The sequence below is a fragment of the Nycticebus coucang genome, chromosome 6, assembly GCF_027406575.1.
Source record: "Nycticebus coucang isolate mNycCou1 chromosome 6, mNycCou1.pri, whole genome shotgun sequence".
NCBI lineage: Eukaryota > Metazoa > Chordata > Mammalia > Primates > Lorisidae > Nycticebus > Nycticebus coucang.
Window position 1 is genome coordinate 4,763,134 of NC_069785.1, and position 110,083 is coordinate 4,873,216.

The 110,083-nt window shown below is 39.4% G+C and overlaps 3 protein-coding genes and 1 pseudogene across 10 annotated transcripts; 2 read left to right on the top strand and 2 right to left on the bottom strand.

Annotated features, from left to right (window-relative positions):
- The first annotated feature begins 30,691 nt into the window (after positions 1-30,691).
- On the top strand, positions 30,692-43,395 carry GNPNAT1 (glucosamine-phosphate N-acetyltransferase 1). Of its 4 annotated transcripts, none has more exons than XM_053595840.1 (6): positions 30,696-31,258; positions 35,426-35,593; positions 36,576-36,638; positions 39,671-39,798; positions 40,633-40,694; positions 42,214-43,395. In XM_053595840.1, exons 2-6 carry the CDS (start codon positions 35,440-35,442, stop codon positions 42,359-42,361), a joined length of 555 nt encoding a protein of 184 aa, XP_053451815.1. In that variant the 5' UTR covers positions 30,696-31,258; positions 35,426-35,439; the 3' UTR covers positions 42,362-43,395. The 4 variants fall into 4 exon arrangements, with proteins under 4 accessions (XP_053451819.1, XP_053451815.1, XP_053451817.1 ...); XM_053595842.1 differs by having other exon boundaries at positions 30,734-30,860; XM_053595843.1 differs by having other exon boundaries at positions 30,778-30,912.
- A 1,855-nt stretch (positions 43,396-45,250) lies between these two features.
- Positions 45,251-83,628, bottom strand: STYX (serine/threonine/tyrosine interacting protein). 3 transcript variants are annotated; one of them, XR_008380829.1, is made up of 12 exons: positions 83,275-83,618; positions 77,934-77,966; positions 75,483-75,536; positions 70,698-70,795; positions 67,685-67,745; positions 67,238-67,274; positions 66,545-66,584; positions 66,403-66,453; positions 65,080-65,152; positions 52,994-53,087; positions 48,694-48,843; positions 45,251-46,619 (listed from the first exon to the last, which is right to left on the bottom strand). XR_008380829.1 is itself a non-coding variant. In XM_053595838.1 (11 exons), exons 1-11 carry the CDS (start codon positions 83,329-83,331, stop codon positions 48,770-48,772), a joined length of 672 nt encoding a protein of 223 aa, XP_053451813.1. In that variant the 5' UTR covers positions 83,332-83,628; the 3' UTR covers positions 45,251-48,769. The 3 variants fall into 3 exon arrangements, 2 of the variants coding, with proteins under 2 accessions (XP_053451813.1, XP_053451814.1); XM_053595838.1 differs by having other exon boundaries at positions 45,251-48,843; positions 83,275-83,628; XM_053595839.1 differs by lacking the exons at positions 45,251-46,619; positions 48,694-48,843 and adding an exon at positions 51,367-51,388.
- Positions 48,855-51,370, top strand: LOC128588987 (heterogeneous nuclear ribonucleoprotein A3-like; annotated as a pseudogene).
- A 2,678-nt stretch (positions 83,629-86,306) lies between the features above and the next one.
- On the bottom strand, positions 86,307-108,869 carry PSMC6 (proteasome 26S subunit, ATPase 6). 3 transcript variants are annotated; one of them, XM_053595834.1, is made up of 15 exons: positions 108,741-108,869; positions 107,679-107,758; positions 107,539-107,578; positions 106,973-107,025; positions 103,662-103,729; positions 103,330-103,444; positions 100,241-100,328; positions 97,536-97,597; positions 97,331-97,454; positions 96,926-96,987; positions 94,672-94,792; positions 94,467-94,547; positions 89,222-89,293; positions 88,924-89,115; positions 86,307-86,551 (listed from the first exon to the last, which is right to left on the bottom strand). In XM_053595834.1, the coding sequence occupies exons 1-15, from the start codon at positions 108,865-108,867 to the stop codon at positions 86,433-86,435; spliced, it is 1,404 nt and encodes a 467-aa protein (XP_053451809.1). In that variant the 5' UTR covers positions 108,868-108,869; the 3' UTR covers positions 86,307-86,432. The 3 variants fall into 3 exon arrangements, with proteins under 3 accessions (XP_053451809.1, XP_053451810.1, XP_053451811.1); XM_053595835.1 differs by lacking the exon at positions 88,924-89,115; XM_053595836.1 differs by lacking the exons at positions 106,973-107,025; positions 107,539-107,578; positions 107,679-107,758 and having other exon boundaries at positions 108,741-108,845.
- Between the last annotated feature and the right edge of the window lie 1,214 nt (positions 108,870-110,083).

Genomic DNA, 110,083 nt, shown 5'->3' on the forward strand with positions numbered 1-110,083 from the left:
AAGGTGAGTGTGCAAGATAAAATGGGGCTCAGACAAATAAAGTTCAATATTTGTTGACAAAGTTCATGAAGAGAGTTGCCTCACATCCACATTTACCCTTGAGTGAAATAATTTCGATGTAAAATAAAAACAACAAAAACTTTTCTGAAACTTCCTTAAATTTGTATGATCTCCAATCTCCAATATAATCAGAACATTTTTATTTTTATTTATTTACTTTTTTTTTTCAGAGACAAACTCTCACTTTGTCACCCTCAGTAGAGTGCTGTGGTGTCACAGCTCCCAGCAACCTCAAACTCTTGGGCTTAAGCAATTCTCTTGCCTCAGCCTCCCAAGTAGCTGGGGCTACAGGCACCTGCCACAACGCCCTGCTATTTTTTTGTTGCAGTTATTATTTAGCTGGCCTGAGCTGGGTTCAAACCCACCACCCTTGGTGCATGTAGCCAGCGCCGTAACCGCTGTGCTACAGGTGCCAAGTCTCCCTTTTCATTTTTATTCATTTATAATTTAACATCAAGGAGGAAAAGAATATCCCATCTGTCTCATTTGGTTATTGGAATGGAAATCAAGGTAGCTCATTTCAAATATCAAGTTTGCATCTAGGCAACTTTTCTTCTCTTTTTGGATCACAAGATTTTGAGAACCCAGGTTCATATAAAGATACAAATATAAACAGAAATAATATTTTAATCATTGTGAGTTACAGAAGGCTAATACCTGATGAGATATATAGAGAATATTGCAATAGAGGAGACACAATAAAAATAGTTCAGTCTATTTTGGTATATGCTTGGTAAGTGTTACCTGGTGGGAAGGTAAGTCATGTATGTGATTTATTGGGCCAAAATGTTCTGATTCTTTGTCAATTTTATTTAGCATCTAGGAGATATATTTTTTCAAAGGACTGTTTTAGGAAAGATGTCTGTTGGACATGATTTTTACCACGACTATGATAATTTCTATGACATGTAAGTGAAGAGTCTCAACTTACAGTTTCTATGATAAAAACTAACTAAAGCAATTTTGTACAGAAATACATAGTGCTGCCTTCTAGCTGTTAACTGTGTCTGTCAAATAAGTCAACTTTGTAAGTCACCACCAGCATTTAAGGTAAGCGATGAAGTCTTTCACCTTACTCACACTTTCTTCGAGAATTTTTATTGTTTCATGCCTTAGATTTAAATCTTTTATCTATCTTGAATCAATTTTTGTAAGTGGTAAGAGGTGTGGGTTCAGTTTCAGTCTTTTACATGTAAGACCAAACATTTTACCTTTTCTTTTTTTTTTTTTTTGTTTTTGTTTTGTTTTTTGCAGTTTTTGGCTGAGGCTGGGTTTGAACCTGCCACCTCTGGTATATGGGGTCGGCGCCCCACTCCTTTGAGCCACAGGTGCTGCCCCCATTTTACCTTTTCTTTTTTAACCATCCCGCTTCACACCCTGAGAAAGTACAGCGGCAAGCTGTCTGGGTGAAGGTATTTTCAGGAAGATCCGGGCTGACAAGCACGTGCAGAGTTTGCTGGGTCTTTGCCACAGTCTGGTCCACGCCTGCAGTGTTACCCACCAGAAATTTGACCTTATGCAGATATCCACACTATTTTTCCGGTCAATGCTGTGCTCACTAAACGACCTTTGTTGAAGATTTTATCACTAGTCATGAAGCACTTTTCAAATTAACATGTCTTCAGAAACATTCTCAATGTAGAGAACTAAGACCAATAAAGGACCAAATTCCATTAACAATCATACAGAGAGCCCTCAGCCATTTTTAGCAAAGCGTGGTACCCAATAACAAAATAGCTACAGTATTTTCCTCCTAATAGACTAGAATTTAAATGTCAAAAGGACAGGGACTTTGTCCATTTGGTCACTCCTAAATCCGCAGTGCTGGCATGTAGCAGACATTCAGTAAATATTTGCTAAACCGATATGTTGACTGTTTCAAATCCTCAGACAGCTCCAGGCCCTCAGAAGACTGGGAACCACCAGTGGGCTGCTCAGTCTGGGCAGCACCTTTGACCCCAGCAGCTGTAACTGGAAGCACCCCCACAGTCAGGCAGGGACAAGGTGTCTGAAGCTGACAACACAGACAAGGCAAAAAGGCAGGGCACCTCCCCCTGCACACTGCCACACACCAGCTTCCCCTGCAGGACCGTGGGGCGCCCCATCGCCAGCACTGAGGCTTGAAAGACCCCAGAACTACCGGGTGGGAGGATTTGTCTTATTAGACATCAGGGACTGCTTGCTGTTGGTATAAGGATAAACAGACCAATGGAGTCAAACTGCTTAGAAACAGGTGTGTATTAGCAGAGCTATTTGAAACATGACACGTGGGGTTCAAATCAATGTGAAGAGAATGGACTCATCAATACATTATTTGGGGACAACAGGACAGCCAGGTTGGAGTAAAGGTAGATCTCACCACACACCAGGACACAGTCCTGAGAACCAGGTCTATAACTATAAACAAAATCACTTCCAAACTCTCAGAAGGACCGGCGCTACAGTGAAACGTGAAGACACTATGCTAAAGGAAATGAGCCAGGACTGATTCTGCTCATAGGCTATACCCGGGCTAGGCAGGTTCCTAGCAGCAGAATGGGGAGTGGTGGCTGCCAAGGGCTGGGCGTGGGGACAGAGTTTCAGTTGGGTGTGACAATAAAATTCTGGAGACGAATGGTGCTGACGGTTTCACATCAGTGTGCATGTACTTAACGCCCTTGAAGTATGCATTTAAAAACTGTGAAAATGGTAAATTCTGTTATGTCTATTTTGCCACAATTTTAAAAACTCCTAGAAAACAATGTAGACATCTTTTATCTCAGTAATATGGCACACTCAGCCAGGCAGTGCCTCCTACTAAGAATTTAAATATTTAATAAGCATTTGAAATATTTTTTTTTTTTTGGCCGGGGCTGGGTTTGAACCCACCACCTCTGCATATGGGACCGGCGCCTACTCCTTGAGCCACAGGCGCCACCCTTGAAATATTTTTTAAGACATAAAATAACTGATGACAGAGTAGATTTATAGACCAAAATCTAAGCAAAAATGGGAACTCAGAGCAGATTGCAAGAAAACGTATTTTGGTGCTTAGAGGTTTAAGAGGGAGAATAAAAACACATTTCTAAAAAATTATAACGAAAACCTAAGCCTCATGTGGGTCTTCTGCCCAAATTCATGTCAGCTGATGAATCCCAAACCTTAAGCTAGTAATGAAGTCCAGCTATGGTACAGCTGGTACAGTATTAAGTACAGCTGTGGTTCTGGGTTGGTGGAATTCTCACCTCATAGAAGTATAAATACTCTTTCAAGGAACTCTCCTTCCTCTGAGACCTCACAGAATCCCCACAAAGAACTTTCTGAGGGAAACGAGTAGCTCACAGTTAGAAACAAAACAAAAACTGAGCACACAAAAAACGAGACAACAGACAAAGACTCATGAAGACTGTTACTACAGAAGGAATAGTCTGCGTGGTCCAAGACACCAAAAAGCCGCAGCAAATGTGTTGGTAATGGACGGGGCATGCTGATTGTCTAAAATAGTAATAATAACTTATGAAGTTCAATTTGAAAAGACAGAATTGAAATACACAGCCACAATGACATGCATGAGGAGGAAGATAAACAGAGTTAAAGCGTTCTGAGGTTTTTCTGTTATACCAGAGGTAAAAGCACAGCTGACCTGGAGACCTGGATAAATTAATGTGCGTGCTGGGATTTCTAGTAACCAGTCAGGAATAGGAAGAGTGTGCTATAGTCGGTGCAAACAGAGGGGAAACATTTTGGAATTCTAAAAACCTCAATCAGTCCGAAAGAATTCAATGAATAATTGGACAAACAGAAATTCTAGATGGTTTGCCAGGAAAGTTCTATCAGGTATCAAGAAATAAAGAATTGTGAAATGTCCAGGGTGGTGTAACATGTTAGTGCAACTTCCAGGAAGAAGAAAAAGACAATCCTAGGCCAACGTCATTCACAAACATAGATGCAGAATTCCTAGGCAAAGAGTAACAAATCAAACAACATATAAAAAGGAAAAAGTAATACAGCTAAGTTGGGTTTATTTTAGAAGGATGAGATTGGTTCACATTTTTAAAATGTACTAACACATTATCTTTACAAATTAAAGTGAAAAATCATACCAGTATCCCAACAGATACAGGAAAAAAGCATCTGATAAAGTTCAGCATCTATTGTGATTTTAAAAAAAACTTAGCTGATTAAAAAGACTCTTTCAATGGAAATTATGTGAAAAAAACTAAAAAAAAAAACTTAATAAAAAAGGGAAGAGAAAAAATATGTAAGGATTGGGAAAAAGAAACAAAACTATCATTTCAAAACAATATAGATAGGAATGAGAGCAAGATGGCAGCCGAGTAACAGCTTCCCTGTAACTGGGCACCGTAAGTCTGGGGAGACAAGACTCCAGGCATCTCTGGGGTGGGATCTGCCTATAATCATCCCTTTGAGGACACAGGGAGTCAGCAAGAGACTTCTGGACCCCAAGAGGAGGACAAAAACAGTGGAAAACTGGCAAGTGGTTGCATGTGTTCGATTGGTCTAATCCCACCCGCAGCTGTAAGTACAGCAGCAGTGAGACTGCAAACTAGAAAGGCCTTACCTGTGAACTGTTTGCTGTTTCTGGACTTGGCACTCAGTTGAACTGCCTTGGAGAGAGCTTGTGCAGGAGTGCGGAGAACTTTGGGTGTTGTCTAGGGCCCCAGACTGAGCTGCTGAGCCAGACAGAGCTAATAGTGTTCAGCTGTTAGCCACAGGGAGCCATTGTGGAGAGAATTGCCCCAGCAAGCTCTGCCCTCAGGGTTGCAGAGCAAGGATCAGGCAGGAGCTAGTAATCTAGTGACTGAGCAGCATAAAAGTGGGGACTGAGCCCCCTTACAGCCTTAACCCTCAGGAGCAGAGTGAGACCAGTTTTGGCACTGGTAAGTGGATAGCCACTTCAGCAGTGATCCCAGCGACAAACACTTCACTGGGAAAGCTTCTGCTTAGCCAAGTTTAGAAGTTTAAACTGCCTTTTAAGAGGGCTGAAGAGAGAGTTAGGGTCTCACCCTGTGGGGTTTGAGAAATCAAGGGAGGCCTCCAGTCATATCAGCATTGTGATTAACATCTCATACTCCAGAAGACCACCTGTTGCCCAGACAATATTCAACAAGATATGTATACTGCTTTGGTTTTGGTTGTTGTTGGTTTTGTTTTTTGTTTTTTGTTGTTGTTTTGTTTTTTAATTTCAACCTTTTCCCTACAGATTTTTTCTTTTTCTTTTTTTCCTTTCTTTTCTTTCCCCATTTTTCTAGTTTAAATACAATTTCCCATTGCTGCCTTTTTCAATAATTAGAACTTCATTTTTGCTAGTGTTTCTACCACTATTATTTGTTTTTTCACCCAATTTTATCCCATAAACTTTTCTGTTTGCTTGTTTTGGTTTGATTTATAGCATTTTTGTCTTTCCTCTCTATTTGATGGAGGTGGGGTACTGTGTCCGATCAGGATAGCAAAGAGCTGCTGACCTCAAGGGAACCACCCAACTGGGCACCACCAGAGGTTGGGGTTTTTTAAGGTTGTGTCAAAGTACCCTACTGTACACCTATATTGCTCTGTCTCCCTCTTTCTGTGCCTCTCTTCTTTTTGTCAATATTCCCTTTACCCACCCCCTCTCCTTTATCTATTTGCTTTTCTTTCTTTCTTCCTTTTTCTTTCTTTTATCCCTTCTTGCTTATCAACCTTCTCATCCTTCTGGTCCTGTACCCAAAGGACTCATCGAAACCCTAGTCCACAGGCATGGAAACTTAAAGAGCAAGAGGAAGTGAAAAAAAAATTAGGGCAACGAAACAGATAAAAGAAACCACTCATGAGGAAGAATCGGCAGAAAACTCCTGGCAACATGAAGAACCAGTCCAGAGCAACCCCCCACAAGGGACCATGAGGTAGCTACTGGAGAGGATTCCACCTATAAAGAAATGTTAGAAATGACAGAAAGGGAATTTAGAATACACATGATGAAAACAATGAAGGAAATGACGGAAACAATGGAGGAAACTGCTAATAAAGTGGAAAATAACGAAAAGGAAATCCAAAAACAGAATCAAATAAGAGATGAATGATATGAAGAATATAAAAAGGATATAGCAGAGCTGAAGGAACTGAAACAGTCAATTAGGGAACTTGAAGATGCGATAGAAACTATCAGCAATAGGTTAGACCATGCAGAAGAAAAAATTTCAGAGGTAGAGGACAAAGTTCTTGAGATAATTCTGATAGTTAAAGAGGCAGAAAAGAAGAGAGAGAAAGCAGAACATTCACTGTCAGAATTATGGGACTTTATGAAGCGTTCCAACATACAAGTTATAGGAATCCCAGAAGGGGAAGAAGAATGCCCCAGAGGAATGGAAGCCATACTAGAGAATATTATAAATGAGAATTTCCCAAATATCACCAAAGATTCTGACACACTCCTTTCAGAGGGATATCAGACCCCAGATCGCCTCAACTCTAACCGTGCTTCTCCAAGACACATTGTGATGAACCTGTCCAAAGTCAAGAGAAAAGAAAAGATTCTGCAAGCTGCCTGGAGTAAGCGCCAGTTGACCTACAGGGGCAAATCCATCAGAATGACTGCAGACTTCTCTAATGAAACTTTCCAAGCAAGAAGACATGGTCATCTACCTTTAATCTACTTAAACAGAACAATTTCCAGCCCAAAATTATATCTTGCTAAACTAAGCTTTAAAATAGATGAAGAAATCAAATCATTATGGATATACAAACATTGAGGAAATTCGCCACAACAAGACCAACTCTACAGAACATACTTCAACCTGTTCTGCACACTGACCATCACAATGGATCAGCAGCAAAGTAAGAACTCAGAAATTAAAGGACAGAACCTAACCTCCACATTGATGCAAAAGATAAAACGAAGCAATGGACTCTCACAAAATAAGATGAATAGAATACTACCACACTTATCAATTATCTCAATAAATGTTAATGGCTTGAATTCCCCACTGAAGAGACATAGATTGGCTGACTGGATTAAAAAACACAAGCCGGCAGCGCCTGTGGCTCAAAGGAGTGGGGTGCTGGAGGTGGCGGGTTCAAGCCCAGCCCCGGCCAGAAACCGCAAAATAAAAAAGCTATGTGTTAATTTAAAAAAAAACAACAACACAAAAAACAAGCCATCCATTTGCTGTCTGCAAGAAACACACCTGGCTTCAAAAGACAAATTAAAACTCCAAGTCAAGGGTTGGAAGACGATTTTTCAGGCAAATGGAATTCAGAAGAAAAGAGGCGTTGCAATCTTATTTTCAGATACATGTGGATTTAAAGCAACTAAAGTCAAAAAAAGACAAAGATGGTCACTTTATATTGGTCAAGGGAAAAATACAACAAGAAGACTTTTCAATTCTAAATATTTATGCACCCAATTTAAATGCTCCCAGATTCACGAAACAGCCCTTACTCGGTCTGAGCAATATGATATCTGATAATACCATAATAACGGGGGACTTTAACACTCCTCTTACAGAGCTGGACAGATCCTCTAAACAGAAATTAAGCAAAGATAGAAGAGATTTAAATGAGACCCTAGAACAACTGTGCTTGATAGACGCATATAGAACACTCCATCCCAAAGATAAAGAATATACATTCTTCTCATCACCCCATGGAACATTCTCCAAAATTGATCATATCCTGGGACACAAAACAAATATCAACAGAATAAAAAGAATTGAATTTTTACCTTGTGTCTTCTCAGACCATAAGGCACTAAAAGTGGAACTCAACTCTAACAAAAACGTTCAACCCCAAACAAAGGCATGGAAATTAAACAATCTTCTGTTGAATGACAGATGGGTGCAGGAACAAATAAAACAGGAAATCATTAACTTCCTTGAGCATAATAACAATGAAGACACAAGCTACCAAAACCTGTGGGATACTGCAAAAGCAGTTTTGAGAGGAAAATTCATCACTTTAGATGCCTACATTCGAAAAACAGAAAGAGAGCGCATCAACAAACTGACAAGCCATCTTATGGAATTGGAAAAAGAAGAACAATCTAAGCCTAAACCCAGTAGAAGAAAAGAAATATCCAAAATCAAATCAGAGATCAATGAAATTGAAAACAAAAGAATCATTCAGAAAAATAATGAAACAAGGAGTTGGTTTTTTGAAAAAATAAATAAAATAGATAAACCATTGGCCAGACTAATGAGAAATAGAAAAGTAAAATCTCTAGTAACCTCAATCAGAAATGATAAAGGGGAAATAACAACTGATCCCACAGAGATACAAGAGATCATCTCTGAATACCACCAGAAACTCTATGCCCAGAAATTTGACAATGTGAAGGAAATGGATCAATATTTGGAATCACACCCTCTCCCTAGACTTAGCCAGGAAGAAATAGAGCTCCTGAACAGACCAATTTCAAGCACTGAGATTAAAGAAACAATAAAAAAGCTTCCAAAAACAACAACCAAAAAATGCCCTGGTCCAGATGGCTTCACACCAGAATTCCATCAAACCTTCAAGGAAGAGCTTATTCCTGTACTGCAGAAATTATTCCAAAAAATTGAAGAGGAAAGAATTTTCCCCAACATGTTCTATGAAGCAATGATACTAAAACCATGAAAAGACCCAACCAAAAAGGAGAATTTCAGACCAATCTCACTAATGAATATAGATGCAAAAATTCTCAACAAAATCCTAGCCAACAGATTACAGCTTATCATCAAAAAAGTCATACATCATGATCATGTAGGTTTCATCCCAGGGATGCAAGGCTGGTTTAACATACGCAAGTCCATAAACATTATCCACCATATTAACAGAGGCAAAAAATAAAGATAATATGATCTTCTCAATAGATGCATAAAAAGCATTTGATAAAATCCAGCATCCTTTTCTAATTAGAACACTGAAGAGTATAGGCATAGGTGACACATTTCTGAAACTGACTGAAGCTGTCTATGACAAACCCACAGCTAATATTTAATTGAATGGAGTAAAACTGAAAGCTTTTCCTCTTAGAACTGGAACCAGACAAGTTTGTCCTCTGTCACCTTTACTATTCAACGTAGTGCTGGAAGTTCTAGCCAATACAATTGGGCAAGACAAGGAGATAAAGGGAATCCAAATGGGAGCAGAGGAGGTCAAACTCTCCCTCTTTGCTGAGGACATGATCTTATACTTAGAGAATCCCAAAGACTCAACCATAAGACTTCTAGAAGTCATCAAAAAATACAGTAATGTTTCAGGATATAAAATCAATGTCTACAAGTCAGTAGCCTTTGTATATGCCAATAACAGTCAAAATGAGAAGCTAATTAAGGACACAACTCCCTTAACCATAGTTTCAAAGAAAATGAAATACCTAGGAATATACCTAATGAAGGAGGTGAAGGACCTCTATAAAGAAAATTATGAACTCCTCAGACAGGAAATAGCAGAGGATATTAACAAATGGAAGAACATACTATGCTCATGGACGGGAAGAATCAGCATAGTTAAAATGTCTATACTTCCCAAAGCAATCTACCTATTCAATGCCATTCCTATTAAAATACCAACATCACACTTTCAAGATTTGGAAAAAATCATTCTGCGTTTTGTATGGAACCAGAAAAAACCCCGTATAGCTAAGGCACTTCTTAGTAATAAAAATAAAGCTGGGGGCATCACCATACCAGATTTTAGGCTGTACTACAAAGCCATAGTGGTCAAGACAGCATGGTACTTGCACAAAATTAGAGACATAGACACTTGGAATCGAATAGAAAACCAGGAAATGAAACTAACATCTTACAACGACCTAATCTTTGATAAACCAAACTAGAACATACCTTGGGAAAAAGACTGGGGCCTTGGCATGTGCCACACCTTTGGGGGGCAAGACACGATTGCAAGAGGGACTTTACCTAACTAATGCAATCAGTGTGACCTGGCTTATTGTACCCTCAATGAATCCCCAACAATAAAAAAAAATAATTAATTAATTTAAAAAGAAAAGAAAAGAAAAGAAAGCCTTCCCAGGTTTTGGGGGACTGGATTCCCTGCTCTATTTCCCTGCCTTTTTAGGGAAGCATCTTGGGATTGGGGGGCAGGAACAGAAACATGTAAAACATAAAAAGTATTGGAAATTTGGACTCTACAACAAAGTTGTACAGTTAATCACACCTTGAAGGTATATCTGATAATATCAGAGACAAATAAAAACATGCTGATCTATACACCCTTGGGTGATGGGTTCACCAGTTGCCTCAGTGAAAAAAAGAAAAACGGTATACATAATCCAAAATAATTAATACTCTATTAACTAAGTTACTGGATAGAAAAACATAATTTTTCCCCTTTATGCTAGCAAGTAATAGGCAGAAAATAATATTTTGAAATGACGCTATTGCAGCAGCCTAAGAGTGTGAAGATCTGGAAATAAACGTAACACTAAATGTATGGGACGTGTATGGAGAGGATTTTAAAACTATTAAAAAAGACCAAGTAAGACCTAAAACCCTGTGCAGGGGTCGGACGTGTCTTCACTGTGACGGGGCCGAGCTCCACCTGACCGTGAGAAGGTGGGTGCAGACTTGGCTCCCCCAGGGTGACCACAAGAACCCTGACCAAAACATGTCTGCAAATGACAAATTCCCTCAGCAGGATCCTGGGCCTGTCATGTTTCTGTCCTCTGGTGGGGCCAGAGTAAGCCGAGAACAAACCCAGAACTGCCTTTGATGTGGACCCGCTTGGCCTGTGCTGCTCTCGCGTGGCTCCATCCTCTTCCTGTTGCCCAGTTCTCAGCCCCCTTTCCTCTCACTCTTGTTTATTCTTTCAAGAGTAAGTAGGACAGGGGAAATGGTAACTAAATCTTACTGCAACGGACCCGGCGTTCTTCAGTAGTAAAAGGTGTAGTGATGAGAACTTCAAAGTATTGGCTGAACTTTACATGAGGGTATGAAAGTGCATTCCAAGATAAATCATTTAAGTGCAAAAAACAAGGTGAGGATAGCGTGTAGGCATATTTTTGTTGAAAGGGGAAAAATAATATTTGTACTTAACATTAACATTTTTGGAAAGATACACAAAAAACTGGTAACATTAGTTGCCCCTGAAAAGAGGAAGAGGAAGTGGGTATTGATGGGCCGGGTAAAAAGAAATTATCACTGGATGCTTTATTGTATTTCTTGAATTTTGAACCATGTTTGTATGACCATTTGTTTTTAAATAAAAAATGTTTAAGTAATGGTTAAGAAGAAGAAATTTTGGCATCTCAACCCTTTCTTCTAAGAGGCATCATGGTATAACAGGACAGCACTGTTTTCAAAGTAAAAATAAATAAATAAATAAATAAAGACCTGATTTTAAAACCTGGTCTGCTATTTACTAATTCTGTGACCTTGGCCACGTTCCCTAAGTTAAATGAATCTCAGTTTGGGCATTAATAAAATCAGTATAACAAAAGCTACTTTGTGAGGATTAGACACATGAAATTGCCTCATGCTTACTAAATGGTAGCTATTAGTCTGTGGATTTCAATCATCCCTGCTATCTGTTACCAACAGTCATGAGATGGATGCTGATTAAGAGAACCTGAATTGTGAGGAAGGTCTAAGAGAGACTTAATTTACACATATCAACTATCATCTGTGGTGGAGACTAATTTTTTTTTTTTGAGACAGAGTCTTACTGTGTGGCCCTGGGTAGAGTGCTGTGACATCATCAAAGCTCACAGCAACCTCAGACTCTTGGGCTCAAGTCTGGCCTTAGTTTTTCTATTTTTAGTAGAGACGGGGTCTATCTCTTGCTCAGGCTCGCCTGGAATTCTTGAGCTCAAGTGATCCTCCCACCTCAGCCTCCCAGAGTTCTAGGATTACAGTCATAAGCCACCATGCCTGGCTGCAACCAATTTTTTAAAATTGTATTCAGGTGTTTTTAAGTCTTCAGGTTAAGTCCGAGGGCTTCTTAAAACTTCCTAAGAACTATTCCCAAGATATCAGGCAATCGTGGCATTTGAAGATGGCTGATTTCACAATGCAGTTTCAGATCAGTTCTCCCTCCTCTGCTTCACTCCCTTTTCTTGGAACTGCTCTCCCTAAGAAAGTAAAATAGCCCACAAGCCTTTTGCTCCGGCTATGCTTTGTGCAGAAACCCAAGCTAAATATAGGAGCTGCCCGGCAGATGCCCTTGATACCTGCCTGTGTTTGAGCCTTACTATGAACAGGGCTTGATTCCCTGACTACCGTAAATATTTGCATGTCTTGATCTTTGAGAAGGGTTCTTTGCCACCTTCAACCAGTATTTTCTTCCATTCTGTGCAATGCCATTTCGTTTTCTTGATTGGGTAGGTTGTAGAACAAAAGTTTTAAATTTTAATGAGCTCCAATTTAATGAGGTGTATTTATGTTATCACGTGTGCTTTGATGTTATATGTAGAAGTCAGTACCTAACCCAGTATTATTTTTTTAAAAAAAACGAATTCTCCCTAAATTAATCTAAAGAGTCAAAATAATTCCAATTAAAAAATCCAGATAGGGGCAGTTTCACTGTCTTCCATGAAACTGGTCCCTGGTGCCCAAAAGGTTGGGGACCACTGGTTTAGATCTTCTTTTTTTTATGGTAACCCTTCTTGTTTCTGAGCTTAAAGACAATGCCTTTAATGTTTCAGATTCAGAATAATGTTAGTTGTATTTGGTAGCTAATCTTTAACTAGAAAGATCATTGCTATTCTTTGTGGAGTTTTTTGTTTATTAATCATAAATGTGTTGGAGTATATCAAACATGCTGATATAGTTTGAATGTGTCCCTCAAAAATTCTTATGTTGGAAACTTAACCCTAAATTCATGTTGATGGTATTCAGAGGTAGGGCTTCTGGCAGGGTAATTAGGATTTGATGAAGCCATCAGGGTGGGGTCCCAAGATGTGATTAGTAGCTTATAAGGAAAGAGAGACCTGATAGCAGTTTCCTCTGCTTCACTGTGTGATTCCCCTGCCCAAGTCACGGTGCATCAGGAGGGTCTCACCAGATGCCAGCGTCACATTCTTGGACTTCTCAGCCTCCAGAACTGGGAGCTAAATAAACTTCTGTTCTTTATAAAACTATCTGATCTGTGGTAGTCAGTTATAGCAATAGAAAATGGATTAGGACACATGTTTTGTTTCCAACATTAAATTAATCTTGCATTCGGATTTGTAAGATATACCAACTTCTCTTTCTCTCTGTATTTATTCATTTAATTACCAACTCCCGGACTTATGTGATCCTTCTGCCTCAGCCTCCTGAGTAGTTGGAACTACAGGTACCATAGCACCCACCTAATTTTGATTTTTTTTTTTTTCTGTAGAGACAGGGTCTCACTGTGTTGCACAGGCTTGTCTCAAGCTGCTGAGCTCAAGCGATCCTCCTCTCAAAGTGCTGGGATTACAGACATGAGTTATCACACCTACCCCTATCTCTTTTATACACTGTCTGATCCCATTTTCTAACTGAACTTATGTAGTATTTTCACTATTAAAATTACCACTACGGTTATAATAGTTCCTCTGTTACCTTAGGTTATACTCAGATAGTGACATATTAATATATTGATGTCAAGGTTACATAAAGTTATAAAAAAAGTTGGGAAGTTAATCCTCTTCTCCTGTATAATTTGTATAATATTGGAATTCTAAGATTGTTGGTAGAACTCTGGGCCTGAAGTTAGCTTTGTGGAAGACTTTAATTTACTGACTTAATTTATTTCATGGCTATAGAATTACTATTCAGAAATTCTATTTCTTCTGGAAATAAATGTAGAAGATACACACACACATTTACACACACATTTATTTATTTTAGAGAGTGTCACTTCGTCACCCTCGGTAGAGTGCCATGGCATCACAGCTCACACCAACCTCCAGTTCTTGGGCTTAGGTGATTCTCTTGCCTCAGCCTCCCAAGTAGCTGGGACTACAGGTGCATTTTGGCCGGGGCCGGGTTTGAACCCACCACCCTCGGTATATGGGGCCAGTGCCCTACTCACTGAGCCACAGGCACTGCCCAGAAGGTGTATTCCTAAAGACTAACATTTTAGTCTAGTTTTTCAAGTTTAAAAACAGAAATCTGTTTATAACATCATTTTATCTTTTTTTAAGAGATGAGGTCTTATTATGTTTCCCTGGCTGGTCTCAAACTTCTGGGCTTAAGCAATCCTCCCACTCTAGCCTCCTGGGTAGCTGGGCCTACAGGTATGTGCCACTAGACACAGCTTCATCTTACCTTTTTAACATCTGAAACACTTCTGCCTAAGTCTCCCTTTTCATTTCTATTACTATTCATTATGCCTTCTCTTTTTTCTTGACCAATCATACTAGAGGTTTGTGGCTTCTCTCATTCCTTTGTAAGAACCACATTTTGGCCTTGCTATACCACAATTTTGCAAACTTGTTTCCTATGTCATTAGTTTCTTCTCTTCCCTTGGTTAAGTATTTACCTATTCCCTTTCCCATTCTATTTTTAACTTTTCTATATTCTTGTTTTTAGAGGTATCTTTTATGAAGACAACATGTACAGAATTCAGTTCAATCCTTATTCCTGTGAAACAGGTGTTCTCCAAAATATTAGCAATATAGCTTGTGATAAAATATGCTTTTTGTTTCCAAAGAGTTTTCTTGTTTTATGTTTAATTTTGTGAGCTGATACAACACAAGGAAGATCAGTGGCTGGAGGGTAGACAGTGACGAGTATATTAGAATCCAATGGAAAAAATAAATAGTATAAGGAATGAAGAAAGTTTCAGCTGTTGAAGTCATCTTCAGATGAAATCAGATCTAACGGGGAAAGAGAACAAGATGTTATGGTCATGGAATCTACAGGGAAGAGGAGGCATCAAAGGGAACAATTTAAAGCTCAAACCAAGATGACACCCAGCACATGGTCTGAGTGATCAAAAAAGCCCATGAAGGGCGGCGCCTGTGGCTCAGTCAGTAGGGCGCCGGCCCCATATACCGAGGGTGGCGGGTTCAAACCCAGCCCCAGCCAAAGTGCAACCAAAAAATAGCCGGGCGTTGTGGTGGGTGCCTGTAGTCCCAGCTACTCGGGAGGCTGAGGCAAGAGAATCGCTTAAGCCCAGGAGTTGGAGGTTGCTGTGAGCTGTGATGACACAGCACTCTACCGAGGGCCGTAAAGTGAGACTCTGTCTCTACAAAAAAAAAAAAAAAAAAAAAGCCCATGAATAGGATTATAAAAAACCACTGAAAAGAAATAAACACCATCCTGAACTTATAAAGCAAGATTTAGGGATCAAGCCCTAAGAATGATTTTCTGAGAACCTGCATTTCCATGTCTATGAGGGATTTGTACCCTGAGACTTCTGTGTTCTAACTGGCTGTGACTCATGATTCCCTTCCCCAAGCCTCCTACTCCTGGGGTAGTCCTTACTTAAGTCGATGGCCTCCACCCACTAGCGCAAGCCAGAAATCTGGAAGTCATTCTTGATTCATTCATCCTTCCCTCGCAACCAGATCCCAGTGATTCCATCTAACGTAAACATCTCTTCCCTCAACCCACATTTTTCCTCCTTTTCTCCGCCAGTCCCCTACTCTGCTTCCTCCACCTGCCTCCTAACTGGTTTCCACACGTAGACCCGTGTATCAGAGCATCTGTGTGCTGTCCCCTCCCCATTCTGCACACAGTGGCCAGGGGGATCTTCTAAAAAAGGGAAGTGATCATGTCGCTTCCCTGGTTAAACATGCAAGTATCGACCAAAACGCAAACAAAGAAAAACCTTCAATGTCTTCCCATCACCCTCAGAACAGCCACTGAGCCCCTTGCAAAGCCTGCGAGGTCTGGGCCCTGTCTCTCAGTGCCAGCTTCCCTTCCGGAACTATTCCCTCTGCCTGGCCACCTGAGTTGCTTAGCCAACTCCTTATTCTCCTTGTTTTGACTTTGGTATCTGTAAGACCCCTCTGACCTGTAAATAAGGTGACATAACCCACTGTTGAAAGCTCCTGTAGCAGCCTGCCCTACTTGGTAAACATCCTGTGTACACACTGACGTGCTGCTGGTCTCCGGGGTCCTGTGAGCTCACGGGCCTGCAGCTGCCCCCTCCTCTTTGCACTGCTAGTCCCTAGCACATGTTTGACAAATGATCAGCTCAGTGCAAGAATGAATGAGTGATGCGTAAATTGAGAATTTGTGGTATGATAGGAGTGTAAAGCAAGCTCCAGTCCTCAGGTAAGAAGCTAACAAATCCATTGGGAAGAGGGTTAGCGGTTAACATGCAAACACGGTATCTGAGGGCCCCATGGGTAGTCTGTCTGTTATTAGTCTTTAGTTTTCCTTTTGCTCAAGTTTCTGCCTGGAAGAACTAGGCTCAGGATTTTGGTTTACTCAAAACTTACCAGTAAAATACAGAGGGAAAATATTCTGTGTTTCCACTTTTCCGATGAGAAAACTGAGGTACAGAAATGAAAACTATTAGTTTATGGTCTCAGGTACTTGGGGTGACCTTTGAATTATGACAGGGCCATATGCTTTCTGTGTTTGAAATTGAGGTGTGGCCACCAGTCCAAAACTGTTTTTATGATCAGATAAGCTGATACTGAAAAATTAGTCATTCCAAATCCTAAAAATATTTCCAACTGCATGTCAACACAATGCAATAATCCTTCCTTTTAAAGGTAACAACACTGTTCTCAATAGAGATTCTGCCTCATATGGAATAGATTATAATGTGGCTGGACACGGTGGCTCACACCTGTAATCCTAGCACTCAGAGAGGCTAAAGCAGGAGGATCGCTTGAACCCAGGAGTTCAAAGCTGTAATAATGCCACTGCACGTTAGCCAGGGCCACAGAGTAAGACTCTGTCTCAAAAAAAAAAAAAAAAAAGAATAGATATAGATTTAGGTAGGGAAATCTAAGTTATGAAACCAAACTAAAAACAAAACATAGAGCCGTTCTATGCACGAACTTCCAAGTGACCCGTGTTTCCCTGTGTCTGTCCTTCTCTTTTTAGCTCTGGTTCTTCCAACATGGCTTCCCAGTAACGTCCTACGTTTTCCTTTAAATGATATGTCCTTGCTGTGTGACTAACACTGCCAAATTTGTCTGTGACAAGAGTTCTCCCCTGCTGCTTAACTAGCCTGTCACCACCTCCCTTAAAAGCAGGGTGGTTCTAAGTGTGTGCCCTTTCCGAGACACTCCCACTGGTGTCAGGGAGTGACCGCAGCCGTTAAGTAAGACTTGGAGTCAAGGAGACTCACTGGGCGGAACGAGGCTGACTTCAGTTTTTGCTTCAATCACAATTATCTAATGGTTGAGATTCGTGGTCATTTCAAGTAAAAAATGATGGTGTTTACTCAACATGTTTATGTAATGTAGCCTTATCTCTATGACAACAGAAAGTAACTGAAAGAACAAATTTTTAAGGAGGAGAATCATAAGTATGTGACTACGAAAGCTTTCTGTTCCATTGTACCTCACAGCTGTCCAATTCCTTGAAAAACTATCCAAAGTATTTCTTTTTTATAATTAAAAAATTTTAATGATTTTTCATTTAATTTTTTTTAATTTCAAAATAGCAGGTGGGTACAAATGTTTTGGGTTACATGGATCATTTCTGCAATGCTTGAGTTCTGGCTACACCTCGCCCAGACATTATCCACTATCTCATGAGGTGGCTTTGTCCCTGCCCTTCTCTTAAATTCCAAAATATTTCTGTGCCTGCTTTTTAATGCTCCAAACTTTTTAGATTGCTTGTGAATATAATGTTTTCTGCAGCTAACTTATTTTTCTTTTACATTCTCAACATAGCAAAATGCCATAAGAATTATTAGGGATTGATAACAATACTTAATAAAGTCATCACTAAGTCTTACTTCTCAACTTACAATTTTTTATAGAAAATTTTTAAATGTCCAGCCACATGAAAGAAAATGATGCACACAGGTGTGGTCGCTCATTCCTATAATCCCAGCACTTTGGGGGCTGAGGCAGAAGGACTAAATGAGGCCAGGAGTTCAAGACCAGCCTGGGCAATATAGTGAGACCACCTAGTTACAAAAAGTAGAGAGAGCCATTAGCCAAGGGCGGTGGCTCACACCTGTAGTCCCAGCTGCTTTGGAGTCTAAGGCAGGAGAATCACGGGCACTCAGGAGCTCAAGGCTGCAGTAAGCTATGATCCCACTATTGCGCTCCGGCCTGGGCAACAGAGTAAGACCTTGCTGAGGAGGGGAACGGGGAGAAGGGAGGGGGAGAGGTGCACTATGGTACTGTCTAGTTTGCAGTAAAACTGGATTCCTTTCCTGGAGGGAAAAATATTCCTACAATATATGTCTAAAACCTTTTTTTGTGTGTGTGAGGAGTTAGTAAAATAGCCAGGCCCATAGCAGGATAAGTGTTGTAGTTCTGAGAATGTTTTGTTTTTTAAATTTTCTAGTACTTACTATCTCTCTTTAAAAGAAAACAAACAGCAAGGAGACAATTCTTTATAGCTACAAATGGCTTCATTAAGTGCGTATTTTACATGCTCTACATAGTCAATCATTAAACAAAACATATATGGCATACTAATATGGTAAACAGTCAGCACATATGCAATTGTTCTGGCTGCCCAGGATCCAAATCCCCCTGTTGTTCAATAGTGTATGGTTTTTGACAGAGGAAATGAAAAGGCTAAAATACTGGTCATCTCAGACATGGGGCAGTGAAGTAGCAAGCATGTTACCGGAGTATAAAAGGCCCAGCCAGGAGCTTCTAATGATCAGAAGCTCCTTACTCAACTTGCAGCTCCTGCGGACTCTGTGAGGCCAGTTTCACTTGTCTGTGCTGTTGGACATCGCAAAGTCCATGTGGACCTTTTCTTTTGCTCATCAGCTTTTGGTTAATGTTTGCAGGGTTTCTGTTTGTTTTCTGAGACAGAGTCTCACTCTGATGCTCTGGCTAGAATGCCGTAGCATCATAGCTCACAGCAACCTCAAACTCCTAGGCTCAAGCTTCTCTTGCCTCAGCCTCCCGAGTAGCTGGGACTTCAGGCACCTGCCACAATGCCGGCTAGTTTCAGAGATGAGTCTCACCCTTGCTCAGGTCATCCACTGGCCTTGGCCTCCCAGAGTGGCGTGAGCCACCGTGCCCAGCCCCAATGTTTGTGTTTTTAATGTGTTACCTAAGGCAAATCTTTTTCCAATGTGTATGTAGCAGGAAAAAGAAAAAAAGGGCTGGACACCCCTGGTTACAGTTTCTACAAATGCCGAACAGTCTCATACCATCAGAAAGTTGGGAAATCCTAAAACAAACCATTTTAAGTCTCGGATTGTCTGCTCTGTTCTCAGCATTAAATGCATTTTCTACTTAGGGTGGGTTTATGATGACGTAACCCTAGTATAGGGCGAGGCACATCTGTGATGGTGCATGTGCCAGGCTGGCATCCTAACAAAGTTCTTCTCACCACCTGACCTTAGCTGTGTTCCCGGCTGGCTCCACTCCTGGTTCCACCATTTTCTGAGCCTGGTCTTCCAGTCTTCCTATTGATTCTATAAATTAAGTACAAATCCTTCTAGAGCTGGTTTCTTTTCCTTGGAAGCAAGAAAATGACTACCAAACAGTAGCTACTGGAAGTCATTTGAAGCTATATAACTTATATAACACAGAAGGCACGGTATCTAGGGGAAAATACCTGAATCCATAACCATGAAAGCACTCCGACGTACTCTGAGCTTTCTCTCAGGTTTAATCTTTTGCTGCCTTTCCAGGAATTTCTGTCATGAAGTATTCCCTAACTCTACACATAAATATTCCTAGGCTTAATTCTCATCTTTCATTTTTAATATCACACTTTCAAAGAGCTGTCACAATGTAGTATGATCTACTCAAGACTAAAAATGCTTTAAATGTGGCACTAACATTGTAGAAAACGAATTGCTGAACTATTTTATTAAGGTCTTAAGTCCAAAAGTCTATAGAACAAAACACAGTCTCACCCATAAGAAAAGGAAAATTACCTGAGTTTCATTTGCCATATGGAAATAACAGAGTCCACCTATATCACAGCATTCATAGAGGATCAAGTTAAATCACTTATGAACATGTCAAAAGAGTGTCTTAGTTCATTTTCTGCCAAGGACTGAGTAATTTATAATAAAAAGTTTATTTGGCTCATGTTCTGGAGGCTGGGGAGTCCGAGAACATAGCGCTGATATGCAGTGAGGGTCCTCACCTGGCTGAAGGCATGGCGGGGTGAGAGGCAGGGCAGGGCCGTGCTAAAGAGGCTGAGCCCATTCTTTCAGGAACCCCACGCCTATGATAACAGCATTAATTACCTCTCAGAGGCCCCACTTCCTAATACTGTTACAATGGCAACTGAATCTCAACATTAGTTTTAGAGAGAGTACTCAAACTATATAAGGTACATACCATATTTCAACAAATCTTAGACACATTCATTGTATGACATCTCATTAGTTTATATACCACTAAGAAAAACTTGGCCAATTTGAAACAACAATACATGCTTTCTTATCCAACTTATTTTTTTATTTTAATTTTTTTGGCTTTTTTTTTTTATTTCGTTGCTTATTTTTTTTTTATTTCTTTACTTTTTTTTTTGTTGTTGAGACAGGGTCCCACCCTATGCCCCTGAGCAGAGTGCAGCGGGCCTGGTAGCTCACCACAACCTCAGACTCAGGCTGCAGGCACCCCGCTGCCTCAGACTCCCGAAGCCACTGGGATTACAGGTGCCTGGCTGGGTTTTTTCATTTTTTTCATGAGTCGGGGTCTCACTGTCTCTCAGGCGAGTCGCAAACTCCTGAGCTCAAGCGATTCTCCCTCCTCAGCCTCCCACAGTGCTGGGATTACAGGCATGAGCCACCACGCCCGGCAAACTTAATTTTCATATTTACTTTTTTTTTTTTTACAGTTTTTGGCCGGGGCTAGGCTTGAACCCGCCACCTCCGGCATATGGGGCCAGTGCCCTACTCCTTTAAGCCACAGGCGCCGCCCTTTATCCAACTTTTTTAACACCCAGTAAAAGAGCTCTTTTATACTTAATAGACATGGAATGTTTCATTTAATTCTTGTGTAAACATTAAAAGGAAAATATGACATTAACTTGTTCAGGTATTCTTAAATTTCTCATGCAGTACAACATTCTTGAACTGTTTTTCCACATAATAATCTTTTTTTTTTTAATTGTTAAATCATAGCTGCGTACATTAGTGCAATCAAGGGGTACAATGTGCTGGTTTCATATACAATCTGAAATATTCTCATCAAACTGTTCAAGTAGCCTTCATGGCATTTTCTTAGTTATTGTATGTAGACATTTGTATTCTGCCTTTAGTAAGTTTCGCCTGTACCCATTCTAAGATGCACCATAGGTGTGGCCCCAGCCATTACCCTCCCTCCACCCTAACCTCCCCCCTCCCTTCCCCTTCCTTGGCCCTTTCCCCATAGTCTTGTGCTATAGTTGGGTTATACTCTTCATGTGAAAGCTATAATTTAGCTTCACAGTAGGACTGAATACATCGGATACTTTTTCTTCCATTCCTGAGATACTTTGCTAAGAAGAATATGTTTCAGCTCCATCCATGTAAACATGAAAGAGGTAAAGTCTCCATCTTTCTTTAAGGCTGCATAGTATTCCATGGTATACATGTACCACAATTTGCTAGTCCATTCGTGGGTTGATGGGCGGTTGGGCTTCTTCTATGACTTAGCAATTATGACTTGGGCTGCAATAAACATTGTGGTACAGATGTCTTTGTTATGTTATGATTTTTGGTCTTCTGGGTATAAACCTAGTAAAGGAATTATAAGATCAAATGGCAGGTCTATTTTTAGGTCTCTTAACTATTCTCCAAACATTCTTCCAGAAGGAACACATTAGTGTGCCTTCCCACCAGCAGTGTAGAAATGTGCCCTTTTCTCCACATCCATGCCAACATCTCTCGTTTTGGGATTTTGTTATGTGGGCTACTCTTACTGGGGTTAGGTGATATCTCAAAGTAGTTTTGATTTGCATTTCTCTGATAATTAAGGATGATGAGCTTTTTTTCATGTGTTTGTAGATCGTGAGTCTGTCTTCTTTAGAGAAGTTTCTCTTCAAGTCCCTTGCCCACCCTGAGATGGGATCACGTGTTATTTTCTTGCTAATACATTTGAGTTCTCTGTGGATTCTGGTTATTAGACCTTTATCAGAGGTATAAACTGCAAATATTTTCTCCCATTCTGAGGGCTGTCTGCTTGCTTTACTTACTATGTTCTTGGCTGTGCAGAATCTTTTTAGTTTGATCAGGTCCCAGTAGTGTATTTTTGATACTGCTTCAATTGCCTGGGGAGTCCGCATAAAATATTCACCCTGGCAGATTCCTTCAAGAGTTTTCCCTGCACTTTCTTCAAGTATTTTTATAGTTTCATGTCTTAAGTTTAAATCTTTGATATCCAGTGAGAGTCTATCTTAGTTAATGGTGAAAGGTGTGGATCCATTTTCAATATTCTACAGGTTGCCAGCCAATTCAACAGCACCATTTGTTAAATAGGGAATCTTTTCCCTACTGAATGTTTTTAATTGGCTTGTCAAAGATCAAATAATGGTAAGTAGCTGGATTCATCTCTTGGTTCTCTATTCTGTTCCATACATCTACTTCTCTGTTTTTGTGCCAATACCATGCTGTTTTGATCACTATCGATTTATAGTACAGTCTCAGGTCTGGTAGCATGATTCCTCCTGCTTTGTTTTTATTGCTCAGTAATGTTTTCGCTATTCGAGGTTTTTTCTGATTCCATATAAAACGAAGTACTATTTTTTCAAGATCTTTAATATATGACAATGGAGCTTTAATAGGAATTGTATTAAAATTATATATTGCTTTGGGTGGTATAGACATTTTAGCAAGGTTGATTCTTCTCAGCCATGAGCATGGTATGTTTTTCCACTTGTTAACATCTTCAGCTATTTCTTTTCTTAAAGTTTCATAGTTCTCTCTGTAGAGATCTTTCACATCCGTTGTTACGTATACTCCCAAATATTTCATCTTCTTTGGCACTACTGTGAAAGGAATAGAGTCCTTGACTGTTTTTTCAGCTTGGTTATTGTTGGTATATATAAAGACTACAGATTTATGGGTGTTGATTTTGTAGCCTGAGACATTGCTGTATTCCTCAATCACTTCTAAAAGTTTTGTAGTAGAATCCCTAGTGTTTTCCAGATATATGATCATATCATCTGCAAAGAGTGAAAGTTTGATCTCTTCTGACCCTATGTGGATACCCTTGATTGCCTCTTCTTCCCTAATTGCAATGGCTAAAACTTCCATTACAATGTTAAAGAGCAATGGAGACAATGGGCAACCTTGCCTCATTCCTGATCTAAGTGGAAATAATTTCAATTTAACTCCATTCAATATGATATTGACTGTGGGTTTGCTGTAGAAGGCCTCTATTAGTTTAAGAAATGTCCCTTCTATACCAATTTTCTTAAGTGCTTGGATCATGAAGGGATGCTGGATATTATCAAAAGCTTTTTCTGCATCAATTGAAAGAATCATATGATCCTTATTTTTTAGTTTGTTTATGTGCTGAATTACATTTATAGATTTGTGTATATTGAACCAGTCTTGAGACCCTGGGATAAATCCCACACGGTCATGGTGTGTAATTTTTTTGATGTGTTGTTGGATTCTGTTTGTTAGGATCTTATTGAACGCTTTAGCATCAATGTTCATTAGTGATATTGGTCTATAATTTTCTTATCTTGTTGGGTCTTTCCCCGATTTGGGGATCAAGGTGATGTTTGCTTCATAGAATGTGTTAGGTAATATTCCTTCTTTTTCTATATTTTGGAAGAGGTTTAGTAATATAGGTACTAGTTCTTCTTTAAAGGTTTGGCAGAATTCTGACGCAAAGCCATCTGGTCCTGGGCTTTTCTTTTTAGGGAGATTTTATATAGTTGATGCTGTTTCAGAACTTGATATAGGCCTGTTCAACATTTCCACTTCATTCTGGTTAAGTCTTGGTAGGTGGCATACTTCCAGGTATTGGTCAATTTCCTTCAGATTTTCATATTTCTGAGAGTAGAGTTTCTTGTAGTATTCATTAAGGATTTTTTTAATTTCTGAGGGGTCTGTTGTTCTTTCATTGTTACCATTTCTGATTGATGAAATTAGAGATTTTACTCTTTTTTTCCTGGTTAGGTTGGCCAAAGGTTTATCTATTTTATTGATATTTTCAAAAAACCAACTTTTGGATTTATTGATCTGTTGTATAATTCTTTTGTTTTCAATTTCATTTAATTCTGCTCTGATTTTGGATATTTCTTTTCTTCTGCTCGGTTTGGGATTGGAGTGTTCTTCCTTCTCCAGTTGCTTGAGAAGCCCCATTAAGTTATTAACTTCCTCTCTTTCCATTTTCTTGAGGAAGGCTTGCAGTGCTATAAATTTCCCTCTTAGGACTGCCTTTGCAGTATCCCAAAGGTTCTGATAATTCATGTCTTGATTGTTGTTTTGTTCCCAAAATTTGGTGATTTCCTTCTTAATCTCGTCTATAACCCATCTATCCTTCAGCATAAGGTTGTTTAGCTCCCATGTTTTTGTATGGGTATGCAGGTTCCTGTTGTTATTGAGTTCAACTTTTATTCCATGATGGTCTGAGAAGATGCAAGGAATGATTTCTATTTTTTAAAATTTGCTGAGGTTAGATTTGTGGCCTGGGATGTGGTCAATTTTGGAGTATGTTCCATGGGCTGATGAGAAGAATGTGTATTCAGTTTTGTTGGGATGAAATGTTCTGTAGATGTCTGTTCAGTCCAGATGTTGAATAGTTAAGTTTAGATCTAAAATTTCTTTGCTTAGTTTCTTTTTGGAGGATCTATCCAGCATTACTAAAGGGGTGTTAAAATCCCCAACTGCTATGGAAGTGGAGGAAATCAAGTTGCTCATGTGTGTTAGAGTTTCTGTTATAAATTGAGGTGCGTTCTGGTTGGGTGCGTAAATATTAATAATTGAAATCTCACCATATTGAGTATTCCCTTTAACAAATATGAAGTGTCCATCCTTGTCCTTCCTTATTTCAGTTGGTTCCTATTGTGTCTGTGAATAGGATTGCAATGCCTGCTTTTTTCTGCTTTCCATTTGCCTGGAGTATAGATGACCATCCCTTCACCTTGAGTCTATATTTGTTTTTTAATGTAAGATGCGATTCTTGTATGCAGCAGATATCTGGCTTGAGTTTTTCTATCCAGTCAGCCAACCTCTGCCTCTTTAGAGGACAATTTAAACCATTCACATTAATTGAGAATATTGATAAGCCTTTCGAGAGTCCAGTGGACATTTTTAATCCTTTTGCGACTGTGAAAGTTGGAATTTGATCAAAATTTTCTGGGTGGGTTTACTTTTGTGGTGGAGGATTACGCTGGCCTTTATAAAGGATAGGTCTGAGAATATCCTTGAGAGCTGGTTTAGTTATGGTAAATTTCTTCAACATGTGAATGTCATTGAAGTATTTAATTTCTCCATTATAAATGAAACTCAGTTTAGCTGGGTACAGGATCCTGTGTTGAAAGTTATTTTGTTTTAGGAGATTAAAAGTTGATGACCATCCTCTTCTAGCTTGAAAGGTTTCAGCAGAGAGCTCTGCAGTTATTCTAATATTCTTGCCCTTGTAGGTGATGGTTTTCTTTCGTCTGGCTGCTTTCAGAATTTTCTCCTTCATATTAACTTTAGTGAAATTGATTATGATGTGTCTGGGGGATGTCTTATTTGGGTTGAGTCATGCTGGAGTTCTGAAACTGTCTGCGATCTGAATTTCAGAATCTCTTGGCATGTCTGGAAAGTTCTCCTTCATAATCTCACAGAACGTTCTCCTCTCATAATCTCCTTCATAATCTGTGCCTTGTGAAGCCACTTCATTGCTTTTGGGGATCCCTAGAAGATGAATATTGGTTTTCTTCAAATTAACCCAGAGCTCTCTGTGAGAGTGCTCTGTTTTGCCCTCCATTTCTTTTCCTCTTTGAGTGTTTGGGAGCATTCGAAAGCTTTGTCTTCAATGTCAGAAATCCTTTCTTCTGCTTGCTCCATTCTGTTACTGGGGGATTCTACTGTGTTTCTCAGATCTTTGAGGGCTGCAGCTTCTTGTCTCAATGTGTCAAAATCTTTGGTCATTTGGTCTTTGAATTCGTTGAATTCTTGAGATATCTTTTGGGTTACTGCTTGGAATTCTGATCTGATCTTATTTGCTATCCAGATTCTGCATTTGATTTCTGACATCTCAGCTATTGGTGCATGGGATCTTATGCTGTGTCTGCCCCATTGATCTTTGGGGTAGTTGATCTACTCTGATTATTCATATTGCCAGAGTTTTTCTGTTGATTTTGCCTCATGATTGTTTTTCACCGTTGCCTCTGGCCATCCTCAGAGTTGGGGAGGTGTCTTTCCAAGATTAGACCCCAGCGGGATCACTCTATTGTTGCTAGATGTTTGTAGGGAGTGACTCTGTGTAGTTCCTCTGGGGCTGCCCCAGCCAGGGAGTTCTGTTTGTGGAGGCAGCTCCGGAATGTGACACACCTGGATCCAGCAACAGGGCAGGAAGTGGTGCGCACGGTTCTGGGAGTGCCTGGTGCCCAGTGACTTAGGCACAGAGAGCCCAAGGCTCCAGCAGTCTCTGGCCAGGAGAAGTGCTCTGTGCAGAGGCAGGGAGGTCTCCGGAGGGCACGCGGCTACCACAGTTCCTGGCCAGTCAGTGGGCTTGTGTGGAGGCAGGGAGGGTACAGGAGGGAGGATGCAGGGTTGCATGGCTCCCGCAGTTCCTGGTCAGGGCATGCGGAGACCCGGTGGGCACGGGGTGCAGGTCGGGGGTAATGGCACAGCTCTTATGAAGTCTGGGCGGCGCCGAGCCCAGGAATTTGAGGTTGCTATGAGCTGTTATGCCACAGCACTCTACCCAGGGCAACAGCCCGAGGTTCCAGTGTGCCAAAACCAGTCTCCCTCTGCCCCTGAGGGTTAAGGCTGTAAGGCAGCTCAGTCCCCGCCTTTAGCCTGCTCAGTCACTAGGTTACTGGCTCCCGCCCGATCCTTGCTCTGTGACCCTGAGAGTGGAGCTTGCTGGGGCAGTTCTCTCAAAATGGCTCCCTGCAGCCCATAGCTGAACACTATTAGCTCCGTCTGGCTCAGCAGCTCAGTTTGGGGCCCTAGACAATGCCCAAAGTTGTTCGCACTCCTGCTCAAGCTCTCCCCACGGCAGTTCAACTGAGTGCCAAGTCCAAAAACAGTGAAACAGTTCACAGATAAGGCCTTTCCAGTTTGCAGTCTCACTGCTGCTTGTACTTACGGCTGCTGGCGGGATTAGGTCGAATGGACACACGCAACCACTTGCCAGTTTTCCACTGTTTTTGTCTTCCTCTCGGGGTCCAGAAGTCCCTTGCTGACTCCCTGTATCCTCAAAGGGATGATTATAGGCAGAGCCCACCAGCCAGAGATGCCCGGAGTTTTATCTCCCCAGACTCACTGTGCCCAGTTTGCAGGGAAGCTGTTACTTGGGTGCCATCTTGCTCCATCCCCTCACATAATAATGTCATCTGTGCCAAGAATACTGCTAATGTAGCATTTGTTAGTACCCCCCAAAATCACCAAAGGACATACCAATCAAACCATAAATTGGGACTGTCTTCTGGATACTCTGGGCTCTTCATTGCCAAGGAAACCATCAGGTAAAGATGGGGGTCAACTGCACCAGTCAGAGTTATTATTATTTTTTTTTTTTGTAGAGACAGAGTCTCACTGTACCACCCTCAGTAGAGTGCTGTGGCCTCACACAGCTCACAGCAACCTCCAACTCTTGGGCTTAAGCGATTCTCTTGCCTCAGCCTCCCGAGTAGCTGGGACTACAGGCGCCCACCACAACGCCCGGCTATTTTTTGGTTGCAGTTTGGCCGGGGCCGGGTTTGAACCCGCCACCCTCGGTATATGGGGCCGGCGCCTTACCGACTGAGCCACAGGCGCTGCCCGCCAGTCAGAGTTATTTAACTTGTCCCTTAAGGAGAAAATGATGTCCTATGGCCCAAGGAGGGTAAGGAGGAATATACCTGGAATACAAGAGCTCTCTCGTGGTAATATTTTTTTTGTTGTTGTTTTTGAGACAGAGCCTCAAGCTGTTGCCCTGGGTAGAGTGCTGTGGCATCACAGCTCACAGCAACCTCCAACTCCTGGGCTCAAGTGATTCTCCTGCCTCTGCCTCCCAAGTAGCTGGAACCATAGGTGCCCGCCACAACGCCTGGCTATTTTTTTGGTGCAGCCGACATTGTTGTTTGGCAGGCCCGGGCTGGATTCAAACCCGGTGGCTCAGGTGTATGTGGCAGGCACCTTAGCAGCTTGAGCCACAGGTGCCAAGCCTCTTGTGGTAATATTTTATAATTATTGTTTTCGTCCATTTGTGTTGTTATAAAGGAATTCCCAGGGCTGGTAATTTACAAAGAGGTTTATTTGGCTCATGTTCTGCAGGCTGTAGAAGCAAGAAGCCAGCATCTGCTTCTGATGAGGGCCTCAGGCAGCCTCCACTCAGGGTGTAGTGAGGGGAGCAGGCATGTGCAGAGCCCACAGTGAGAGAACCAAGAGAGGGAGGGCCAAGATGCCATAGTCTTTTTAATGACCAGTTACCACTGGAACTGACAGAGGGAGCACTCACTCATTGCTCTGAGGACAGCACCAAGCCATTCATGTGAGATCCATCCCCATGACCCTGACACCTGCCATTATGCCTCCACCTTCAACACTGGGAATCAAATTTCAACATGAGGTTTGCAGGGTCCAATAACCGAATTGTAGCAATTCTGCTTCACTCTTTGCTAATTTATAAAATGTACAGGATTCTGTTGTGCATGAGAAACTCATGGACAACATTTGACCAGAAGTTTGATAAGACAAACAGGGCTGCATGATTGAGATCAGTGCTGTGTATGTGACTGTTTTTATTCATGCCTTATGTGCATATTATTAAACAGGTGAGGGTCTCACTTTGTTGAATCCCAACCCTGGGCTCAAGCCATTCTCCAATTTCAGCCTCCTCAGTAGCTGGGACTACAGGGGCATGCAACTGAGCCCAGCTACGTCTTAAATAATATATTCCTTTGTACTAATGAGAGTAAAAATGGGAATAAATACAGAGCTATGGATGCTATTAGTTTATTGACGTTTGAATTTGTGAGAATGAATAAATCAAAAAGGAGACAACTGAAATTTAAATCTCACAAACGAAGTTTATTGCAGCTCAAGTCACAATTGCCAAGACCTGGAAGCAACTCAAGTGCCTGTCAACCCATGAATGGATTAACAAACTGTGGCATATGTATATCATATTAAGTACTCCGTAAGAAAAGATGGAGACTTTACTTTTTGTGTGTTTATCCAGATGGAGTTGAAACACATTCTTCTTAGTAAAGTATCTCAGTAATGGAAAAACAATTATCCAATGTACTCAATAGTAATATGAAACCAATATGTAAACAACTACATGCCCACAGGAGAGAAAAACACAAGTATATTCTAGTGAGGGGACGGGGGGGAGGAGAAAAAGGGAGCGCGGGTGAATGGCGGGATCTCACCTAATGTACCCAATGTGAGGACGTTGAGCACATCACCCGGGTGAAGGCTCAACTACAACTTAAACTTTACCTTAGAAAGGGCAACTATGTAACCTAAACATTTGTACCCTCATGTTAATCTGAAATTAAAGAAAAGAAAAAAATCTTGTAAGTTAGCATAAAATATAATTAGACAATCTATGGGGTTGATTCTGTAAACACTACTGTTTAAGAATAAAATATTCTGCAATTTCAACGAACCGAATGTTACGGTACAAAGCAAGGAAGGGAAGTTACTAGCTGGGTGGCTTTTGTAAATTACTTAACAACTCTGAACCTGTTTCCTACTCCATAAAATGTGGACAAATGCTATTTAGGCAAGACACTCTACAAATGCGTCTGGGATAAACTTCACTTTTCTCCCAACCTAGGGCGAAGTGGTGACGTCTCTGGCCGGGCGACCGTGGCGCGGGGACGAGCACACGCCCCACCTCCCCGCCCGCACCGGCCCGCGGGAGACCCCGCAGCACCGCTGCTGCACGCGGGGCCCAACACGCTCAACCTCGCCGAAGTCTCCAGGAAGGCAAAATCCGCGCGGTTAAGAACCACTGTCCTAAGTCCGCGTTCACCCAAAAAGGATTCGAGGGGAGGGACGGAGAAATAAAACAGTGGCCCCAACTCGTCGTTTAAGGCGAAGCCGCGCGCAGACCCGGGAGAGGAGCTCCGAGCGGCGGACAGAATGGCGAGGGAAGGGCAGCGGGACAGGCGGCCGAGTCTCCGGTTTCTGACAAGCAGAGGCCAATACGGCTCACCGCTTACGCTGCTTGGCTAATTCCTGGTTAGATTCATCTCCAGAAGGACAAGGACTGAGACAACGAAACCGCGAGAAAGGCCGCGGGGAGCGGGCGGGAGGTGCAGGACTTGACTGCGGAGCTACCGCTTGCTGCGCCGGCGCAACCCAACCCCGCCCCTTGTTCCCGGGCGCCGGTGGGCGCGCCTCCTCCGCGGCCCAGCCCCCGCCCTTCTCCCTGGCCCCGCCCAGGCAACGCCCCGCCCCTCGCTCGCGGGCGCGCTTCGACCTCCGCCCCGCCCCCGCCTGCGCCGCCCTGCGTGAGGGGCAGAGGCGGGGCGGGGCGGGAGGCGCCAGTGCTGCCACGTCTGGGCCGCGGACTCGGACTGTGGCGCGCGAGGTGGGACGGGCGCTGGAGCCGGAGCCGGAGCCGGAGCCGGTGCCGTGCTCTGCGGCGGGGTGGAGTCTGACGCGCCCCGGGAGGAGTGCGGACTGCGGGGCCTGCGCGGGTGAGGAGGGCCGGCGTGCCGCCGGGGGGCTGCGGCCGGGCTCGTCAGACAGGTGCGCCTGCTGCGGCGAGCGGGCCGGGACGGGCCCGGGGACCGGTGTTGGGGAGCCGAGCGCGTCGGCCGGACACGCTCCCGGAGCGGAGGGCCGGGGCCCGAGCGGGCATTGCGGTCGACGCTAACTCTTCCTCCCCGGCTTCGGCTCGCAGTCTCCGCAGCGCCGGCCGTGCGTGGACCCCGACGCCTCCGGCCTCTTCCCGTGGGGCGCAGCCGAGTGGCTGCCCCGCAGGTCGGGTCTTCCCCCGGTAGAGGGGGACACCCTTTGTCTCTTTTCCCCGGGCTTCTGCCCTAGAAGCGCGGCGTCCTGGACTGTGCTTGCTGTTTTGAGAGCTGATGTTTATGTAAGTCCAACTCCGTATTGAACGGGCTTTTGTGGGATTCGTTTTGTTAGGACGGTTGCTCACGAACGGGACGTTCAGGTTTATTTAGGCAGGACTCGCCGAGTAGGGGATGCAGAGCTGCCGCTCTGCCACGGTGGTGTCCGGATCGGCGCCCGCTGAGCCTCGTAATCTGGGGCCCAAGGTGGGAAACGGGAGGAGGATTCCAGTCCAACTCATTCATTTGCCGGGTTATCTCGGGGCACGTCTTGGAACATCTAAGTGTTCCACCTTCTTCACCACATTGGGGATAGTGGTCTCAGATAGTGATCATCAGATAAACTACCAGAAAATACTTTTGAAAACTTCTGCAATTGCATAATTTAATAAATATGGCCTGTTAAAACCATCAACGAGGAAATTTTACTTAGCTTGAGACGTAGTAAGACTGTAATTGAATGTGTATAAAGGAACCCTAGTCTCAAACAGCACTTCCGGTTCATGGGGTACTAAAGTATGATGCCCAGAGGCTCTTGAGACAAATAACGCAGTTTAGATATGGCTTTATAGTTTTTACATTTGTATAACTACTTTTTTTCTTCTGAGACAGATTTTCACCTTTTTGTCCCAGACTAAAGTGGTGTGGTGTCATACCTCACAGCAACCTCAAACTCCTGAGCTCTAGTGATCCTCCTGCCTCAGCCTCCCAAGCAGTGGGATTACGGGCGCCCTTCTGGATGCCTGGCTAATTTTTCTATTTTTTAGCTCCTTCTCAGGCTGGTCTGCAACTCCTGAGCTCAAGGGATCCTTCTGCCTCCCCCTCTCAGACTGCTATATTACAGGCAGGAGTCCCACGGCTGGTCTGGTCTGAACGTGTGTAACAACTTTGTAAAATCTTAATCCCCAGTTTCTATTACTTGTTGCTCTCAATTGTCTGTTTCTAAGCGGCAGCTTCTCCCCATTTGTATTCAAATTTGATAAAGAAGCCGGGAAACCATATGGTTGAAATTGTGCGTTGAAAGTACTCAATTGAGTGAAACCTGATGTTACAACTAGTAAAAATGAGTTGGGTGTATGGTTTTTGTGATATCACCTATGGTAAGTTTGGTAATCTTTTCTTTTTTTTACTCTGGATTTTCTAAAATGCGATCTCCAGATAAGTTTCATAAAATTGGTTATTCATTTATTAGGCATTTACTGGACTAGAGTTAGGCATATATGGGCCTTCTAAATGAATGCTAACTTCAGTTAAATAGAAAAGATTCTTGAGGAATATTTAAGGGGGGTTAGTTTACTTTTTACAGTTACCTAAAAACTTTAAGATCCCAGTGATAACGAGATTGAGTTTAACACAATTGTGCAGTTTTATTTGCAGAAATTTTCTAGTTCTGCAGTATCTGAGGCACCTTAAAATGCTAAGGTATTATTTCTTTTGTAAACCAAATAAAATTACCTATTTAGTTCTTCTCTGAAATTCTTTGGAATTTGGCATCAAACCACACTTGTTCCATTTGCTTTGGCATATTTAGTTGGGCCCATCAGAGTCCTACTCTTGAGGATGGAATTAGATAAAGCAAGTCTTAAATATGGCTTTGTTTCATAAAAACATTTTGATAGTAATTTCTGATTGCCTTAATATTTCTACCCAAAGTGCTTTAATGTATTTTGACTAGTATGAAATTCCCATTTTATTTTATTTTATTTTTTAAGAAAATTTTTTTTTTTTTAGAGATAGAGTCTCACTTTGTTGCCCTTGGTAGAGTGCTGTGGTGGCACAGTTCACGACAACCTCCAGCTCTTGGGCTTAGGTGATTCTCAGCCTCCCAGTGGGACTACAGGGGCACACCACAAGGCTCGGACAATTTTTTGTTGTTGCAGTCGGCCGGGGCGGGGTTTGAACCTGACACACTTGGTATATGGGGCCGGCGCCCTACTCACTGAGCCACAAGCGCTGCCCAAAATTCTCATTTCTAAACACAGGTTCCAAGTGCTGCTCTTTACTAAATTTTCAACTCCTGGGGAATTCACCCACATACACTAGTGTTATCTTCACTGTATCTTCAGTTTAGAGCACAGGAGGTAAACTCATACTGCCTAGCAGGACTGGCTATATAATTTGTGATAATCCAGAGTAACTGCAGGGCTCTTTGTTAAAAAATCATTCAGCATTTCACAACAGTGGCAGCAAAGAAACTGAGTACAAGGCCCTTAGCAGCCGTGTACTCCATGCTGGTGAAGCTGGCCTTGTTCCTTATTCACACTGTAACCTTGTGCAGGTTACTCTGCCTGCTTCCTTGTCCGTAAAATACTACGCAGTAAATGATGATACACCCTTCATTGTATTTGTTAAGAGTTAACAAATGTGTAGTCAATAAATGCTAGCCAGTATTTTTATGACCATTCATGGAATAAGGCCATCTGATTAAAGAAAAGTGCAGGAAAATCTTAGTATTTACTGATTAAAATTCATTAGTGAAAGCCTCCATAATCTTAATTTTTCTGCTGTCTACCTCTCCCATGTCTCTCATGAAAAATTTTAACCTTTTTCAGACTACATTTTGTAAACTCAAGCATCTTTATAGGAAATAATCACAATTTATATCCTTTGATGAATGTTACTAGAACTAGGAATAGTGTTTGCAGCATAATTTGCTCTGAATCTTTTTTTTTTTTTTTTTTGACAGAGTCTCATTTTGTTGCCCTGGGTAGACTGCTGTTGCGTCACAGCTCACAGCAATCTCAAACTCTTGGGCTCAAGATTGTCTTGCCTCAGCCTCTAGAGTAGCTGGGACTACAGGCACCTGCCACAAAACCCAGCTATTTTTTAGAGACAGGGTCTTGCTCTGGCTCTGGTTGGTCTCGAACCTGGGAGCTCAGGCAATCCACTTGCCAAGGGTGAATTCTTTTTGAGAGAAAAAAAAAAAAAAAACCTCTCAGTATTCTACATAAACTATGTTTTTATTCTTTCCTACCTAAGAATGCTAACTTTTGGTTTAACATAAACACAAGATATAACCTGTCATTCTTCTTGAAATCCTTGTGCCCAGCACAGGGCCTGATCGATGAATTAATTTAAAGGTGGGAAAAAAACTGACTGGATGTGGTGGCTCAAGCCTGTAATCTTAGCACTCTAGGAGGCCAAAGAGGGTGGATTGCTCCAGTTCAGAAGTTGATGACCAACCTAAGCATGAGCAAGACCCCTTCTATACTAAAAACAGAAAAAACAAACCAGGTTTTGTAGAAGGCACCTGTAGTCCCAGCTACTTCAGAGGCTAAGACAAGAGGATTGCTTAAGCTCAGGACTTGGAGTTTGCTGTGAGCTATGAGGTCATGGCACTGTACCCAGGGCCACAGAGACTCCAAAGTGAAAAAAAATTAACAAGAATTTTTTTTTTTTTTTTGAGACACAGTCTCAAGATGTCACCTTGAGTGGAGTACTGTCATGTTATATCTCGTAGCAACCTGCAATTCTTGGGCTCAAGTGATCCTCTTGCCTCAGTTTTTTTTTTTTTCTTTCTATTTTTTGTACAGACGGGGGTCTTGCTTTTTGCTCAGGCTCGTCACAAACTCGTGTGCTCAAGCAGTCCACCCGCCTTGGCCTCCCAGAGTGGTAGGATTACAGGTGCAAGCCACTTCACCCGGCCAAGAATCTTTAAACTTGAATTTTAAATGTATTGCTAACTTGAATATATCTTGTACTTGCGATATGCCGGCATGTTAAGTGCTTGCTTGTGTAAAGTAGTTCATTTCATCCTTCCAATAATTTATTTACATTTTACAAATGAAGAAATGAGATTCTAAGTGCTTAATTACCTTAATATCACAGTTGACATTTGAGCACTAGGTCTGACACCAAAGCTCATGGTCTTATGACTAGGTTTAGATCCTCGGTCCACTCTCAAAAATAAAAGTAAAAATAAAAATAAATTTAAAAAGTCTAAAGCTTAATAGTCATTTAATGTGTAGTGCCATGTGATGTTAGATTCAGGATTGTTTGAAGTAAAATATTTTTCATATCTGTTAAAGAATGCTCTAATTGTACTAGTTTATATAAAGAATTTACCTTTCTCCTCAATCATAATAGCTTTCCTTCTGTTAAACAAAATGTCCTTTCCTGTAAGTACAGGCACTTTAGGAGAAAAAGAAAAGAAAAGAAAAGAAAATGCCTTAACATTCAAACTTTTATTTTAGACCCTCCTGGAAAGATGAAACCTGATGAGACTCCTATGTTTGACCCAAGTCTACTCAAAGAAGTGGACTGGAGTCAGAATACGGCTACATTTTCTCCAGCCATTTCCCCAACCCACCCTGGAGAAGGCTTGGTTTTGAGGCCTCTCTGTACTGCTGACTTAAATAGAGGTATGGACTCACTTAGTCTACCAATTTTGATTAGAACTAACATTAACTAGCCCTTCCATTTTCTCCATAAACATTAGGATGCTGATCATTTTTTAAAAATTGACTTTTGGACTATTTCTTATACTTAATTGTTAAAGTGACGGGAATGCTCAATTTAAATGTGTATATGTCATGTTGTGACCAAATATTGCTGTGAAATATTTAGAATGAACTAAATATAAAACTATTCCATCCTAATTAAGCCAGAAAGATTTCTCATAAGATTTGTATACTCGGGCCAGGTGCAGTAGCTCGCGCCTGTAATCCTTGCACTCTGGGAGGCTGGAGTGGGTGGATCACCTGAGCTCAAGAGTTTATGACCAGCTTGAGCAAGAGCCAAACCCCATCTCTAAAAATAGACAGGCGTTGTGGCAGGCACCTGTAGTGCCAACTACTTGGGAGACTGAGGCAAGAGGATGACTTGAGCCCAAGAGTTTGAGATTGCTATGAGCTGTGACATCACAGCACTCTACCGACAGTGACAAAGTGAGACTTTGTCTCAAAAAAAAAAAAAATTGTACCCTCAACAATGTTATTTATACTTTATTTCACAAGTAATATATTCATGCTCATAGTGAGAAACTTACCTTTTAAGGTAAAACCAAATCACATATTGGGAAAATTTTGGCATCCTTTGCATCGAATTTAATGCAAATTACATTGGAAAATGTGTGTGCTGGTTCTAAAAATACTGGATAGTAAAGTTAGCACTTTTTCACAGATATATTCAAGCAAAAGCACTGGCAAAATTATTATTGTTATATGTAGTGATTATAGAAAGAACAGGTTTCAGTTTAACCTTTTTAATAGTAAAATAATTTTTAAAAATTATAGGAAGTTCTTTAAAAATAACTTTCCATCATCAGTTTAACATATTGCTTCTTTTCATACCCTGTCTTCCTTTTGCTCTTCTCATAACTTGAAATCTGTTTTTTAAAACTAGGTTTTTTTAAGGTACTAGGGCAGCTGACAGAGACTGGAGTTGTCAACCCTGAACAATTCATGAGTAAGTACTCTCACCTCTTTCCTGAATGAAAAGAAACAAAGGCAAACAAGATTTTGTTTTTGTTTAGAGCTCTGTTCAGTGCTTATGTTTTTGTTCAAGTAGCTGGAAGTTATTCAAATAACAAATTAGCTGTTTTCTAATTTAAATGTTAAATGTTCTAGAATCCAAACATAGGAAGAACCTGGTCTGGCAAAATACCTGACTACTTTTAGGTAGCTATTAATACTAAAGCATAGGACCTAGGTGGCAGCTATGCAGATTTTTCGTTCTTTAGTATAGGCAGCCCCCGGTTACAGGAGACCCGACTTACAGTGTTCTGTAGTTATGAACGGGCTCCTGAGGCTCCCCATAAGGATAATTTATAATTCAGTAATCAAATTAATTATTATTAATCAAATAATAATTTATTCCTCTCACAAACCCACATGGCACACTCTTTCTGCTGGCCCAGCATCCTTATGCTCAGTAATAGTCAGATTGTTTATAGCGTTGATTACACATGGCATCACTTTCACCTGAACTTTTTAATGGATTTTGTGAGTCTGTTTACCCTCATGACCATGCTTCCAGTCTATTGCACACCCAGGTGAGCCTGCAGCGAAGAGAAAGGTGAATCAGCAGAAATAATTAAACATGCCAAGAAAGGCCAGACGCCATCATTTGTTTGCTGAGAGAGCTGGGAGAGCATTAGGCCTTGGTTGCTGCTCAGCTGTGAGAAGAATCAGAACAATTATAAAAGGAACGTGCGAAAGGCAGTGTTCCAGTGAAACAGCATAGAGGATTAAGACTGAAGTGGAAAGGTGTTATTATTATTACCATTTTTGTGGCCCTGGGGAGAGTGCCATGGCATCACAGCTCATAGCATCCTCTTGGGCTCAAGTGATCCTCCTGTCTCTGCTCCCCAGTAGCTGGGACTACAGGGGCCACTGCACAAGGCTCAGCTAGTTTTTCTATTTTTAGTAGAGATGGGATCTTGCTCTTGTTCAGGCAGTTCTCCAACTCCTGACCTCAAGCAATCCACCCGCCTCAGCCTCCCAGAGTGCTGGGAGTATAGGTACAAGCCACCTGGCTGGAAAGGATATTATTGATTTGGTTAGAAGATCAAAATAAGTGTGGAAAGGATATTAATCATTTGGTTAGATCAAAATAAGTGTATCAGTCCTATTAGCCTAGCACTGATGCAACATTAGATGAACGTTAACTTTAGTATTTTTTAAAAAACCCTCCTGTCTCCCATCTAAACTTTCTGTGTGAGTTTGCTCTTATGTTGTTTGAATTAAAAGAGGACAGTCATGGCTTGGCGCCCGTAGCTCAGTGAGCAGGGTGCCAGCCACATACACCGAGGGTGGCGGGTTCCAGCCCAGCCCATGCCTGCTGAACGACGACGACCAGTGCAACCAGGAATGGCCAGGTGTTGTGGTGGGCGCCTGTGGTCCCAGCTGCTTGGGAGGCTGAGGCAGGAGAATCACTTGAGCCCAGGAGTTTGAGATTACTGTGAGCTGTGATGTCATAGCGCTCTACCAAGGGTAATATAGTAAGACTGTCTCAAAAAAAAAGAGAACAGTCATTTCTGTGTCTTACTGTTACAGTACAGGTGTTCTTATTACAGTGTACTATCATTACTAACACGAGCCACTATGGTGTTATTACTACTACTGCACACGCACTGTTCCTCAGGTATCCCAGTTACGTTTAGCGACTCTTGTCCATAACCTGGGGATGGCCTTTATTTCCTTTCATGTGGTTAGGGTTAGGTTATTCACAGAAATTTCATCACAAAAATCAAAAATGTAAGAGCACATATTTTATTTGTGGGTTCATTTATATTGAATTTCAAGGCTAGCAGCTATCTTTGAGTTAGTCCAACCTCCACTCCCTTTTGTGGACACAGAGGAAAATGGGAATCCAGAGATCCAATGACTTCTACCCAAGATCACAAGTAGTTACTGGTAAGGACAGGACTAAAACCTTCCTAACTCTGTCCAGTGCTCTAACACTGCCTTTTCTTGTTTTCTGTAATTCTTCTTTTCCTTCATTGAATTTGTTTTTTCTTTCTACTTCAGACCCCTATGTAGAATGACAGTATGGAAATAAACAATAAGAGATTTAGCTCAGTTTTTATTCCTGAATTTCTGTGTGTGCATATCAGATTAGATGGGAAACCATGTTATTTCAGCAATATAAATATTAAAGGTCAATTTGAGGGGAAAATATCTTTGCTCTTACTTGCTATGTGAATTTGGAAAAATTACTTGAAAATGGAAAGAAAATTTTCACTTCCTTTCAAAGTACTTTCAAAGCAAACAAAATAATGATTGTTTCTAAAGAGCAAGCATGTAATCATGACACACTTGCTGTCACAAAGGAAGACTAACAATTACCAAATGGAGCCGTGTAAACATGCTCTTGTCTTTTGCAGAGTTTTTTTTTTTTTAAGAGACAGAGTCTCACTTTGTCACCCTTGGTAGAGTGCCGTGGCGTCACAGCTCACAGAAACCTCCAACTCCTGGGCTTGGCGATTCTCTTCCCTCACCCACCACAACGCCCAGCTACTTTTTGTTGCAATTCGGCCAGGACTGGGTTTGAACGTGCCACCTTCAGTATATAGGGCCAGCGCTCTACTCACTCAGCCACGGGCACCGCCATTTTGCAGAGTTTTTGTTCTATTTGAATGTTTGTTGAGTTTAAAGGTTAAAGAAATCTGTTTATAGAAATTGACGTTTTCAGTCATTAGTGATAGAAATGGCAGCATCTACAATTTTAAGTGCTATTCATCTGAAATCGCTATTATTAGTCTGTTTTGCTAGCAGATATTTTAAATGTATGGACTATATTCCAGTTGATACTGATTGCTGATATTTCAATTAGTCATTTTTAATAATGTAACATTTTCTTTAAAAATGGAAAGTAAATTATTATGGTAAAAATACCTTTAAATATTCAATAATTAAGTCAGTTAATCCTAATATTTTTCTGGTACTTAATAAAGTTGAATATTTACTAAATAAAACTTTGTTTTCCTATTTCAACAGAATCTTTTGAGCATATGAAGAAATCAGGGGATTATTACGTTACAGTTGTGGAAGATGTGACTCTAGGACAGATTGTTGCTACAGCAACTCTGATAATAGAACACAAGTTTATTCATTCCTGTGCTAAGGTATGTGCTTACATTATCACTTATGAGTAAAATGGACAAGTGTTTTTTAGCAAAACTGAGTTTTCATTAGACAAATATATTTTCACACTGCTTTTCATTGCTTCTTACAAATCCTTTAGTAACAGGCATTTTTCCCAGTGTGCTCTTTCTGAGAACTATAAGAAAAAAATCTATTAACAGTATGAATTGTTTGCTAAAATTGTTGTGTTAGGTTGGTATTGTCATAGACAAACCAAATGGTGTCGTGTAATTTAGTAGGAATGTATAGAAGCCTGTTATGTTTTGCAAAAACAATACTTTGAATACATTGCATTAGCACAAATTTTTAGCCATTTTCAAGTAGTAAAACATTTGAGAATACCATACCATGTTCTGTTCTGTGATACTTCTAATGCTTGTAGTACCCTTTGACCTCTCAAGAATTCACAAGAAATACTAAACAAAACCCCTAGCTAACCCAATAAGAATAGGATGGGAACACTCAGAGTATGTTCTGTGAAGCTTATGAATTTAAGTTAATAATTTTATTTGGATGTCTGAAATAAATTGGTGTGAAACAAGGAGCAGAATGATGGATGGTAAGATTACATTTTGGTGATGTGGATTCTGGTATTTGCTTTAGTCAGTGGCGCGGGGAGGTTGGAGACAAAACAAGATGAGGTCACAAGTTGATTCATTATACTATTTCCTCTAATAAGTGAGTAAAAAGTTGTGTGTTTTTTTTTTTTTGTGAAATTGGTTACAAAACATTATTTGTCAGTGAAATTTTGAGAAACTCATGTGTTTCAGCTAAAACCAAATGCCTAGTCCTTTAAACACTGTAAATACTTTCAGAGAGGAAGAGTAGAGGACGTTGTCGTTAGTGATGAATGCAGAGGAAAGCAGCTTGGCAAACTGTAAGTAGGCAGAAACAAGGTAACCCCGCAGAAACTAAAAGTTTTCCCTTTTGAAGTACTTTTTGGGTTTCATTAATTCTGAACCCATTCTCTATAGCTTAGACTAAATTTAATGAATAAAGTTTGAAAATTAGACATATACTCCTTTCCAGATAGTAATGTCTTTAAGTAATCAATGTTTAATAGCATGTTCTCATACTAGTAGGAAACAAAGTTTTGGGTTAGTCAGGTAATTTGCCCCAGCTTCTGTCATATTTAAAAACAAAGGAAATGTTCCACTATTACAGAATATTCTGTGATTTCAGTATCAGAAGGTCTAAAAATGTGTATGGAAACAGGCTTCACTATATAATCTTCTGTACATTCACCTAAATCTTTAAAGGTAAAGGTTGCATAAGTTTACTGTCTATTTTATAAGAACTGCTTTTTAATACCATCTCTTCTGACCTGCTACATACTAGATATTATTCTAGGTATTTGGACTGTATTAGTGAATAAAACAGACCGATTTCTGGTATTCAAGTCCTCTTGACTTGGTCATACCTTTTAAAATTTTATAACTTCAGCAAGATCCTTTGTTTCCTAAATGACAGAATATTTTAGTTTATTTAAACATGAGAAAATCCTTCAAATTTCTGTAGATTTTTCATAGTTTTTATCCTAAGGCTGTTAGAACCATGTTTTTTTTTTTAACTAGGGTTGGATTCATTAAGGATTAGTAAAGATGCTTCATATTAATTAGACCAATCTTGAATTATTCCAATACCTACTTTTACAAATGTTAGTTTTGAAAATAATTAAAAACAAAGCTGTCATGTACCCATTTTATATGGGAATGTTGACTGCTCCTAAGTAGTTAAATAGATTTAAAGATTTTTCACAAAATAATTTTGGCAATACTTTTTTAAAGATTGATAGTCTTTAGTGTTTATATCTTAAAATTTATTTTTAGAGAGGGTTTAGGTTGAGTTTAGTATTTGTCCTATTTAATAAAAGGCTGAAGAGGTTCAGCACCCATAGCACAGTGGTTAGGGCACTGGCCACATACACAGAGGCTGGTGGGTTGGAATCTGGCCCGGGCCAGCTAAACAACAATGGCGACTACAACAACAAAAACAAAATAAAATAGTCGGGCATTGTGGTAGGCACTTGTAGTCCCAACTACTTGGCAGGCTGAGGCAAGAGAATCGCTTAAACCCAAGAATTTGAGGTTGCTGTGAGCTGTGATACCCCAGCACTCTACGGAGGGCGACATAGTGAGACTCCGTTTCAAAAATAAATAAATAAAAATAAAAGGCTGAAGATAACTAAAGTATATTTGAAACCAAATAAAAATGCTTTGGGGATTTAAATGCTCATCAGTTACAATTTGAATATTTAAAAGAATACAATGGGAAAGCCTATGATCTAAACCCATTGCTAATAAAAACTAAGTTTTATTTTGACAATTTATATTATTATAAAATCCATTTTTATTAATATATGTTGTCTTCCCATCTTCCCCCTTTTTAAATTTCAGGTTATTATCAACCCTTACTTTGCTAAGCAAGAAACTGAACTGTTATAAGATTACTCTTGAATGCCTACCACAAAATGTTGGTTTCTATAAAAAGTTTGGATATACAGTATCTGAAGAAAACTACATGTGTCGGAGATTTCTAAAGTAAAGATATTTCAAGAAAGAGAACTATCAAAGGCATTAATGGTACAAAGCTATCCTCTTCCTAGAGTTAAAATACTATGTTGCTGTGACCCAGTAACCTCTATAAATACCAGACTGAAAAAAAACATTGTAATACTGCAAGTATGACATTGAGAGGATTATTTTGGGCTGGTGGGACATTCTGTGAGTTCAGATCACAAATGATTATTATAAAGGGGGTGATTTTTAACCAAAAGAATATATTTTTAACTTGAATCTTTTCTTGCATTGTATTTTTCTAAAGTCTGCCTTCATTTCTTGGTAGTCAAGAATTTGGGTAGTAAGGAGTCATACACCAGCTATCAGTACTGCTCATTCAAAAAGTACACATCGAATAAGGCTGTTTCTCATCACATGTGTACAATGTAATATTTGTTTCAAAGAAACTGATATATACACTTGGGGGGAGCATATCATTTCCTATATAACAAATCAAGTTGGATAAATTAGTCACATCTAAATATACAGCAGTCCAATATTTCTTGACCCTAACAGTAATAGAAATGAAAATTAACTTATGTTACAAGAGTCATAGTAAAATAATTTAAATGTTTTACTGTTTATATAGTATAGTTCTACGTAGACAAAGTACCATCTGTCTTATCTGCAATATATAATAATTACCATTTGTTAAAAATAGCTACCTAAGAGCAGTTATAATGGGACATCTAAGGTACTTTTAAATAGTGAATTAATAAATCTTAGCATAGGTAGAAATGCCTGCATTTCTCTCTTCATGCGTACCTGAAGCCTGTTTTCTGAGTAATATCTTTATGAAATGGAGTCTTCTAAAGTTAAGTGGAATCATACTGTTATTTGTCACATTCTTAAAATGGTGATGGAAGCTTTTCTTTTAAATGTGATTATAACGATACTATTACTCTGGTCATTATCCTGTTTTGATTTTATTTATTTTAATTATTTTTTAACGTTGAAGAATTGACACTTTAATGGTTCTAATCTTTTGCATTCCATGTTATAATAAACCTGTTCATATGATGGATGGTCATGTGTTAGAATTTTCTCTGTGCTTTTCTGGAGTTTTCTACTATAAGTCATGGTGCATAAAATTTGAGTTTTGTATTTATTAGTATCTGTGAAATGAACTTGGAAAGTAAAGACCATGTGTTTCACATCCCTTAACACCACAACTGGATTTTAGATTTCAGCTAAAGTTAGCTTTCCAAAACAACAGAAATCCTTCACCAACAGAGCCAACATTACTTACCTGTTCAAGCCCTACGCAGGTGAACTCATCTGTCTCTAGTGAAAGCAGTAAGTTAGGTCTGACTTTTCAAGAGTCTTATAACATTGGCAGACAGTAGCTTTCTTAGGTAAATTCTGTTCAGAAATAGGCTTAACTGAGCAGCACAGCAAGAACGGTAAAAATTTTTTTTAAAAATTTTAAAAATTAGCTGGCTGTGGTGGCATACGCCCATAGTCCTAGCTACTTTGGGAGGATTTTGTGAACCCAGGATTTCTGGGCTACAGTGAGCTACAATCACGTCACTGCACTTTACTCTGGGTGACAAGGGAGACTCTCTTTTTTAAAAAAGGCTACTAAAAGGCAAAATTAAATGCTTTATTACATTTCTTACTGCTCAGCAGTTTGAAGTAAAATGATAAGGTATTTCCATAAATCTCTTTCAGTGGTATTCTTAAGGGCTCCTCCTAAATCCCCTCACAGGAGTAGTTATAGGTAGGGTTTAGTAAATAGGGATTGTCATTGGGCTACTTTGGAGGCTGAGGTAGGAGGATTCCTTGAGCCCAAAAGTTTGAGGTTGCTGTGAGCTATGATGCCACGGCACTTTACCAAGGGTGTCAAAGTGAGACTTAGTCTCAGGCAAAAAAAAAAAAAAAAAAAAAGTCATTGAAGACAATCAGTTGTGGTCTCTGGCTTTAGTTCATAGGAGTATGTTTATGATTTTCTAAGCTATATGGTCAGTAAACCTGAGTATGAAAAAATGCTACCCTGTTTCCCTGAAAATAAGACGTCCCCTGAAAATAAGACCTAGTGTATCTTTGGGAGCACACCTTAAAATAAGACACTGTCTTATTTTCGGGGAAACGGTATATGAAACATTAATATATAGATTATATTCACATTTTTTAGCATTTTTAGTTTTAAAAAGGACAGATTTTTTACTGTGCACATACGCTCTGTGTATTTATACTTCATTGACTGTAAGATGCACTCTAACATCTCTGACATCCGGACACATTTTATGACCAATGGCTTGTCATAATGTCATTAGCAATGTTTTGCCCTTTACTGGTTATCTAAAATGATGATGCAGTTGTGATGGGACCTTAGATTTGATGAAGCACCAACTGTAGGTCGGCTAAGAGGGGAAGATGGTACTGTAAAAGCAAGAAGTATTTTTTTAATAAGCTGGAAGCTAGTCTATGGATCACCTACCCTTTCCTTCAGAATTCCCTCACCTCCAAATCCCTCAACTAATCCTTAAAAATATACTTGAGCTGGAATTTGAGGTTTGCATGGATTACTGATAATTTTCAGTGTCTATGTGACCAAAGTGCTTTGGAAAATACTCTTAATAATGGCTTTTAAAAATTTTTTTATTTAGTTTTTTCTTTTTGTTGCCGTTGTCATTGCTGTTTTAGCTGCCTGGGACCAGGTTCAAACCAGCCACCTTGGGTATGTGGGGCCGGTGCCCTACCCACTGAGCCACAGGCGCCACCCCCTGGAGAATACTCTTAAGTGCATTTCAATATTCAAATATCCACTTACCCTTCTTAATCTGTGGCATATAAAAAGATTACTTTTATCTAGAAAGTAACTAAATGAAGTTCTGAGACATAAGCAGTATGAATGATCTTTTCAATCTTTTTTGAGGTATAATGGCACAACAGTTTTAATACAACCACCAATCTTCACAAAATAATTTTAATACTTTGTGCCTGGGCTAGCAGCATCTTGCACTGTGACATTCCTATACATACATAAGCATTTTATCCAAGTACAAATGTTAAAAGCAGAGTAACTTAAGCAATTGCCTATACAAAGGTAAATAGACACTATAGGTTATTTTTCTTCTTGAATCATTTTTGCTGCATAGTAAACTGCAATTACATGTTAGTATAATGTCACTGATCTGTAGAATACACTTTGAACTGTGAGGTATGGCGACTCCCTAGGAGAGAGCTAACATGTAAACCTGAATGTTGAGTGATTTTTTTTTTTTTTTAGCTGCCACAGATGGGAAAGACAAAGAAAAAATATCCAGCATTCAAAGATCTAGAAACATTTTTCTAATCAATTAAAAAATAAAATAAAACCTTATAGTAATTCTCAGCTATTTCCTGTCATTTCCTTATTAGACCATTGTTGTATGGACAAAGAAAGTAAACACTGAAGTGAAACTATGTCTGCTGTAGGATCATGGACTGAACCAGTTATTAAAAAAAATCCGCCAGGTAACTGCTCATTTACTTTACATCAAGTTGAGATTCTGATATGTACATCTCAACTTATAATTCAAGACTGCAGTTAAATATTTCTAATTCACTTGAATTACCATAGTAATAAGACAATTAGAAACCTTATATATATTTTTAAAAGGACATGCTTAACATTTTCTGACATTACTTGTAAATTCAAATGAAACACAGAATCCTCCCAAAATGAATATTCTGCTCTAAAAGTTAAGTGGTTGAGAGGTGGGAGCAAAAGCTATCACAGTTTAACATTTCTACCATAGATAGAAAAAAACAAAGGTTAACTGCTACTTAAACATCTAATAGATAAGAAATTAACATGAACCAATTAAATCAGAAGGTAAGAACACTGCCATTCCAGTTTCAACATTTTCAATATTTAAGTTTCCATACTTTCAAAAAGGACAGTAATGCAGTTTCCCTCTGTTTTGATGTAATTCCACTTTAAATTTCATGCCCAGATTACAAAGTTAAAATTGGGTGGTCACTCACATTATTCAAATACTCTAGAAAATAATTCATGATTGGTTAAAGTTACCATGGTTATCTAACACAAAACATCAATGGAAAGAAAGGAATCGTAGAAGAACTAGTTGAACATCAGGTAGACAAACAGGTTCCAGGAAACAAACTCGCCACGTTCTGAAACGTGGAATGAACCTCGTGCTTTATCCACATTGATAACGGTTTTCAAGATGACGACAGTTCTCCTTTCTAGTGTTTGTGAGAGGTTATCTTTAATATACAGTGCTGGGCAGGCACTTCTGTGACAACATAACAATTATAGTGGTTAGAAAAGGTGGAAATTATCAGCCATGAAGGAGTACTAGTAACCAAAGATGTATTTTTGACCATATAAGAAGATATGTTTATGAAACTAACAAACTCTTAATTTCCTCATTTTTAAAACATAAATTCACTATTAGGGCTACTGTTTTGAGCAGAGTTTATGCTGAATGAAGCACCATAGATTACTGTTAGATTATAAGAGACTTTGCTGGCCTATCCAATAGTGATCTGTATACAGGGAAGCTGTGTTATATGGTAACTTTATCAACTGGAATTTTTGAATACCCAAAGCAAATCCTTCACTACACCACTGTACACGAAATGCTCTAATCAGACACAACAGAATACTGGACCACAATGGGATTAATGGTTGTTTTCAGGGTGGTAAGATAAGAGAAGGAAGGGGAGAGAGAGATCAGAAGACTACCACTACCTGGGTCAAAGGAATTAACTCTTACTTAACAGTAATTTTAATTCAGTCCTACTCTCCCACTAGGTTGGATAAAAAAGCTTTTACTGTAGTATTACATCACAGGGAGCAACTTGGTGTAACAGGTTACTCTGCATAGTGCCTCTGATACCGGGGAATGTACTACAATCACTCCCATCAGTAAAGCACCTTGAGAGAAGCCGGAGAAAAGGGAGATACAAAGGAGTTGTATTTGTGCTACCCTAAAGTCATCAACTATAAAAGTTAAAAAACATTCTTCTCGTCCCTCACATCATACTTAAAATAGCAAAAATGTTTTTCTTAGAATAATTGTTATACATATAAATAAAAACATGGGAGAACCAAAAATCCATACAGTGACTTCACTCAAAGTAAGTATGGGGGAAGTTTGGACTAACTGAACACAAAGAACTGATTAAAATGCTAATTTAAAGTACACAGGAGTCTCCCACAAATCACTTTCCTCAATAAATGCATCTTCAAAGAAAAGCTGGTATCTCCCTTGGAACAATCTCACAGAGTCACTAAGACAGCAAAAAAATGAGTAAATGTGTTCCATATTGCAAATAATTTACTAAAGTTTCTTCAAGTTTCTTCTTTGTTTAAACTAATTTATGGTTGGTTTGAAAAAAATTACAGAAAAATATTAAGATCTTTTCTACATACTAATTTAGAGGTCATGAAGATTTGATTTTTTTTTTTTTTAATGATGCAAGGCACTTCTTTTTTGGGCTTCATTTAGAAAAAAATTAGTGCTACATTGGTTTAATATATTCTATTCAGAATCATTTTTGACAAAAGAAGAAAAAGCTGGGCAACACTGAAAAGAACAAATACAACATTTGGCTTTTACCACAAAGAAAAAAACCAAACAGGAAAGTCACTTGAAAATTGAACACTACTCTTGTTTTTAAGCACTTGGTACTATAAAGCAAAACACGTTCCTTTTATCATTAAAACACTGTTGTTTTTCTCCATAGAATAAACAAACTAGGAAAGTAATAGGAAAGGAAGCAGTAATTAAGACCATGTTAAAGTAGAGACAGTTTCCTAGTGTCATGATTTAAAGATCATCAAGGGATCAAGAAATTAAAAAACAAAATGATAATTAAGATATTAACTTACACTACAAAAGAAATGTGGCAGATTCCTGCATTTTGTTAATGTTTCTGTAAGAGGTTCCATCATAAAACTGAACTGTAAAATTATTTTTAAAATGTAATACACAGAACAAAAAGTGAATTTTTAGCAAACCTTAGGAAATTCTTGGTATAAATTACCCAAACTTTATAAACAAATCCCCCCTAACTTGCATTTTGTTTAAAGTAATAACTTTATATCATACAAATAAATTTCAAGTATGAAAAGTGCATTATTGCAATAATACCTCTTTGAAAGTCCAAAATTCTTGGTTTATAATAAAACTTGTAAAGTGTTTTTCTTAAAAAAAACAAACAAACAAAAAAAAAACCAAAGGAGTAAAACCCTCAGTGCCATCTATTGCAGGAGTCCAACATCTTAAAATGTTGCTCAACAAGTTGCTGAGAAATGTGTCTGGAAGCAACAGATAATTGAAAAAAAACTACTTGTGTTTTTACCATTTTACATTATTATTGTCTCTGGTATTTTCTCCTTTCCAAATAGAAATTCACACTCTGTAATTTTGCTCTTCAGTCAGCCATTCTGTGCAGTTGCCACTTGCATGTTTCCCAAGTCGTCATCCTCATCATGTGTTCTCTTCAAACTGCCTAAAAGTTATTGCGTGAAGATAACATAAAATGTAAACTTAAATAAACTCATCTTAGAATGTTACAGCAGTAAAAATTTGTTTTTCACAATGTGATATCACATGGGCACTATGAAAATTCCCTGACTGAATTTATAGCAAAGTTAGTAAATTCTTTAGTTATAAACTACCAAACTATGTTTTTTCCTGATGAGGATATATTTTCCTTCCTGAGAATTTAAGTGTGCCTTAGGTACTACGTATAATAAATAATTTTCAAAATAGACTTTTTAAAAAGAATGATACATAAATGTTTGGTTAACAAGTTTATGCTTTTTTTAGCCACCATCAACATGATATAAGATTTAAGAAATGAATCTTATATATGTATGATTTTTTTGTAGACACAATTATCATTTTACTTTCACAGATGCTATTACGAAGAGTAGCTGAAAATACTTGTCCTTGGAAACTGGTTTTCATTACGAACAAGTCGAGGGTTGGAAGGAACAGATGAAGAGATTTTCTTTCACACACTCTTCGTATCACAGTCTGTTAAATAAATTTTCTACATAGAATCCATATATGTCAGTAAGTTACAATTAAGAAATTTGAGTCTTGGATCCCATATTGGATTCGAGTTGGAAAAGGCGAGTCCAGTCTCAAAATGGAGGTAAAACCGCAGCTCAGTCGCCCCCAGCCTGACTCCAGCATTTGTGGCTGTGGCCCCAGGGGTGGGGAGTGGGGGGAGGGCCATGATCCAAAGGAAGCAGAGCAGTTGAGAAAACTGTTTATTGGTGGTCTGAGCTTTGAAACTACAGATGATAGTTTAAGAGAACATTTTGAGTAACGGGGCACACTCACAGATTGTGTGGTCACAAGAGATCCCCAAACAAAACGTTCCAGGAGCTTTGGTTTTGTGGCTTACTCTTGTGTGGAAGAGGTGGATGCAGCAATGTGTGCTCCACCACACAAGGTTGATGGGCGTGTTGTGGAACCAAAGAGAGCTGTTTCTAGAGAGGATTCTGTAAAGCCTGGGGCCCATCTTACAATGAAGAAAATTTTTGTTGGTGGTATTAAAGAAGATACAGAAGAATATAATTGGAGAGACTACTTTGAAAAGTATGGCAAGATGGAAACCACAAGTTATGGAAGACAGAGTGGAAAAAAGAGAGGATTTGCTTTTGTAACTTTTGATGATCGTGACACTGTTGATAAAATTGTTCAGAAATACCACACTATTAATGGGCATAATTGTGAAGTGAAAAAGGCCCTTTCTAAACAAGAGATGTAGTCTGCTGGATCACAAAGAGGTCGTGGAGGTGGATCTGGCAACTTTATGGGTCAGGGAGGAAACTTTGGAGGTGGTGGAGGTAATTTTGGCCGTGGTGGAAACTTTGGTGGAAGAGGAGGATATGGTGGTGGAGGTGGTAACAGCAGAGGTAGTTATGGAGGAGGTGATGGTGGATACAGTGGATTTGGAGGTGATGGTGGGAACTGTGGCAGTGGTCCTGGTTACAGTAGTAGAGGGGGCTATGGTGGTGGTGGACCAGGATATGGAAACCAAGGTGGCGGATATGGTGGTGGAGGAGGATATGATGGTTACAATGAAGGAGGAAATTTTGGAGGTGGTAACTATGGTGGTGGTGGGAACTATAATGATTTTGGAAATTAGTGGACAACAGCAATCAAATTATGGACCCATGAAAGGGGGCAGTTTTGGTGGAAGAAGCTCGGGCAGTCCATATGGTGGTGGTTATGGATCTGGTGGTGGAAGTGGTGGCTATGGTAGCGGAAGGTTCTAAAAACAACATAAAAGGGCTACAGTTCTTAGCAGGACAGAGAGCGAGGAGTTGTCAGGAAAGCTGCAGGTTACTTTGAGACAGTCGTCCCAAATGCATTAGAGGAACTATAAAAATCTGCCACAGAAGGAACAATGATCTATAGTCAGGAAAGTTACTGCAGCTTAAACAGGAAAACTTCTCGTTCAGGACTGTCATAGTCACAGTTTGCAAAAAGTGCAGCTATTGATTAATGCAATGTAATGTCAATTAGATGTACATTCCTGAGGTCTTTTATCTGTTGTAGCTTTGTCTTTTTCTTTTTCTTTTCATTACATCAGGTATATTGCCCTGTAAATTGTGGTAGTGGTACCAGGAATAAAAAATTAAGGAATTTTTAACTTAAAAAAAAAAAAAAAAGAAAAGAAATTTGAGTCTCAATGGAGGAAAACTTTAGGGAGTAAACTAGCAGAAGGTCTACTGTGTTTTTTGCTTAACAATAGCATGGCCTCAAACTTACACCCTACACGCTGTGTTAAATCCTGGTGGTAAGGTTAATTCAGAAGGCAGACTAACACTAACATGAAGCTAATACTTTGCATATCACTGTAAGATTAATAAGGATAAAACGTATAAAATCAATAAAATGGGTAAGTTGGAAGAAAATATCCTGGCCATTAGGCTAAGTCCAGTCATTGTGATTAAGTTTCAGATGGAGTGCTGTGCTTCTACAGGACTCCACGTGACTGGGAGTTGGAGGAGGGTGTGCTGATCATTTGATGACACCTAGAACAATAGGGAAACTGAATGTGATCCATTTTAGGTGGAGAAAAGACGATATACACAGGACACCATCAGTGGGTTCAGCTTTCTGGAGTACAGATTTGGAAACAGAAATTCAAAAACCAAAAGGGCCTTTACTATCTGTGGCATTCTTGGCATTCTACCTGCTACATACTTTCTTCTGTAGGAATAAAGCCAATGAAAAAGTCGGCAAAGGAAAAAAAAAATACTAGTATTACAAACATCTTTCATGAAAATAAGTCTGGCTACAATGAACAGAATAGACGAAAGGGCAAGAGTTTGGAAGGAAGGCCAGTATGGACCTGAACTAGATTAAGGTTACTATTAATTAAAAAAGGGAAGGAAAAAGCCAGGCATGGCAGATTCCTTGAGCTCAGGAGTTTGAAACCAGCCTCAGCAAGAGCAAGACCCCGTTTCTACTAAACAGAAAATGAGCAGGGGGTTGTGGCAGGAACTTGTAGTCCCAGCTACTCCAGAGGCTGAGGCAAGAGGATCGCTTGAGTTCAGAAGTTAAAGAGGTTGCTATGAGCTAGGCCAATGCCACAGTTCTCTAGCCTGGGCGAGAGAGAAAGACTGTCTCAAAAAGGTGGGGGGTGGGGGGAGATTTTAAAGATAATGATAAAACACGCCCTATTGGATTTGGAGGTAATTAAAGATGGCAAAGGCAAGAAAAGACTCAATAACAATTAGGAAGTTGAGAGTGAGGGATGAATACACAACCTTTTCACTACAAGGAATGCAGTGGGAAGAGTTCTAGACTTTTGGATCAGATCACCTATCTTCAATTTCCAGGTCAACACTGACTAGTCTTAACTTTGAAATTTGAAGGGATTGGGATAATTCTGAAATAGCAAAGGAGGGGGAAAAGGATTGAAATATTAATGGCAAGAGAAAAACAGAAGTAGCTTATTTACAACAGTCACCCCACTGAACTTGAAACATGCTTTCATTTATTAACCTCTATCTATCTATTCATCCATCCATCCACCGACCTATTTAGAGGCAGAGTGATGGAACGATCCATCCACTGGCAGAGTCTTACTCTGTTGTACAAGCTAGAGCTCACAGCAACTTCAAACTCTTGAGTTCAAGAGATCCTTCTGCCTTGGCCTTCCCTGAAGCTGGGATGACAGGGGCCCACCCCATCACCCAGCTAATTTTTCTATTTTTAGTAGAGACTGGGTCTTGCTTTTGCTCAGGGTAGTGGTTTCAAACTCCTGAGCTGAAGTGATCCTCCCACCTCAGCCTTCCAGAGTCCTGGGATTACAGGAGTGAGCCACTGCACCTGGCCACCCTTTATTTTTAGTAAGATCACCTAAGTATGTTCGGGGCGCCCTCTCCAGATTCCTCTTAGTATTTTAATCTTTTCAACACAGCCAGCTATACTACTAAAGAGACTTAAAATTAAACCAAGTAGATGTCTGATCTTCCAACCAGGATATTCTAATTGACTAGGCACAACTTACAGAAGCTATTGTAATACATAAAATTAATCTTTTTTTATATTATCTTGTTTTAATTCAATAGTTTACCAAAAGTTTTCTCAACAATTTAAATCAACTTTCTCTAAAAAGGAAAATTCCTCACCTGTGGTTCCAGAATGAACAGATAATGACCTTTCTATCTGGAGTGGTGACATCATCTGTATTGTCAATTTTGCTAGGTAGATGGCTTCATATTCCTAAAAAAAGTTTTAATTACTAGAATATATTAATCATTTACATTCTTGGATACCCCGTGATTAATGTGCACATAATTAGTATTCTTATTTTACACTGAAAAATCTGGTACTGTATTACTGTAGGAGAAATGGAGGTTTCAAATTCCTATCTCATAATTTCACAACCACCAATCACTATAAATCAAGTCAAGCCAAAGCGTGCACTAGGGGACCACACGCTGAACTGCCAGTCAGTGTGTCCGCTGCCACTGGGGCATTTGTTAAAAACATAAAATAAAAAACAACCCAACCCCCAAACTGGCAATCTCAGAAGTCCTCTGCTTTCAGTTAAAGCTAGAGGAATAAAGGCATTTTTGTTCATCTTCCCTTTCCAAAAACATGGAAAACATTCAATGAAACTAGGAAATACCCATAACCTTGAATATAAATAGAAGAATGAGAAAAGTACGGAAGTAATTACCAGACAGGTCAGGATAGTGGTTACTACTATAAAAGGAGAGAGCTGTACTTGGGAAGCGGCCTCACAAGGATTTTCGGGGCACTGGTAAACATCTAACTTCCTGACCTAGGTGATGGTTACATGGATGTTTATTTACATTTTATGCATTTTTCTATGTGTATCATATTCCACAATAAAATTTTTGAAAGACAGAACCATCCTAAGTGAGACAGAAGACGCCTGCCTCTGCAGGTACCAGGCAGAGCAGGTACAGTTCAGAGTTCTCTAAAAAAGGTGGAGACCTAAGGTAAAACCAAAAAGTCACAAGTGGGAGTGGCTATAGGAGGCAGGAGACACTAAAGACAGTGTAAATACCCCTCCTCCATGTCTGCAAGAAGCCCTGTAAGTATAGGAAGGTGGAAGAGCATGCAGCCAAGATCAACTCACCTTGGACAGCTGATAATAAAGGCTGGGCAGGGGATTCTAGCCTGGCTATCTGTGAGAATCACCTGAGGCACTTTAAAGTACACATACCCAGCCTCACCCCCAGTGACTTTTACTAAGGGTTCCCCAGGTAACAGACAGTAATGTGTATCCAATGTTTATCAGTTTAAACAAAACAAAGCTGTGACATCAGGCTGCTTACTCACGGAAAGTCATGCCACCAGAGAAAATTTAAGGTATCTGCCTCCCCAACCATTTCTCTGGTCCCTTCTCCACAACTTTTCTCTTGGACAAATAGCTAATCTAAGAGGAATACCTCTAGTTCAAAGATAAACAATAATCAATAAGGAATCAGTACAAGTCTTAACCACAGTTTTTGCACAGACAAAAAAAAAGCAACATTATAACCCAAAAGCATAAAGAACATACCATTAAAGTTATACCATGAAGCAGATGAAAATTATAATCAAAACAAATATGGCTATTATGGGACTGTTTGCATGCCCCCAAAAATTCATCGGTCCACATTCTAACCCTCAAAAGTGCTGGTATTAAGAGGTGGGGCCTGGCTTAGCGCCCGTAGCATAGTGGTTATGGAGCCAGCCACATACCCCAAAGTTGGCAGGTTCAAACCTGGCCAGGCCAGCTAACCAACAATGACAACTGCAACAAAAAATAGCTGGGCATTGTGGCAGGTGCCTGTAGCTTTTCTTGCTGAGGCAAGAGAAATCGCTTAAGCCCAAGAGTTTGAGGTTGCTGTGAGCTGTTATGCCATAGCACTCTACCAAGGGCAACATAGTGAACTGTCTCAAAAAAAAAAAAGAGGTGGGGCCTTTGAGAGGTAATATGGCCAGATGAGGTTGTAAGCTAGAGCAGCCATGATCATTAGTGTCCTTATAGGAACACAAGGGTACTTTCCACCCCTCCCCTACATCCTGCCCCTCTTTGTGAAAACACAGCAAGGCAGAAATCTACAAGCCAGGAAGGGAGGGCCCTCAGCAGGAAATCAATCAGATGACATATTGATTTTGGACCTCCCAGCTTCCAGAACTGTGTTTCTTAAACCACCCACTCTGGTATTTTGCTATGGCAGCCTGAGCTGCCTAAGCCAATGGCATTCCTAAAAATGAATTCAAAGAAGAGATAAAAGGACTCAGGGAAAAAATGTGACAATAGGAGATGACATACCAACTATATAAGCTCAAAGAAATGAGAGAGAAAAAAATAACAGAATCACAGAAATCATGAATAGTAGAATCAACAAAGAGAACAGATCATACTACGCATTTCTGGCAAAATATAAACTTCTCCTTTTCTCCTGGACTGTTCCACTTAGCACACAAATACGCTAAACTCTTCCTATCTTAGAAAACAAACTCTAAACTCTACTTCTCCCTCCCATTACTACTTCCGTTTTTCCCTTTAAAGTGAAATTCCTAAAGTTGTCTATTCTTCCTGCTTGAATTCACTTCTTCCCACTTTTTTCTTGAACTCCCTGCAATTATGCTGATCCTCCCTCTTCACAAAATCATCAAGGACACCAATGACCTTGTCTTGATGTAACGTCAATTGTAAGCCCTCATCTGACATAACCCAGTACCAGCCTTTGACATAGTGGATCCTTTCCCTCTTCCTTCAACGCTTCCTTCATTAGAGCCCCGTCTACAGCAGCAAGCCTTTCTGCTTTTCTCCCCACCTCACTGGCCACTCCTTCTCCATTTCCTGTGCTAGTTCTTTGTCTCCCCGTCTCTACATTTTTGAGTGAGCTAGGGTTCTGGCTTTGAAATTCTCCTCTGCCCATACCCCAGTGATCTCACCCAGCCTCTCTCCCACGTACATGCAGCTGCTGACTGACAGCCCTCTCAGCCTGACACGAACAAAACTCAGCTCTAGATTGTACCCTGATTCAGCTTTCCCCGCATCAGTAACAGCAATTCATCCTCCAACTGTTCAGACTAAAAGGCTTAGACCCATCCTTATTTCCTCCCTTTTAGAAACTATATCCAATCCAACAGCAAATCCTGTCATCTACACCTTCAAATAAATTAAGAATCTGATTTCTCTTCACCTCTCCCCTGCTACACTTTGGTCCAAATCAGTATTTCCTCTTCATGGATTACTATATAGCCTCCTGAAGATCTGCTTACCTCTGCCCCTGCCCCAGGCCCTCCCATAGTTCACCCTGAACACAGTAGTCAGAATGATCTTGTTATAAGAAGTCATGCCTCCACTAACAGTAAAAGTGAAAAGCCTTGTGTATTAGGTTATTAAGCATGAAATGTCCAATTTTCTTAAGTACCAAATTTGACAGTTGATGTCTCTGACACTTCACTTTAATATTTCTTGTTTTCTGGGTGGCGCCTGTAGCTCAACGGAGTAGGGCGCCGGCCCCATATGCTGGAGGTGGCGGGTTCAAACCCAGCCCCGGCCAAAAACTGCAAAAAAAAAAAAAAAAATTTCTTGTTTTCTATTTTTTATTGTGAATGTACATCCCCATTCTCTCAAACACAGGTTTTGGCTAGTGATTATCTTTCAAAAAAATTTTTACAGCCATTTTTATGTAATTTTTGGATGTGAGCTCCATCATGAAGCCAATGCAGCCCAGAGAACTCAACTCATCAATGAGGTGTCTGGGAAGGACACGGCTAATGAAGGCACAGTCCACCGATGGTTTGAGAAGTTCCATTCTGGTGATTTTAATCTTTTTTTTTTTTTTTTTTTTTGAGACAGAGCCTCAAGCTATTGCACTCGGTAGAGTGCCATGGCATCACAGCTCACAGCAACCTCCAACTCCTAGGCTTAAGTGATTCTCTTTCCTTACTCTCCCAAGTAGCTGGGACAACAGGTGTCCGCCACAACACCCAGCTATTTTTTGGTTACGTTGTCATTGTTGTTTGGCGAGCCCTGGCTGGATTGAAACCCACCAGCTCTGGTGTATGTGGCTGGTGCCTTAGCCGCTTGAGCTACAAGGTGGTGAGCCATGGTGACTTTAATCTTGAAAAAGAGCCATGTGGGTGACCCAAAACCAAGGTGGATAATGATGAGCTGAAAGCTGACGTAGCAATGAATCCATCTCAACCTAGGTGTGAATTGGCAGCAAGGTCTGATGTTACTATTCCAACAGTACTGGACCACTTGAAACAAACTGGCAAGGTAAAGAAGCCAAATAGATGGCTCATCCTTGGAAGAGAAATCATTTTGCAGTTTTCCTTTCTTTGCTGTCATGACATGAAGGTGAACCATTTCTATAATGTATTGTTATGTGTGATGAAAAATGGATTCTTTGTGACAATCACAAGTGTTCAGCACAATGGTTGGATAAAGTGCCAAAATAGTCCCAAACAGAATATTCATCAGAAAAAGCTAATGGTGTCTGTCTGGTAGTCCAGCACTGGTATATGTGTTACCACTTCATGAAACTGGTCAGCTGGTTACAGATGTCTACTGCAACCACTGAACAGAATAATGAGAACACTTGTTATTAAGCAGCCAAGACTGATTAACAGAGACAGATCAATCCTCTTGCAAGACAATGTGGGACCACATGTCACACTAACAGTGCTGTTCAACTACAGAAGCTGGACTTATAATCGCTCTGTCATCCACCATATTCACCAGACCTTGCATCAACTGACCAATACTTCTTCCAGGATTTGGACCACTTCTTGCCAGGAAAAATATTCTGTTCTCAACAAGCTGTGGAAAACATCTTTCATGATTTCATTGCCACCCCCTCACCAAGCTTTTCCATTACTGGCAAAACACAAGCTACTATTAAGATGGCAAAACAAAAACAAACAAACCTGTCAATGGTTTAGCTGCCTACCTTGATTAATTGTACTGCTTTTTGTTTCAGATATAATAAACTACTGATTTGAAGCTGGATATTTCATATTTAATGACCTAATGCAATGGCTTATAGAGACCTACACATGGCCCCTTACCTCTGAGATCTCATCTCCTACTTCCCATTTGCCTACTTTGCTCAAGACACACTGTCCTTTTCACGACTCCTTGAAAACACTATGCATACTGTTATCTCAAGACACCTGCAGTTATTACCCCTCTACCCAGAACACTTTCCCTAAATATGTGTGTGTGTTCAGGTCTTTGCAAAAATGTTACCTTCACAGTAAGGCCTTTTTTGATTACCCTTAAAAAATGCAATTCTTGTCCCAGCATCCCTACGTGGCCTTATTTTTCTTGGGTTCATTATATCTGAGATTTTTTTTTGTTCGTTGACAACTGCTGTTTATTGTCTGGTTCTCTCACTAAAATACATGTCATGAGGTCAAGGATTTCTGTCTGCTCTACTCTCTGTTCTACTTCCAGTGTGAAAACAGCACCAAATAAATATTTGATGAAACAATGCAGCATGAGACACGAAAGACAAACTTGAGAAAAATTAAGAAGAAAACTAAGAAAATAATTAGAGAAAATAGCAAATATGAAAGACAAAATGGAACCAACATAAACTATATTGGAGGGATGGGACAAAAAATGAAGCAGAACACAAAAATGGCAAATAAATTTTCCTGAAATAAAGGAAGGCTTGGATTGGCAAAGGCAAGGGCACCGTATGACCCAGAAAAACTGATCTAAAGCAATCAACAAGATACATCTTGACAAAACATCTGTTCTCACCTATAAAACAACTTCCCTCGGCTCCAAGTAAAGTAATTTAAGAAGGAATTTTTTTTTTTTTTTTGTTTTTGGCCGGGGCTGGGTTTGAACCCGCCACCTCCAGCATATGGGACCAGCGCCCTACTCCTTGAGCCACAGGTGCCGCCCTGAAGGAAATTTTTAAAAATTGGTCTACCCCCAGACTTCTCTAAAAGCATTATTTAACATTAAGTCTGTGTCTAAACCCATCAGGGAAAAAATTATTAAAAAGTTTTTATTTAGAGAGCAGACAGAGAAAGGAGGAGTTAGGGGTGGAGAAAGGAAAAGCAGAGAGAGGGAAGGAGGGAAGGCGGTGGGGACTTGGTGTGGGCCACAGCTTTTGGGGGCAACACATAATTGCAAGAGGGACTTTGCCTAACAAATGCAATCAGTGTAATCTGGTTTCTTGTACTCTCAATGAATCCCCAACAATAAAAAATTTTAAAAATGTTTTTATTTAGCCAACTGTCATTCAAACATAAGGACAACATGGAAGTGATATTTGAACTTCAAAGAAAAAAAAAACATAAGGGCAATAGAAAAATATTTTCCAATATGCAAAGACTTAGGGGATATTGTTCCCACAAACTATTTTTGAAAATAACATTCAAAGACAAACTCTAGGAGTTGAGTGAAGAAGCTGGGATGGCTAATAGGGGTTGGTTAAATACTACTAAATATATAACTAAGGATAAGAACTAGAGAATACATTACAGAATAAATATTTTACACTGTAACGATGTAAAAAAGGTAGAATTATGAAAAATATAGGAGTTAGTATAAGTAGATGATCTTTACTGGTCAATTAAACACCACAGAGTAATAAGAGGTGTGATATTAAAAACTTGTAAGGTATCCTAGTGGAGGGGAGGAAGGTAAGGAGAAGGATATAAATTTTCATCTTTCACAGTGAAGAATCAACAGATAGCTACTTATATGTGATAACTTAAGAACATTTAAATATACGTAAGGTTATAATTGTATCCATTAAACTAAAAACTATTTAAAACCTTTAAAATCATCTAAAAAACAAAAACATATAAAAAATGTAATTTATAGCAAAAGGTTTAAAAAAGGATACATTTAAAACATAAAGCATAATATAAAATCAAATGATAGAAAAAAGTAAGTGAAAGTGGGATAAATTCATCCACTAGAGAAAAGGTGATACTGGATTGAACAGCGAAACATTCCTATAGGCCATATTCAGGAAATGCATCTAAACAAAGTGATTTCGAAAGGCTGGAAGAAAAGGAACAGCAAAGCATAGGCAAAGGCAAGCAAACAAAAAAGTAGGGTCACGACTACATCAAACAAGGTTTAACTGCAATGTAAAATAACTGAAAAATAGTGCAACTAAAATGAAGACCTAACTTGAGATTTTATGTACCAAATAATAAATACAGCAACAAAATTGGCAAAAAAAAAAAAAAGAGAGAGAGTAAATAAAGAAAAAAATAAACACAATATAGTAATAGATTTCAATTCACCTCTCTCAGCCCAAGACAGATCAAGTGGACAAATATATCGAACTTTATCCCCTGAAAACAGAGAATACATCTTTTTTTCAAATGCCCATAATTCGTAAAGACAACTATATATTAGATGACAAAGAAAAGTTCAAAAAATTCAAGATGTATTAGAAACCATTCTGTGATTTAATAAAACAAAAACAGCAATTAAAAACTCTGTCATCTATATAGTTTAAAAAACTCAACATATTAAAAATAAAATCAAAACTAAAATCATATTATATCAAGCAATAACAATAAAAATAATGCATAATTAGAATCTGCAGCATATGACTCAATCAATACTAAGAGGATAATTCATAGTCTTGAATTCTTCAATAAATGAAAAGAAACTGAGTTTTCAAGGCAGGAACTTCACAGAATAGCAACAGTAGCAACAAGAAAACTCAAGGAAAGCACCAAGCAAGCAGAAATTAGAATACAGAAAAATGAAATGGACTAAACAAATTAAAAAAGAAAAGGCAAGAAGCATAGAAAATCAAAAACAAGGGCGGCACCTGTGGCTCAGTGAGTAGGGCGCCAGCCCCATATGCCGAGGGTGGCAGGTTCAAACCCAGCCCCGGCCAAACTGCAACCAAAAAATAGCCGGGCGTTGTGGCGGGCGCCTGTAGTCCCAGCTGCTTGGGAGGCTGAGGCAAGAGAATCGTGTAAGCCCAAGAGTTAAGAGGTTGCTGTGAGCCGTGTGACGCCACGGCACTCTACCCAAGGGCGGTACAGTGAGACGCTGTCTCTACAAAAAAAAAAAAAAAGGAAAAAAAGAAAATCAAAAACAAGAATGGAAAAATAACCATGGAACAGAAGATACTAAAATACAAGGCATTAAAAAAAAAAAAAAAAAAGACATTCTTTGCTCAATCTATGTAGAATTCTTATGAAATGACCGATTATATGGAAGATTATAAAACCATCCAAAGTGACCAGAGAAGTATCAGAAAATCAAACCAATCTACCAAATAAAGCTATCTGAGCACTGGTCCATTCTCATACATATAACTTAATGAAATAATGATTAAGAGAATTAAATAAAACCATTAAGTTCAGATGTTTTCTCAGGTGCTATATGCTAACACATCAATAAACAGACAACTCCAATCTAACTTAAGTTATTCCAGGGCACAAAAGAAAGGAAAGCCATTTATTTTAAAAATGAGAATGCTGTGATAAGATACTGAAAACTAAAGATGAGTAGTCAAGGCCCAGCGCCCATAGCTCAGTGGTTAGGGCGCCAGCCACATGCACCGGGGCTGGTGGGTTCGAACCAGGCCCCGAGCCTCCTAAACAATGACAACAACAAAAAAATAGCCGGGTGTTGGCAGCACCCGTAGCTCAGCAGGTAGGGTGCGGGTCACATACACGGAGGCTGATGGGTTTGAACCCAGCCCAGGCCAGCTCAAACAATGACAACTACAACCAAAAAAAATAGCTGGGCCTCTCTCTCTCTCTCTCCCCTCTTCTCCTCTCTCTTCTCTCTCTGTCTCTCTTGGTCTCTCCTCTCTCCCCCTCTCCCCTTTTCCCTCTCTCTTCTCCCCCCCCTCTCTCTCTCTCTCTCCTTCTTGGTGCTGCTCTGCAGCATCCCTCCCTTGCCAATAAAAACCTTTCGTACAAAAAAAAAAAAAAAAATAGCTGGGCATTGTGGCAGACACCTGTAGTCCCAGCTACTTGGGAGGCTGAGGCAAGAGAATCACATAAGCCCAAGAGTTTGAGGTTGCTGTGAGCTGTGACACCATGGCACTCTACCCAAGGTGAAATACTAAGATTCTGTCTCAAAAACAAACAAACAAAAAACATATATAGCTCTGAAAAAATGATATACTCAAGAAAAAAATTACAAAGCAATATTCATTTATTAAACTGATCCCAAAATCCTGAAAAAAAAAAAAATTAGCAAATAGAATCCTGTAATACTTTAGGAGAACAGTCTACCACAACCAGCAGGATCCACTTCTAGACCAAAAGGATGATTCAATATTTGGAAATCTAATATGATGTGATCCAATAATTCAACTTACTGAATTAACGGTTTAAAGGAATAAAACTAGTCATTCCATATAAACACTCTTTTTAAATAAAAAGGTAAAAATCAATCTCTATTTCTGATTTAAAAAAAAAACTCTTAATAGGGTAATAAATAGATATAAATATACTCCCCTTCCCTCCCACAACACTAGAAGCACTGGCATTAAAATCAAGAACAAGGGGAAGTGTGGTGATACCTGGCTACAGCCCCCAGCTACTCCAGAGGCTGAAGCAAGAGGATTACTTAAGCCCAGAAGTTCAAGTTCAGCCTGGGCAACATAGCAAGACCTTGTCTCTCAAAACAAAATCAAAAACAAAAAAGCCAAAACAAAGAATAGTATAAGCACTATCCCAACTATTACCACTGTTCTGATACAATGAACATCCAAGTAAAAAGAAGTAAAAAATTAAATCTCAAAGGTGACAAAATTACCATGATTTCAATTGAGATGGAAAGTTAAGATAATGGCAATAAAAGAAAACACCTAGGAATAAATTTCATAAGAGATGCTCATGTCTATACAAAGAATACTTTAAAACTCTATCGGGCACAAAAATTGACCTGAATAAATTAAACAATCTCAGAGAAGATTAAAAATTTAAAGTTGTAAAAAAAATTTTTTAAGTTGTCAATTCTTTCTGAACTATAAATGTAGAGGCATATTATTAAAAATGCCCACAAGACTCTTAATAATTTCATACTAGAAAATAACTCTCCAGGTAAATTCTAAAACATTACTATTTAGTAAAAACTCTCCAGGAAAATTGCAGAACATTAATGAGGGGATCTTGAGCCATAAAGTAACATAAAATTGCAGCATTTTACATTGTTTATAGATGCGGTCATAAACAGATCAGTGGAACAGAAGAAAGTCCAGAAGCAGAACCAAATACAGTATAAAGTAGATCCAAAAAAAGATGAGGCAGACAATAAATGTTTTATTGTGAGCATTCCAGGCTCAGCCCAGGCTCACATTTCTAACCCTAGTACCTGGGAGGACTGCTTGAGCTCGCTCAGGAGTTCAGTACCAGCCTGAGGAAGATCAAGATCCTGTCTCTACCACGAATAGAAAAATTAGTCAAAGGTGGGGGCAGGTACCTATAGTCCCAGCTACTTAGAAGGCTGAGGCAGGAGGACTACTTGGGCCTAGGAGTTTGAGGTTGCCGTGAGCTAGGCTGACACCTGGCACTCTACCCAGGGTAACAAAGTGAGACTCCGTCTCAAAAAAAAGGTATTTCAAATCAGTGGGCTAACAACAGATTTCCTTATTAACACAAAGAGCTCTTACTAACCAGTGAGAAAAAGACCAACTGATAGAAAAATAGGCAAAGAACACCAACGATCAATTTACCCAAAAAAATAAATACAAAGAATCCAAACATAAGAAAGGAGCTGGTCCAAATTGATTCAATCAATGGGAAGCAAACTAAAACCAAAAGAAATTGTCCTTTTTACCACCATGACAGCAATGATCAAAAAATTTGATCAATGACTTTTGGCTACTGGTATAGATTAGGGTAGGAGGAAACAGTCACTACTTGTTTCCTGATAATGTTAAGTTTATGCTATTTTACCATTTTAGAGGCAATTTGGAAACACCTACCAAATTTCAAATGTACTCTAATCCAGCAATTCTGCTATAATGAGTTATCTTACAGGTATACTCACATACACAAAGATGTACCTATCAGGATATTTTTCCAGTACTGTTTTTCATCATGAAATGGTAAAAATAACCTAAAGTTCCTTAAATAAGGAATGGATCATACAAAATTGTGATGTATATGTATTATAAAAATATTAAGCCGGCAGACCTATATGATACATACGTTACGTTACAGAATGATCTTCAAGACATACTGTTAAGGAGACTTAACTTTACACTGTATTCTTCTTAGGCACTGCTTAATTTTAATTTTTTTAACTACATGCTTATTTTACTCTTTTAAATGCAAAATACAAAAATTAGTTTAAAAAAATACAGTAATGGGCAAAGAAATTTGTAAAGTCAGTTATTTTTATAATCTATAAAAGCAATTTTCAAGAAATTTACTTAAGCTGAAGACAGAGATACCACTGTTTCTCTCCTGATTTAAGTAAAAATTAAAATCAAACATTTTTTAAAAATTTAAACTTTGATGGCTCAGTGCCCGTAGCACAGTGGTTACAGCACCAGCCACATACACCAAGGATGGCAGGTTTGAACTCGGTCTGGACCAGCTGAAAACAATGACAACCGCAACAAAAAATAGTCGAACATTGTGGTGGGTGTCTGTAGACCCAGCTACTTGGGAGGCTGAGGCAGGAGAATCGCTTAAGCCTAAGAGTTTGAGGTTGCTATGAGCTGTGTTGCCACAGCACTCTACCAAGTGTGACACAGTTGAGACACTCTGTTTCAAAAAATAAACAATTTAAACTTTGATAAGTAAAACCATTTTGCAATGCTCTTGATTATGTGAACTTCATTTCTGCAATTAGCCAGAGCACACTGTTCAGCCTGTAATTTTCTCTCTTGGAAAATACTGAATACCTGGTCTAACGAGATTAATTCAGAGGTTTTGAATTGTCTTTCTCAGTATATCTGCCAGCTACCAACAAAATTTGAAACAACATGGGAAAGATAAACAGAGAATAAAAAAAGCTGCTATATTTTGTAGACCTAACCTCTCTTATCCTCTGTATGATCAAAATAGAGAAAACTTAGAAATTTCTAACCAATTATTTAACCTTAGGTTTAACAATGTGCCTTTAACCCTTTTTTTCTTGGCAATGACAGTTTTTAAAAAAAATAATTAAGTAAAAGAGATAAAGAATCAAAGTTCTATGCCTAAATGACATGGACAAAAGATCTTAGTATCTTACTTTCTGACTGCCCTAGGAGAAGAAAAGAGAATTCACCTGCAGTTGATGGACAAATCCAACATTAGGATTAATACAAAATCTTCTTTCTTGAACATAAGCAAATGCATCTCTTAAAAAAGAAAAAGGAAATTAATGTGATAGTATTATTTCATATACATTTACCACAAGTAAGAACTTACCTAAAAATTCACCTAAACAGGAGAGCACAATCATATAGCTTAATAGTAGTTGAGTCAAGGTGGAAAAAGTATGGTTAGACAAGCTACCTCATCCTAGGGAAACTTGATCAACTTCTCTAAACTTTATTTTTCTCATTTATTTTACTATTATTACAAGATTCCAAATAATAAAGAGAATATAGAAAATGTAACTCCATTAATGTATCTTTTCAAGTAAATAAAGCATTCAAATTCAAATAATTTCCTTCAAGAACTGACACTTGTAAACAAAGTATTCTATTACAATTTAAACATAAAGGAGGAGTGAAACATAAAGAGATGTGAATGATTACTATAAGATTTCTAGCTGGGGCTCACGCCCGTAGCACAGACAGCACCAGCCGCATACACCAAGGCTGGCGGGTTCGAACCCCACCTGGGCCAACTAAAATCAACAGTGACAACTGCAATAACAACAACAAAATAGCAGGGTGTTGTGATGGGCATCTGTAGTCCCAGCTACTTGAGAGGCTGAGGCAGGAGAATCACTTAAGCCCAAGAGTTTGAAGTTGCTATGAGCTCTGACGCCATAGCACTCTACCGAGGGCAACATGGTGAGACTCTGTCTCAAAAAAAACCAAAAAACTTTTAGCTGGTACAACAAGACAAACTGAGAAAGGAAATAACCTCACACTTGATCATGTTTTTGCTTAGTTTTAAGGCAAGAAGCTTACAGTCCCTCCTCCCCTTTAAAATAATCTATGTAGTATAAGCATAAAAAAGATGATTTTTGATAAGAAAGACTACCTAATGTTTCATCCAACTATTGCTAAAAGAAGAACATAACAAATTAGTTTTTTAAACAAGGAAAGAACTAACAAACACATAAGTCCAAGTGTTTTTAAACTCAGAATCAATTCCCCCGTGGTTAATCCATCTATAACAGGTTAATCAGCTGTGTTACCTTGGCATCTTACAGTAACAAGTTAGCACTAGCTCATAAAACTACAAACATATTAGCCTAAGCAGATTTATACAGGTAGATAGGTTAAGCGACTACCCATGGAATAGGGTCTGCCTAATCAAGCATGACTACAAGAAAAAGTCAGGTATTATTAATTTCAAACTCCTAAGTCATTCCCATTAAGTTTCATTTTAATGAGAAGTTACACAGTGGCTAGGTTTCAGAGCACATTCTTACCTGTACTTCATCCCAAACGTCTCCATAATGTATGCAATAACAAAGGCAGCACTGGAGAAGGAGAAAAATTTTGAGGAAAAAACAGAAAGCACAACTCAATAATCAAATGTTAGACAAAGAAAGGTTATCTCTAATTCCATACCTTCTGGAAATCCCTGCATTTCCATGCACAAGAACTTTTCCTGAAAAATAATGAACAGTTATTCTGGCAGAAAAACACCTGAGTCAGCAGCTGAAATATACTGAAACCACATATCATAACAGTAGGGAAACAGAATCTCTGTTAATTTACATCACATACATGCCACTTGGATATTTATTAATTTCAAATTATTAAAATTTATATTAACTGTGCAACAGACTTTTAGATTAAAGATATTTAAAACTAATTGAGAATTTGAAAACAGTTCTACAGGGATATTTAAGAAAGCTTATCCAGGGTGGCGCCTGTGCTCAGTGAGCAGGGCGCCAGCCCCATATGCCGAGGGTGGCGGGTTCAAACCCAGCCCCGGCCAAACTGCAACAAAAAAATAGCCGGGCGTTGTGGCGGGCGCCTGTAGTCCCAGCTATTCGGGAGGCTGAGGCAAGAGAATCGCTTAAGCCCAGGAGCTGGAGGTTGCTGTGAGCTGTGTGATGCCACGGCACTCTACCAAGGGCCATAAAAGTGAGACTCTGTCTCTACAAAAAAAAAAAAAGAAAGCTTATCCAAACACAAATTTGGGAGTAATCTAACTTATAATAACAACTTCCGTATGCTGGATTTAAGACAAATACCAACTAAAAACTTAAAAAACAAACAATCTCCTAAAAATAAACTTTAAGAAGTCTTATTTACCTCCAGTTTGTAAGCTCTCATCAATAAATTCTTTAGTCTGAAGGCAAAAGATAATGTGTTACAATAAAACGTGGATTAACATAAGCATAGAACACGTACAGGGAATCAAAATGAAATCTATTGAGAACAATTTCCTCCTAATGTCTAACATATATATAAAAATTATCTTAATTCAAGAATTTAAAAAATGCTACAAATAGAACTATTGTTAAGTAAAAAACATTATACAGGAGTTAAAATTTAATTCAAATCTAATAAATTCAATAGTGATTTCTCAAATTTTTGGAGATGATAAAAATATTTCTACAATGGTTTTCTTTAAAAAGCAATTGATTTTCAATCTTAACAAAGTAAAAGAATAATCTCCTACAAAGAGTTTTACAATGACAACTAAGATGTTAAATCATAAATAAATTTAAATGATACTTTTAAAATATTGATACTTACCATAGGGAAAAATCGTATTATATTTTCAACTGGATTATCTGCAATGTCTAATACTAAATATCTGAAAATAGAATATTTTGTGTTAAGCACATTATAAATAAAACTCTTACGTATAAAAAACAATTAACTTTGAACATTTTTGACAACCATGAAAAGAATGCAAAACAATTTTCAAAGTATCACATTCCCAACAACTGGGTCACAGATTTTATCATGCTCGAGGGCAAATATAACCGTAAACATTTAAAACCTTAAACAACATGTTAACAGGTCTCGGATACTTCAGTATAAAACAATCCATATTTAAAACAGAAGAAAAACATTAGCAAGAACAAACTTTCCTGTGGATCTAGAAAGAAGAAAAAGTACCCCTAAACATTACTATTCTTTTATTTCTACTAATTTCCCTAAGACCAGGAGATTGTTTTCTAGGTGAGCCTGTGAACTCCTCCTCATAACCCTACAAGATGACATTCTGGAGAAACCCCAAAGTCTGATTCAGAAAGAGCTCATAAAAACAGAAGGTACTACTGATGGAACTGTCTCTGGGTCAAAGACTTACGTTGGTAAGGCAAAAGACAGCTAAGAGAACACCTGACTTGAAATTTTACACTTTTTCTAAAATTGTTTTTTAATAAATCATAACTTTGTACATTGATGCATTTATGGGGTTCAGGGTACTGCTTCAATATACAATGTGAAATGCTTACATTGAACTAAGTTAACACATCCATCACAATTAGACTCATTTCTTAATAGTTTTGAAATGTACCATTGCACATGCACATTAGAAAACATTTAAAATTAGGCATTATTAATAAGCTAGGCTTATTTTTTTATTTTTATTTTTTTTTTGCAGTTTTTGGCTGAGGCTGGGTTTGAACCCGCCACCTCCGGCATACGGGGCTGGCACCCTACTCCTTTGAGCCACAGGCACTGCCCCTTATTTTATTTTTTTAAAAGCTTCCATTCCACTTGTTTAAGGCAATTCACTAAGTTATGAAATCAGTTTTTAAGGTCAAATTTGCTTTAAAAATTAACAGTTCTCCCATAATCACTTAGGTGTTAACTTAAAAAAAACCAGGACTTAAAACAGAGATGCTAAAGCCCCAGATCTGAGGAAAATCCTGTTTAACCCACATGGATTCTGACAAAAACTGTACTCTAAAGCAACTGGGCAGCCCTATTGTATGCAATGCTTTGGGAGGATGGGAAATTAACTCAGAGTCCAACTAAAACATTTTAATGCATGCCCTCTCAGTATCAAGAACTTCTAGTACAACTATCAATCTATAAGAAGCTAGTATTTTTAAATCTAAGGAGAAATAGTTCTTCCATCAGGATAAAGAACCTGTTCCCAGAACATTTGGTTAATGTCAAATTAAAACTACATGAGATACTATTTTTACTCCATCAGAGTTAGAAAACAATATAAAATCTTTCAAAATTCTATCTTGGAGAGATAGCAAAGGAAGAGTCACCCTCTATAGTTGGTAGAGGGAATGTAAACTGAGAGAACTCACTAGAAGGCAGTTTACAACATCAAAATTTTAAATGTTCATAGTTGTAGATCTAGCAATTTTATTACAAATTTATACTATCAATATCCCCATATATGAATGAAACAACATGCACAGGGATAGTCATTACATATTACAATTTTTTTTTTTTTTTTTTGAGACAAAGCCTCAAGCTGTCACCCTGGGTAGAGTGCTGTGCCATCATAGCTCCAATTCCTGGGCTCAAGCGATTCTCCCGCCTCCACCTCCCAAGTAGCTGGGACCACAGGTGCCCGCCACAACACCTGGCTATTTTTTGGTTGCAGCCGTCATTGTTGTTTGGCGGGCCCCGGCTGGGTTTGAACCCGCCAGCTCAGGTGTATCTGGCTGGCACCTTAGCCGCGTGAGCCACAGGCGCCGAGCCACATACTATAAATATTAATAAAAGTCTGGAACTAACATATTCAACAGAGTGACTAAATTTAACATAGTCATAAAGTGGATTATAATACAACATAAAAAGAATAAAGCAGCTTTATGTAAGTACTTTTATAAAGCAAGCTCCAAAAAATATAAAGAAATAAAACCCAGTGTAGGTTAGGCATGATGGCTCACACCTGTAATCCTAGTACTGTGGGAGGCCAAGGCGGGAGGATTCCTTGAGCTTGAGAGTTTGAGACCAGCCTGGGCAAGAGCAAGGCCTGGTCTCTACTAAAAATAGAAAAATTAGCTAGGTGTTGTAGTGAGTGCCTGTAGTCCCAGCTACATGGGAGGCTAAGGCAGGAAGATCATTTGAGCCCAGGAGTTTGAAGTTGCTGTGAGCTAGGCTGATACCCATGGCATTCTACCCCAGGTGACAGAGTAAGACTCTGTCTGAAAAAAAAAAAAAAGCCAGCGTAAAAAATGAAAGTTATCTCTAAGACTATGCTTGTATACATAACACAACAGTGGAAGGGTACTCAATAAAGGGGTAACATCAGGACCTCAAGGAAGGGAGCTGAGTATCTAGGGGATAGGAATAGAAAAATCTACTTTTCAGTTTACATACATTTGAATTTTTAGATATTTGCATTATGAGAATGAATTATTTAATACTATTTTAAACAAAATTTATTCTAAATATGTCCTGGATGACCCATCTTTACAAACTGGATTTGTGCAAAAGAAAGTTTAATAATATAAAACCTGAAATAAAACTTCATTAAATATTTGCTACCCTGAACATGTTTTATAAACTATAGCAATTTTTTTTTTTTTGAGACAGAGTCTTACCTTGTCACCCTTGGTAGAGTACCATGGCATCACAGCTCACAGCAACCTCCAGCTCTTGGGCTTAGGCTATTCTCTTGCCTCAGTCTCCCGAATAGCTGGGACTATAGGCACCCACCACAATGCCCAGCTATTTTTTGTTGCAGTTTGGCCAGGGCCAGGTTCAAACCCACCACCCTCGGTATATGGGGCTGGCACCCTACTCACTGAGCCACAGGCGCCGCCCATATAGCAATAATTCTTACCTAAATAATTGTTGAAAATTTGGTTTAATAAAGTTTGCTTCAATATTTTGTCGTATGCATATTATATGAGTTATTCCATGTTTCTGTAGTATAGGTAGCTGTAAAGGAAAAAAAAGAAAGGGGGGAAGACAGGGAAGAGAAATAGTTTAAAATATAAAACATCATCATACTATAACACAGATGTTTGAGAATACACAAACTCATATTTGTGCCTTAAATCCAGGATAGTAAAGCTGATTTTATAATATACTTGAAGTGATCAGCAAGGTATTTCAAGATTAGAGTAACAGAAATATTTTGTATCTATAATTTTAGAGTCTGATGGGACCTGCAGGTACAGTGTTTGGGACACAGGGCAAGTGTTTAGCGAACAGCAACGACACACACAGGGCTGTAACCGTCCCTCTTTGGAGGGGACTACTGAAACACAAGGCAGTACATTACCAAACATTCCAACACAGAGACCTGAGCCCAAACCTCAAGACTACCCCCATCCCCTCAATACCCTTGGTCTGTTATAACCCAGAGTTAACTGACATAATACACAGAATCTAATTAACCTTTCACCACTTAAAAATTCTTCTACAGTATGAAAATGGCAACTCCAAAAAAAAAAAGAAAGAAAAAAAGAAAATGGCAACTCCAATGTCATCTTATTATATTCTATACAGGTTGGGCATATCACCTTCTCCAAAATGGTTGAGACTAGAGGTAACCAGAGTGTTTTAGATTTCAGATTTTGAGATATTTGTACACACATAGTAAGATACCGTGGTGGCAACCTGATCTTGGACTTCCCAGCCTCCAAGTGTAAACACAAAATTCACTGTGCCATCCTTGTCAACATTCAAAAAGTTTCAGATTCTGGAGGATGTAAGATTTTCCTACATCCTAGTTTGGGCTGTATATTTAAAGCAATTTAACATGACAATTCTAGAAATTATGAAGTAATAAATCTTTATTTGCAAGTGAGCATATAGGTTTCAGTGAGTTTACAGACAACATGTTATTTTACCAGTTAGAACATCAAATTCCATGAGAGCTAAGAATTCTATATGTTCAATGATTCATAATAAATACGTGAAATATATTTAACATAGTTGAAATTAAGTATCAAGTATGGGCGACATAGTTAAATTGTTCAATGAATGAATTAACAAATCATGCTGACAAGAGAAATCCGAACAATCTTGAATTATCTATGACACCTTTAATTTATAATTCTATGTATTTAATTCCCACTTTCTACATTAAACAGTTTAGAACAGTGGTACTAATTCAGAAGAGATTAAAAAATAATTTGTGTTATGAACTGAATGTTTGTGTCACCTCAAATTCATATGTTGAAGCCCTGACCCTCAAGATGTAATGGTATTAGGAGGTGGGGCTTTTAGGGGGCAATTAATTTTAGATGAGGTCATGAGGATTGCCAAGTGAGGATACAGAAAGAAGGCAGGGGTCTTGAAGCCAAGAAGAGGGGGCTCATCAGAACTGCACCTTGGTGGTAACCCACCGTGGACTTCCAGCCTCCAGAACTGAAGAGGAATAAATGCCTGTTGTTTTCAGCCACACAGTCTACAGTATTTTGTTACAGCAGCCTAAGCTGAGATAATACGGTCTTTGAAAGTTTTATGTTGATTTGTGTAGCAAATTTTCTTATGGCAGCATACTTTAAAGAATATGCCAACATTCATTCCTTGGTTTACATGTGATGATCTATGATGGGAGTTTCCCTACTTTACTTAGTTATCTTTGTATTTCCTGAATACATCCTGAATTAGGGAAAGTAAGGTAAGCTTTTGGTAGGATTAATCATTAATCAATCTTCTATATTTGTATTTATGCCACCTCCAAAATGAATTCTTTTTTTTTTTTTTTTTTGAGACAGAGCCTCAAGCTGTCGTCCTTGGTAGAGTGTCATGGTATCACAGCTCACAGCAACCTCAAACTCCTGGGCTCAAGCAATTCTCTTGCCTCAGCCTCCCTAGTAGCTGGGACTACAGGTGCCCACCACAACGCCCAGCTATTTTTTGCTTGTAGTTGTCATTGTTCTTTGGCAGGCCTGGGCTGGATTCAAACCCTCCAGCTCTGGTGTTATGTGGCTGGCACCTTAGCCTCTTGAGTGACAGGGGCCGAGCCTCCAAAATGAATTCAACATTCATTCCTTAGTATATATGTGATGATCTATGATGGAGTTTCCCTACTTTGTTAACGTGAGAAAGTACAAGATGACATATATAATCATGGATAAAAACCTGTTTTTTTCCCAAAGTCTCAAAAAATAGACAACTAATATTTATAAATAAAAATAGAAGATAATTTCAAAAAAACAGATCATGCCAAATCTTATAGATAATAGAAAAAGAAGAAATACTTCAAATTCATTCTACTTCATCTGGATATACCTGATAATAAAATTGGAAAAAATATATTATAAAGGGAAATTACAAACATGTTTTTATAAATGAGGCTGCAACATCCTAAATAACATATTAACAAGTTGATTTAAAAATTATTATTCAAATAATGTACTTTGGTCAAAATTAAATCCAATTTATATGAGAATTAGTCACTATTTTCTTTTTTTTTTTCTTTTCCTTTCCCTCCTTCTCTCTTTCTGCTCTCCCCTTCCCCCATCCCCACCGTGTCATAAATTGTCATTACTTGTCCTCATATCAAAGTTGAATACATAGGATTCATACTTCTCCATTCCTGTGATGCTTCACTAAGAATAATGCATTCCACCTCCATCTAGGTTAATACAAATGCTGTAAATCTCCATTTTTTTAATGGCTGAATAGTATTCCATGGTATACATATACCACAGCTTGCCAATCCATTCCTGGGTTGAGGGGCATTTAGGCTATTTCCACATTTTAGCAATTGTAAACTGAGCTGTGATAGACAGTGATAAAAACCTATTTTAAAATGCTCTTAAAGTCCATTAACTATTGCTAAATAAAAAACAAACATCAAAAAATAGAATTCTAATGTAATAGCAAGCAGGATATTTTTCAATGGATTTTTTTATATAAAGCAAATTGTGTCCTTACCTTGTATCTACAAACAGTAGAAATGTCTTACAAACAGAAATAGTTCACCGGTTACCAGGGCCTAAATGTGTCCCTTTTGTTTAAACTGTTCTTGAATGTAATAAAAGATATGCTTAAATAGGCTGGGCACAGTGGCTCATGCCTATAATTCCAGCACTTTGGGAGGCCCAGACAGGAGGACTGCTTGAAACCAGGAGTTCAAGACCAGACTAGGCAACATATTGAGACCCTGTGTCTAAAAAAATTAAAAAACAACCAAACTAGCCAGTTTAACTGTGTGCCTGTAGTCCCAGCTACTCAGGAGGCTGAGGCAGGAGGATTATCTGAACCTAACAGTTTGAGATTAGCAGTGAGTCATGATCATGCACTACCTTTCAGCCTGGACTACAGAGTGAAACCTTGTCTCTTAAAAACAAACAGAAAGACATGTTTAAGTAAATGAATCTTTAAAAAGGAGTTTATTCACTTATCCTATTATTTTTTATTTATTTTTGGATGATGGTATCCATAGTCACCTGTCCTGTCCTTTTTTCTAGCACTTATTTTCACCAATTCCCCATATTTCCCACTTAGCTGTATATTATCAAAATGAGCAGAGTTACTCTTATTCATACCTCAACAGTCAAAAAAATTTTCTAGTTTCAAGATGAATAACTCTTTTTTAAAACTCCCACTCTGCCAAAATCTGTAAGAACATCAAATTATATCATGGAGACAGCATATACTACTTAACTGTACTAAATAGGCAAGGTATTAAAGAAGACTTTTGTGACACAATGTTTGGCATTAAAAGTCAAAGAGAATTAGCATTGTCATAATTCATAGAGCTGAATGCATTAGAAGTGGCAAGAGCATTGCTCTATAAACTGAGATCAACCCATTTTAACTGCAGAAGTCTATTACTGTTGGACTATATATAGGACATCAATACAGGCTGAGTATCTCCTCACTGAAATGCTTGGGACCAGAAGAGTTTTAAGTGGTGGATTTGGGAACATTTGCATTATCCTTAATGGCTGAGCATTCCTAATATAAAAATTTCAAATCTGAAATGTTCTAATGAACATTTCTTTTGAGTGACTTGTCAGTGCTCAAAAAGTTTTGGATTGGAGCATTTCAGATTTCAGATTAGGGATGCTAACCTGTGCTTTCCAACCTGGAGCACCAACTTCTCTAAAGTCTAGAAAACCAGAAATGAAATGAATCACTTCCAGTTAAAACCATACTCTCTTAACCCTTAACAAGGAAAGGTTAACTAAAATGTTACAATTCCTTACTTTGCACTTTAAATGTATATCACTGTTCCAAAGCTATGATTAGCAATTAGCAAATAGATGTTTAATGTTTCAGAGTAAATCAGTTACTAATTGTCGAATTTTTGGTAAATCTTTCAAACACATGGACTTTATAAGAATAAAACCTCATTTGTGATTTGCAGTGAAACGCTTGCAAACAAATGGTCCTGTAAAATTAGAGAGGAAGATACTCTGGAGTGGTAAATACTTTTAACATACAGTGTTTCTGGGTGTTCCCTTTAATAAAACTCTATTGGGTGGCGCCTGTGGCTCAAGGAGTAGGGCGCTGGTCACATATGCCGGAGGTGGCGGGTTCAAACCTAGCCCCGGCCAAAAACCCAAACAATAAATAAATAAATAAAACTCTTTATTACTAAGAAACTTCCCCAAGAGAACCTGTTAATGAAATCTTGATGAACCTAACCTAAAGTTCATACCTTGCTTTTCATAGCAGAAGAATATGGGCCTAAGAACAATCCAGGTAAAATTTCCTAGAAAAAAAAAAAAAGAGATATTTACTATAAGCAATTTAAATCTACACAAACTAATGTACCACATAACTGAATTTGTGGGGTATTTCCACAGTTGTTACAATTTGCTTAAAAGTTTGCCACTTAGGAAGCACTTCTTAGCCACACTGAGCCAATGATGGCTCAGGAAGAGAAACATAGATGTGCCTTCTAATATCAAATGAGACCTTCCCAGTTAAAATGTAGTTCTGAAAACTCAGATATTTGAACTTCCACAGTGTTTTTTTTTTTTTTTGTAGAGACAGAGTCTCACTTTATGGCCCTCGGTAGAGTGCCGTGGCCTCACACAGCTCACAGCAACCTCCAACTCCTGGGCTTCAGCAATTCTCTTGCCTCAGCCTCCCGAGTAGCTGGGACTACAGGCGCCCACCACAACGCCCGGCTATTTTTTGGTTGCAGTTTGGCCGGGGCCGGGTTTGAACCTGCCACCCTCGGTATATGGGGCCGGCGCCTTACCGACTGAGCCACAGGCGCCGCCTTCCACAGTGTTTTTCATAAGAAGTTTGGGTAGAATTAGTACATTGTATTGTTGCCTTTTATTTTATTATTATTTTTTTTTTTGTAGAGACAGAGTCTCACTGTACCGCCCTTGGTAGAGTGCCATGGCGTCACAAGGCTCACAGCAACCTCTAACTCTTGGGCTTACGCGCTTCTCCTGCCTCAGCCTCCCGAGTAGCTGGGACTACAGGCGCCCACCACAACGCCCGGCTATTTTTTTGTTGCAGTTTGGCCGGGGCTGGGTTTGAACCCGCCACCCTCGGCATATGGGGCCAGCGCCCTACTCACTGAGCCACAGGCGCCGCCCGTATTGTTGCCTTTTAAATTAATAAGACCTCTCTAATTTTACTTTTCTTCTCTACTATAATCTAGAAACAAAACAGACATAGAAGAAATCATCCCTTTGGAATTACATGAGACCTTATTCACCCAAAACAAAAGCAGCACAAAACACACAGGAGTAGAGTTATGACATGTAGTTAATAGAAGCAAACTCTTACTGTAAGATAAAAAGCCCAACTTGTTGACAAAGTTTCAACAATTTAAAGTACCTTCCAAATGCTCAATTCCCATTTATTCTATGTAAATTCAATATAGAAAGCTTTTGGTCTAGGGGCGGCACCTGTGGCTCAAAGGGGTAGGGTGCCGGCCCCATATGCTGGAGGTGGCAGGTTCAAACCCAGCCCCGGCCAAAAACTGCAGAAAGCTTTTGGTCTAGATATATTATATCCTAGATACTAATACAATAATTTAATTCTGAACTTAGTTCTATGAGACATCATAATTATCTATGTGTAGGACTGATTTCTCCCGTCAGCTTCTTGTGGGCAGAAATTACATTTTGCTCATCTTTGCATTCCTCTTGGCACTATGTACACATGTAATGCCTGATAGGTACTGACATATCATTAAAAAGTGAATTTGTATTAAGAAAGACAACAGACTTTTAGAAGTAAAGGTATTCTCAAGAATGAGAAATTGCTTAATCCTGGGGCTAATGGAGATGAATATAAATAGTAAGAAACTCAAAGGAAAAAACCCCCCACTATGAGGGTTAGATACCATTTTAATTGATTTCAAACTGGAAGTACTCTACTCAGTTTTCTAGGCAACTTAATTTTAAAAGGTGACTGAGAAACAAACACAAAAATGAACAACTGGCTCAGCGCCAGTAGCACAGTGGCTACGGCGCCGGCCACATGCACGGAGACTGGCAGGTTCTAACCCAGCCGGGGAGAGCTAAACAACAATGACAACTGCAACAACAACAAAAAAATAGCTGGGCGATGGTGGGCACCTGTAGTCCCAGGTACTTGGGAGGCTGAGGCAAGAGAATGGCTTAAGCCCAAGAGCTTGAGGTTGCTCTGAGCTGTGACGCCACAGCACTCTACCAAGGGTGACATAGTGAGACTCTGTCTCAAAAAAGAAAAAGAAAGAACAACTATTTAAAAGTCTGATCTGCTATACAGTCAACTCTCCTAAACTTATCTAAGCCAGACAAAGAAAGCAAACTGCTTTCAGAAGGAATAAACACAGTGTTCACAGTATTCACAATAAACACAATTTTTCAGAGGAGGAAAGAGAAATTAACTCATTAAGTATATCCATATATTACTACCTTTCTGGTTCTTTTTTTTTTTTTTTTTTTTTAACTATATCCAGCTTTATTAAAGACACTTTTCATAACAATCATGGTATTTCAGGCAGGACATGGGCAGATGATCGATCCTTAACAGTATACAACAGCATTGCATCTTTTCAAAAATCTGAGATTAACCTTAAATATTTAAAATGTTTGGCTAATATTTATTTAAAAATGATAATACCAGGGTAGCTTAAACAAACAATACGTTTTCCTACCTGCATCTCTCGTCTCATAGGGTAGGTCCACTCCTTAAAAACAGAAGGAAAAGCACAGTAAAAGTAAATAACATTATAAAAAATATCCCTCAATTAAAGGCTAAAGACATGACATACCAGTTGTTGGTTTTTTAAAAATTACATTAAACTTTAAGAACACTCTATAAAAATACATTAGTGGGCTTCACAAACATCTGCAAATATAAGAAAGATTAAAGCTTTCATTAAATAACTGGGCTTTCAGAATTACTATTATTGTGTTACTTCATACAATAGATGAAATAGCTCATTAATCTTAAAAATAGGTATTTCAGAAGATTCTCTAAAAACTGATCCTCTAAATCAGAGATACCAAACAGACTTTTAGTGGAGCCAGCCTCAGGAAGTACCTGATCAGTGAGCAACATCTATAATGGCAGGATAAGAATAGCATTTGGTAGGCAATTGCCATCCCTGATCTAAAATGCCAGATGCTTACCAGAGAGAGAGCCTTTCCCATCTCTCTCTCAGTCTTAAGACTGCTTAGTTCAATTCCCTTCACACCTACCACAAAAGAGAATTCATTTTGCTCTTGTAATGCAGACCAACATAAAGAAGTTGGAAAATAACGTAAAATACCAAAGGCAAAAGATAGAAAATATTATAAAAGTTAGCAAAAGGTAAAAGCCGGTATAGTGAACTGATGTGTGAGGAATCAAATATAGTCTAGATGGTCCTCATTTGTGGATGGACTGCATTCCAAAAGCTTCTAAGTGGGATGCTTAAAGCCCAAGATTATTAATAGCAATTAGGTTTCCAAAGTAATCTGTAAAAGTTTACTTTAACTGTATTGTGAAATATTCTAAAGCTCCTCAGGTGAGTCTATTCTACAGTCAGGGTTAAAGAGCACCCTTCTAAATAAAGAATCTACTAGGAGAAGACTCCTCTGACAGAGATATTAAATGATTCATATCTTTAGTTCTGTGCTACAGGAATCAAAAGAGAAAGGAAAATGGAAAGGGTAATGTGCAAGTTGCTAAAGTGCAATGAAATAAATTATATTTCACTTTCTATCAGAAGAGAAGATAAAACATTAATGTTTGAATTATTAACATCAATACCCCTAGCTATATAACTAATCTGCTTAAAAACTGATACCATAAGTTGTTCTTTTTTTCTTCCTCATATCTAAAAAACTACTGGTATCTTACCACAAGTAAAACCAATCAAGATTCTTTCTTTAACTGTATAAACATTTGTTAAGTTTATGGTATGTACCAGACACTATGTTAAATTAAAAAAAAAAGTGGCAAATAAGACAGGAACTAAAAATTAGTGACTAAGCTCCCTTATGAAAGTTTCAGTATATAATGGAAAACAGACAATGACCAAAAATTTGAAGTATGATAACTACTACCGAGTTGGGTACGAAAGTATGAAGTGCTACCGTACCTGGCGAACTGAACTACCACTCTGGAGCACAAGGACAAGAGCAGGAAGAGTTGGCAAAATCACAGAAAGCTTCTCTGAAGGGATTTTGCCTAATGTGATATCTACCCCTACAATAAGTTGTTCATTTGATGAGGGCGGGGGGGGGGGTGCTGGCAGCCACGGGTGGGGGAATTGCAAAGGCCTTGAGGTAGCGGGGAAGTTAAAACCCTCCAGGAACTGAGAGAAGATGAATATGGATAGGACTTACAGAGAATCAAGTAAGGGGCAAAGAAGCTCATAATGAGGTTAGAGAGGCAGACAGATGCCAGATCACACAGGACCTTGGAGATAAGGTTAAGGGTAGAAACATCATCCTGAAAATAATAGTAAATCGTGGAAAACTTTTAAAGAAAGCAATGACAATCTTTTTGCAAACTGACTGATCTGTACTAAATTTTGTTAGCACTGTCCGACACATACAAAGAATGTCCTGACCAGTATTTCAAGAAACTTGGAATACTCTTACAGAGGTGATAGAATCACTGAGCTACCACAGCCCGATGACATTAATCATCAAAAGCAATCACTTAATGTGGACTGTCTCCTTTGTGGAGGGAACAATGGCTGGTCACCCTAACTACATTAAGATCACTTGACATCTTACACATCTTGCTGGAAATTAGAAAATTAACATTCTGATTTTACTAGTTTATTATGAGTTATTATATGCCCCTATTTATAGTTTTATCTGCCCAGAAAGCACCCTTTATCTATAGAAACGCTTCCATGGTTTGGGTGGGAGGGCTATCACACTTCATCTCTCCAACCAAGAAATTAAGAATATGACCTGGACTGGACCCCTCACTATATTCACAGCTTCAGGACAAAGCAGAGCCCCTGAGAGAAAGTAGAGACAAGCAGTCATGAGAGGCAGAGGCAGTGCTGATGCATTATAATACCTCGGTTTAGTGAGACCTTGAGACCAGCTGCACCACTACTTTTTGGGATTTATTTACTTTTAATCTTTTTTTTTTTCTTGCTTAAGCTAATCTGAGCTCGTTTTTATTACATGCAACCAAAAGAGACCAAACATCCAATGGTATGGAATAAGGAATGACTGGGCTTTCAGTAGACAACAGCTGCATCACTAACAATTAGGCTTTAATTATTACTTCTGTCCCTGTGACATAATATGAAATATATACGGGTTTTGTCCCCAAATCCTGTCACAGCCCTCTAAAATCCTTGGAATTTCCTGAGTAATAGGAGTGTCTGTAGTTATAAGCCACTTTTGAGCGTAAATGAGTTCATATTAATTAAGGGTAGGGCCAATCACTAGGAATACCAGGTGATTGATGAGAAGACAGGAACTTTCAGCCTGATGCTGTAGAAAGGGGGAGATCAAGCTTATTAACGTGTTTGGGAACTTGACAAGCTTCTGGATTGCTGAACACACAGAGGGGCCAGAATGCTGGAGTGTCCCTTACCCCATATCTTGCCCGATTCATCTCCTCCTTCTGGCTGTTCATCTGCATCTTTTGTAATATCCTTTGTAATAATTGGTGAATATATTTCCCTGAGTCCTGTGGGCCATCCTAGCAAATGAACTGAACCTAAAGAGGGCATAGTGGGAACTCTGATTTATAGCCACTGGGTCAGAAGTATAGGTGACAAGCTACTACTGGTGACTGGCATCTGAAATGTGGGGCAGTCTTGTGGGACTGAGCCATTAACCAGTGGTATCTGACTCTAACCTCAGGTAAGTTAAGTGCCAGAACTGAACTGAATTATATGACACCTAGCTGGTGTCTGCTGGAGAAGTGCTTGGTGTGTGGGGAAAACCCCCCACACATCCGGCAGTATAGAGAAAGAGAATGTACTTTAAACAGTCCCACAAGGAAAAGATGACAGCTATACTCACAGTAAGAATTTATAATTTTGCAGGGAAAAGACATACAAAATTATATACACAGTAAAAGATTAAAATGCAAAGTCTGAGAAAATTTTAAACTAGAACTTTTAAGATGAAGCCAAAAAAGAACTGAGGTATATTAAAAGAACAAAGAATTAGGAATCAGGAGACCAAGGGCCCCCGTGTTTTGTGCTACTGCCTAAGGTACAGTTTCTTCACCTGAGAGGTGGGAATGTGTATTTCTAAAGTTGCTTTCAGTGCTGAAATTAATGAATTATTTTGAGGCTATAAAAGCATAGTCTTCATTCACATTACTGTATGTTAAAGTACAAATTCCTTTTTCTAACTAGCTTAAACATGACCTATTTTCTTATTTAAGAGTCTACTTTGACAACATATGCAATTTCAAGGATCACTAACTACAGAAAGCAAGGGAGCCCTCCAAATGAAAAATGTGGCCCAGGGCAGTGGCTGACACCTGTAACCCCAGCACTCTGCGAGGCTGACTGAAATGGGATCACTTGAGGCCAAGAGTTTGACATCAGCCTGGGCAACACAGTCAGACTCCATTTCTTCGAATAATTTTCTTTTTTTTTGCAGTTTTTGGCCAGGGCTGGGTTTGAACCCACCACCTCCGGCATATGGGGCTGGCGCTCTTCAAATAATTTTAAAACTTATTCCAGCATGGTGGCATGCACCTAGGAGGATGGCTTGATCTCAGGAGATTATGGGGATACTGAGTTACGATCATGTCACTGCACTCCAGCCTCAGGGACAGAGCAAGAAAGATCCTGACTCAAGAAAATAAATATAGAAATAGAAAAAAAATTTTCAACATGGACCTCAAATGAAGACATTCAATAGAATGAAGATTTGAGATAAATCAAATGGTCTCCCTAAATAAGGCTTTATTTTCCCAATTACTTTTAAGATACTGTATTTAAAACTGGAAATTTTATTGTTAGTCTCACTCTGTCACCCAGGCTAGAGTGTCATGGCCTCAGCCTAGGTCACAGCAACCTCACACTTCAGGATTCAAGTAATCTTCTTGTCTCAGCCTCCCAAGTAGCTGGGACTACAGGCACCCACAATGGCGCCTGACTAGTTTTTCCATTTTTAGTAGAGATGGGGTCTTGCTCTTGCTCAGCTGGTCTCCAACTCCTGACCCTCAAGGGATCCTCCAGCCTCAGCCTCCCAGAGTACTGGTACCCTGCACCCTGCTAGAACCAGAAATTTTAGATTTCTTTCTTTATCTTACTAAAGTATAACTGTCTTTGTCCAGTTACTAATTTAGCCTCCATAAAATTCTAATTTAGTAGTCTGCAATGACATAAAATTAACAATAGATAAAAAAAAGAAGAAAGAAAAACAAATCTCATTAGAAACGTTAGGCAGAGAAGTAAGATGGAGTCAAAGAGCCCCGAATTAGAAATCGGGAGACCAAGGTATAAAGAATTTTACTCTCAATACTCAAGTTTCCTTCAAAGGGCACGATTTCTGGTTAAAGTTTTGAGGATCAAATGAGCTAGCTTTGAGACATTTTATTCTGCAGGTCATAGCTTTGTCTAAAACCAAACAAAAAACTTCGGGAAACTTTTCGAAGATGAACTTCCAAACAAACTGCAGACCCCGGGGTCTATTCCACATGTGGGGTCCTGAGTTCCACAAGTGAGTCGCTGACACCAAAGACACTCTTCACACTGAGATCAGCCACAGCTTTGCCCCTGCATTGCTTTGGCGATAAAAGAGGAGCCTGACTCCGAGCAAGTCCCAGATACTGAGCCTAAGGGTTAAGGCTGCTTTCTCTCGCCTCCTTAAATTTAAGAACCAGACCCTGCCCCTCCGCCCGGGCCTCCGAGGAGGCGGGAGCGGGGAGTCTGAGCGCGCCGCTCCGCCCGGGGTCCGGGACACCCTCGGGGGCTCCCGTGCAGCTGGCGGATGCGGCGGTTGGGGCCTGGGGTCGCCCCGCGGCCGGAGCCACACGGGGAGGCCTGTGCTTGGCAGTGTCGGGGCACTCACCTCGGCGTCGTCTTTGCACTGTGGAAGGGAGGGGAACTCCAGCTTCACGTCCTCCATGGTCCCCGCGGGCTGGCGGGGGGTGCGAGGCGCTATCCCGTCAGCCGACCCTCGGGCTGGCGGTGGCAGCGGAAGGAAGGAGGCCGGTGGGGCGGAGGGCTGAGGGCGGGCGGCGAACTCACCACTAACACGCGCAGACCACAGGGTCCCAGCGACCCCAGCGGCGACGACGGCGACAGCGGGGCAGAGGAGACTTGAGAGCCTTACGCTCGGCCGCCATGCCGCTGCCGTCTCCTCCCCCAGAGTCCCCGCGCCCCTCAGTCGGTCCTGGATCCCGCACAGGCACGAGTCCCACAACCGTCTCCCGTCCTCCCTCACCCCCTCCTCCCCCGCCACCCCAGCCAATCCCAGCCCACGCTCCTCTTCGGCCCGCCCCCCGCCGCCGCCAGGTGTCAGCGCGCCACCGCCCCGCCCCGCCCCTTCACTACGGCGCAGACGCGGGGGGCGGGGCCTGGGGCGCACCCGCCCGAGCGGGCCCGTAGCGGAGGGGGCGGGGCTGCGGCGGGTGAAGGTCCTGGGAAAGGCGGCTGGGCCCGCCGTGCCGGGTACCCCAGGACGTGGACCTCTTCTCTAACCAACCCGCAGACAGCCTGCCTGCCAGAAAGTGGCATCTGACAAGAATTCCGCCTCCCCTTTCAGCATTCTGTGCGATCTGTGGCGAGGTTACCACTAAAGTAATAGATGAGGAGTTCGGCTTAAACCTGCTGCGTTTGCTACACAGAAAATTAAACAGTTCAATACTTTAAAAATTCCTAAAGATATTTTAAGGATCCGTGGGAATATGACAACTCAATTTCGGTTAACTAGAAAATTCCAAGAAAACGACAAATTTACAGTCATCGGAAGAGAAACTGATAGTTCACTCAGTAAGTTGTACCTAATACCGTAAGGTTTCTCCTTTCCATAAACGACATGGCTTTTAATGTTTAAAAGGAGTTAATATTATATATTGTTAATAAGAGGTAGGAATATACTTTCTTTTTTTTTTTTTTTTGTAGAGACAGAGTCTCACTTTATGGCCCTCGGTAGAGTGCCGTGGCCTCACACAGCTCACAGCAACCTCCAACTCCTGGGCTTAAGCGATTCTCTTGCCTCAGCCTCCCGAGTAGCTGGGACTACAGGCGCCCGCCACAACGCCCGGCTATTTTTTTGGTTGCAGTTTGGCCGGGGCCGGGTTTGAACCCGCCACCCTCGGTATACGGGGCCGGCGCCTTACTGACTGAGCCACAGGCGCCGCCCGGTAGGAATATACTTTCTCTCGGCCTAGAAAGACGCTATTGTCCATTTATTTATTTATTTTTAGAGACAGTCTCACTTTGTCGCCCTCTATAGAGTGCTGTGGCGTCACAGCTCACAGCAACCTCCAACTCCTGGGCTTAAGCGATTCTCTTGCCTCCGCCTCCCGAGTAGCTGGGAGTACAGAGGCCCGCCACAATGCTCGGCTGTTTTTTGTTGCAGTTTGTCTGGGGCGGATTTGAACCCACCACACTCTGTATATGGGGCCGGCACCCTACCCATTGAGCCACGGGCACAGCCCTCCTTTTTATTTTTTAAACGGATGAGGAAACTCTAGCCTAGAAACGGAACAACCCACACGGAAAAGATTTGTACACTGAACTGATTATTTTTTATTTTGCAGTTTTTGGCCGGGGCTGGGTTTAAACCCGCCACCTCTGGCATATGGGGCCGGCGTCCTACTCAGAGACACAGGCGCTGCCCCACTAAACTGATTCTTTAAAAAAAAAAAAAACAATTGCAGTCCATTTCCTTATAGGCAAATATTCTACAAAAAAGGAGAGGGGGAAAGAAAAGAACTGCAGCACACAAGTAAAAGGCAAGATAGTCATTTATTAAACGTAGATGAGGATCACGGGGGTATTGGATGTAGCCCCCCGCCCACATCCCTATATTGTCACGCGCGTGAGCTCTGCACTGCCAGCACGCCTTAGGTGGCCCACTTGAGGGCTGCGTTTCCCCAGCACTACTTCATCTGTTTTCACCTTTTAAAATAATGAAATCCCACATATAACGCTAGTAATTTATTATTTGAAGAACGACTGTGTAATTAACCAGGTGATATATTTTTGGATCTTGAGGTTTACAAAACGGAAGTTGAATGTTTTTGAACAATGCCTTTAATAAAATAATCTCAACCGATGCCCAATGATGATTCCCTTATGTTAATTTGTTAAAGCCTTTGTCACCACATGAGAAAGAATTGTGTATAGGTAGCAGAAATTTTGTTTTGAACATTTCTGACATCAACATCCCCTATCATCATACACTCTTAGCCAGGTTCCTACAGAGTTTATGGAGGAGCTTGGGAAATAAATCTCCTGGAGTACATGCAAAATTGTGTTGTGAGGATTTTTCCTAGGGAGGGTCCAGACCGTAACATTCTCAAAAAGGACCTATCATTTCAAATAAATCAAGAAACTGAGTCAAATTTATGAACAGATATTACTTTTACAATAATCTAGAAAAAGTTATGGATCTGGATGTATTTTTTCAATTAGCTATCAAATAATGTAATAACAGTTGGTGAAGAATATGGAAGGAGGCATAAGCCATACCCCACACATCCATGTTATGTATAACAAGATGAACACCAGTATGCATACTGTTTCAAAGTAACATTCAAACGCCTGCAATCCACATACAATATCATCTGGGTCATCATACAGTTGACTTAGTAAAGAACCTAGAGGACCAGAGTGAACGTACAGAGAAGACAAGAATGTATGTAGGAGCACTGACTCAAACATTTTATTCCCCTTTTTAGGATGAGGAAAACAAATGATATAAAATAAGTCATCTCAAACCATTTTCGATGTTTTACAAAATGCTCACACAGCAAATACAAAAAGCTTCAACACACTCTTTCATTAACTTCTGCTGCAATAAACGCAACATTAACAAACATACAAATTTCTTCTGTATCTAACTTAGGAGTTGAATTATTGAATTACTAATTATTATGATGTTACTCATACATATTTTTATTCATACATTTTTAATGAGATTATTGCCAATATATACATTATTTTATTTTTACATTAAGCCAATGTCTGTCATGCAGCCATCAAAAACCTTACAGTAAGTTACACAGGTTTGTAGTCTAATTTAGACTCTAGCTTCTTAGAATCAGCCACTTTCCTAACTGCTTTCATGAAGTCTTCCTGTACTACAAAATCATGATCAGCACGAATTGCAAACATACCTGTGGAGAATAAGACAACATAATTGTTAAAAATCACATGTGAATGATACGTCCATTATAACAAGATAAAATAATTCTATGGAGTAAATGTGAAGAAGCCTAGATTTACTTCTGAGCCAGCAGTTCTAATTTTTTAAAAACCACTTTGTTCAATTAATTTCTATAACTATGATGATGATTTTCATGAGAGAATTATCTGAATATTTAAAATGTGGCTCAATAGCTCTATATCTTACAGTCAACTCTTAATAAAAACAAAAATCAAAACCAAAGGAAATAAAAACTATCAATAATGCATACAGTTTTTTTTTTTTTTTTGAGATAGTCTATGTTACCCTCGGTAGAGTGCTGTGGCATCACAGCTCACAGCAACCTCAAATTCTTGGACTTAAGCGATTCCCTTGTCTCAGCCTCCCAAGTAGCTGGGACTACAGGCGCCTGCCACAACGCCCGGCTATTTTTTTTTTTTCAGTTGTCATTGTTTTAGCTGGCCTGGGCCAGGATTGAACCGCCAGCCTGGGTGTATGTGGCTGGTGCCCTACCCACTGAGCACAGGCACCACCAATACATACACATGTTAAGTGGTACTTTTTTAACTCGATGGGAAGCAATATCTTAGAAGAAAGAAGCCTTAGAAGAAGTTTGTTATGGGAAACAAAAGAACCTCCAGTAAGTTTGAAAGCTGTTCCTTATTAATAATCAAATGCTTAGGAATAGGAAATCATAGAAATCTAACAGTGGCCTTTAACACAAATCAAAGCCATTATTCATGTATTAAAACTTACCATAATTATGTATAAATTGATATTTTTAAGACATTCATATTCAAGTATCACAACTCAATTTTTGCTTTAAAATTCTTGACAAGTTACTTGTCAGATGCTATTTGAAAAAGGGATAAAAGTTGTTTGTGGTTTTTTCCTTTTTGTCATTAGTTGTGTCATGGATATAGGCCCCAGATTCTGAGACAATCCTATAAACTAAAGCTGGAAAGGTATTACTACCTACTAATTAAATGAATTCTAACTTTTCATTGAGGATCTGCTTGTATCAAATCTTCATTTACATAAAATGAGGGAATTGGAATAGAAGATGTCAAGGGTTACTTCCTATACTCCTTTCTAGATTTCTATAAAGGAAACATTCTATTTTGTCCTAGAATTCAGGTAAATGGAAATGACTGATTTTTTTAACAATGAACTCTCAAAACTTATTTAAAAGGTCACTGCTATTATTTTTGTAAGCCTGTGCATATAACTATCTCCAAATTGTTTAGTGAAGGTATAAATCTTCAAAAGAGATGCACTCTAACCAAAAAGTATAGCGCCTGTAGTCCCTGCTACTCGGAGGCAGAGGCAAGAGGATCTCTTGAGCCCAAGAGTTTGCAGTACTGTGAGCTATGATACCACTGCACTCTACACAGGGAAACAGAGTGAGACTCTGTCTCAACAATACAAAACAAAAAGGATGATAATATCAGGATCTAAATAGAAAGGGCAAACGTAATCGAATTAAGTGTATTTTAACTTATAGAAAGATATGTTAACAAAAAAGTGTTAAAGTCTAATAAAAAGAAAACCAAACAAGAATTTCACTATGTCTCCAGATGTGAATGTCCCACCCAGTTAAACAGCTAAAATTATAATCCACACAGAAGTTATAGCTCTTTATGAGAAATAAGTTAAGAAAAAAATTTAATAATATGTGGGGGTAAGGGGCAGCACATCATAACTTGATTCTATCAGCCTTTAGGATCACAGCACTCCTTTTGTTTGGATTCCAATTTCACCAAAGCAATTATCTGATAATAATTTAGTCTGGTTTTGACTCTGGACAGAAAATGTCATAAACTACTCCAAGTAGTTTAAGCTATATGATAAGTTTACATCTTAATACTTTTGTTTATCAATAAGTCTCTGACCCTGATTTGTACTGAGAGGCTCCAGACTCAGCCCTTTGATAGAGATACTGAGTCACGATGTACCCATGAAAAGACTCCTATGGAGAGGCCAGGCCTGAACAGCCTCTTTAAACACTGCCTATTGAATTTAGAAGAAATGTTAGAATAAGGCTAAACATGATACAAAAAGCCAAAGAAAATCACATATTGTAATACTTTAAAAGAAAACCTATATAACTTATGAAGTCAGTAACTGAAGAAGATACTGTAAATATTTATTTTTTCTATTTTAAGACTCTGTATAGAAGAAAAAAACTAAATGACTCCAGGTAGGGTATTAAAGCTACTTGGCACCAGAAATACTCAGACTCACTCCCACTAGGGGCCAGACATGCTTGTGCCGCCACAGTCTACCCTGAAATACCAGAAGTGCAAAGGAGTTAATACTACCAATACCAAGGGCAAATCTCACCCAGTGGGGGATGAGTGCTGGTAGATAAATGTTCCAGTCTCTCAGCTTCTAGCTGGGTGATCCTGAAGGCATCCCACAGTATGTTTCTTTGGGGTCTCTTCCAAACCTTGGCAACAGCAGCTACCTCAATGGTGCACCCTTGTATTAGCTTTCTGTCTGTTGATCTCAACTTGTCCTGAATTCTCCTGCTCCCTGAAATCAACTCCCCAAAAAACAACATACAACCAAATACTTGCAAGGCCCAGGCTCTGCTTTTAAAAATTAAAATCAATAGTAAAACTGTACTTTAAACCCTTACCTGCTTCAGTGCAAACATTTCTCAGGTCTGCCCCATTAAAGCCATCTGAAAGTTTTACAATTGCTTCATAATCTGTTTAGAAAAAATAGACACAGGAAATTCGTAAAAAAAAAAAAAAAAGACCCTTTCTTGCATTATGCCCACATGGAAAATTTAAACTCAAGAGCAGCTTTGAATTTGATCAGCTGGGCATCACCTGGTTAACATTCCACAATATTAATAAGCCAAAATGAAGATTTCTTTTAGGTAAACCAGCACCAAAAAGAAACAGACAATCTCTGAAACTTTAAAACCAGGAAATGTCATCAAGAACTTTAAATATCTTAACCTATTTTTACTTAGTGGAACGGCTACGCACATGTGAACTCCAGATGTCTGTCAAGCTATGATTTTTACTAAATCATAACCAAATCTTTAATTTGAATAAACCAATTCAAAACCAATTACAACAGTAGAATTTAATCACTTAAGCCAAATATAAAATATATAATCAGAAATAATTTTATCACATGGAATTTTGAAATGCTACAGCAGGTACTGGCCAGCCCTCTGGATTCTATGTAAGGTTCCCATGGTGAAGTATCAGATCTATGGTATTAGAAACAGAAAAGCCATCTCTCTGCCCACCACGCAACAGACATGAATTGAAGAACTGCAGGTTTGGGGTAGCAGTCAAGGATGTGACACAGACTAGGAAGAGAAATGACAGAGCGTAGGCTACCACAGTGTGAATAAATCTGATGACATGCTCTCTGTCGGCAATATAGGCCGACAGCTATAGTCTCAATAGCTATTTGAAATCATACAGATATTCATAAATTAGTTTTTGTTCAGGTTTAAGTTCATTGTAAGCTTCCAGAGAACAAGAATCCTCAAGGCTAGCACAGTATCAGGCACCTAGCACGAACTCATACTGGTGGAAGAAACCTGTAAGTGACATCCTTTGTTCAGTTCATTCTTTCCAGTTCAGCGAGAGAGAGCGACAATAACTATTTATAATTATCTTGACCACTAACTTATGAAGCGTTTTTAAAGCTGCCTGGCATTTACACTAGATGATCTTACTTCAGAGGTCAGAAAACCTTTTATGTCAAAGGCCAGAGAGTAAATATTTTATGCTTTGCAGACTGTATGGTCTCTTGTCAAAACTACTGGACACTGTTGTGGGCGTGAGAAAGCAGTTGCAGACAATCCATATGACACAGGAATGGGCATGACTGGGTTACAACAAAGTTTGTTTATAAGAACAATAGGGGGCGGTGCCTGTGGCTCAGTGAGTAGGGCGCAGGCCCCATATACCGAGGGTGGCGGGTTCAAACCCAGCCCCGGCCAAACTGCAAAAAAATAGCCAGGGGTTGTGGCGGGCGCCTGTAGTCCCAGCTACTCGGGAGGCTGAGGCAGGAGAATCGTCTAAGCCCAGGAGTTGGAGGTTGCTGTGAGCTGTGTGACGCCACAGCACTCTACCGAGGGCGATAAAATGAAACTCTGTCTCTACAAAAAAAAAAAAAAAAAAAAAAAAGAACAATAGCCTGTGGCTCAAAGGGGTAGGGTGCCAGCCCCATATGCCAGAGGTGGTGGGTTCAAACCCAGCCCCAGCCAAAAACTGCAAAAAAAAGAAACTAAAAGAACAATAGGCAGGTAGAGGCGCCAGCCAAATACACCAGACCTGGCGGGTTCGAATCCGGCCTGGGCCTGCCAAACAACAATGACAACTACAACCAAAAAATAGCCGGGCATTGTGGTGGGCACCTGTAGTCCCAGCTACTAGGGAGGCTGAGGCAAGAGAATCGCTTAAGCCCAGGAGTTGGAGGTTGCTGTGAGCTATGATGCCATAGCACTCTACCCAGAGCAACAGATTGAGGCTCTGTCTCAAAAAAAAAAAAACAATAGGCAGGTAGAATTTGGCTCACAAGCCATTATTTGAGCCAGGCATGGTGGGTCACAGCTGTCATCCTAGCCTCTGGGAGGCCGAGGCGGGTGGATTGCTTGAACTCATGAGTTTGAGATCAGCCTGAGCAAAAGTGAGACTCCATCTCTACTAAAAATAGAAAAACTGAGGCAAGAGGATCACTTGAGCCTGAGTTGGAGGTTGCTGTGAGCTATGGCACCATGATACTCAACTCAAAAACAAAAACAACAAAAAAAAAGCCATCGTTTGCTGGCCTCCGCTGTAGGTCTGGTCCATCACTTCCAAAGATAACTATTCTATAACTCTTCCTCTGTCCTCAAATCTCTAACAGTATTTCCCTTTCTTACTGAACCTACATCCTATTTTGCTGAGAAAATAGAAGCATTCAAAAGAACAGGTCTACAAATTCCTACACTATCTTGTCATCATTGGTATCTTTTAATATATATTCTGTCTTTCCTCCATTCTCACACACGAGAAGTATGCATACAGTCAAGGCCAACCCCCCTCAGGGAAAGGGCATTATCAGTTTCTCTCTGTCCTAGATCATTCCCAACAGCATAAAAAAGCAGTGTTGTAAATTCTTTATTCTTAAAGAAACTATCAATCCTCTCATCTCCATTTCCCTTTTCTCCATCCTTTTTGCAAAACTCCTTAAAAGAAATGTTTTGATTCAATGTCTCTCCTCTCAATCTTTCTGAAACTTACCTAAAGTAGCCTTTCACCCTCACCACTCCACAGAAATTACTTTTCTTTTTCAGAGTCTCTCTTTGTCACCCTCAGTAGAATGCCGTGGTGTCACAGCTCATAGCAACCTCAAACTCTTAGGCTCAAGTGATTCTCTTGCCTCAGCCTCCCAAGTAGCTGGACTATAGGTGTCCGCCATGACAACCGGCTATTTTTAGAGATGGGTTCTCACTCTTGCTCAGGCTGGTCTCCACCTGAACCCAGGGCAATCCACTCACCCTGGCCTCCCAGAGTGCTAGAATTATAGGCGTGAACCACTGTGCCTGGCCCCACAGACATTACTTTTGACAGGGTTACTGAGGGTTACCTCCACATAGTTAAACCCAAAAGTGTACCCTTAGAACTTTTCTATTTAACCTATTGACATCATCTGACACGGACGTCCCTCCTTAAGGAATGTTCTTCATTTATCTTCCAAGACAACATCAACTCCTGATTTTACTCCTACCACTGTGATCTACCTTCAGACTCTTTTGATGTCTCATCTCAATTACTTAACGTTTGCTATCCGCATTCACCCACTTGGAAATCTCAACTAATTGCAAGTTCAAAAACCATTTTTACGGTGTTATTTTCCACATTTATATCCCCAGCATAGACTGTCCCAGTGAACTAGATACATATTGAATTACCATCCAACATTTTAAGTAGGTATCTAACTGGTATCTCAAATTTAATATATCCAGAACCAAATTCCTTATTCTGTCCTTAAAACCTAACCTTTCTAGTTGCCTCAATTTTAATTGATAGCAACTCTATCTTTCCAGTTGCTTGAGTCAAAAACCCAATTCTTCCCTGATTCTTCTCTTTAACTCATATCCCACAACCAATTGATTAGCAAGTCCTACAACTTCTACTTTCCAGATATATCTAGAATCTCATTATTTCAAAAGAGAGTAGACCAAGGCGGGTAGATTGCTTGAGCTCCCAAGTTCAAGACCAGCCTGAGCAAGAGTGAGACCCTGTCTCTAAAAAAATAGCCAGGCATTGTAGTGGGTGCCTATAGTCCCAGCTACTTGGGAGGCTGAGGCAAGAGGATCACGTAAGACCAAGTTTGAGGTTGCTGTGAGCTATACCACAGCACTCTACCGAGGGTGACAAAGTGAGACTCTGCCTCCAAGAAAAAAAACAAAGACTACCAATTAAAGGAGAGATTTTGCTACCACCTTTAACCATGCCACCAGCACCTTTCCCCTGGATTATTAAAATAGCCTCCTGATGCTCCTGCTTCTATCCTCGTCCCTCCAAATTTTTTTATTTTTTGGCCGGGGCTGGGTTTGAACCCGCCACCTCCAGCATATGGGACTGGTGCCCTACTCCTTGAGCCACAGGCGCCACCCCGTCCCTCCAAATTTTAATCTCATCATAGAGCCAAAATAATCTTAAGTAAATTCTGAAATATTTGCAGATTAAATGATATGCCTGGGGTTTTCTTTTTTAAAAATCCAGACAGCATATAAGAGGAGAGCAATGAAACAAGATTGGGTAAAAATTCACAATTATTAAAGCTGAATGGTCACCAGCAAAAAGTACTTGAATATTCCTTATGTTGTTTTGATTTTTGTTCTGAAACGTACATATTCAAAACTAAAATGAATTTGCCTCAAATTAACCTAAACATATATCATACTGATAACTATAAAGAAAGAAAAATTAATATAAGTACATTTTAGAACTTAGTACTATGCCTGCAAAATCTTTTAAAAAATAATTATTGGGCAGTATCTGTGGCTCATAGGAGTAGGACCTCAGCCCCAAATACTGGAGGTGGCAGGTTCAAACCCAGCCCCGGCCAAAAACTGCAAAAAAAAAAAAAATTTATGAGGTTCAGAAATTCATTATACTCCTATCTCTACTTTTTTGAGTTTCTAATTTTCTATAATAAAGTTTAAAGCTATCAAAAAGTGAGCCCATTTCCTTAGCTCATCCTCCTCCATGGCGTCCACGGCAAATCCCTGAGTTCTTACCCCCTGACCTGTATAACGCTCTACACAATCTGGGGCCCATTACCTCCGTGACTTCATCTGCTACTATTGTTTTGCTTTCTTAGTCAGATGCCCTGGCCTCTTTTCTGCTCTTCAAATATGCCAGGCATGCACCTGTTTCAGGGCCTTCTTATTTGCTGCTCCCTTATGCATGAAACGATCTTCAACCAATATCCATGCCTAGGTCCTTTACCTTTTCAGGTCACTGCTTAAAAATCACCCTCTTGGTGAGACTTTCTCTGTGCTTCCCTTCTCTCTCCTTTAAAAATGTATACACTCATGCCTGTGGCTGGCATCTCTTATCCCCCTTTACTTGCTTTATTCTTCTCTGCAGCACTTATTACCATCTAATATACTTTTTATTTTACTTACTTAATCTGTCTTTCCTAATAAGCATGTAAGTTCTCCAGTGGCAGAAAATGTGTCTTTTTGCTCCATTGCTAATCCTTACAACAGTTCCTAGCATATAGCAGATGCTCAATAAATAACAGTTGAACTTAAAACCACCATGTCTGCTGAATTGAAAACCAGATTCAGTGACCATCATCAATATCCAATGGTTTTGTTTGATCTACCAAATGCAAATATAAGGTTACTCCCTTACCTATTTCTCCATGCTTTGTAATGGGACCTGCATGGATTTTCAATATGTCTAATCTTGCTTGTTCATTTGGCAAATCAATATCTGAAAATAAAAAATTATTTTAGTGTCAAATTTTGTTTTGGTTTTTAAGGGTGAGGGAAAATGTGAAAAGTGAAATGGACATAGACAAAGGGAAATGGGTAGCAGGTTAAGAACCTTAACTCACGTATTTTTCTGTCTAATCTTCCTGGACGTAGTAAAGCAGGATCCAGCGTATCTGGCCTGTTTGTAGCCATGATCATTTTAACTCTATGCAGAGTATCAAATCCATCCATTTGATTCAGTAACTAAGAATATTAAAAATCCATAGACAGACTTTACAAAACATTCTAACCATTAAAAAACAGTACATACCTTTTTTAAGAACCAAGAGATAAAAGAAGCAGATAATTAATGACAACTCTATCTTTCCAGTTGCTTGAGCTAAAAAACCTAAGTCTTCTCTGGTTCTTCTCTTTAACTCACACCCCTGGCCAGATGCCCTAGCCTCTTTTCCGCTCTTTGAATATGCCAGACATGTACCCCTGGCCTCTTTTCATATTATGCCTTTAATATGCCTAATTCTATGAAATATATTGCCTACAGATAGATATGTGACCTTCAGAAGGGTCATTTGACAGAATTTTACTTTTTCCCCTCCCTAATATAATGAATTACACTTTATATCCTTAAAGTTCCAAGCTAGATTATGTACCTTTTGATAGCTATGTATGTGCCTTTTTATAGCTGCCAGGGAGTTCTAATAAATTGCTTCCAGCATATTAAGAATTATGAAACTACTGGGCGGTGCCTGTGGCTCAGTCGGTAAGGCGCTGGCCCCACATACCGAGGGTGGCAGGTTCAATCCCAGCCCCGGCCAAACTGCAACAAAAAAATAGCCGGGTGTGTGGCGGGAGCCTGTAGTCCCAGCTACTCAGGAGGCTGAGGCAGAAGAATTGCCTAAGCCCAGGAGTTAAAGGTTGCTGTGAGCTGTGTGACGCCACGGCACTCTACCGAGGGCAATAAAGTGAAACTCTGTCTCTACAAAAAAAAAAAAAGAAATTATGAAACTAAACTACATACATCTAATTTCCAACAACCAAATTTTTTTATACAATTATTTTTTAATAATAAAATATAATGCACAAAGTGCTTAGACATGTCAGATATAATATTTACATTAGGATAACTGGATACAAAAATTTTTACAAATTTGATAATATACCTATATAATATCTTTTAAAATAATTTTATTGTACCTAGAAATACTAAAAGACACCAAATACATTTCTTTCAAATCCTAAAGTTTTCTTGAATGATCAAAAATTTTACTAGACTTAACCAACTCTCTGAAATATAGCTAGTCTGACAATATCTATTAGTTGATGACACGTCAGTTACATGAATAAAACTAGTATTTGTGTTGTTTTAAAATACCTTAATTTAAGATTTCTAAGAGACTTTATAAATCTAACTTTAAAATATTTATCTTTTGAACAGATCAACATAATTTATGAAAAGAGATTTTCAGATACCCCTAATTAAAACAAAGTTGACACTATATTATCTATGTTACCTAGTTTCTATCTGAAGTGGGGAAAATATATTTGGAATCTTGCCAACACTTTCACAGAATCTGGAGTGGGGAAAGGAAAAAGTGGGGAAAGACTTAATATGCACTCTTCCATTCCATCATTATCTCTTTAGTCATCAAAACTATTTTAGTTGCCTCTCAGTCTTAGCAGTAAAGCAAGAGAGGTAAGAGGAATTTTTAGAACAGCCATATACATAATTTTACTCATTACCAGTATCTTGTCTGTTACACATAAAATGTCTTAATAAAACTAACAAAATATAGCGTTCATAAGAAGTTCAACATATAATTTAAATATCTGAATGGCAGACCTCAAAAAAACACAGACTGGTAGAAATGTACACCAAATGGATATCGTACACACTCTTATATTCTTTCTTTTCTTTCAATGGAGGCAGGATTTCACTGTGTCACCCAGGCTACAGTGCCAGGTATCAGCCTAGCTCACAGCAACCTCAAACTCCTGGCTCACGTGATCGTTCTGCCTCAGCCTCCTGAGCAGCTGAGACTATCGATAGGCACCTGCCACCACACCTGGCTAATATTTCTATTTTTAGTAGAGATGGGGTTTGGTTCTTGGTCTCAAACTCCTGAACTCAAGGGATCCTCCACCCTGGCCTCCCAGAGTGCTAGGATCACAGGTGTGAGCCACCGCACCCAACCCACACCCTTATTTTCTAGGAGCCGTTGTCTTACTAGAGACTATCATATAAAAAAAGTTCATTCCTGTCAGTACTCTCAATTTTCTCATTTAATTCTTCATTTAAAATGTTATACATATGCAATGTTAAGTTCTTCGTCTTAATGAACATTGGTTTCTTCATAAACCTCCTTTACCAAACATTACCTCCATTAAAGTTCTCTGGATTTCTCTGTCAGCTGAAGTGCCCTCAGAAAACCGACGACCACCTAAAAAAGATTTGGAAATTTACATGTATTACTCTCCTCCTTTGTAAGCATCAATTAAGAAAACAGAACATAATATGTATGTGCTTACAAAATATTAAGATGAAAATTAAATAGTAAAAATTATACTGAAATTGCAATCAATTTTGGTACAACATTTCTCATTTTGTTAATGTCTCTATTTATTAAAACTGGCTAAACTTTCTAAGAATCTTTTTAACATAACATCCAATTCATTGAGCTACATATCACAATTACTGGTTAAGAGACAGAAAAAGTTCTTTCTACATGATTAAAAAATTTCCTAACATTTTCAAGAACAGATTTTAAAATGCGTTATTCTTACCAATAGCATCTATTTCATCCATAAAAATGATGCATGGCTGATGGTCCCTGGCATAATTAAACATTTCTCTGATCAAACGAGCACTTTCACCAATGTACTTGTCTACAATAGAACTAGATACAACCTGAGAAAAAACATTAAGGTAAATATAAGGCGATTCAAATAAAACTTAATTTCAACATGTATAAACCAATCAATGTTTCACCTTTAAGAAATTACAGTCCAACTGGCTAGCAACAGCGCGTGCCAAGAGTGTCTTCCCTGTGCCTAGGAATGACAAAAGGAGTCCTAATTACACGGAAAGTAAAACAAAATTTCAAAAGCCTTTTAAGAGAGTAATCCTTTAGCTAGTAAATTTTCCAAAATGAAAGCTAAATCCTAAATAGAATTTTCCTTTTTTTTTACAAAAACTTTAACAGTGGGGGGTTGTATACCAAATTTAGTGTCACTAATGTTAACAAACCTGATAACCCACTACCACTGGACCAGTCCTATGCATAATTTTTATTCAAAATTCTAAAGCATGCCTACTCTCAAACTTAAAACTTTAAATTTTATTAAAAATACACCTTGCTTCCCTTGTTCTTAACAAATTATTTATCTTTTTAGAGATGGTCCCAAACTTCTAGCCTTAAGAGATCCACCTACTTTAGCCTCCCAAGTAGCTGGTATTTATAGGCTTGAGCCATTGTACCTGGCTAGAACTTATTTTATTATTTATTTTTTTTTGTAGAGACAGAGTCTCACTGTACCGCCCTCAGGTAGAGTGCCGTGGCGTCACACGGCTCACAGCAACCTCTAACTCTTGGGCTTAGGCGAGTCTCTTGCCTCAGCCTCCTGAGCAGCTGGGACTACAGGTGCCCGCCACAATGCCCGGCTATTTTTTCTTTTTGTTGCAGTTTGGCCGGGGCTGGGTTTGAACCCGCCACCCTCGGCATATGGGGCCGGCGCCCTACTCACTGAGCCACAGGCGCCGCCCAGAACTTATTTTATTATTGACAAATAATAACTATATTATTATATATTTGTCAATATTTGAAATATATAATATATTCATAGGCCAAAATACAATGTTATAATACATGTATGTATTGTGGAATGATTAAATCAGGGTAATAACATATCCATCACCTCACATACTTAGGATCACTTTATGGTGAGAACTTTTAAAATCTACTCTTAGCAATTCTGAAATATCTAACACATAATGATAGTTACCATGCTGTGCAATCAATCACTAGAACTTACTCCCGTCCGAGTGAATTGTGTGCCTGTTGACTAACATCTCTCCCCATCCACCACCATCCCCCAGCCCCTGGTAACCACCATCCTACTCTCTGTTTCTAGCTCAACTTTTTTTAGATTCCACATGTTAGTGAGATTATGTAGTATCTGTCTTTCTGTGCCTGGCTTATTTCACTTAACATAGTATCTTCTAAATCCATCCATATTATTAAAATACAGAATTTAATTTCTTTCTTTCTTTTTTTTTAAGACAGAGTCTCTAACTCTGTCACCCGAGTAGAGTGTCATCACATCATAGCTCACAGCAACCTCAAATCCCTGGGCACAAGTGATCCTCTTGCTTCAGCCTCCTGAATAGCTGGAACTACAGGTGCCTGTCACAAAGCCCAGGTATTTTTTAGAGATGGTTCTTGAACTGGTGAGCTCAAGCAATTCACCCACCTCAGCCTCCCAGAGTGTTAGGATTATAGGCATAAGCCCCCACACACGGCCCCAGAATTTAATTTCTTAAAAGCCGAGTAGCATTTCATTGTGTATATTTTTATATTTTCTTTAGCCATTGATGTATACTCAGGATTTATAAGGCTACAATCATCATGGGAATAAGGCTACAATCATCACGGGAGTGCAATGTCTCTTTGAAATAGTGATAATTCCTTTGGATGCATAGTTAGAAGTGGGATTGCTGGATAATATAGTAGCTCTATTTCTAGTTTTTTGAGAGGCCTCTATACTTTTTTCCAACATGGCTATATATCCCCACTAACAGTGTACATAGATCCTGTTTCTTTACATTCTTGCCAGTGTTTATCTTTTATCTTTTTGATAGTAGCTATTCTAAGAGATGTGAGGTGATATTTCATTGCTTTGCAATTTTATTTTAACCACACTGAATACAGAACTTACAAATATATCACACCCTAATTGACAACGTGGACTATGAAAGAAACTTGTGTTACAAAAATAGTATATTCTATAAAGAGCAACTAATTCACCAGGCAACTCAAATAACTGCACAAGTGCTTCTCTTAAAGACAACGATCTTATTCACTACCCAGCAGCAATACTTTATATGCATTCCCCACTCCACCACAAATGAGCACAAAGCACTATTCAAGGATAGAGATTTAATAAAAGTAATAATTCTACTGTTTCACCAAAGACATTCTAAAGTGAAACTGGCATTTGTTTTACACTGAAAGTGGCAGGCATGGACTCAATGACTACTAAAACTGTTTCATGCCACTGACACCCGGTGCATGAGCACAGGACAGTACCAGCAGCTTTACCCTCACTGATTTCGCACCACCAGTACAGATGTCAACTCAGTGAAAGAGCCAAACACTATCATAGTATTATGAAAGTAGTTTTGACCTTGCAGATTCAATGAAAGCATCCCAGGAACACCTAGATGTCAGTGAACCACATTTTGAGGACCGTTATGCAAGAAATCACAGGCCTGCTGAGATACACATACTGCGAGGTACCAATGCAGGGAGCATGCCTGAGGGAACACTGCATCTTGCCCATTCTTTCTCTGAATGAAGCTGGAACCACACGCATTGAATTTCCATCTTACTTTTTATGCTTAATTCATTCATTCATTTCATTTCAACTGGAATTCATTCATTCCAATAGATCAGGTAGAAATAATTCAATACCAACCTGGTGGTCCATATAACAAACAGCCTTTTGGAGGTATTATTCCTACACGCTGAAATAATTCTGGGTTTGTAAGCGGTAATTCTATCACCTAGAAAAGAAGTTGCAAGTTTCTTAAATAGTAAAACTTGTCATGTACATTCAAATAGCTTAAGTGAAGTATCAATGCAGTTAGGTGTACACTTCATAATTCATAATAGATCTAGACTTCCATGCTATGTAAAACCTTTTATATTAAAGATTTTTCTTCAGGTAAATTTAAGATTTTCTTTTTAACTTTTTAAAATTTTATTTTATTTTTTTGAGACAGAGTCTCAAGCTGTTGCCCTGGGTATAGTGCCATGGCATCATAGCTCACAGCAACCTCAAACTCTTGGGCTTAAGCGATTCTTTTGCCTCAGCCTCCTGAGTAGCTGGGACTACAGGCGCCCACCACAACACCCGGCTTTTCTTTTTCTTTTTTTGGTTGCAGTTGTCATTGTTGTTTTAGGTGGCCTGGGCCAGGTTCAAACCCATCAGCCTGAGTGTATGTGGCCAGTGCCCTACCCACTGAGCTATGGGTACCACTTAAGATCTTTTAAAACTAAAAAATTTTGGCTAGGAATAGTGGCTTATGACTGTAATCCTAGCACCTTGGGAGGCCAAGGAAGGAGGATCACTTGAGGCCAGGAGTTCAAGACCAGCTTGAGCAACATAGTGAGATCACATCTATACAAAAATACAGTGGAACCTCTGTAAACTGACCATTCGAGAGACTGTAACAAGCTGGTCAGCACATAGAGGTGGTCAACATAAGGAGCTATGCCTTAGTACATGTGGTGCAGGTCCAGTCTATGAAAATTTGGTCAAATATGGAGGTGGTCAGTGTAGGGAGGTGGTCAACTACGGAGATTTTACTATATTAAAAAATTAGCAAGGAACGATGGTACCTATCTGTAGTCCCAACTACTTAAGAAGCTGAGGCAGGAGGATCTCTTGAACCCATTAAGTCTGAGGTTGCAGTGAGCTATGATGACACCTCAGCATTCTAGCCAAGGCAACAAGAATAAGACTCTATCTAAAAAAAGCCAAAAACACTAAAAAAATTCAAGTAGCATTTATCGGCCAGGTGAAGTGGCTCACACTTGTAATCCTAGCACTCTGAGAGGCTGACGTGGGAAGATTATCTGAACCCAGGAGTCTGAGGCCAGCCTGACCAAAGCAAGACCCTGTTTCTACTTTAAAAAAAAAAAAGAAAAAGAATAGCCGGGCATTGTGGTGGGCGCCTGTGTCACAGCTACTTGGGAGGCTGAGCCAGGAGACTCGCTTGAGCCCAGGAGTTGGAGGTTGCTGTGAGCTGTGATGCCACAGCACTCTACCCAGGGCAACAGCTTGAGGTTCTGTCTCAAAAAAAAAGGCTTGGTACCTATGGCTCAAGTGGCTAAGGCACCAGCCACATACATCTGAATTGGCGGTTTGGAATCTAGCCCAGGCCCGCCAAACAACTATGATGACTGCAACCAAAAAATAGCCGGGCGTTGTGGCGGATGCCTATAATCCCAGCTACTTGGGAAGCGGAGGCAGGAGATTCTCTTGATCCCAGGAGTTAAGGTTGCTGTGAGCTGTAATGCCACGGCACTCTACCCAGGGGACAGCTTGAGGCTCTGTCTTTAAAAAAAAAAAAAAAAGAAAAGAAAAAAGAAAAATTAGCTGGGCATTGTGACAGGTACCTGTAGTCCCAGCTACCTGAGAGGCTGAGGCAGGAGGAGCACCTTGAGCCCAAAACTTTGAGGTTGCTGTGAGCTATGATGATGCCATGGTACTCTAGCCTAGGCAACAGAGTAAGACTTTGTTTCAAGGGAGATGCCTGTGGCTCAAGGAGTAAGGCACCGGCCCCATATACTGGAGGTAGCAGGTTCAAATCTGACCCCAGTCAAAAACTGCGAAAAAAAAAAAGAATTTATTTTAAGAAATTACACACTAGGGGCAGTGCCTGTGGCTCAGTGGGTAGGGCACAGTAACCTGAGAAATAAATTTCTCTTGTATAGTTGTGTTCTAAGTGTGATTGGGATGAGAAGAAGTGTGAGAAATCAACATCTTAAAGGTACCGCAGACAGATTTGATGCCTCCTGCTTGTACAACTAATGTTGGAAATCGCCGTAGAAGGCAAGTGTTCACAGCCTACGATGCACTCACACTTGCTTTGTTGCCCTTTTGTTAAATACAAGGGTAGAATAGGCTTTCACTCACAGTGCTCCTTCAGGTAGTGTAGAAGAAAAACTTAATACATTCTGTAATCACCTGGAATCATATGTCAGTGCCTGTGCTCACCCCCAATCTACTTAATCAAAACCACGCAGAAACCCTAGAGATTTGAATTTTTAATAAGTATTCCAGAAAAATTAACATGCTGAAGTCTGAGAACTAGTACTGGTTTAGGGCTTAAATCAGATGGAATTAAGATATTCCAACTATTCCCACTCACTCCTAAGTATTTCCAGCCCTAAATTAGAACAAAGTCAACAGGACAAAGTAATTTGCTTTACAATCGTTATGAAGCTACCTGTGGTGTGAAGCAGGGCAATTTTGATTTGTTCTTCACTTAAAAGCTACAAAGATTTAAGGTACTCCTAAAGCCAGTATTTTTCTTGAATGGCAGAAAACAGCTTTCACAAGATATTTAAGATCTAAATACTCACTCTGCAGCAGGACAAGAAGCTAGTTATTAATGAGGTATGGGAAAAACTACATCACACACGTTATCCAAATGTGCTCTGACCGAGGAATCTACTATGATAATCCAAACCACAGATGGCAAGGATATCAGATTATGTCTGTTATTCTTAGTTTTTCCCTCCCTTCTTTGCCACACACCCACAAAAAAAAAAAAAACAGATTTTCTAATACCAAAAATTTTCTCCAAATTAACAAACACCAATAATTTTTATAGTCAGAAACTCAGTGCTATTCTCCCTTAGCAAAAATACAAATTCATAATATTCAGTAACCACTATTTGGAAAAAAGTAATTTTTCATTATGTTTCTCTTTTTAGACATACTACAACCAGTACTATTCATTAGTAAGTTCAGAGAACAAAGTTCACAGTACCAACCTCTCTTAATTCCCGGATCTGTTCTGATAATCCTCCAATCTCAGAATAAGAAACATTCCCTGGGTCTTCATGAGACATGTTGTAAACTAGTGGATCCACCTCTCTCGGCAAATATCTGGAATGAAAAAGCATGTATTTTTCTTTCAAAATATATTTTCTCTCAGCCCACAGAGTATAAATGACTTGCTTATACAAGCACCTTATAAAGATATGTTTAATTAGAAAGTAGTAAAGGGAAAAATGTCAAAATGTTCAGCGATATCAAAAAGAATATGTTTTGGATAAAACCCTCCCTCTGAGAAGATAAAAGGTAAAGAGAATAAGAAACTCACCTCATGATAGTGAGCGTAGTCATATCCAAAGCAACTCTTGTTCCTGGCTTCAGCTTACTTTTGTCAAGCTAGTTTTATAAAACAAAAAGTATTACATCAACTTTTAAAAAGGGAAAAACTCTCTAATAACAGTTCAATATTCAGAAGTCAAATACTCATTTTTACTCCTCAGAGAGAACACAAATATCAGATTATAAATTCCATGCTAACAGAAAGGCTATTAAAGTAGTCATTTAAAGTTATTTCCATCTGCCACTTAAAAGAATGCCCTTTCGTGCAATCTCAATGTGAAACATAGAATCCCTCCACAAAGTCAGAGGTAGCAATGGCCTTGTTTTTGAAGAAGAAATGGACTTTGGTATTTTACTTTCAAAGGCTTTAGTTTTGCTCATTATTTTGATTCAAGTTCTGTATTGCAGTGACTTTGGGAATTGGAGCCAAAGTAATCATGGAAAAAATCCCTTAGCAAACATTGTGTGTAAGGAAGGGAGAGCATTTTAAAAGTGTGCTCATTAGATTTATTTTGAAAAATACAGCTTTTGGGAAGATATGTATATTATATGATTGTAGTAGATTAGAGAGAAATGTGTTGTTTCCCTTCACAGATTTTTATTAAAATGCTTAACAAACAAATCCCCAAGCCCTACCCTTTGCCACATGCCAGACACTATGTTAATAAGCAAATTATATATTAAGTTGAGTCATGCTAATTTATTGTTGTAGCTAAGCATGATAACTTATTTGGCTAGTACTGGATAGAATCTATCCAAAGGATTCACTTCGCATTCAGAATATTACTTTTCAGAGACAAAGTTACTTTCTGATAATTTAAAAACTGCTTGCCAATATGATTGGAAAATCATTTAAGCTAGCAGTTCTAAACTGGTCACCACCCCCTTGTAACAATGAAAATATATCCTGCATATCAGATATTTACATTACGATTCATAACAGTAGCAAAATTACAGTTATGAAGTAATAATAAAAATAATTTTATGATTGGGGGGGTCACCACAACATGAACTGTATTAAAGGGTCGCAGCATTAGGAAGGTTGAGAATCACTGATTTAAACACAACTTTTTGTATGATTTTATACAGAGCTCCACATTTAGGGTTTAGCGACAATTAAAAATGAAGTGAAAAGAGGCAAAATATGAGGTTTAATATCCTAGATTAAAAAACAAAAAAACCTAATAAATGAGGTTACTTGAAAAAAGAAAGGGGCGGCGCCTATAGCTCAGTGGGTAGGACGCCAGCCACATATACGGAGGCCAGTGGGTTTAAACCCAGCCTGGGCCAGCTAAAACAACAATGACAACTGCAACAACAACAAAAAAGTAGCCAAGCATCATGGCGTGTGCCTGTAGTCCCAGCTACTTGCGAGGCTGAGGCAAGAGAATCACTTGAGCCCAAGAGTTAGAGGTTGCTGTGAGTTGTGACACCATAGCACTCTACCCAGGGTGACAGCTTGAGACTCTCTCTCAAAAATAAAAAAAAAAAAAAGAAGAAAGAAAAATCAACACAAAGCCATTTCAATATTTATACCTATAGAGAATACAAATTGAGTGTTCCTAATCCAAAAATGTGAAATCCAGAATGCTTCAAAATCCAAAACTTTTAAAAGACCAGCATGACACTAAAAAGCAATGCTCATTGGGGCATCTTGAATTTTGGATTTTTAGAACAGGGATACTTAACTGGCATAATGCAAATATTCAAAAATCTGAAAAGTCAAAATCTGAAAGATTTCTGGCTCAATCATTTCAGATAAGGGATACTTAACCTATACATATATACTTTTGTCTTCCAAATGTTTTCCAATTTTCAAATATTCTCCTGCCCTTATACAACCAGGAAATAGCTCTGAAATACCAAATTTACTTTTTTTTTTTAACCTACCAGAATATCTGTGAGTGATAAATGCCAAATTTAGCATCCAGAGAGCCATGAAAAAACATAAATATCCCTGTCAAATTAGGCACTTTTTTTTTTTTGGCACTTGATATTTTGATTTAGAAAATATCAACCATTTACATAGTGGGCAAAATCCTAAGATTAGATTTAGTCTTTAGTCCATGGTTTTAGAGTGCAGTCTATAGCCATGTTATATTAGTGTTTTAAAAACCTGAACCTGAAAGAATAAGTACTCTGAGAAAGCTCTTCAAATGAATTTATAAGAATGTTCTGGCTGGGCGCTTAAGCCTGTAATCCTAGCACCCTGGAGGCCAAAGCAGGTGGATTGCCTGAGGTCAAGAGTTCAAGACCAGCCTGAGCAAGAAAGAGCCAGACCCTGTCTCTAAAAAAAACTGCCATGGCCAGCACCTCAGGGAGGCTGTAGCAAGAGGACCACTTGAGCCCAAGAGTTTGAGGTTGCTGTGAGTCATGATGTTGCAACACTCTACCCAGGGTGACAGACTGAGACTCTATCTCAAAAAAAAAAAAAAAAAAAAGAAAAAGTTCTAAAGTTCCACGTAAGGATACTTCCTAAACAATACCTAAACAATAGTATACTAATTTGTTTCAGACACTATTTGAAGCCATTTGGGGTGCACTTTTTTATAACTATAAAATGAAATTAGGAGTTATTTCAGTTTGCCTAATCTAAATGACTTCATACAAAATTAACTTAGGCCATAACAAAGTTTACAAGTAACATTTCTGAGTGTTTAAATGTAAACATAGGTAACTGACAGTATCTATCGCTTTTGTCCTCTCAAAAGCCATTAAGATAAAATGACCTAAGGCTGGGCATGGTGGTACACATCTGTAATCCTATCACTGTGGAAGGCCAAAAGGGGAGGATCACTTGAAGCCAGAAGTTCAAGAGCAGCCTGGGCAATACAGTGATACTCCATCTCTACAAAACACAAAAAACTTAGCTGGGCATGGTGGTACATGCGTGTAGGTCCAGCTACTAGGGAAGGATCACTTGATCACAGGAGTTCAAGGTTGCAGTAAGCTATGATTGTATTGCTGCACGCCAGCCTGAGCAACAAAACAAGACTGTCTCTAAAAAACAAATAAAATAATCTATTTCCCAGTTCTAAAAATACTACTTGGATTTTTAATACTACTTGGGTAGAGCTGACTGAGCCAATGCAATATAGTACCAGATAGGGAATACAAAGAGTCAAAGCCCATGGTTTGAATGTAGGCTTTGCTAATAATAAATTAGCTGCAGCTGAACAAATCACCTTGGGAATTACAGGCATGACACAGTAATTCTGCTTACCTCAAGAATTAGATACAGTAACTTACATGTGAACACTTTTGTCAATTATAGAGCACTAAACAAATGTAAAGTATTACCTGTCTACGACAACCCACAACATATCTTGGTCCATTTGTAGCTTTAACAATGACTACAAGAAAAAAAATGTAAAAACATTAAAAAATCAAAAGTAAAAAACAAATACATCCACATCAATGGAGGGTTTTATTTCTTTCCTCCAAAAAAAAACTTAGTCTATGCAAAAATACCATTTCCTTGCTTTATTGTTAAAATAATAAACATTTCAGAAGTTGGGAAAGGGAAAAGCAAGTATCTAATGTACTCAATACTATCATGAAGCCAGTAGACAACTAATACAGGCCCACACAAGGAAAAAACTCAATTCAGGCTGGGAGCAGGGGGGGGAAAGGAATAGGGAAGGGTGTGCTCCACCTACTGGGCACAATGTAAGGGTATGGGGCACACCTCCTGGGTGTGGGACACAACTACAACAGGGACTTTTCCTAACAAACACAAACATTGTAAAATAATCATTTGTACCCTATTAATCTGAAATAAAAATAAATAAATACTCCCACAAAAAAGCCAAAGTTTGGAAAAGTGGGCTGTTTTTCTTTACTAGTTAATAATCTAATTCACTTACATTTTTCTTCTGTTAATTGTTTAAGCACTTCACCCACAATCTAAGGAAGAAAAAAAAGCATTTTTTTTTTTTTGTCAACGACTAATAAAAAAACAAAGCAAATTACCATCATCCCCTACACCCCAAACGCCTTTACCTACCTGCCCAACACTTTGTAGGGCCTTCAGATCATTTTCAGACTTTTCATACTGTTTGGTAAGTTCTTTTAATTGTTCTCTTACTGAAATAATGTAATTTGAACATTTTCAGTTAAACAATGTTAGTGCATTTAATTGTCTAAGTATCACTTAAGTTTAAGCCTATTTCACTCGACCTAAGTTTCACATCCATTATATCTAACCACAAGAGAAATAACTCCGATTATAATAAATAGGCCCCATGTTTAAAAAACAAAATGTTCCAAAGAAAGCACCACATTTTTATTTTCTTGCTCGGCAATACTTACTTGGTTAGGCATTTTTAAAGCTACATTCCTAAAAGATACTGACATCCTGAAACTTCGGAATTTGCGACTACAAATCAGAATGAAAATCAGTAAGACAGACTCTTCTTCACCCACCCACCTGAATTACTCTGTTGTTCTACCTAAATAAAATCAATAAACGGAGTTCTCCACTGAATCATATGGTATGGTCTTCCTTCATTTACTTAAACCACTCAGGTTTTCAATGAAGGTGCCCTGACGAAACGTTAAGCGCTCAGGAGGCAAAGGAAACTTGAATGCTTGATTCAGCACAGCGCGAAACACTAGGAAACACGAGAAGGGTTCTACCACAACCAGACCCCTTCTCTCCCAAGCTCCGAGTCTGGCCAAACACCGCACGGCGAACCAACTCCCTGCGTCTCATCTCTCAAGCGTCTTCTCCTCTCCGGGTCCCGCGACTCTACTCCGCCGCCCTCCTTGCCCCACAACCTGGGCAACATCCCCGGCCCACTCCTTCCTCATCCTCTTCTAGTCCTTTTCCACTTCCATCTCAGAACCGCAGATGTTCCCGCTGCCACCAGGCCCGGACTGGGCCATTTCCACACCCGAAGGGGTGCTGCTCCCCTAGCTCAGGGCAGGATGACAAAGCGCCTTGTCGCTGGACCCAGGCCTGCCCATCGCCGAGGCTCTGTTGCGGGGCTCAACCAAAAGCATCCGCTTCGTCAGAGACAGAAGCGAATCAAGCCACGAAAAGATGCGGAAAGAAAAGGGCACTCACACTCCTTAAGGCGGCCGTCGATCTCCTTGTGCTCCAGCAGCTTCTTGCGGTAGTCCTGAAGCGCCTTATCTCTAGGGTCCGCCATGATGAGAAGCCGCCGCTCATAGGGGATGCCGGGAAAGGCCATGGCCGTCCAGGCGGGGGAAGGGGCGGGGCGAGGGCGGAGAGCCTGCCCGGAGGGTGGGGTCATGGACGACCCCGCCCCTTCCGGTTAGCTCAGTCCTAGTGCTCTTCTTCCACCTCTGGGTCTTGGTTCACTACGTTGCCGGCGTGCACCGAGGGCGGCCTCCGCCCACACCGCCCTCTGCAGGCTCATCTGGGAATAGCAGGGAACGGTCAACCGATTTACCCCTGAGAGTTCTCAGTATTAAGTCACTGCTGTCCTGGATCCACAAAGGCTCTTTAATTAACTGATAGAAACGAAGTAGAGAATGCGTAACACCTCAGAACAGCTCCGACTGCCTACCGGTATGGCTCAGGACTGCCCAGGGTCTCCGGGCTTAGAAGAAGAAGGCAATTTCTTTCGTTCAATCAGTGAATGAGGTACTAAGGGTAGATCTGCTTATGGTCCAGCCGGAGATAACAGATGATTTCAGAGTGTCATAATTACTGTGACGGAAAGGAAACAGCAAGTGCAAGGTCCTGGGTGGGGTAAGCTTGGCTCACTTCTAGGAACAGAAAAGAGGACAATGAGACCACAAAGGAAGTGGGCTGCAGATAAGGGGGCACAAGATAAGCAAAGATGCTGCTCCAGCAAGAGCATTGAAGTAGGACAGACCTGTCTTTCAGATTTCTGTGATCTGGGAAAAATTGCTTAATCTCTCAATATCTCTGTAAAATGAGCATAATAATTGTATTTGACTTGTATTTGTATTATATTTGATTGTCGTGAGTGTTTATAAGATAATATGCCTAACTGTTAACACAACATCTGGGACAGTGTAAGCACTCAATGATGTTCTTTTAAATCATTAGTTAAATAATAACCCCAAGGATGGGATGCTCCAATTTTTGTACTACAGGTCCCCATTGCTATACTTCTTTCCATCATTGTTCCTAGGGACATTAATTGTCTCAATAAAATCAGTCAAATTCTCCAAATAGATTCAATTTGCTCTTCTCCAATGGCCCTGAATGTTTGTGTTTAAGTGTGTATATTCTAGATATACAAGTGCAAATTTATGTGCATTAATGACCAAAAAAAAAAAAAGATACCTTGTAATTTATTAGAGAAAATTCTTATGGGCATCATATAAATATTCTATTTCTCTAAATATGAGTAAGTCTTGCCATATACAATAAACAAAGAAGATGGATTGGCAGGGATAGCCCCTTCTCCCGTT

Excerpts from the sequence above, each read along its gene's own strand:
- GNPNAT1 (XM_053595840.1), top strand. The coding sequence starts at position 35,440 with ATGAAACCTGATGAGACTCCTATGTTTGACCCAAGTCTACTCAAAGAA. Across the intron at positions 35,594-36,575 it reads TACTGCTGACTTAAATAGAG|GTTTTTTTAAGGTACTAGGG; the intron begins GTATGGACTCAC and ends TTTTAAAACTAG. Across the intron at positions 39,799-40,632 it reads TTATTCATTCCTGTGCTAAG|AGAGGAAGAGTAGAGGACGT; the intron begins GTATGTGCTTAC and ends AAATACTTTCAG.
- STYX (XM_053595838.1), bottom strand. The coding sequence starts at position 83,331 with ATGGAGGACGTGAAGCTGGAGTTCCCCTCCCTTCCACAGTGCAAAGAC. Across the intron at positions 75,537-77,933 it reads CTATGAGACGAGAGATGCAG|GAAATTTTACCTGGATTGTT; the intron begins GTAGGAAAACGT and ends TTTTTTTTCTAG. Across the intron at positions 67,746-70,697 it reads AATTTTCAACAATTATTTAG|ATATTTAGTATTAGACATTG; the intron begins GTAAGAATTATT and ends TTCTATTTTCAG.
- PSMC6 (XM_053595834.1), bottom strand. The coding sequence starts at position 108,867 with ATGGCCTTTCCCGGCATCCCCTATGAGCGGCGGCTTCTCATCATGGCG. Across the intron at positions 107,026-107,538 it reads ACAATTAACAGAAGAAAAAT|TCATTGTTAAAGCTACAAAT; the intron begins GTAAGTGAATTA and ends TTTTTCTTGTAG. Across the intron at positions 94,548-94,671 it reads AAGATTAGACAGAAAAATAC|ATATTGATTTGCCAAATGAA; the intron begins GTGAGTTAAGGT and ends TTTTATTTTCAG.